This window comes from Vulpes vulpes, chromosome 7, assembly GCF_048418805.1.
Source record: "Vulpes vulpes isolate BD-2025 chromosome 7, VulVul3, whole genome shotgun sequence".
Classification (NCBI taxonomy): Eukaryota; Metazoa; Chordata; class Mammalia; order Carnivora; family Canidae; genus Vulpes; species Vulpes vulpes.
In genome coordinates this window covers 40386760-40497681 of record NC_132786.1, presented here as the reverse complement: position 1 = coordinate 40497681, position 110922 = coordinate 40386760, and the positions used below count along the sequence as shown (strand labels likewise).

The 110922-nt window shown below is 45.3% G+C and overlaps 1 protein-coding gene across 2 annotated transcripts; it reads right to left on the bottom strand.

Annotated features, from left to right (window-relative positions):
- Positions 1-34663: 34663 nt before the first annotated feature.
- On the bottom strand, positions 34664-83880 carry PRAG1 (PEAK1 related, kinase-activating pseudokinase 1). Of its 2 annotated transcripts, none has more exons than XM_072763583.1 (6): positions 83745-83880; positions 79143-79562; positions 75044-76887; positions 55196-55353; positions 43203-43960; positions 34664-36025 (listed from the first exon to the last, which is right to left on the bottom strand). In XM_072763583.1, the coding sequence occupies exons 2-6, from the start codon at positions 79473-79475 to the stop codon at positions 34832-34834; spliced, it is 4287 nt and encodes a 1428-aa protein (XP_072619684.1). In that variant the 5' UTR covers positions 79476-79562; positions 83745-83880; the 3' UTR covers positions 34664-34831. The 2 variants fall into 2 exon arrangements, with proteins under 2 accessions (XP_072619684.1, XP_072619683.1); XM_072763582.1 differs by having other exon boundaries at positions 79143-79633; positions 83745-83861.
- Positions 83881-110922: the final 27042 nt, after the last annotated feature.

The window sequence follows — 110922 nt, the reverse complement described above, 5'->3', positions numbered from 1 at the left end:
GAATTTCCTTTACCAGCTAAGCCACACAACATCTATCTATCTATCATCTATCTACCTATCATCATCATCATCTACCGATATTCATGTTTATATAAATATACATCTAGGATTTTTATATGAGTTATACTTAAAGAGGTTTATCTGAATATCTTTCTGCTTTATTTCCAGAAACATAACTAGTCTTCTGTGAGTGTGTGTGTGTGTGTGTGTGCAGGTGCATACTTGATGGCTTGCTCAAGAAAATCTAACACTTCATAGGGCCTTACCCTACTGCTTGAACGATTTCAGTGTCTTAAGTGAAGTGCCTCACCCTCATACCCCCTTCTACCTTCTCCTGAGACCCTGAAAACATCTAAGATAGATTCTTGCTTTGGCCGGATTTTTGTCATATCCAGTGACAAGAATTCAGAGGCTGTTCTCCAGTGGAAATATAAAATGAGAACCACATGCTTCAGTGAATTTCTGGGCTACCAAATAACTTAATGATTATACTAACTAATGAATGCCTATAATATTCAGAAAGGAAGGCATGAAAAAAAGAGAAAAGGTAGGTACATGTCAGTAACCTAAAAACATAGACATCTCTATGTCTTAGAGGACACTGGGATATCGACCATTAATAATCAGTTGTGATATGTATTATATAACTTTGAAATTACACTCCAGGTAAGGTCATTTGAAGTATGTTTTAAGTAATGAAAAGGATCCTCTGTCTAGGTGTGCCAGTCTCTCGACTAAGGAAACATTTTTCAACTCCTATAGACAATCATGCAATGACAAAACATAATATCAATAATTTCTTTAATACAGTTATTGTTTGAGCTACATGTAAGGCTTCATTCCATCCTCTTTATTCCTTATTCATTTCCATCTTGTTTGTTCCCAGTATTCTAATTTTCTGTTGGAAGCCAACTCTGAGTCTTTTTTTTTTTTTATCAAGTTAATTGTGTCATCTACTTGTTAAACCTCTATGTGTGCAGCTCTGTCTTAATTTCAAGGCAATATTGACTACATTCTTCCCTTTCTTAAATCACGTGTTATAATGTGCTTGTCTTTGGATGCCTTTGCTCAGAGGAAACTGAGTGATCTTTCTCTGAGTGTTACTTGGTGTCACCTCGCAGACTCATTTGTGTTGTGTCATTCCATCACATGCCTTTTATCATGAATATTCAAATCTAGGAGATGAAAGAAAGAATTTCCAGGAGTTAAATTGCCTTAAATCAGATTAAGAAATTATTGTGGATAGGTTTTGGTTTTTTAACCAAATGGTTGGTTGTGTGGCAGGAGAATTCACTGGAAGATTGAAATGTGTTTCTTCTTCCTGTTTCCATCTTTTGGAAACTGGCCCTTGCCACAGGTGCTTCTGGCCAGGCAGAAAGCAGAAGCTAATGGAGGGCAACCTGCCTTTTACAAAAGTTGGAGCTCACTGAATTCAATGTATTTTGTGTCCCAGGGAGGGAGGAAACTCTTCCTGTTGTTTGTCTCCTTCCTTCCTTTTCTTTCTTCCTTCTTCTTTTCTTTCTTTCTTTCTTTCTTTCCTTCTTTCTTTCTTCTTCTTTCTTTTTCTTCTTTCTTTCTTTCTTTCTTTCTTTCTTTCTTTCCTTATTTCTTTCTTCTTCTTTCTTTTTCTCCTTTCTTTCCTTTTCTTTCTTTCTTTCTTCTTTCTTTCTTTCTTTCTTTCTTTCTTTCTTTCTTTCTTTCTTTCTATAGTGAGATCATAAAGTACAGATGTATTGAAGACCCACACTCTGACTTTGGTGGTACCTTGGGGTGGGGGTGGGGGTGGATCTGTGTGGTGTAATGAGACACCTGTGTTTCGTGGCAAAGCAGGAAGAAGCTCTTTTTGAGCTGAGAGTGTGCCCCTGTCTAAGGGTCACAGGCCCAGGGGGCAGCCAAGATGAGCTCAAAACACATGTAGGTAGGTCCTTCTCTCTTTTGAGTAGAGTGACATTGGTACGATAGAAACAGAATTTTCTACTGGTCTCCTCAGAATGGGAATCCCAAATCAGAATTACTTTAAGTCAAGGAAATGGTTACATTTCTGGTATACGTGAATTTCGGTTGGCAAACGCATGTCTTCCGTGAGTATCTGTCATAAAATAACAGCACTATACTGGCCCCACTGCCATAAGGAAGTCTTGAAGTTTTTGAGACAAAGACACCCACCTCTGAGCTTCTACCCACCTTTGAGAAAAGGTATGTGAACATCTGTGTAAAGTAAAAAGTGCTAAAAGTGATTATAATTTTAAAATAAAATATGTGTCAGGTATTGCTTGAAGGACTTGGAATAAGAATTCCCTATGAAACAGTACTCAGAAAATTGCTTTAGAGATTTACATAACTGAATTTCCAAAGTGGAATTGTAATACAAAACATCAAAATAAATCTTTAAAACAATTTCAGGGGTACCTATAACAACGCACTCCGAACCTCAAATTTGTCAGTCTCACTCTATGAATCTTCTTCATCTGCTCCAGTCTGATTGAGCCTATGAAATGGCCATTTTGTTGGACAAAAATTGTAGACCTTCATGATTTCATATAGTTCCTATATTAGTGAGAAGACTTCTGGTTTCTGGTCACACATGTGAAGACCTTGAAACTCATCACTCCTGTCATTACAAGATAAAAAAAGACTGAGCAAATAAAGATCAACAACTCTTCTTAGACCCAGCAGAGAACTGAGGTCCTAACTCAACTGTTGCCCCTAAAACTGGAGAGACAGATGAGTAGGTGAAGGGAACCACAGTTTACTCTGAGAGTTAGAAACTCCCCCTAGGACTGGACCCCCACACTTTCATGAATTTGACCTCCAAGAGCTCTGCCAGGTTCTCCTGTGAAGATGGAAGAAAAATCCCCTGTGTTTCTGGCAGAGTATTTTGAAATATACCCAGAGCTTCTTGTTCTCCTTAACAAAGACTGCCCAGAGGGAAATTATTTTACCAAAGCCTCACTGACCAGCCTCACCCACTCCAGCTCCCTCACGGACATTTTGAGACCTAATCGCAGGATTAGAAACACCTCCCCTGTCCCCACATGTCGCCACCACACCAGGAGGGCTCCTGTACCGTAACAGAGGAATATTGCTAAAAAAACTACAAGCCTCAGACCCTATTTAAGAGTTTTTAGAAAACCTGAAAGACAACAAGGGCCCCAAAAGCAAGGACACTTAAGGAATTTTTAGCCTCAGACACCACACCTATAGCAAACAACAAACAAGGCCAAACTCCTGGCCAGAAAAACATAAGGTCTTACATGAAGACCTCTGTGCTCCAGCTCCTTTTATCCCATAAAAGCATGGAAGAGTCTCGGGTAGTCAAGAAGCACTCAAGGGCTAACTTAAGAGGTGAGGGTAGGGACACACTGCACTATTTCCCCAGCATTTAAATGCAAGTAACCCATAGGCGACAGTGATTGTCACATGTACCATTGTAAGAGTCCCAAAGAGACATCATCCATCTCAAAGGATGTCCACCGAGCTCTGGGATCACAGACCATCAGTATGGGAAGGATTCATCTAGTGTTGGTCCAACCCTTACTTTGCAGATGAGAAAATTAAATTCTGGAAAAGACAAGCACTGCTCTGTATCAAATAAATAGTGGGAGAGTTTCATCTAGAATCTGGCTTTCCTCTCTGAAGACATACATGTGAAACCAGGAAATATATTAAACAGGCTGGCCTCTTGGGCTGTTAGCTTAAAGCTAAGTTGATTTTTTTTTTTTTTTTTTGTCTCCCACTGTTCCTGTATATTTGCTCAGTGGTGGAAGTTCCTTCCTCACCTCTGAATGAAAAATACATTTACTTGTCATCAGCATGTTCTCAAGTTTAGTCATCTATAGTGCCCGGGCCTCTGTAATAAGCAAAATTTCAAATCTGACTCAAGAGTAAAAGTCTCCCGCTGCCTAATCCTTCCCTGCACCCGCCCAAGCCCAGGCTGCTGAGGGCTGATCCCTCACAATGGGAAGGGAGGGCCGGGTCCATCCCACTTCTGCCACAGGGGTTTCTGACCCCATCAGGCCGATGTGGGGAGAGCAAGAAGAGGCAGTGGGAAGTTTTAAGATGGTTATTCGTCGAGTGCCAGAGCGGTGGAAGTCTGACTCTTCCCCTTACTGGGGCATTTCTGAGACTCTTCTGAGAATCTTTCCCAACTATCAGCAAAAGGCTTCGCAGGTACAGTCTCTGTCATGGCTACTCCACTCTGCATGGACAAGACATCAAGGAAAGAGTGTGTTTCTGTCCCAGTAAATCTGTATTTACAAAAGCAGCCAGCCAGCCTGCTGGCCATCGGTTGCCAATCCCCAGGCTCTCCAACCGGGATCAGCTCCCATGTTGGGTTCCCTCGCCCTGGGCAAATGGAATTTATTTTGTTGCTCAGTCCCCTCTCAAGCCTGTGGAAAGAGGAGAGCAGCTCCAGCTTCTCGTCTCCTGAAGGCTGGTGCTTTTCTAGAGGCCCCCTGAAGGGATTCAAAGACAAGACTTCATTCCTTCTCTTCATCATGGGCTCATCAGATGAGGTCAATAAGAAACGCTCACGAATTATTTGCCTACCCAGAAAGGTGAGTTGGCCAGGCCCCAACCTGGCAATCTCCTTCACTCTTCCATCAGAATAGGGAGCTGGCACTTCAAGACCTTACATTCCTTGGTCGCTAGTCAAATTCAAATCCACTCTATCTGATGCTAGGACACAAGGTTTCTAAGTGGTCCTTTGAAGCCCCCCTTCTGCTTGAGGTAAGAGGCATGGGCAAAACTTATGACACACTGGCAGCAATCTCCAATAAATAATCTGCACACATCCCGTCAATCCCCAACCACACAACTTTTTTGACGCTTGGCATAGGTGAATTGTCTGACATAGTTTACAAATTCCATGGGATTGTATATCTCATATATCTCCTGACACATGGTGTCTACCGACTTCCTGTGTCAGACAAACCGAGACAGGAAGTACCCATTTTCACACTGTGTGAACAAAGCCCCCAACCCTGGTCTGTGCTCAGCAGTTGTTAGTTCCTGTGTTTCTTTTCCTTCCATCTGAGTTCCAGTCTACCAGCATGTTCCACACGGGGGTCATCTCTTTCCCTAACAAAAATGTTTATTTTTATTGTAATGAGGCTCTAAAAAGTATGATGAACACACACAACAAATTAATGCATGCGTGTTCACGATCTCCCGCTTTCCCCCACTGCACATGTTCAATGGGAGGGAGAAATGGGCAGAAAGGGAGGGGACAGGTTTGAGGGGACAGAGGAGAAAGTGATAGTGAAGAATAGTTGTGAGACGCTTTTGTGGAGGGGGGTAGGACATGGTGGGGGTGACAGGGAGGCTGGTGCAGTGGAGACTCCAGGTTGCCTAAAGGGGAGAAAGTCTTTTTGGATGCCTGGCAGTGTGCTCTGAACCCCCCCTTTCAAGAAAATGTGTAAGAAATATCTGTATATACCCTTTGAGGTTTCTCAAAGAGTCTGCACCACCGCCACCCCCTTGTTATTGTCAGGGAGGGTTGGTGTTAGCAGAAGTAGGCTTCAAAGTGGTTCAGTGTACTCAGGCTGCATTCCGGGTTGTTGGAGAAACACAGGTATTGCCACTAGATTTTAGTGCCTGGGTATGTCTTACCAAGTACCCTCAGGTAGGGAACCCATGTGGCACAGTTTATCCTAACAGTCCCTGTTATTTGTCTTTGGTTCCAGCACAACAACTAATAACATTGTCTTAACTCTCAAGAGTACCCTGGTTTGGCTGATACATGACACAGCCACTCTTCCTTTAAGGGACACTTTTACTCTTTCTGCAGTGCTTCTCACCACTCCCATCACTGAGGATTCAAATATGTTTTCTATTGTGAAAAAATAGGAGTCATTAATTATTCCTATTGACAAGAGCAAGCTGTGACTTAAACTGCTGAGAAAGTCGGTCACACATTTGATCCTCACAATCTGGAGAAATGAGGAGTAATTTAATGAGCCCCTGTCACAAAGGAAGGGACCATGGTTTGGCATAATTGCAGCCCAAATGTTGCTGGGCTCACCAGCCTGTGTATACTTCAGCCTTAGTTAACGGGCAACCTAACCGCCCACACTTCCCCTGCACAGGCAGCTAGCTCCCTGCAAGAAGATCTCCTTCCTGTTTCCTCCCAACCAAAAGGCTTCCAGGACTTTCCCAATAGCCAGCTTGTCCACAGAGTACCCCCAGAGACATCTGCTGCATTCTCCTTCGGTTTTCTGTCTCTCTCTTTTCTGTGTGGGCTGCAGGCCCAGGTACCCGAGAGAGCCACATTCTTGCTACAGCTGAATGAGCAACACATAAGGCTCCATGGCCATAGGAAGTGTCTCCCTCCTTCCCCCTCTGTCCCCGAGCTGTCCATCCTTGGGGGCTGCAGCCGAGCTGGGCTCCGTGGAGAACCACAGACAAAGGCTCCTTGGGGCCCCAGTTGGTCCCTGGCTTCCACAGCAGAGCTTCCACTCGTGCAGGGAGTCCTTCATTTTCTGGCTCTTAACTCTTTTTTTCCATTGGAGCTCCAACCAGGCCAAAGGGCTAGGGAGGAAACCCTGTGTAGTCTTTATTCTCCCTACCCCCTCTTTTTGATCAAAACAAGTTCCTAATCATATGACTTCATGCACATGGATACTTGGTGAGGGACAGGCAAACTTTGAAAAGTATCCACTACTTCACCCCCAACCTATCACATCAGAGCTTCCCTAAGAATTAGAACTATCTGAAAACAGAATGGTGTGCCTGCTTAAATTGTGATTTGTCCACAATACCGGTGATGTCCAAGGACTAACTGGATGTGGATTATTCTCCAGAGTACTCCTGGAATCCCTTCACTGGATGAAAACTTCAATGTCAAGGCCACCAGGATACCTGCAATGCTGAGTCTGCTTTTCTAAAATTAAGCTACTTACTTACCCATTGACATGCTCAGAGATGTGACAAATTTTGTTTCAATCACGGCACATGGATTAGATCACATGGTTTATAAACTGGAAGGAGAAATTGGACAAAAGATGTATTTTCTAGGCAAAGCTACCCTTTTGCTTGCATGATTATGCTTCTCCCCTCACTCTTAATTAATATTTTGGTTTGGGATGAGACATTCCTCTTGGGCCCTTTATACTATTGACTTATCTACTCAGACCTGAATGTCAAACCCTTTTATACCTATACTTTATAACAGCCAGAGGCTGTCTACAGTGGTCTGGGTGATGGATGAGCTCAGTCCCTCCTCTGCGGTATGTGTGGCAAGGTGCCTGGTGTGCAATCACTCAACGCTCCACCTTCTCTTCAAGGAGATGGGGTTGAGAGGTCTTTTATCACTTCCTAGTTTCCCGTCACGCACTACTCATCAGGGCAGAAAAATTGACAGGATGTATACCGAGTTATGAGTAATATTCTTTCCCCAGCAGCGCCTAATCTTTTATTTGGTTGTTGTTACCATATCACTAGCATTTCTTACCAGGGCAAGAGGTCTGCTTAGCGGAAGAGCTGGCACATGTGTGAGGAAACGACGTTGCAACAAAGGTTACTACTTGAATTCCATCTGCAGAAAACGTCAGATTTTGGAGAATCAAAGAAATCCAAGGCAAGCTAAATAGTTTTGAAAGGCTTAGTCACACCCTCACACTCAAAAATATAACTTTACATAGGCTGTGCATACACAAACCATGTGCGAGGTCCAAACCCTTTGGCTCCTCTGTGAATGAAGGAGCTGCTACAGTCCCGGTGCTCTCCCTCCACCCAGCAATTAGATAGGCACTCAAGCATTACGAACACGGAAATAATTAATTCTGGAAAAGGTAACCATCCGCCGCTGTCATTCAAATGTGCCTATGTACACAAATATTTGCATTTACCCTGCAAGCACAATACAGTCAGATATTAAAAAATATTATTTCCTCTGACCTGCAAATAGAGAGTGACTTTGCTCTGCTGGTGCACGGTGACAATGAAAACATTTTCAGCTGAGCCAGGCCTGGCCAACTGGTGCTCCTCTGCCTTCCTGAACCTTCTCTGTTCCATTCCCCCATCCCCAACAGCCATTTCCAAAGCTCTCCTCTGGTTTGTAACTTCACAGCAATGCTTTTTGGAATTTTGCAGCTCTTTATGTGGCTCTATAAAGCCCTTGGAGAAAAGCTGTTCTAAAGAGAGAGAGAGGGAGAGAGATTTCTTTTCACTCCTTTTATCTTTATTACTGTCTCTCTCCTTGCCTGTTTCCCTATCTTTGCTATCTCTTTGAAATTATTAAAGCAATCTTAAGTCTAAATACACAAGAAAAGCACATATTATGATTCACTGCTTAGGTCAAAGTATTTATTTATTAACCAGCTGGTGGGACTGAGAGCTACTACCCTACTTATTTTTTTCCCTCTGGCCTGGAAGTTTCTATCTCCATTTGGCTTACAGCACAAGGTAACACAACGAGCACAGGAGTCAGCTTTGGAAGACCAAAGTCTGAATTCCTGTCGAGTTACTAATTCCCCATTTCATTTCTGCTGTGCAGATTAAAGATGTTTGGAGATACATGTATGCGCACATACGTAGATGATACACATATTTTTATGTGATTATATAGTCAGTATAAACTTCATTCTCTTCTTTTGCTTTATTCAGTATAAATTGACAGATATGTTTTGGCTCCCAAATTTTCCACAACCAGTAGAGCTTTTTTTTGAGGGTGAATAATATTATTCTTCATTTTGTTTTCAAGTAAACAACCAACATTAAGAAATTGAGGTGTATCGTATATATAAACCTGTGCTCCCTGAGCAGGAGGTGTCAGCTGCACGCTAACTCTCTGTTGTGTAAAGAGATCATCTAAATCCCTTGAGTGGCTGTTCAGCTAAAATTTAGAGTCTCTTAATCTTATATTTGATGCTAAACCAAACAGGCCCTTAGGGAAGAATTAGGAACAAGCCAGACAGTATAAAATCCTTATTTTGTTAAAGTTGAATAGTATTTGTTGCATTAGGCATAACCGGAGTGATCACTCTGAAGGTTAGTCATATGTACTATGTAGTCTTGAAAATAAAGTGCTCTAGGATCCAGACGGACTAGAGATTCAACACTTTCATCTCACTATTTGCTATTCAGAGTATTGCCCTTTCAGAATCCAGAATGTCATTGAGATTAATAGATAAGGTCATGCCTCCAAGACCACAATGAATCAAAATCCAGGGTGCGCAGGGGTAGGGAGGGGAGAGGTGCGCAGCAAACCTTGACCTAAATGCCATGAGCTTTCTTTCCGTACTCTGGAGTGTTGGATTTTGTTCACAGAAACACTAATATTATCCAAACAATCAGAAATAGAAAAAAGATTCATCAGTAATTAGCAAAGCTTTAAGGAAACAAAAATGAACACGGATTTCTAAGAAACTAATTTTTTAAACACTAACTCTCCTTTGTGTTGATACTGTAATAACTTAAAATATGTTTTCTTGTCTCAGAAAAATTCTTTTTTTGTGAGCATGTTTGTCTTCTAAAATACAGATTTTTGCCTAAAGTCTAAGTTGAAATGAAAGCAAACTCAAATATTTCTCTGTAAGGCTAGTTGAATTTTATTGTTAAGGTCACATGATCCCAAATATAATAATCACTTGTATTTATTGCTCTTGCCACAATATTTCCCCAAGGGTTCTTTGCGGTTTGTTCTTAGATTATATTTGTGCATAAGATTATTTCTCTTTCTTTTCTTTCTTTCTTTCCTTTCTTTTCTTTTCTTTTCTTCTTTTCTTTTCTTTCACTGTTTTCCTGTTTGGATATAGCTCTAGACGCTTCAATAATCACCAGGTCCCTTCATTGCTTCTAGATTCTACAGCAGCTATTTTTGGGTACCAGGGTCTGGTGGGGACTTGCTCTGTCTTTTGGATGCCACGCTGCATGCACTGGGTGCCAGGCTACACTCCTGCTGGGCACTGCCAGGCTGCTGGGAGCTAAATCTCTGCCCTCCTGTTGGCATCAACTCCTGTTGACTTTCACCCAGACACCCTGGAGCCCACACAGAAGGAACGGAGACATTGAAACCTCAGGGTTGAGAGATTGGCTGGGGGGTTTCTGAGTTATAGGCTGTTCCCTGGAAAATTGAGAAGGAATTCTTAACTTCCTTTTACTGCTAAACACCTATAAACTGGTCCAGAAGATACACACCCCAGCGGTTTGTGAAACAGCTACCTATTTACTTACCATTATTCTAGTCATCATCTGTTCGAAATGAGATTCAGGCATGAATGAGTCCCTGGGGCTGCAGCAGAAGATGGATCTGGAAGCTGAACACAACCATTCACTCAATCTCTAGTCTGCTAAGAAGGAGATCTGCCTGCCGTCTCTCTCTCGGGACCAGTTTTCTGTACAGATAGGCTTTTCTTTTCCAGGACTCACTTTGGCTTTCATGTAAAAAGACTGCTATTTACCCAGGCCATGTCCAAGCCCCAGACGTGGACTTCAGTGGCATGATGCTCCGTGTAATGCAACCCTCTCTGGCCAGAACATGAAGAGCACGAGGCAGGAGTTCTCCCAAACCCCTCAAGGAAACTTCTTCTTTGTGAACTTCTGTTATGACACAGGCAGGCTACTAATTCCTATTCATGCATACAGCCATTCTTCACTTCTTTACTTCCCTTGCCTCTCTGTGCCTCAGTCTCCCCATCTGTAAAGCGGGGACAGTAGGGTTCAACAAGTAGGGTTCCCATGAGGCTTAATACATTTTGGGCTTAGAAAAGGCTGAGATTGGAGGCACCTGGGTGGCTCAGTGGTTGAGTGTCTGTCTGTGGTTCAGGCTGTGATCCTGGGGTCGTGGGATCAAGGGCTCCCTGCATGGAGCCTGCTTCTCCCTCTGCCTATGTCTCTGCCTCTCTCTGTGTCTCTCATGAATGAATAAATAAAATCTTTTTTTAAAAAAGAAGAGGCTTAGTCTGTGTTAGCTATGATTCTTTCCCTAGCTTTTTCTGATTCATTTTGTCATATCCTGTACTTCTTTAGCTTAGTGGTCTTCACAGGTGACCTCAGTTTGTTTGCTTTTCCCTTTCTCTTTTTTATTTTTGTCTCCCTACTTCCTGCGTGAGGCTTTTTCCTTTAAAACATCCTTCCTGCTTTTGTTTAACTTGTTTGCTAGGATCCCTGATAGGGTGGCTTTCTCATTCATGTAGTTGCTGAGCTCACTCGGTTTTTCCTTCCCACCCTCAGCAAAATGGGAAGGCAGGCGGTGCTGGAGAGTCCATGCAAGGCCAAGCCAGACTGGTGCTTGGTGCTCGGTGCTCCGTGAGGCCTGGTGCCCAGTGAGGCCTCCTGAGGCCACATCTGGGAGGGAGGGACGTGATCCCAGAGGAGGAGGTGGCTGAGGGGGAAGTGTGTGGTCCTTCCCTGAATTCAGGGGCTGCGTGAGCCTTGCACGACCTGATCGATGTAGGGTCTGCAGGTGCACGTTTCAGGCCCACCCCTGGCACCTCAAGTCCCTTACCTTCAGCAGAGCCAGGTCCCCCCAGCTGCGGGCTTCCTGCCAATCTGCGCACTTCTCAGCCCCCGTATGTTCCTTCCTTCCTCCGGGAATGAGTGCCACCTGTCTTTGGGGAAACTGAGCTCCACCTTTCAGCTGCCACCTCTTGGCCCAGAGGCCTGGCCGCCCCAGCTCCCTGGCTCGCACTGTTCGTCCTGCTGCCCTTCCCCCTGGCCACCGTCACAGAACTTACCAGGGGTCCTCGTGATGCCACGAGCTTTTCCCCTGATGCCAATAGGAGCCCCTGGCCAGCTGGGACTCGGTGTCCCGGGGCCTCTAGAGGGGTTGGCACACAGCACCCGCTGCACCTGGTGGTGGCCTAGCAGGCCCGATGATGGAAGAGGAAGGATGATAAAAGAGACAAGAGCAAAACTTGGGTCAGTCTAGGCTACTAGGGGCAGCCCGGGTGGCTCAGCACCTGCCTTTGGCCCAAGGTGATCCTGGAGACCTGGGATCGAGTCCCACCTCAGGCTCTCTGAATGGGGCCTGCTTCTCCCTCTGCCTGTGTCTCTGCCTCTCTCTCTCTCTGTGTGTGTGTGTCTCAAATAAATAAATAAATAAATAAATAAATAAATAAATAAAATCTTAAAAAAAAAAATCTAGGCTAGTAGGCTGTCTCCGTGTTGTAAGAAGCAAGTGAGAACAGCGGGCAGGTGGAGGAGACTGTAAGGAAGAAGTCAGTGCCCTCCTCCCAGGAGACAGGCTCTTGGGGCCTCACCTGAGAGCCTACACCTACCCCGCTGCACCCAGCTGGGGCTCTCCATCTAACCCGCCTGGTGCTGGGTGGCTGAGGGCCCAGGTCAGGTTCCCAGGTCTCCTTTAACCTGTCTCTCAGCCTCCAGCCCAGGCCCTGGTCCCATCTCAGGGAGGCCTGTGGCACCTCTGTGGGAACCACTGTGAAAGAACAAAAATTCAGCCGAGCTAATGTGAAGATTTGACTTGCTCCATTTAAAAAATGACTTCTCAGTAGGCAGCGCCCCGTGTAGCAAGTAGCGGGGAGCTCTGAGGAGCTGTGCCAAATGGAAGGTGTTTCTAGGAAGGAGATGGAGCAAGGAAGTTATTAGCTAAAGAAAACACAAGACTATCCCAGGCGAGGTCTACTTTCCTTAGAGGGAGGGGCAGAGGGGCCTATTAGGTGGGTCACCTCATCCTCCCTCCCGGGGTGGAGGGGGGCCTACCTGACAGATCACCTCATTGATGCTCATCAGAAATTCCCAAACTAACCAGTTACAACTGCATTTCTGGGGGAGGTTGACATTGCAGTTTGGCTAGGTGTTAAGCCCCAGCTTGGTGATTTGGCCTAAGGGATGCCATTTTGGGAATATGGTTTTCTTTACTAACTACTTTTTTTTTTTTTTTTTTTTTCCTGTCATAGGCTGTGTCCCACAATTAGGCCAGTGTAGTCAGTCCCCAGCTGCCGGATCTCATCTGTGAAAGTGCTGAGCTCATCAGTGCCATTTCTTTCCTTTTTTAAAGGATTTTATTTATTCATCTGAGAGAGAGTGTGTGTGAGCATGAGTGGGAACAGCAAAGTGGGAGAGAGAAGCAGACTCCCAGAGGAGCCCAACATGAGGCTTGATCCCAGGACCCTGAGATCATAACCTGAGCCAAAGGCAGACACTCAACTAACTAAGCCACCCAGGCATCCCCATCAGTGCCATTTCTGAGTCCATGCATTGTTTTGAGTTTCAGTCCATCCTGTTGAAAAAATGTGATTGCAGGGATAAGAGAGAGAGACCTAGGGAAAGTGGGGCAAGTGCAGCCCTCCCATTCCTCAGTTTAGTGAGTCTATATTTGCTGACTGCCTATCATGTGCCAGGAGCGAGGCACCCCCTGACCTTGACCACCACCGAGCAAACTCTCCCTTCTTCACAGAAGTTGAGGCTGGAGGCAAGTGGCTTCCTCCTACTGGCTCCCAAGAAGCTTGGAAGAGCAAACTCATCCAAGAGGCAAACGCAAGTTTCCATGGGTTAGAAAAAAAGATGGCGCAGACTCAATGAGTGAAACGTTGTGGAGTCCCTGCCTGGCTCCCTAGGAGAGCAAAAGGGTGACTGACCTGCTGCTCATTGTTGTGGGGGAGGGTCAGCCCAGCTTTTCCCCTTTTCGCGCTCTTGGGGTGCAGTTTTGCTCACAGCTAGGTGGGGCTGCTCTTGTACCCTCTGACTCACTGCCCTGACAAGGGAGGGTGTGTCACCTAGGAGCATTCCATCAGGCTGACCTCACAGTCAGCCCTGATCTCACCCACATCTGCAAGGGCACTGAGCTCAGGGCACTAGTTCATGACCACTGCCGCTTCCTGCCTCCCCTCACCCCCTCTCTCTGAGAGTGGGCAACTTTCCTGTGAATTGGCAAGTAACACCTTCTAAGACACTTTCACACCGAGGGAGACCTGTGCAGAGCAGGGCTTGGGGGGTTCTGTTCCACAGTCGGGGTCACTTGTGGAGCAGGACACGTTCTTGGTCACAGCACCTGTGTGGCGAAAGAGGCTGCTGAAGGACCCTCCCCTTCACAGGCCGGGCGGGGGGGGGGTACACCAGGAAGGCAAAAAGAGGCAGAGAGGGGGTGGTGTGTGGACTTGGGGGGATTATTCCACATCTCCATGAGTCCATGCGCAGAATCTCAGTATAGGTATGAAAACAGAACCCTCTGAGGGAAAATGGAAAAGGTTCGACTGGTTCAAAGGGCATAATAGGTCTACTGATTCAGAGGAAACCTTGAAAGAACGCTGAAAATTTAGGCCTCCCTTGGCCGCTGAGTCATTGTGTAACCAGGTGATGTGGTGACTTTGATGGAGTCCTGTTTCCATCTTTATCTAAATGGAGCTGGTGTTGTCTCCTGCCATCAACCCAAAGGAGGCAGAAGGCACATAAGCACTTAGATGGTAGTGGCATTATAGTCAAAACCCTCGAGAGTTCAGTTATGCCAAAGTGGGACTTGGCATTGACCTGACAAATCATCAGGAAAGAACGAGTGTGGTGGAGAAATTCTTTGGTGGGTTTTAGCTGCTGGGTTAGGATTTCAGGTCTGCAGCTCTGCCTGGGAAGGTGGGCAGATTCAGGGGGAAAAATGCACAGACTCCCTGAAGGGCTGGCCACCTAGACAGGGTGGATGGATGGGTGAGGGGGCGAATTCCTATGGGTCGAGGAATGGTCAGGGCAGGATTTTAACCTGTAGAAATGTCTCCCTACTAATGGAAAGTGGAAATCAAGAGAAAGCCGAAGAGGGTAAGAGAGAAAGACAAGGTGAGAAGAGGAAAGAAAACAAAAAAATAAAAACAATGTCTGGTATAGGGGGATTCATCGTCAGGTGAAAGCTAATGTTAATATCTGAGGCAGCCTCTCCTACAGTAACCCATTCAGCCACCTGGAGAGGAAGGGTGGTGACAGAGAATAGGATCGAGACTCTTAATTGCTAATAGTGGCTGGAGAGGATCTTAATCATTCAGGTATTTAAATAACTTTAACCTATATTGAAAGAATGGTTGCATCCAGCCCTTATGCCCAGGACAAGGCCCTCAGAACACCTATGACTCAGATGTCTCCCCAGGACCTCTAACCACATGGAGGGCTCAAACAAAGGGGTAGACTCATCCATTCATGAGAAACACAGAGAGAGAGGAAGAAACATAGGCTGAGGGAGAAGTAGGCTCCCGGTGGGGAGCTCAATACCAGACTCAATCCCAGGACCCCAGATCACAAGCTGAGCCAAAGACACATACTCACCATTGAGCCACCCAGGTGCCTCCAAAGGGGCAGATTCTAATTTTAATTCTAATCCATGTCTCTCTGATTAGGGTCCCCCTGTGAGCCGGGAAGGCTTCATCCCTTGCACATGGCCCTCAGCTGGGTCTGCCAGCGTTGAAAAAGAACCATCGTGTATACTCCCTTTTTAGGCTGGAATGAGCCATTTGTCTAAGGAGATAAACTTCAAAATACTGTCAGACTGTCCACTAGGAAGAATCATAGTGGGTTAAAACTTGACAGGAAAGATAAATCCCTGAATTCTCATGCTAAACGTTAAGGCAAGGCACTGGGGTCGCATTAACGACAAAGTTCCCTAACATCTGTGAAAGGCAGAGACATTGCTGAAAAGCAGAAGCAGTAGTGTTTTGTTTTGTTTTTTAAGGGGAAATAGTGTCCAGAGAGCCACAAAGCTGGAAAAGACATTACAGATTATCTTCTACTATAAACTCCAGGCTAAATTCTTCCCAAAAAGATTTTAGATGGACTGATTATTTAAAAATATATACTTATAAATATTACTACTAGCGAGGCAGTGCTTGAGAGGCAGAAAAATAAAAGCTATTGTCTTAATCAGGCTATAAGAATACCAAGTTTTATAATTGGGCAAAAGACCAGCTTATAGTATGGAAGTCAGCCCCGGATGCTCATAACTATACCTTCCTGCTGCCACCATGGTCTGTGTTTCTGGGTCTCTACCGGACCAAATTCCTGCTACGTGGTATAGTGGAGTCCTTCCCCTGGGAGAGATATGTGATAGAGTAGGGCCACAGTGAAGGCCCATGCCAGTATTAGGAACCCCTCAAAGACCCTTTACACACCCGTCCCAGGAAGGATGGACCTGGGGACTTTCAGTACAGGAATTCTCAGAGTTATTAAGGGAGGATTTTAAAATGGGAAGGCCGGGGGGCCTGGGTGGCTCAGTTGGTTTAGGCATCTGACTCTTGATTTCAGGTCAGGTCATGATCTCAGGGTCATAAGATTGAGCCGCAAGTTGGGCTCTGCGTGCAACACAGAGTCTGCTTAGACTTCTCTCCCTCTCCCTCTACTCAGCCCCCCCCCCCACATATTTTTCATGTTCTCTCTAAAAAAAAATGTGACAGTCAATAAGATTTTTTAAAAAAGAAAGGCAGTGAGATAAACTCTTTGTTAGAAGGAATGAATGAAGAATTTTATGCAAAACAATTTCCCATGTGAAGCAAGAGATTTAAAATGCTTATATATTCTTCAGTGACTCTCTCCCAAGAGAATCTTCAGAAATGTTCCCTCCCACCACAAAACAAAAATGTAATTTTAAAATTAAAATTAAAAAGACTGGCCACGCCAGGTCACGTGGAAGAACTGGACCTCTCATACACTGCAGGTGAGTATGTAGAATGGCATCCCCACTCTGGAAAACCATTTGGTAGAGGTTATAAAATGTTAAACTAACATCTGCCCTATTACCCAGTCATTCCACAACTAGGTATGTACCAAGAGAAAAGAAAGTAAGACTCGTACACGTGTGTTCTCAGCAGCAATTTGATAAAACTAGAAACAAATTCAAATGTCCATCAAAAGGTGATGAACACCATGTGGTAAACTCATACAGTAGAAAGTTGGTCAACAATAAAAATGAATAAACTACCGATACACGTAACAACACAGGTTAGTCTCAAAACGATTAAAGTGGAATGAAAAGGGTACACGTTGTATGATTCTATGTATACACAAGTCTAGAAAAATACAAGCTAATGGAGAGTGAGAAAAAGCCTATCGATGGCTATTTGGGTGGTGGGATGAATGTAGGATGGGTAGAGCAAGGCAGGAGGGAGGGATTACGTGGGCCACTGTTTTGTGTGGGAGTGGTGACATGTTCAAATATCTTGATTGTGGCATGATTTCATGGCTGTATATCCATGTCAAAACTTACAAAATTTGAGGATGCCTGAGTGGCTCAGTGGGTTGTGCATATGACTCTTGATTTTGTCTCAGGTCATGATCTCAGGGTCCTGGGATCGAGCCCCACATGGGGCTCCTTGACAATCCAGAGTCTGCTTGAGATTCTCTCTCTCACTCTCCTTCTGCCCTTCCTACTGCTTGCACTGCCCTATAAATAAATAAATAAATAAAGTCTTTGTAAAAATTACAAAATCTGAAATGTAAATATTCACAGCTTAGTTGCCTATCAAATAAATATACAAAATAGCTATTAAAAAGTCCTTTTCAACCTTGTCTGTCTTACATTATTTTGATTTATCCTTCAAAACTCACCTCCATATGTCTTCCTCTGGGATCTTTCCTAGTTCTTCCCCTCCCTCACCTCAGAAGGCAAAATTAGATTTCCCTCTTTTGCACTCCCCTTGTACCTTAGCTTGCATATCCACGATAGGTCATTTTTATGTTTATAGTTCATATTTATGGCACTTTAATAATTTCTTTATTGCTTCTTCTCTTAGCTATACTGGGAACCATTCCTGTTGATTGTCTAGTCAACATAAGAATCCTTAGAAATATTTGTGATTAAAATAACATCCTAAAGATTATATAAAGATTATATTATATTACATGGGCTCCTAGGTGGAAAGATACTACAGAAACCTAGTAAATAAATCACAAATAATGCATCAAGCTGTTGTTTAACTAAAGACAAGCAACTCCTTGTGACATAAATTCATAATGCCTGGTGGAAACAGAGGGAACAATGCAGTTTACTTAGTGTAACACTGAAGGAAAAGGGGACACCTGGGTGGCTCAGTGTTGGGCGTGTCTGCCTTTGGCTCAGGTCGTGATCCTGGGATCGAGTCCCACATCTGGCTTCCTCCAGGGAGCCTCCTTCTCCCTCTGCCTATGTCTCTGTCTCTCTCAGTGTGTCTCTCATGAATAAATAAATAAAATATTTTAAAAAATAGTGAAGGAAAAGCTAGGGATAGAGAACTCATCTTGGATTTGGCTTTTGCGTCATTAACTTTAAAAATATCTCTTCTTTAGACTGCCTTCAATTTCTAATCATTGTTTTCATCCATCAATTAGAAATTAAAAGTCATAAAACATTGTATTTTTAAAATTTGAGTACAGTCTAAAAGCTAGAAACACTGTACCAGGCTCCCAGTCACTATCTAGGACTCTAGGACTTAGAGGAATAAAATGATAAATTAAAGACTACAGTTTTCTTATTAAATTAAATCTTTTGGGTGAGCTTGGAAAAACCAATTAACCCACTCTTTTTTAATTATACCCTGTACCAAGACAGAGCCAGATAACTTTCCCTTCCACAAGCAAGTCAACCACTTAGACTTCTGTCTCCTTATCCTTTACGTGGGAACAGCAGCACTTGTACTCTGCTAATCACAACGTGAAAACACTTAATAACACAAAGTATGACCCAGTGATTCCACCCCGAGGTATATACCCCAAAGAGATAAAGACATATGTCCACACAAAACTTGTACAGGATGTCCACGGAAGCTTTATTTCAGATAGCCAGAGTGGAAACAATCCAAATGTCCATCCACAGTGCCCATGGACCATGGACACATCAAATGTGGTATAGCCAGGCAATGGCATATTATTTGCAATAAAAAGAAATGAAAGTACCAATATATGTTATGGCATGGGTGGAACCCAAAAATATTATGCTGAGTGAAAGAAGACAGTCACAAAAGAGCTTATATTGTATGGTCCCATTTGTGGGAAATCCAGAATAGGCAAGCCTAAAGGAGATTAGGAGTTGTGCAGGCCTGGGGTGGATGGGAGTTGGGATGTGGTGGCTAGCATATGGGTGGTTCTTTTGGGAGTAATACAAATGTTCTAAAATTGGTTGTGGTAAAGAAATAAAATAAAATAAAATAAAACCTAAAAGAAAAGTAAAATAAACAAAATAAATTGTGATGATGAGTGCAAAACTGATTTTACTAAAAGCCATTAAATTGTAAACTATACATGGGTAATTATATGGCATGTGAATCAAACTCAGTAAAGTATTTTTAAAGGAAAGCATTTATATGATAATAGGCTTAAAGATCGGTGATGTAGAGATATGAAAGGCACTCAGCAGCACTTCCTACACTTGAATATGCACACAAATCACCTGGTGATCTTGTTAAAATGAAGATTCTGATTCAGTAGGTCCAAGGTGGGCCTGAGATTCTCAAGTTTTAGTAAGTTCCTGGGAAAGCAGAGGCCACTGCCTCATGGATCATGTTCTGAAGGATGGAAAAGATGTAGAGAATAGTCTTTTTTTTCTTCAAGAATTTAACAAGAATTGGCGAGACAAGTCACCCAGAAACTATTGATTAAATAGTTCTGACTCAGTACTGACTTATTTTGGCCATTGTTTCCTATCGTTATCTTAAGCCAATAATCTTTTCCTTGCATCTATCAATCTCATGTGTAGAAGTCACAGGACAGGGGCATGCCTTTGACCCCCAGTTTTTTCCCCTTAGGGCCACCCTCCTCCTTTTGTCCAGGATGCTGAATAAACAGTTCACAGCTGAGAGTTAGAGTCTTACCTGTGTGTAAAAATGACTTAGGGAAAACTTCTTAGATTTTCATAGCCCTTAGTAAGTGAACATTGCTACAAATTTCTATGAATCAATCAACCAGTGATTGAGGAAATTGCTTGGGGCTCAGGACATCTAGGAGTGATCACATTACACAGCTCAGTGATTGACGGAGAGAAACTTCTCACCCCAGGATTGTGGAACGACACATGTTTCACTGACTTGAATGCAAACAAATTTCCTGAGGAAGTCTATGGATGCAAGAATGAGTTAAACAGGAAGATTTGTATATTTTTCCCTCTTATGTATTATTTTAAAAATCTAGACTTAGCATCTATCAAGGTCCCAGATTTTACCAAGAACTGAATAGTGCCAACTCAGAAGCTTTAAAAGAGGTTTTATGAAGTCTAGGCACAGCCAGCAGCCTCTGAACACTTTGGAGATATTCAGCTCTTTTCAAGACCCTTGTATTGTCTTAGCTTCCTCCGACTTTTCTAGATGATGGGAGAGAGGCATGGCACCTGCAAATCTACCCTGCCGCAGCCAGGAAGGGTCCACTGCAGTCAGCCCCTGGCTCCGGATGCAGAGAATATAGTTGTTCTCCGCCAAAGTAAACACTTCCCCATCTGGGAGGCCCACTGAGTGACAAGCAGCTTTGATGTAGACATCACTCCCCCAGAGAGCTATTCCTTTGGAGGCTGGGGTAAGAGAGGGAAGACGTTTGTCTGCTAAGATGTCCTGCTATCATATTTTGCTTCCTGCAATGCGATCCTCATGAGTTTGGGTGGAAGCGATGACCCTGGCACTTTAAAAGGAAAGTTGCTTCTGAAACCGGATTCTTCTTGGCAGCATCCTGACATGCCTTTATTAGGGCTGATGAACTAATCTGCTGAGGATTTAGCTCACTTTCACAGACCTTTCTTACCAGAAATGGAGAGAAACCAGAGGACTGAACTCCACCCGGTGTAGCTGTCAGAGATACTAGGATAGGTTCATGAGGTCTATGGATCCCTTTACCCCAGGATAAAGGACACTATTTTGGAAAATTGAATTCCTGTTGTAAAAATATAATGCTGAGAAGTAGCTCAAAAACACAGCACCCTTGGGCCATGGCCAAGAAATAAGAGTGTGTCTTAAAGCTCATCCAAATCTGGGGAAACCCAGAGTGAAGGACCCTGTATAATGAAATTATTCATTCAAACAACATTCCTTTAAAATCACTGACAAACATTTCAATAATTAATAAGGTTATGTACACTTACAGTTTTAGGTGTTTCTCATAAAATTTCATCTTAATTTGGGCCTAAGAGTTAAAGAAAAATGTGCTTCCTGTAGAGAGAGTCCCACATATAGGGACTTCCAGTATAGGGAGTTCTCTATGGCAAGTAACTTCGTAAATGCACTGCCTATAGGTCTGAGATCACAGTGTAGTGTGTTCACCATACCATTCAGCACTGAGCCCCACTATCCAGAGTCCCGTGGAAGAGATTCTGGGGATCTCTCCTGGGAATGTTGGGACAGCCTCATTATAAACCAGAAATATCCCACCTAGCTGGTATTATACTAACATTCAGACTGTGCTTTAAGAAAAAAATCTCATAGTGCAGAGTGAAAAATCAGCACCTTGGAAAATTTGAAGATTCTTACTCTTTTTCTGCCCAGGTAGCCTCAGTTTGTTGCAGAAAATGAAATTTGGTGTTTTATAGTGGTCTGGCAAAAACAAACAAACAAAAAACAAAAAACTCCAAAAAAAAACCCAAAACAAAACAAAAAAACTGCACTGCCACTGCTTTCTCTGTCCAGGCTGACCAGCCTGAGGGAGGGAGACACCTTAGGAAGGTGACCATGCAGTCACAGCTAATTTAATGCAGGCATGCTGCTTGGGGACCCAGAAGCAGAACCTGGTGCAGGGTTTGGCAGGGGCTCAACTGGGCAGTCACCTCAGACATGCCCTTGGGCCCAGCTCCATGAAGCCTCAGTGAAGTAGGGGCCAGCGTTTTGGCAGAGCCAGTGGCCTGAGGAAGAGCAGACAGTCCAAAAGAGAATGTGCTCCCTTGGGGGGTGGGTACTGCAAGGGGCATCAGTACTCTGGGAGTGCATCTAGGGTAAAGCTGAAAATAGCTCTAATAAAACTTATGTGCATCTGTTACTACCCACCTCATCACTTCACATTTCAGAGACATGGATACTGTTTGCATCACATGCCTAAAAAATATTAAAATGATCCTTTGAATTTAACTTTTGAAATTATTAATAGAGCACTATGTAGTCACTACTGCAGTGGAAGCTGCCCAACATAGGACTGCCAGAGCAGCTTTGGTGTAGAAGACAGAGACTGTGGGGGTCCCAGTGCAAAGGCAAGTGCATAGGCCTTCAGAAACCATGGTGCAGTTGTGTTGTGAGGGGAGATGGCTGGGCGTACGACTGATGACCTGGTTCCAGTCTGGGTCCCATCACTCACCATTCATAAGCACTCTCTGGCAAGTCACTTAGTCTCTCTGAAGCTCATTGTCATGCTCTGCGGTTGGGGAGACATTCTATGACCCTGGAGGGGTTGTGTAAGGTAAGCTGTGTGAAAGTGCTTTCTCAACTATAGAGCCCTGTGTGGTTAGTGAGGCGCCATCATTCCAAAGCAGTGGTCCTAGTCCTCAACTGTAAACCACACATCATCAGAAATGCCATTGACACAGTTATTAAGCATCTACGGTATACAACATTAAGGGGCTAACGAATGGAGAAACAAAGTAGTTTCAGACATGGTCACTACCCTAAGAGGCTCATAGTCAACTTAGAAAGAATATACTACATTGCCACTCTCATTATAACAAGAAAAATATATGGTACCCATCTGCCCAAAAGTGATCAGTAGTGGATCAAGAGCACGGAGTCATGAATGATCCAAGAGTGAGTGAGCACAAAGGAGAAAAGGACACTAACTTTCATGGGCAGGGTAAGACTTGAGTTGAGCGCCTAAGGACAGCCAGGATGTTGATGAATCTGCACGGGACACCTGACCACATGGTACTGTGGTACTTGGTGGAGAATGGAAGGCATGCAGCTGAGACACTAGTCCTGGGTTTATACTTCATCTATTAACTCATCTTTCCAGACCTCAATTTTCTCTTAAAATGTAGGTCACCTGTCTGGATTCCTACATATATCAGAGAAATGTTGTAAAAAGGTAAATATTTCAAGTACCAGGACTTTCAGTCTTTTGGAACAGAGAAGTCAGGCAAACAAAAAGACTGTTATTATGTCATTCATTGTTTTCCAATGTTTTTATTAGATGCCAAGCAAAAAACTTCTGTTTATGCAATCCAGGGAGTCTATGAATGAAAGGTTGCCCATTATATCAAAAGAAAGCCAGAGTAGCAATACCTGTATCAGACAAACCAGATTTTAAACCAAAGACTGTAACAGGAGATGAAGAAGGGTACTACATCATAATAAAGGGGACTGTCCAACAAGAAGATATATAACAATTGTAGAGATTTATGTGCCCTATTTGGGAGCACCCAAATATATAAGACAATAACACACATAAAGGAACTAATCAACAGTAATGCAATAACAGTAGGTGACTTTCACACCCCACTTACATCAATGAACAGATCATCTAAGCAGAAAATATACAAGGAATCAATGGCTTTGAATGATAAACTGGACCAAATGGACTTAACATATGTATTCAGGACATCCCATCCTAAAGGAGCAGAATACACATTCTTTTCAAGCACATGTAAGACATTCTCCAGAATAGATCACACACTGGGTCACAAATCAGTCCTCATCAAGTACAAAAAGACTGAGATCACACCATGCACATCTTTTCTGACCACAGTGCTGCGAAACTTAAAGTTGACCACAAGAAAAAATTTGGAAAGACGGCAAATACATAGAACTTAAAGAACATCCTACTAAAACATGAATGAGTCAACCAGGAATTTAAAGAAATTTAAAAATACATGGAAACAAATGAAAATGAAAACATCATGGTTTAAAACTTTTTGGGGGGCACCTGGATGGCTCAGTCGGTTAAGCATCTGCCTTCAGCTCAGGTCATGATCTCGCAGGGCTGGGATAGAGCCCCTCATTGGGCTCCCTGCTTAGCAGAGAGTCTGCTTCTCCCTCTGACCCTTGCTCCCCACTCTATGCTCTCTAGCTCTCAAATAAAATCTTTAAAAAGACAAAAAACAAACAAACAAAAAAACCTTTGGGATGCAGTAAAAGCCATCCTAAGAGGGAAGTCTATAGCAACACAAGCCTACCTCAGGAAGCAAGAAAAACCTCAAATAAACAACTTAACCTTATCCTAAAGGAACTAGAAAAAGAGCAACAAATAGAGCCTAAAGCCAACTGAAGAAGGGAAGTAATAAAGATTAGAGCAGAAACAACTGATTAAAAAAACCAAACAAACAAAAATCAGTAGAAAAGATCAATGAAAGTAGGAGCTGATTCTTTGAAAAAATAAAATTGATAAACCCTTCACCAGGCTTATCAAAAAGAAAAGAGAAAGGACCCAAATAAATAAAATCACAAATGAGAGGAGAAGTAACAGTCAACACCACAGAAATACAAAGTTAAAGGAGAATATTATGAAAAATTATAAGCTAACAAATTGGACAATCTGGAAGAAATGGATAAATTCCTAGAAACATAGAAACCACCAAAACTAAAACAGGAAGAAATAGAAAACTTGAACAGACCCCTAACCAGCAAAGAAATTGAGTCAGTAATAAAAAAAAAAAAAATCTCCCAACAAACAAAAGTCCAGGGCCAGATGGCTTCCCAGGGAAATTCTACAAAACATTTAAGGAAGTGTTAGTACCTATTCTTCTCACACTATTCCAAAAAACAGAAATGGAAGGAAAACTTCCAAACTCATTCTATGAGGCCAGCATTACCCTGATTCCAAAACTGGACAATGACTCCACTAGAAAAGAGGACTACAGGCCAATATCCCTGATGAACATGGATGCAAAAACTCCAACAAAATACTAGCAAATTGAATCCAGTAGCACTTTAAAAGAATCATTCACCACAATCAAGTGGGATTTATTCCTGGTCATTCAAATTCACAAATCAATCAACACGATACATCACTTTAATAAAAGAAAGGATAAGAACCATATGATCTTTTCAATAGATGCAGAATAAGCATTTGATTTGTACAACATCCATTCTTGATAAAAATCCTCAACAGAGTCGGGATAAAGTGAACATACTACACATCATAAAGGCTATCTACAGAAGACCAACATCTTTTTTTTTTTTAAGGTTTAATTATTTATTCATGAGAGACACACACAGGGAGAAGCAGGCTCCATGCAGGGAGCCCAAGTGGGACTTGATCCCGGGACCCCAGGATCATGCCCTGGGCCAAAGCAGGCGCTAAACCACTGAGCCACCCAGGGACCCCGAAGACCAACATCTAATATCCTCAACAGGGAAAAACTGAGAAGTTTTCCTTTCTAGTCAGGAACAAGACAGGGATGTCACTCTCACCACTATTATTTAACATGGTGCCAGAAGTACTGGCCACAGCAATCAGACAACAACAACAACAAAATGAAAAGCCTTCAAATCAGCAAGAAAGAAGTCAAACTTTCACTCTTTGCAGATGACATGATACTCTATATAGAAAACCCAACAGATTCCACCACAGAGTTGCTAGAACTGATACATTAAATCAGTAAAGTCGCAAGATACAAAATCAACATAGAGAAATCTGTTGCATTTTTATATATCCCTAATGAAGCAGCAGAAAGAGAAATCAAGGAAGCAAACCCATTTATAATTGTCCCCAAAATCATAAGATACCTAGGAATAAACCTAACCAAAGAGGTAAAGGACCTGTACTCTGAAAACTATAAAACACTGATGAAAGAAATTAAAATGACACAAAGAAATGGAAAGAATTTCATGCTTATGTATTGGAAGAACAAATATTGTTAAACATTTTTTACTACCCAAAGCAATCTACACATTTAATGCAATCTCTATCAAAATACCGCCAGCATTTTTCACAGAACTAGAACAGATAATCTTAAAATTTGTTTGGAACCACAAAAGACCCTAAACAGCCAAAGCAATCTTGAAAAAGGAAAATAGGGCTGGAGGCATCATAATTCTACACTTCAAGTTCTATTGTTAAAAAGCTGTAGTGATCAAAACAGTATGGTACTGGCACAAAAATAGACACACAGATCAATGGAACAGGATAGAAAAGGTCAAAATGAACCCCCAACCATATGGTCAACTAATCTTCAACAAAGCAAGAAAGAATATCCAATTGAAAAAAGTCTCTTCAACAAATGGTGTTGGGACAACTGGACAGCAACATGCAAAAGAATGAAACTGGATTACTCTATTACACCATACACCAAAATAAGTTCAAAATGGATGAAAGACCTAAGGGTGAGACAGGAAACCATCAAAATCCTAAAGGAGAACACAGGCAGTAACCTCTGACATCAGCCATAGCAACTTCTTACTAGATATGTCTCCTGAGGGAAGGGAAACAGAAGCAAAAATAAACTATTGGGACTTCATCAAGATAAAAAGCTTCTGCACAGTGAAGGAAACAATAAAACTAAAAGGCAGCCAATGGAATGGGAGAAGATATTTGTAAATGGGACATCTGATAAAGGGTTAATATTCAAAAGAACTTATCACACTCAACACCCAAAAAACAAATAATCCAGTTAAGAAATGGGCAGAAGATATCAATAGACATTTTTCCAAAGAGCACATAGATGGCCAACAGACAGACACCTGAAAAGATGCTCAACATCACTCATCATCAGGGAAATACAAAACAAAACTACAATGAGATAGCACCTCAGCCTGTCAGAATGGCTAAAATTAACAAGGGACACAACAGTTGTTAGCGAAGACTGTTGGTGGGCATGCAAAGTGGTGCAGCCACTCTGGAAAACAATGTGGAGGCTCCTCAAAAAGTTAAAACTAGAACTACCCTATGATCCAGCAATTGCGCTACTAGATGTTTACCCAAAGGATAAAGGATTTACCCAAAGGATACAGAAATACTGATTTGAAGAGATACCTGCAGCATGGTCAACCATAGACAAATTATGGAAACCTCAAAGTCCATTGACTGATGAATGGATAAAGAAGATGTGGGAGATATACATATATAACAGAATACTTCTCAGCCATAAACAAGAATGAAATCTTGCCATTTTCAATGACGTGGATGGAGCTCAAGAGTATTATGCTAAGTGAAATAAGTCAGTCAGCGAAACACAAATACCATGATTTCATGCATATGTGGAATTTAAGAAACAAATGAACATAGAGGGGAAAAGAGAGAGGCAAACCAGAAAACAGACTCTTAATGATAGAGAACAAACTGAGGGGTGCTGGAGGGCAGATGGGTGGGGGCATGGGCTAGATGGGTGATGGGGATTGAGGGACCTTGTGATGAGCACCGGGTATTATACGTAAGTGCCGAATCACTAAATTCTACATCTCAAACTAAAGGTTTGCCCATTAAGGCATTCCTTTCTTGGTGCTCAGACCTCAGGGGTAGGGAGTCAATACTAGACAAAGGACCTGGATTACACAGCCAGGTTTTGTTCTCTAACCATCGTGGTGTCCACTTACAGACACACAGCAGAGCCAAGCCTAGCCATTCTCCGGGCTTGTGACATGCTCTTAATGACATCGCTCCAGGAATATTAAGTGTCTCTCTCCCACATCCTTTCTTTCCCTACAAGGTAACTTTACAGGTACCACAAAGGAGAAATTCCAGACCTTACAAAGCTTATCCCCTGGAAGGTGATAATCCCAGACCCGTGGCAAACTGCTCCTGTTAGCTGCTCTCAGAGGCCTGCGTGTCCACGCCCTTGTGAGAGTCCTTTTCAGGAGCACTCATGGGCTGGGTGTTGTTGAGAAATGGTCATCCTACCAGAGCTGTCATCCCCACGTAACAACGCTCTTGGTTTTCTTCATTCCAGTGCTTTCTCTGGTGGGCTGTTGCCTTTTCAGAGTTGAAACAAAGGGGGCTGTCGGGTGACGAGCCAGGGCATAGCAGCTGGCACAGACCAAGCCTGTGTGCAGGATGAGGGCTGCTATCAAATGTGTGATTCATGACTGGAGGAGCCTGCCCATTCCAGCTGCAGGGGTGCAGTCGGCACTGGCCAGGAAGGCGCCCTCTGCTCTGCACAGTGTGTGCCCTCTGCACAGGGGAGGCAGTGCAGCTTGCACCCCCACTCCCCTCCCCCAACCCTTGCCTTCACAAGAAACCATTCCATGGGACGAAACACCCAGTAAGTTCCTTCATTCTACCCATAATTAATCAGCTACTTGAAACAGCACATGACTCATGTTGGACTCTGCCAAGACAAACAGCATCAGGCTCCTTTTGTGTAAGAGTTAACTCCAAGTTCCAGAAAAGATTTCAATGAGTGGAGTCCTTGTTGCTTACATTGCAGCGCTCTGAAGTCAGGGAAAGAGATGACCACACTGGAGCCACAGAAAAGCCAAGCCACAGAGAGCCACACAATCTCTTTCTTCTTTAAACACTCTCTGGGAGATTATTCCAAAAGTATTTTCCTCGAAGACCTGGCCATATTCTCTAGGTTGAGTTTGCCGTAAGGGATCAATGTAAAGTTTATCAAAGAAGTGTTAGGTTCCGAGGGCAAGGACTAGCAGAGTCACTCCAGAGAGGAGTAAGCGCCTGAGGATGAATTTCATCACTTAACTCAGGAGTCTGTTGATGATGCTGACTGCAGTTTGGGACAAATTTCAGGGTTTCCATCTGGGAGGGAAAACAGTCCATATCTCCCAGAGAAAATAAGATGGGCTATCATAAGGACAAAGGGGCGATACCAGTAAGGGATCATTCAAAGTTTGGTGAATTAATGTTCTCCAAGCAGGGAAAATGATGCTTTTACCACCTTGGTGGATGATGAAACTGTGTCAATTGTCTGAATCAAGTAAGAGGTCAAGTCGCCTCATTGCTTTAAGAAAGTTTTTGTTGAGGGGGGCCTGGGTGGCTCAGTCAGCGCAGCAGTTGGCTCTTGATTTCAGCTCAGGTCATGATCTCAGGGTCCTGAGATCGAACCCCAAGTCAGGCTCCATGCTCAGTGTGGAGTCCGCTTGAGATTCTCTGACTCCCTATGCCCCTCCCCCAACTCTCTAAGATGAATCAATAAATCTTAAACAAAAAGTTTTTGTTGACACACTGAGAGAAAAGCAAAATGCTCTTGCATCTCTCCTGTACTAACATTTGTGTAAGAAAGAAGACACAGTCTTATAGCTGCTCATTTGTGCAAAGGAAACACAAGGAAGATAAAGAAGAAATTAGTGTGTTTGGTTATTACAACGGATAGGTGGAAGCCAGGTGGAAAGGACGGAAGAATGGGACAGGGTTTGGGGAAGGGAAGCTTCTCTGAATGTATCTTCTTGAGTAGCTTTGGCTTTTAGTGCTGTGCGATGTTGTACATACTCAAAATAAATACAACCAGGAAGACTGAGGGATAGAGGAGAGGAAATCTCTGTTACTACTTTAGGAAGTCAGAAAATTGTCTCCATCACGATGGTGATGGGAATGGTCAGTAAAGAAAGGACAGAAATAAAAGGCACAGTTCTTAAAATCTTTCTGACTTTGTAAGGAATCTGTTACCAACTGACATTGAACTTTACACCACCTACGGTTCTGTAGAGCCTCCACATCCCTAGAGATCTTTAAGAAAAGACTAGACATACACATGTCTGCATGATTCCAGGAAAGGGCTGATAAGAGTGATATATTAGACTGAATGTTCATTTCCCCAAAATTCACATGTTGAAATCTAATTCTCAAGGTGATGGCTTAGGTGGTGGGGACTTTGGGAGGTGCTTAGGTCATGAGGGTGAAAATCTCATCAGTGGGATTAGTGCCCTTAATAAAAGAGACCCCTGAGAGCTCCTTTGCCCTCTGCACCATATGAGGACACAACAATAATCTGGCCATCCATGACTGGGAAGTGGGTCCTCACTAGAACCAAATCTATTGGCACCTTAATCTTGGCCTTTGCAGCTTCCAGACTGTGAGAAATAAATTTCTGTTGTTTATAAGCTACCCAACCTATGGTATTTTTTTGGAGCAGCCTGAGCAGACTAAGGCTCATGAATCACCTTCTGGGGTTGTGGGAAGTTATCAGGGCTGGTTCCAGGCAAGTAGTAAAGCAGGTGGTTTGTCTCTGAATCTTGCTTTCTCATTTTCTGTCTTCTCTTCCCTCCTTAAACCTCCATGCTTACTTCCGTCAAACTGTCTCCATGCCTGATTATCCCTGATAAGGCAATGAGTCAGAAGTCCGAAGAATCATTTCTAAGAAGTCCTAATATAGAATGTAAAAGTTTTCGTGGCCTAAATGCATCTAAAGTTCTGGGCAGTGGCTTTTGTTGTTGTTGTCGTTTGTTCATTTTTGAAGTAGCTATAATCATTTCTGGTAAAGGATCTATAAAGACTGGAACCCAGCATGTAGAACATACTATAAAAGTGTTATGTTCAAATTTCCACTGGTATAATTCAATACCACGCTGGTTTGTTGGTCTGCAAAAAACTCCTGAGTAAGCTTGACTGCGCTGTTCCCCCCTCCAGAAAGCTGGAACAGATGGAGCCCTGGAAGGAAAGCTAAGGAGCAGAGAAGAGAGTAGCCAGGACTCAGTAAGGTTCCAGGCTGATCATGGAAGTTCTGGCCAAACCCAAGTTCTCCCTAAATAAATGAATGATACCATTTTCGGGTCAATTTGGACTGGACTCTTTTCTTGAACCGATCTGGCTACCTCCTAAACAACTTTCCAGAGTGCAAGTGCTTCCAGAACATCTTTAGTATGGACTAGGTGTCTTTAGCTGTCCCTAACTTGCATTAATTAGCATCAGAAAAAGAGAAGAGTAATTTGTTAAGATAGTCACCCCATGGAACTTGTCCCAATCATTTTATTCTTGTCTTCTATTTTTAGCAATGACATCGGTTGGTTTAAATTTTGGTTTCTAATGAATCAATTCCTTTCACACCGCCCTCTATTAAATATGCCAAGCAGATTTTACATGACAAAGCTTCTACTTTAATGAGATTAATAAGCTTATCCTTAGATCTTCAAAGATTTATAGATACTCAGCAGAGTGGGAAAGGCCTGCCTCATTTATTAGGTGTATATTTAAAGAATGGATTTCAGAAAAGTCATTAAAGTAACATGTGTCTTCCCTCTTCAAAATCCTTATAATTGTTTGTGTGCAAGTGCACATCACAAAAGAGCTTTCTCCAGCCCGGAGCTCTTGCAGACCAGGAAGTGTTACACAGAGTGGTAACTACAGCTCCCCAGAGCCCTGTCTTTTTAGATCTGAGCCATGTGTTATGATAAATAAATAATCCCCTTGAAGTGCATATCTTGCTTCTGGCAAGGATATAACAATTTAGATGTACGGCTTCATAACGCCTACAGGAAAGAACTTAGGAGAAGAAAAAAGATTCCACATCTTGGCATGTGAAAGGGAAAGGCCCTGTTAACAACCAAGATTACAAATGTGAAAAGGATATGGGGGCGACCTGACTCAGAGCTGGAGAGAAAAAAAAATCTGGAGATTTCAATACTAGTAGTTGGGTCTAAAGCCAAGCAAAAGGAGATGAGTCCACAGATGCCAGGAGTATTGAAGAGCCAAGCCAAGGGTTAGGAGCCCGTCATCAAACAGAAGTCCCTGATGGTTTCTGAACCTCAGCTCTGTGGAACAAAATATTGTTTCTGGACTTCATCTGTTTAGTGCTTAAGCTTTCTGTGAGATAAAGCTGTGCATTGCAGCTGTATTTTGAGGTTAAAAAAAACCCCACCTAACTTGAGCCCCTAAATTTAGAGTGGCTAAAGCTATTTGTCCAACCTAATCCATGTAGTCATGTGACTAACCATTAATGGAAAAGACCAACAACTTACCAAGATGAATGGGTGGCAAGTACCCTGTAGAACCACCTTGATGGAAATAGGCTCGAATGTTACCCACTTGGATTTCACCAATAGTGAATATAAGGAATTGCCCTATCTAGGAAAATGTCTTTTAAGAAAACAATAAACACTGCTCTTGGGGATATCAACCACTGTTTTCAAAAAAAAAAAATCCTTGGGGCACCTGGGTGGCTCAGTTGGTTAGGCACCTGCCTTCAGCAAGGGTCATGATCTCAGGGTCCTGGGATCGAGTCAGGCTCCCTCCTCCACAGGGAGTCTGCTTCTCCTTCTGCCCCTCCCTCCACTTCTCTCTCTCTCTCTCTCAAATAAATAAATAAAATCTTTTTAAAAAAATAAAGGAAATCCTTGACAAATTCCCTTCAAAACCACACATTGGGAAAAGGCCTGTTCCTCACCAAGACCTGAATTGTCCCCTAAAACTCCACAAAGATTCTGCAGGCAACTGTTTTCTACTTTTTCTAGGTTGGTGGAAAGCTCAGAAGTAAGTTAGATGTTTGTAATCATTCTTCTCAATTGGACTTTATTGCTATAATTTCTTCTTATCTTTACTTTTGAATTCATTTTGGTTTTAAGACCTTTTCTACAATTTCAATTTTTTTCCCCCTGAGGTGGGTGGCATATACAAAAAGTGTCATTCATTCAGAGATTTAAAATGTGCCTCTTGAGACATGTGTTTCCAAGTGGTGCTGCATTCCCTTGGCAGAAGGTTTGTCTCCTCCCTCCCCATTGCTTTTTTTTTTTTTTTTAAGATTTTATTTATTTATTCATGAGAGACATAGAGAGGCAGAGATATAGGCAGAGGGAGAAGCAGGCTCACTGCTGGGAACTGATTTGGGACTTGCTCCCAGGATCCCAAGGATCGTCCTCTCCTTACATTTTCTACTTTGCAGTCTTTTACCAGTATTCCCAAACTAGGCTGACACAGCTCCAGTCCACACCAGCCCATAATAGGCTTCCTCCCCAGGGCAGCTTAGAGAAAGCTCCTTCCAGGCATGGTCAGGTGGTCCTTCTTCCCTCTCTCTATCCCCTTCATCCCTTGGCCTCAATTGATTGGCTGAGGGGGGGCGGGTATGGAGGGTCCTTAGGCTTCCCCTCCAGCCCCTACAACTAGCACCCATAACAGGAAGCTTGTGGAAGGTTCAGTGTCCCCACCACATCACTTCTCTCTCCTGTCTATCAGAGGGCTACTAGGGTCCCCAAGGTTGATCCTGGATCTCTAATAAAAAAATTTTTTTTAAAAAGGCAAAGGCAGACGCTCAATCACTGAGCCACCTAGGTGCTCCCCCACTGTTTATTTACTTGAAATGAGAAAAGAGGAGAGAGCAAAGGGCAGCAAATCGAGGGTAGAGGGTGTGTCCAGAAAAATCACAGGAATAAACCACTGACAAAATACTGCCCCAAAACAGATAGGTCCTATGAAGAATTACGATTTCTACATTTGAAGGCTCTTTCTCTTGCACAGCTAGAGCTGGAAGCTGGCTTCTTCAGTTCTTTCCTCAATGCTCAAGCAACAATTGACATGACAAATGTGTGGCACAGGCGCTGTCTTCACAGCTGACACAGTGAAATGGGGACGTATTTACCTGTAGTCCGAGAGGAGTGAAATTAATATGCAGAAGAGGACCTGCGAGATTTCCCTGTCCTGGTTGCTAACCGCATTCCCAGATTTCTAGGACATCCATTAAGAAGATCTTTGCATTTGTTTTACAATCGTCCATAGTTAACAAGGTTTTAGAAATTAATTAGCTCACACGTTGGAAGATTACCCTTTAGGTAGAAATACAAGGGTCTTGGGGCTGTCTCCTTTCAAATGAGTAATTAGCAACATTTTGTGTGTCTAGTTTGTGGAGGAAAGATCTGGTGCTTCCTAAATCTCTCCATGTGCTTTAAAGGCATATTGACAAATATTGACTGCAGTGCATAGTAGGTGCAGTGCACGAGTTGAATACGTGAGTTTTACAAATGGTAACTGGAAGGAGTTTAGGCCTGTAGGGAGACTACCCATCTGGGAGCAGAACACCTGTTTTACTCTGGCGCTGCCATTCTCTAGCATGGTGGAGGCAAAAGGCAGCATCCTTTCCCTCTCCCTGCCCTGCAAGGCTGAAACTGCTGCCTCCATCACCCCAGTGCCCCTTGGGCTTGGCCCGCAGAGGGCAGGTGGGAAACGGAGGGTGAAGAGCTGGCTCTCCCACCTCAGCCCCTGCTTTTGCCTCATCATCTTTCCTTTTTGCTCTTAACCCTGCCCACACCTAAGTGGCCCCGTTAAAATCATTTCATGTGAACCATCTGGGGTGGATTCCACTTCAGCCGGGCCTCTGGACATACATATGGCAACCAGCTTTAGCAAACTGGAAATGGATTTGGAGCAGTGGGGTTGATTCTGAAACTCTGCTGGATTCATGGTTGAGTCTGGATTCTTCCTAAGAGACTGCTGGGCTGGGAGGAGGGCAGGGGAAGTTGAGAGGGACGAGTGGACTGCTGCTCTAGCTCAGAAGTGAGATCCGGACACCTCAAGTGGTCTTGAAGCCACTGCTCAGAGGCTTAGATACAATTTAACCCACCAAGATATTAAGGCATCGGGCACTTTGGGGATAAGAGCTTTGCTAATGACTCAACCACCAGAGGGTAAACTGATCCCATGACAAGGTAGCAAAGCCAGAGTTCAGGCTTTGCTCTGTTGGCAGAACTGTCCCCAGCCTCGGCGCTGAGCCAGAAGGGTACATAATTGGGCAGCCCCAGTGGCCCAGTGGTTTTGTGCTGCCTTCAGCCCGGGATTGATTCTGGAGACCCAGGATCGAGTCCCATGTCAGGCTCCCTGCATGGAACCTGCTTCTCCCTCTGCCTGTGTCTCTGCTTCTCTCTTTGTGTCTGTCATGAATAAATAAAATCTTTAAAAAAAAAAAAAAAGAAGGGTACATAATTGCAGGAGGAAACTGGGGAGACTTGGGGACCGGGGGGTGGGGGGAGCAGAGTAGGCAATGACAGCCACAGTCTTTCATATTTAGATTTTTTATATATATATTACATCCAAGTATGAGAGTCGTTTGTACCATTTCCCAGGGGAGGCAGATGTTTCCAAGGCAAGGTCGGGCATGGGGGTGGGGCGGGGTCAGGCCGGGGAAGGGGCGGCTAGGTGCGGCGCGGGTGGGAGTGGGCTGCGCTCACAGAAGCTGCAGGAGCTTCAGGGACTGCAAGAGGGCCCCCGGCTCTGCGGCCGCCAGGTACTGGCAGCACAGCCAGTCCTCCAGCTCCACCCCGCGCCTGCGGTCCACCGCCCTCTCCGCAAACTTCATCATCATCAGGGCCCGCTTCATGTCGATCCAGTTGTGCAGCGTGCCGCACAGCACCTCCTCCGACGAGCCGGGCTGCTCCAGCAGCTCGCGCCGCGGCCCCCACAGCAGGCACTGCAGCACCCGCTTGGCCTCCCCGATGCGGATGCGCTTGATGGGGTCGGCCTCGAGCAGCAGGTGCGCGAGCTGCTGCAGGCCCGGCGAGTAGAGGGACAGGGCGGGCAGCGCGGGCAGGTCTTCCTGCCGGTAGTCCTGCTCCCGCAGCTGTGCGCGCACCTCGAACGGGTTGGGCTGGTGCAGCAGCTCGTAGATGAGGATGCCCGTTTGGAACTCATCGAACTTGCGGTACTGGGAGGCCGACACGATCTCCGGGGCCAGCCGGGCCTGGCTCTTCTTCTGCTGCAGGTTGGTGGTGCCGCCTGGCTTCTGCTTGGCCTTCAGGAAGTTGCTGATGATGAGCCGGGGCAGGTACTTCTCCCCGGGCGCTGCCTGGCAGGCGGGGGCGGCCGAGGGGCTGGGAGGGACGCTGGCTGGGAGGGTGGCAGGGGGGCAAGGAGACGGAGCGGCAGCGGGGGAAGGGGATGTGGCTGCGGCGGGGGCACTGGGGGTGGCAGAGGAGACAGGGGGAGCCGGGGTGGCAGAGGAGGGGCCAGGGGGGGCCTGGGGGAAGCAATGCACCAGCAGCAGGTTCTCCAAGCACAGGTCTCGATGGATGATCCCATGCTCCTTCAGATGCTCTAGCCCGTTGCAGAGCTGCAGCAGCAGGAAGCACACGCGCCGCTCATAAACCTCAGGTTCAGACTGGTGGCTGGCGGCTGAGTCCCGCACAAAGTCTGAGGCGGTCTGGTGGGGCACCTCCGGGGTGATGACCACCACGCAGTCCTGCTCCTGGGCAGGGGGCTGTGAGGGTGGTGCAGGGAGAGGGTCCTTGGGTGCATCAGGAGAGGTGAGCATGCTGGAGGGCACAGAGGCCACAAAGTGGCCGCAGTCCTGCTGGATGTTGAAGTGCACTGGCACAGAGGGGCTGCAGTACGAGGCTGCTCTGGGCTCAGGGGTCTTGCAGATCTGTAGGGAGAAGGCAAAGTCAGGCCAAAAGTGGAATCCATCATCCTGGTCAGCAAATAGTGTTGGGACATTTGGGTATCCATTTGCCAAAAGGTGAACGTAAACCCTTACACCCACCATACTCACAAATCACCTCAAAATGCATCACACTGACTTAAGCGTATGAGCCAAAAATGCACATCTTAAAAGACAACACAGGAATCTTTGAGACCGTGGGTCGGGCAAAGACTTGTCAGATGCCACACCAAAGGCACGGTCCAAAGAAAAAAGTAGATAATGATCAAAGTTCCAAACTTTTGTGCTTCCAAAGATATCATGAAGGAAGGGAACAGATAAGTCACAGGCTGGAGAAAATATTTACAAAACACACACCTGACAAGTGGATTTTTTAAACACAACTGAACAAAAAACTCTTACAACTCAATACTTTGGTGATAAACTACCCAATCAAAAGTGAGCAGAATATATTAACAGGCATTTTACCAAAAGAAAAAAAATGCAAATGGCCACAGACACCTGAAGAGAGCCCCACTATCAGGAGTCTTTAGGGAGATACAAATCCAGACCACGGTGGGGTTCTAGTTGCCACTTGCTAGAATTCTATAATAAGAATGACAGACAATAAATAACAGGTGTCTGTAAAGATGTAGAGAATTGGGAACCCTCACACGTTGCTGGTGGAGTATAAAATGGTGCCATCATCTGGAACACAGTTTGGCAATTTCTTTAAAAGTTAAACATAGGGGCACCTGGGTGACTCAATCGGTTAAGCGGCCGACTCTTGATTTTGGCTCAGGACTTGATCTCAGGATCCTGGGACCTGGGTTGGGCTCCCTGCTTAGCTGGGAGTCTGCTTGAGAGTCTTTCTCTCCCTCTGCCACCTACTCCCCTGGCTCGCTCACTTGCTCTAAAATAAATAATAAATCTTTTTTAAAAAAGTTACACATAAAATTACACAATCCAGACAGAAGGAGTGGGGTCCCTGCAGAACAACATGCAGGGTGGCACCCTGGTATCAGTAGGAAGACATCATCAGCCCAAGGTGTGGCCTGGACAAACTCTGAGGAGGCCAGACAGGAGTTCACCCAGGCAGTCAGCCTGACTCCCCAACCCTTGCACCCGACGGTCACTACCTGACAGCGGATATGTTTGACCACTGGGGAACTCCCTTCTTGGGGAGTCTCAGGGACAGAAGCAGGCCCCCCTAGGATGTGGCCACGTCCCCTCAGGCTGCCGCAGTTTCTAGATCCAGGGAAAAATGCGATGCCTGCTAGCTGGCATGGCCTGCAGGGCCAGCCAATTTTATTGGCGCTGCTAGATGGCCACACACTATCCTCCGAGGGTGAGTCATGGAGCTGAAAGGAAACAGAAAGCTCTCCAGGGCTGGGGATGCCAAAGTGCCCAAGGCACTCTCCGAACTGGAGGCAGGAATAAACAAGCAGGTGATCTCAAGCTCCTCTGGGGAATCCCCACAACCATCTCTCCTGCCTCTTCAACATCTTGTTCTAATGACAGCGCCAGCCGCCTGAGGATCCTCAGCAGCGCTAATCCTCCTCTGGCTGCCACACAACTGGAGTCTCGAGCCAGACATCGTGGCCTTCTGGCAGGCCTCAATTTCCCCGTAATTACACTGAAAGGGACAGAAGACAGTCTGTGGTCTCTTCTCCCAAAAGGATACAGCGCAGCCTCAGCCATGCTCTACGGAAAGGTAGGGACTGGTACCCGACCCTGCGGAGAAAGGCCCCTCGCATCTACCTGTCACATTGTCCTGCACACAGCCCAAGATCACCCCTCAGGCTGCTGCGCTGCCACACACGAGGGGTCACAGCAGTGTTTATGAAGCGCCATGTGCTAACAGGTGACATTTTCAGGAGTTCTGTTGCAAGCACCTTTCCATAGAGATTTATTTAGATTGCAGCTATACAAACCTCCTCAGCATAAATGCCCAGCCTCCGAGGAAATATTTAAAAATGATAACTTGGGGGGCGTGCAGGAGGGCATGGAGAGGGAGGTAACACATTTAGTAATTACTCTATTATAGAAGTAAAACAGAAATAAAATGGCAGCACATCTTCTTCCAGACATTGCTCCCTATTACACTAAGAGAAATGATTCGGGAACACGTATCTGAGGGGCGTTGTTGCAGACTCTGCATTCCAGCCCACCCAACTATATTTGGTTTTTATTTATTTTTTCTTTTTAATAAAGATCTTATTTATTTATTTATTCATGATAGACAGAGAGAGAGAGAGAGAGAGAGAGAGGGGCAGAGACACAGGCAGAGGGAGAAGCAGGCTCCATGCAGGGAACCTGATGTGGGACTCGATCCCAGGACTCTAGGATCACACCCTGAGCCAAAGGCAGGTGCTAAACCACTGAGCCACCCAGGGATCCTTATATTTGGTTTTTAAAGGCAGTCTTCAGAAACACTATTAAATGAAAGCGGGGTGAGCCTGGGTGGCTCGGTTGGTTGACCATCTGCCTTTGGCTCAGGTCATGATCCCAGGGTCCTTGGACAGAGCCTGGAGTCGGGCTCCCTGCTCAGTGGGGAGTCTGCTTCTCCCTCTCCTTCTGCTCCTCCCCACTGTTTGCTTTCTCTGTCTCTCAAATAAATAAATAAAATTAAACAAACAAACAAACCCCAAAAATGAAAGGGAATTTGCAGTCTTCCAAAAGTGGCCTCACATATACATCCCAACCACTGTGTACAGACCCGTCTGCCATGCCATCTGTGGATATGTGGGCAAAATGCTGCTGAGGTTGGGGTCACTCTCCTCCTGTGAGAGCCTCTCGGCCACCAGACACCAGCCCACCTCTTCCATGTGTGAGGCACTGGCCTACTAAGCATTTTTTAGTGTCTCACTAAATTCCAGACAACCTAACAAGGTAGGAGGAGGTAGATGCTGCTACAGAAAAAGAAACAGAGGCTCCGAGGGGATAAATTATTTGTCCAAGATTGTCTAAGTGAGATGTGTTCCAGGGATCAAAAATATGGGCTTGGGAGTGAAAAGGACCTTGGTTTAACGACGAACTCTGCAAACACTGGCAAGTTACAATGGATTCTTGCTATCTGCAGGATCTGTGTGCCACAGACATGAATGAGTGAATACTGACCCATTGCTCCTTAAGGGAAATAGAAGGCAAAGCTCTTACGAGCGTCTGGTCACAACATTTTTACCAAGTGGCCAGCACAGAGCCTTGTTTTGTGTGTGCTTCTGTCTAAAACTGCCTTAGCAGTAGATACTGTTGATTCGTTAACTCAGAACTCATGGCAGACAGCGCCGGAACTCGTGCCTGAACGAAGCCTACCTAACACTCTCCCAGAGGCACATCACAACCTTTTTGAACTCGGGAACGCTAGGCAGGACTTCAGTGCTCACTTTGGTCCTTCTCAACAGCAAAATCATCACCACAAAGCACGAAAATGTGAAGAACGAGGCAATAAATAGACCACAACAAGACACCTGTTTATAGATGAGTGCTGAAACAGGGAGCCGGAGCCTTGCCGGGTTCCACCTGGGCTGGGAATTACCACATCGGGTGATTCACGTTTTCCCCAACTCTGCATGTGGGGAAAAAATGATCTGGGGTTACACATAAATTTTAATGAGTGAATTCAAAATTACAGAATCCACAAATGATGAGGATCAAGCTTATTGGTCTCGGACTGTTTTCTCCTCTGCAGTGGGGGCAGCAATAGGTCCCTTCTCCCGGGCCATGGTGAGCAGTCAATGACACAGGGCAGGTGCGGCTCTCAGCACTGTGACTACCCCACGGTGAGCACTCGCTGGAAAAGGTTGCTATGGTGATTGCGCCGCAGGTCTGGCTGGAGCCACGTGGTGAGGCAATCCAGAGCTGGCTTGCAGGTTATTGTACAAACCTGGGAAGTGCAGCTGTCCAGGGCCTGGGAAGTGTTTCCAAGGGTCCCATTTCTCAAGGGTTATCAAACACCACTGACAGTCTGCCCAGAGATGCAAATGAAGGAGCAGAGTGAAATGGCAACTGATCTGGATGCATTTCAAAATCAGTGACTAGTCCTCAGCCAGGACCTCCAGCTTCCTCATTGCCCCGCATCTGAGAAGTCAGCACAGTGCACAGGCTGGGGAGTGGGGGGATCCCCTCACCGCCCCCGCAGGCAGGTGCCCCTGAGATCTATTTTTTTTTTTTTTTTACAGTGCTGGATGGTTGGGGTGGGTAGAGGGAGTGGGGGTGGGGAGGCTTCTTTGCCCTCACCCCCTCTTCATCTTCAGGGAGTCTGTGCTGGGGTTTTGGTGCAAGACCACACAAAACTTTGGTTCAGCTCACATTTCAAACGTTTTGCTGAGCCAAGTCCTTACTTGAAACTTTGGAGTTACGGCCTCATTCGTGGCTAAAAATCTGGGCTAAGTCACGTTTGTTAAATAAAGAAGGCCCAGCTGGCTTAACACAGGTCCCTAATTACCGAACTGGAGTTCTGGTTGAGGAATAAAGCAGCTCTGAAAACTCACACACAGCTGACGAGCCCTCCCCCCCCGGCCCCCCCCACCCCCCCATATTCACGGAGCAGGGCTACAAGAGCTGACTTTAATCTCCTGGCTGCTGCAGGGCGCTGAGCCCACGAACGGAGGGCCCGGCGTTTAGTGGGAGCAGGTGCGAGCTGCTTTGGTTACTGGGGCCTTGCATGCAAGCCCCTGCCCGGCACCAGGCACAGATGAGGTGGGCTCCGCGACACAGCGGCGGCGCTGGGGGGGGGGGGGGACTGCTGGGTCCCGCGGCTTCCAGGCTTCCAGATGACTGCGTTCGTCTAGACTGCAGCGCTAATGAAGTGGAACAGCTGCACGTGGGAAATGATGTTCCAAAAGCCCCCACCCCACAATCACCAGGCTGGGCACGCTTGCAAATTGGTACCGGTGTTCCCTAGACTCTGGATATTGGAGGCTCTTCTCCGAATTTCCATTTCCTATGTCACAGAGATGGTCTTTGAGCTGCCAAGTCTCTGGCAAAGTCAGATAGGACACCCCGGGACTCTCTCCTTTAGAGGGCTATCCTCTCCTTTCCTTATGGTTTACATTTCTGATGAAATGAGGAGGAACGCTTGTTTTCAACCTCCTCGGGGAAAGCTGGATTTTCTGCATTGTTCTTCAGAGAACGTGACTGATTCTGCGTGATTGTAGGAGGTCCTGGATCCAAGCTGCACCTGACAAGCACTTAGAACTATAAAAACCAGACCCCTTTGCCCCGAGATTCTGATCGGGGCAGAAGTTGTGACAGGCAGCGCCTTAGGTCTTGCGGCAGGGTCACGTCACTTTCTACCCCACGGCAAGAGGGAGGAAGACTCTTCCACCGGGTTCTCTCCTCCTCCAAATGGAGAGGCCCTGCATGAGCCTAGGTCCAGCCTCAGGAGGGGGGTGGCTGCGGCTGATGCCCTTGACCCCAGGGAGGGGGAGGAGGGCTGGTGCACAGATCACCTCCTCAGGTTCCCTGGGGCTAGCAGGAACCCCAGGCACCTCCTGGCCTCAGTCTTCCAGCAGCTCACATTTGCATCCCTTTCACGGGCTGGGGTCTGAGCCCACCCTGATAATCAGGCTCCTGTTCAGCTCACTGGCAAGTCCACTACTTCCCCTCTACAGAATCCAGCGCCATCCTAACAGGAAGGGAAACACTGGGATTGTTTCTTTTTTGCTTTTAACTGTGGCTGGAGAGTGGCAGGGTGTAATCACTTACCAAGAAAGTTTAGATACAAAGAGGCCATGAGATTCAAGAAATCCACAGACTCTCACACAGGTCTCCTTAATGTTTTCCTCCATCTGGTGCCTGTCATCTTAGCCATACCTGCCTTGATTTCTGGACCCTCAGCTGGATCCTCCCTGGAGCCATACTGCCCCCACCACCCTGTTTTTTTTTTTTTTTCCTAGTAAGGTAGCAAATAATTATATGTAGCCCCCTGGAACTTACAAATCGGGGTTTACCCGTCTATCTTTTATGGTGGTATCACCAAGTTCTTCAGAAAAAAAGCTCACAGTAAAAGTCACTACCATTTTCCTTGGCCAATAATCATAAAAGTTTTAAAAACCCCACTAGTAAGCAGGAAGCTACCCTCCCTCCCCAGACCATTTCATGTTCATTCACTATTTGTATTTCTTTCTAACTGGAAATAAAAGAATATCTGGGGACAGGTGATCTCAGGAAAAAGAGCTCCTTTCTCGCTCTCCACAAAAGCTTGCATTTATAGGAGAGCTACAGAACTACCAGGTAACCAAGGGATAGCAAAGAAGATGAGAAAGGGGGCCACATGGAAGGACCAGCATGTGTGGCACAGACCACAGTGGCCACATGGGTGCCAACAGCTTGGCCCGCTTGCTGAGAGCTGCACCCTGAGAGAGAAATGGAGTGGGGGGTGGGGGGGGGGAGGGGGGGTGGTTTGCAACAGCCCTGATCTGGTGGCAAAGATTAAAGAGCTGTGTTACCTTGGGCTAGTCACTTAACTTCTCTGAACTTCATTTCTTAACAGACGGGATGGTAGCAGAAGTGTTGGAGGGTAAGACAAAGCAGCACTCCCATCCATCTCAGCTACCAGCTAGCTGCAGGCAGATTACTTAATCATGTTAAGCCTCAGATCCCCCATCTGAAAAAACTCTGTGTCCTGTGACGATACGAGGTCATGTAGTGAATCCACCTAAGACACTTGTTGCATAGTGAATGCTTTATCAATGCAATTACTCTTAGTGCTCAAGATGATGCCTAGGTCTGGCTCTCTCCAGCTCTAATATTTGAAGAACAATTATCTTCATTGGTTATCTCCCATCTTAGGTTACAAGCTCCATAGGAGACTTAAGTTCACCTCTATCTACTCAGATCTTTACAAAATGTCTGGTATGTAGTAGGCACTCTGTAAAAATCTGCTGAATAAATGAACAAACTCTCTGCTGCCTTCAAAGACAACTTGTTTCCCTAATCCAACTAGATCACACAGGTTCACTCCTGGAAGCAGAGGATGAATGTGGCATTGACACTACAAATCTCACTGCACCGTGTCCTGGGCCGGGCTGAGAATGCTGAGTGTTAGTGGGAAGCTCAGGCATCAGGCCTGCACCTGCAGCCCAGACAGTAAGAGGACCTGCTGGAGCTATGGCCTCGTCACAGCCGGGGCCAGCTGGCTGCGGTGCAGAATGGAAGCAGGGGACAGGGTGGTACCTACTTTCACAGCATAGGTGCTGCCGGGGTCCTCGGAGCAGGTGGCGCAGTAATAAATGGCATCCCCCGAGTCACAGCAAGGCTTGTTACAGGTCAGTTTGAAGAGCGACCAGTTATTCTCATTGAAGCGCAGCTCCTTTTTCTGGCCGCCCATGAAGAGGTCCTCGCACTTGGCCGAGAGGCGGACCAGGGACTGGGCATAGAGCCCCCTGAGCTTGGTGTAGGTGCCCTCCTTGCTGCTGATGCTGCTCAGGAGGCTGTGGAGATGGAGCTGGGTGCTGCCGGTGGACGCCTGGCTGGACACGCTCAGCTGGGAGGCCGAGGCCGAGGGGACCCCTTTGCATTGGAGACCGGGGCTCCCACAGCCGCTCTTGCTGCCCGCCAGCCCTGGGGCTGGCACCCAGTGGCTGCTGCCTTTGAAAGTTTTCTCCAGGGGCTCGGAAGAGGAGAAGATGTGATGGTGGCGGCTCCCCGGGCTCGAGGAGTAGCTGAAGTGGGACTCTTCGTGGGCACACACATTGCTTTCTGAGTGGCTGAGGTTCAGCTTGGGACTCGCTGTTCTTGGCTTGGGAGAGCCTTGGGTCCAGAAGAAGCCGTCGGGTGAGGAGGCTGCCCGGCTCACTAACTTCTTCTGGGGGAGCGGTGGGGGCTGGAGGGGGCCGCCGGGGGACACATCCTCAGTGAAGCCCGAAGGGAATGGAACAGGAGCAAAGAGCTTCTTCCCACTGTTGGTGGGGGAGTGCGCTGGCTCGGACGAAGGCCCTGAAATTGAGAAACAGCGACAATCAGGCTAGAGGCCGATGCCATTCAGTTCTGTGGTCCTGCGGTCAAAGGAATTTATTTTATTTGTATCTATCTCTTAGGGACAGCAAATGCACAAAGGAACAAAATTCGAAATGCAAAAAAAGGTATAACGGTGTCAGTGAAGTCTTCCTCCAACCCTATCCTTCCGCACCCAGTCGCCCTTATGGAGGGAACCACTGCTGGCAATTTCCAGGGATCCTACCAGAGATGTGCCAAACCAGTCAAACAAAAGCACAGGCACACATTTACACAAAGGAGATATTTCACATCAGATGTACAGATCTATTCACTTCTTTTTAACAGCAATCCCATATCATCATAGGCAAGTATCATCATTTATTTAACTGATCCCCTTGTGATGGACACTTAGGTTGTTTCTAACATCTTGTAAGCCATGCCTTCAAAGGCAACAGCAAACCTGAATGTGTGCTTTGAATGGATCTTTTAAAAAGTTTACAGAGGGTAAAATTTACCTATAGTAAAACTCCCCTTCTTTTTTAGTGTGTACTTCTTTGAGTTTTGACAAACACCCTGGTGCCTTTTGGGGGGCAGGGATGACCCAGAAATATCTCAGAAGGCAGAAGTACATGACTATAAATGAGGAAATAAATCCCAAGGGACCCCCAATTCCCAGAGTGGGGCATGTAGATGCTGACCCTGTCAGAGGGGTAGGCTCCATTGCAGCCTCAGCTGTCCCCCCACCCCCACCTCGCCCCCACCCCGAGAACATGGGTTCAGAATGTTCAGAAGCATCACAGTGAGCTACAGGGCCAGTCTAGACAGGACGAAGAGAGGACTTCACTCTTTCTATCAGCATAGAAAATGGAGGTTTCACAATGAAACAAGCTCAGGTAAAACTATGCGGCAGAGGGGCAGAGGGGGGCGGTGCCTGGGTGGCTCAGTGGTTGATCGTCTGCCTTCAGCTCAGGGCGTGATCCTAAAATCCTGGGATCGAGTCCTGTGTCTGGCTCCCTGCTCAGTGGAGAGACTGCTTCTCCCTCTCCCTCTGCCTCTCTCCCTGCTCATGCTCTCTCTCTCAAATAAATAAAATCTTAAAAAAAAAAAATGTGGTGGGGTGGGGGGTAGGAAGAAGCATGGCCACTGGGCACAGAAAAGGGCAAAGTGAAATAGCCCTCATTTCTTTCTGACGGGAGGATGTCCCCACTATTTTGACAGCAGCTTTTAGGGCGATAACAGAAGCACTAAATGTAGTCGTAGGCCGTAAAATGCATCCTAGTACCCTAAAGGTGAAAATGTGAGAGAAATGCGGGTCTCCGACTCAAGGGCACAGTGACATGCACCCCTTGTGGAGTGCCCCAAGCTGTGTCATCTTAAGGGCAGGCCATGGGTGTCTCTGTGCCTCTCCCCACCTTGGCAGGATGCCCAGATGCATGAGGTGCCACAAACACCGGGGGCCCAAGCACATACCAAAAAGCCCCAAAGGAAGCAGACTGTTCATTTTGTGTCGATGCACATGATCTTTCTCAGGCTGCTCCTGAAGAGTTAACAACTTTCTCTGCTCACACTGAGTCCCCCCTCTGCTTTCTCCAACCAAAGTTGGGACACATTCTGGGGACAGAATGACCCCTCCAAGGAATAAGCACTGACTCCAGGCCTCCCCGAGGTCAACCCTGGGTCTCCTTACTCAGGATACTCCGTGAGGAGGGGGGGTCCCCTTGCCCTGGGCAGAGTGGGCACTGACCTCTGTGCCGCAGCTTGAATGACGCGAGCTGTGTCAGTGAGGTGACAGCAGGGGCCTCCCGTCCGGGACAAGCCCAAATGCAAACCTTACAGCAGGACAATCCCAAGTGCAAAGCATGCATGCAGCCTGCCGGACGCAGGAGCTGGGAACCCAGCCCCACAGGTTGGTGCAGCACAGAGGGCTGTCGGGCCCGCACCAGCACCTTCCCTGGCTCTGCTGTCTCTCTTCCCAGAACCCGGAGAAAGCCCAAGGCCTCTCACACTCCCACATCTGCAGCAGGCAAGCGCTCTTGCTGCCCAGTAGCTTATCAAGATCACAGTTACGTTTTCCTTCCCACCTCACCCTGCATTGCTAATGACAGGCGGGGCGCCTGCCAGCAAGGCTGAATGAGTGATTTATACCCACCCAGGGAGGCCAGGGTGATTATAAACTAAGCAGCAGTGGCACAGTCAGGCCAGGCAACCTTACACACCCTTGTATTGTCCTCACAGAAGGTGTGGGGGGGCAAGCGATAGCCATCCAGCCAGCCAGAGAATGGAGACTCTGATTGCAGCTGATCTTGGCAGGTTCTGGAACCCTGCGGTCTGTGGGACCCCTGGCCCACACTCTCCAGGAAGAGACTTTTCCCCTCTCAAGGGTGCAGGCAGCAATGGGAGCAGATGCAGGCTAGGGCCGTATATTCACTGCCTCTCTATCCTCCCTCTAGCAGAGGCTGAGAGAGCAGAGGGGGGATCACTCACTAGTCCCTGGGCTGAAAATGGAAAAGCAAAACCCTTATGTGTGGGGTTCTCACAGGATACTCAGCTTCAGCCACCAAGTACCCAGGTGATGAGCAAGAGGGCAGCCAGATGGAAACAGGTCCATTTCCCGGCCTTTCTGCATTCTGGACAGCAGAACGTGTCGCAAGAGTCTGATCTCCATTTATTATCAACAGACAGAAGGGGGGGACAAGGCGAGGCAGGGGAGTGTGAGCAGAGTCTGGTCAATGCTTTAATCTGTGTCTCCAGTGACAGGGACAGTCTGCCTATGGTGAGGACTCCTTCTGGTCTCCAGTCCCGCTGGCCGGGGTGTTTCTGACAAATCAGTTTCTGGACTAGTTGCCTCTTTAAACCTTGTGCTAGTTCCTCATCCTTAGTGGTTTGCCTTCCTTGCCCTCCCTGGACAGGTCTCCGGAACACCCCCATCACAGCCTTTTCTGCCTCGTCTGTGGTCTGAGGACAGACAGCAGGACCAGCCCCGAGCTTGTGCTATCCTCACCCAGCTGAGTTCCCTCATTTAAAAACTGACCGAATCACAGCACAGCCAAGGCCCCTTCCAGCATGAATAGTCTATAATTTTAGCCACTCTCTCCATTTTCAATCTCTCCCAACGTGCGTTTTGTCTCAAAGCTGTCCCCAAAATAAAACACCTCTAAGGCAGAGGGCTCTCTCGCTTCCACAGATTCTCTACCCTAGTTCCCTCAGCTGCCCCTGGGGTCAACTTTTCAAACTGTAAGGATAGCAGGAATCTTTAAAAAAAAAAAAAAAATCTGTAACACTTCTTATTCCCTAGATTACCAAAGAGAATCAAGAGGTTCTGCTTTCACACCAAAAATAACTTGTGTGTTCAGGCAGTTGGAAGGAAGTGATTTTTCTCCCTTGCCCTATGGGTGTTCTCTCAATTTCCTGTGGGAACTGTGTTAGTCAGCGGCTGTGATCAGATCTACAGGTAAATCTGGCAAGGAGTACTGGGTATTAGGTGGAAGTGGTTCATTTTCCTTTATTTCTGAGATTCTAGGTGTTGGTCATCCAACAAAGCCCGTACTGATCAGAGGAGGTCACTGCCTAAGAGTGCTCCCCAACCACACACGTCCCCAGCAGGGCAGGGCTGTAGTTACCGGAACCTCATCCAGGGAATTGAGGCTCACCCGAAATGTGCACGTTAGCCGTATCATTAGGAGTTATGTACACATACTGTGATTTTGAAGTTAAAAAAAAAACATTGCTTAGTTCTGTAACAGGCATGACCACCTTCTGACCTGAGGCATTCTTCTTAACTTATGGTTTCTCCCTCTCTCCTCTCTCTCTTTCTTTCTCTTACAGCTTCTTAAAGTTTTTCTCCAGATTTGGAACCACAGCTAGTGAGAAGAACACACTTCACTCTGAGATCCCCTGGGGCACCTCAGGACCACATAACAGCTCAGCTGGTAGTATTCCCAGGGCTACTCGGAAAGAGATGTCAACATGTGGCCCGTCTCGATGAAACAGATTTCTCTACCATGAAAAAAGCAGTACCTATTTGTTATGGGACCTGAAGACCCACTCTGATTCTTCCAGTTGCTTCACTCTTACATGGGGAGCCTCCTCAAGAACATGGCCATAGGCAACACAGCAGCTTGATTCCTACTACAGTTGACTCTTGAACAAATGGGGTCAGAATGAATGAGTCCACTTACATGTGTTTTTTTTTTTTAAATAAATACAGTACAGTACTGCAAATACATTTTCTCTTCCTTATGATTTTCCTTTCTCTAGCTTACTTTATTATAAGAACATAGTATAGGGCAGCCTGGGTGGCTCAGCGGTTTAGCACCTGCCTCTGGCCCAGGGCCTGATCCTGGAGACCCGGGATCAAGTCCCACATCGGGCTCCCTGCATGGAGCCTGCTTCTCTCTCTGCCTGTGTCCCTGCCTCTCTCTCTCTCTTTCTGTGTCTCTCATGAATGAATAAATAAAATCTTAAAAAAAAAAGAACATAGTATATAATACATACAATGTACAAAATATGTGTTGTTTATGTTATGAGGCTTCTGGTCAATAGTAGGCTATTAGTAGTTATGTTTCTGGGGAGTCAAAAGTTATATTTGGATTTTTGACTGTGCAGGGAGTTGGTGCTGCAACCCCTATGTTTTGTCAGGGTCAAACGTATTTGCAACAGCTGACACACTCTGCATTTAGAAAAGCCAGAAAGAAGAGGGGAAGAATATGCCTTGACACCTAAAATAGTTGCAAAAGTCACAGGCAAACCACTGGTTCAGGAAAATGTGCCTAAAAAAGTCCTGAAAAATGTTGGCCAACAGCCTGTAGTCTCAGGACTCAGATTCAACAGCAATGAGAAGAATTCAAATATGTCCTGGTTTTATGCTGGCATTAGATCACCCCGTTTCCAAATTCTGGCTTATAGCTAAGAGTATAAGAAAGGTGAGAAGAATGGAAAATACTTTTCTGGGAAGTTTGCCTCCATTACAGTTACATCATTGGTAGGTTTTTAAATGGCTTTTTTAGACTAATTGGGCCAGAGAGCTCCAAACCCCAGCTCCTACGTTTTTCTTCCAATTTCCTATTCTGCATGTAAAGCCAGTAGCCAACCACAGAGTAGAACACCTCTGCATTTCTATAGTGTGTGTGTTTCAGAGAAGAGAAAGTGTTTCTAGTGGGGAAGTGACACATCACATATGATGTGCTGGGTGGGATCTTACAAAGACCAAGGGGAAGGTACACTAGCTTGGGACCATATATTTAGAAAGCAGAGAAGAAATCAGGATTTCAGTGGCTGGGATAAAACAGCTTAAAGCCAAGCAGAAAAACAGGCCAGAAGTTCAAACGTAGTACTGTGATGTTTTCTTTATTATAGAGTCCTCTCCTTTGCTGGGGTTTTAATAGCTACTTTCATTGTTCTCTTCAGCCAAAATGAGAGGTAAGCTTATGCAGGAAGTGGTCAGTCCAGTTTTGAGCTGTGTGAATGAGTCTGTCTGGCTCCCTTGGTGCACAGCTCTGCCTTCTGACAGCAGCTGGCTAGAGCAAACAGAGAGGCCAAGGGTAGAGTCATGGTGAGGGGTACCTAAGCTCCAAATTCTTAGCTTTTGGGTCTAGCTATTCTCCAACTGCAGGTAACGTGAAAGCAAATTGACTTTTCTTTTGTTTGAAAAACTTGGAGTGTTCTATGGACCATTTTTCAAAATGAGAATACAGATTGTATAGCTGGAAATGGCTATATTGATTTATCTATTCATTCATCTACTGTTTCCTGAGCACCTACTAAATGCAAGGCCTAAGGAACAAAGCAGATGGATAAAAACTTTCCTATGGCCTGTGGCCTCACTCAGTGAAAGCCACCTAGGTGGGCACCTTGCCAATGGTGCACACAAGTGGCACTCTTGTGGGTTTCTGCCAAAACCCTCTTTCCACCCCAATGAGACGTGAAGCGGGTGGCAGAGGGAATGTTCTACCCTCCTATGTAGCTTTTTCCTCCAAAGAAAAATCGTGCAAACTCTTGATTGGTCACACAATCAGAAAGGCTCAACAATTTTCAAAAGCTAAAAAAAAAAAAAAAAAAAAAAAAAGGCAGCCAAGTATCCCTTCAAAAGGATCCCTTGCTTTCTCAAGAAGGTAAATGCGGCCTGAAAATGGAAGCATATTATTAACATTTTACAACTGGAAGGAAAATGTGGCATTTGCGAGTAGTCTCTCTGGAACACTTAATCATCCCAAGAGACAACAATCAAGATGTGAATGCCATTTACATGCAAAAGAGGAGAAGCCCTGGCTCAGGAAAACTGGCTCATGGAAAGCAGTCCATGCCCACTGGCTCAGTGTGGCTCCAGAACCCTGCACTTTCAGTCTCCTGTGAGAGCACAATCATTTAGCAGTCTTCTCCCAAATTAACAGCAAAATTAAAAGTTAGTTCAAAGTATTTTCACATGCTGTTGATGGAAGCGTACAGTGACATTCTGTAGGATAATTTGGGAACTTCTATTTAAAATGCCTATACGTTTTGACATATCGGTTCCACTTCTCTTAAGAACTTATCTTACAGATACGTCCACCAAATTATCTCAAAGTGTGCCCCAGGACCTTACTGGAGACTGATAATGAAAATCACCTAAACATGCATTGTTAAGATAGGGGTTTACCAATTTGCACCATGACAAAATATGCAGCATTAAAAAAAATGAGATAAATTTAGAGGTTCTGATTTGAAAGACTTCATGATAAACTAAGTATAAAAATGTGTCAAATTGAGGTTTATGATATTTTAAATATGGATAAAAATTTCTGAGAAAATACAGAAAAGTATGCTCAAAATATGTCAAAAGTGGGAGTTGGCTTAGAGGGTATCTAATGACTTTGATTTTTCAACTCATGTCTTTCCCCATCATGTGAATCGTTATCATGTACTGACCCTACTGAAGTAAAAATAGGTATTTTAAAAATTCAGTTTAAAGGGAATTGTTTAAACTAAGGTAAAGCTTCACTTTTGTGATTCTGTAAGGGTTCAGGCCACAGACAATATTAAAAATGAGTATCTTCTCCTTGGGATAGCTTCTTCATCCTTCACTAATAAGTCACTAATAATGGGGCACCTGGGTGGCTCAGTGGTTGAGCATCTGCCTTTGGCTCAGGGCATGATCCCAGGGTCCTGGGATTGAGTCCTGCTTTGGGATCTCCGTGGGGAGCCCGCTTCTCCCTCTGCCTATATCTCTGCCTCTTTCACGAATAAATAAAATCTTTTAAAAATAAATAAATCACTAATAAATCTAATAAATCTCCCAGAACAGGATTCACAACTCAGCCTCTCTCCACAGGGGTGGGGGATGAGGGAGGGCCTAACCATCCGCATGAGAGCAAAACACCAAACGTAATGTGTTAGATCAAACCTGATTTGGGATCCAGTGCTCTGATGGCCCATTTGATAGAATACACTAATTTCAGCTGGTGGGTTTTAGATGCTGTTTTCAGGGCCGTTTTTTCTTCCTACAGTGTCCCAGGTAACAGCCTGAGCAGAGGAGCAAATGCTCATAAGGTCAGGCTGTCACTGCTCACTGATGTCTGATCTTTATGGACTTATGGTCTCTCCTCCTGACAGCACCCTCCACCCCTCCCCGCCCACTTCCTGGCTTGATTTTGTTCCCCTTGGCACTTACTGCCATCTGACATACTAGCTTTATCGTTTTCCTCGTTGTCCATCTCCATCCACTGCAATGTGAAAGAAGAGACTGGGCATTTTTTTGTCATTGCTGTATGTTCAACATCTAAAACTGTACCCAGCACAAGGTCTGGATTCAACAAATCTCTATCGAATCAATGACCGCATTAACGTATATATTTAAAACAATCCTCTGGGCCTTAATACTGAAAAGGAAGTTGGCTACTGTTAAGATATTTCATTAACTCGGTTGTATCCCTGGTTTGTTAGCTATAAAAATACTAACACTGACCTGGTACATACCTTCATGCGAATTCATACCTATATTCACTGTGTGGTTAGATCTCTTATCTATTGCTTGTGCCAACAGTTTCAGTTCAACAGAGCACTTTCTAATCTCCTGTACCGTGGAATTGAAGTTTAACATTATCCTAAATCAAAAAAGGAAAATGATCCTAATGTGACATTAGGTTTACCTATTTAAAAGGAACCATTTAAAGCATGAGAGTCTTCTGATGACCATTTGTTTCTTGCTTTGTTTTCTGATGAGCATTTGGGATGACCATTTAGCTGACCACTTTCCCTCACATCCATTCACTACAGATAACTTCTTGGCAGCATTCGTGGATCTGTCCTGACACATGCAGTTTGTCCCTCCCAAACCAAGCATAAACCAAACAACTGCTTAGGCAGATTTTTCCTTCCACTGAGTTGACACACTGTTCAATGGAATTGCCCGCATGGACAAATGGGAAAACAGATGTGCTCTGAGGAGTAGGACATGCATACAAGCATAAAGCAGTGAAATTAATATTGATATAAAATGATACTTTGTAAACAGAAAATTTAGACACCCTGGTTTTTTAAATGCAACAAAGTTATAGATTTCAATTCTGTTTGTTTTTTTCATAAAATTTTTTTTAAGGATTTATTTATTTGAGTGAGAGAGAAAAAGAGTGCATGTGCATGCACACATGGAGGAGATGGGCAGCAGAGGGAGAGAGAAACATTAGCAGACTGCACTGAATGTGGAGCCTGATGTGGAGCTCAATCTCACCGAGATCAGGATCTGAGCCAAAACCAAGAGTTGGCTGCTTAACCGATTGCACTACCCAGGCGCCCCATTTCTTATAAAATTTAAAACTTTTGGGGGGGTTTGCCACAAAACCCAAATAGTAGAAAACTAACTTTAACCACTAACCCTGATAAGCTTCCAAGAAGTTTACACAAACTATTATTATGATATACTCTGGAATGACTCTGGCCTCAACTCACTCAGGTCAGCCTTTACCGTAGATACAAAAACTCTGAGAAATGCATCTCTTTTCATTACTGGATTCTTACCAACAAAGCAAATAGTCTAATAGTATCTGTTGACTTAATATATATTAGAGAAGTAGATACTACATTCTGGTCTCCAGGAACTTCAGCGTGAACCAACTCTACCTCTCTTATTCAGATCCACTCTCTCAGCTTCAGTATTAGATATCAAATAGTTACAAAAGGCGTGATAGATAAATATTTTGATATTATTTTTATGAGGTAAAAAACAAGTAAGAATTCATGGGACTGAAAGACAATTGTTCAGGACTAGATCTAAAGCAAGCCGCCTTGGTTAACGATGAGAAGCAGACTGAAGGGTTTCTCACATTCATGACCAGTGGTTCTGGATAGTCTCCAGATTAATGTTTAACAGATGTTACAAAAGGAGGGTGGAGAAAGAAAGCATGGTCCGGGTTACAGAGCCATAAGCAGGAGCAGCAGCTAGAAATGGTTCACTCTAAGGACCCAGAGTCTGGTAACAAGGTAGATATTTTTTGATGATCTAGGAATCTAAATTTTGAAGTGCATTTCCATTGAATGACAGGCTCATGATAAAGGCAGAACCATAAAAGGGATTTTTTAAAATTAGAAAACATCTGAGTAAGCCATCACCATTGTATCTATAAATCCCCAGTGTCTCCGTATTTCCCACTTCCACACATTGGTTTTCAGAGCTTTGTATAATCATCTAGCCTCTATCTTATACCAACTTCTAGTCCCATCTTCCCCCTGCCTGCTTCCACAAAAGTGCGTCAAGTGGTCCTACCTTTCCCCCAGAATGTACTGCTAACCCTGTGCCTTTGTTCCTCCTGTGTCATTTCTGTAACCTGCAAAGCCCTTTCCTCCCTCTAACTCCTTAATTCTAACCACACTTGAGAAGAGCTGAAGTGCCATCTTCTGTAAACGCCTTCCCTCTACTTTTCCACAGCCCTCATTGGCTCCTCTCTCTTCCGGAAGCCTTGATAAACATTCATGTTCTAGGAAGCCCAATCTCCTAGATTAGACCAGCCACCCAGAGGGCACGTGTTTCAGCCCTATCTTCCTAGCTAGACCTGAAGAGTCCTGAGAGCAAACATCATTATTTGCTGGTACTGACTAGTCAAGTGCCCAGACAATTAAGTAGAGTTCCCATCGACATGAGCTAGCTGGTGGCCATGGGACTCACTTTACACTGCTCCCTCAGCATTGGTCATAATCCCCAAGATAGCAGGTCAGGGCATAGGGTCCAAAGGTTTATGCACCTAGCTCAGCCCCCTGTGGAATAATCCACCTCACAGAATTTTTGCACAATTGGAAGGCAAAAGATGGAAGCCCAAAGATGTAGCCTCTTTGGCTACACCCCCCCCCCCATTCAAGACTAAGAGATTTCCTGTTTTTAAGTCTGAGCTATCAGAAATTTCCCATAAGAACAGACCACAGACTCACAGAACATATGCTCTAGACTTAGCAGTACTCATCTTTCCAATGGAAATATGTCAGTGATTGTGATTTTATGATGGAAGCCTTGATGCCAAAACTACCTACTGGGAAGAAATATTTCCACAGGAGTGAGAAAGGGTGTCACGTTAGCACATGTTGAAACCTAACATGCTAAAGCGAGTTTAAGAGACACACAGGAGAGGACACACAAGCACACAAAGAATGTTGAAATGGTGAGAGGTTTTAATACTACCCATTACAACTGCAGAAACACAAGAGCGTGCTCAGAAACGTGCTCTGTCAAGACGTATCCACCTATAATGCCTTAGAGCTTCACCCAGGGAGTGGGATGGATGGTAACCTAATGAAAACTCCATGCTTTAATCCAACAAACATTTATGTAAGCACCTGCTGTGTCTAAGGAAGTGTGTACGTGTACGCACATGTATGTGCACTCATGCACAAGAAGGAGCGAAGGAGATGAGGGAGAGGCAGAGAGAAAGAAACACGGAGGCTGAAACCTTGTGGTTGGCATGCACCTAATCCCCCAAGAACCAATCCCGAGGACAGAAATGCAGACCAGACCTACACATAAATGGCTCATCAGCCCAGGAATCAGTGAATGCATGGTGTGTAAGTGGAAAGAGCAGCACAGCATGAGGTACCTTGTCACCTATCCAACAGGGAATTAACGCCAACTGCTCCTGGGTGGAGTCGACCTTATGGGGAAAGCAGAACCAAGATAGTAGGTCTAGCTCGGCCATTCCAAATCTGGGCAGTGTGGCCAGGACGGGCCTTCCAGACTCAGGAGAATCTAAGCCTCCCCGTCAAGGTCAAGTCTGTTACCTCCATCACTGCAGGTCCTGGAGTCTGAGGCCAGACTGTCCGTGGAGCCCGTGGTGAAGTTGACGTGGACGCCCCTGCAGGGAGGGCTGAGGCTCTCTGCAGAGCCCTGGCTCACTTTTTCCAAATCAGAGCTGCTCTTGTTCATCTTCAAAAGGTGCCTGGGAAAGATAAGAACAAACAATAAAAGCAATTAATTTGGTTTCTATTCAAAAACAGGTGATGGGTCATGAATCCACTATGCTCCCGCAGCCTGAACAGTGCCAGGAAGTTTTGAAAAAAAATGATTTTGGGAAGAGAGAATGGGCACTCCTTTGAAACCTTATGCACATGAATAGTGGGAGATTTCTCAAATGTGGTTAGGAGGAGTGAGTCTTCGTAAATGTAGACAAATGTCAAAATCCGGATTTGGGAGGAACTGCCTTCATATTCTGACCCTGTTGGCCAAAACATTTATGTCGCCTATTATAACATCTCTACAAAGAAAAACTCAAACATTATCATACAAGTCAATGTAGAGAGATATACAGAGATTGGGTAGCTTTTTTAAGATCACAGGACACGTGAAGTGCAAATTAGGACTAAAAAGGTGGGATTTCTTTTTGTCTGATACTCTCTTGACAGAGCTTCAAAGGGTATAGGTTGTTCCTTGGAATTAAGGAAAACTTTATATCAATTTAACCAGATTTTAGTACAATACTCAGAAACATGTTAACATAACTCTTCTTCCTCAAGTACAGAATCTGCCCTTAGGCTTTCTATGAAACCTTTTGTTGCATCTCTAAGACACCATTCCCAACATATCAGGGACCGGAATACCAAGTTCAAGAGAAAAATAACTTGCCTTGGCGAAAACAGTGCCATTATCAGATACAGCGGTTAGCTTATTGATTTCTCCTTCCCTTTTTCCAAGGACTACATGAATATTCACTCTGACCTGACATTTTCGCCACACAGTGAGGCAGACCACAATCAATCTAGCTCTCTCCCTGCTGGTGGTAACCCAGATTTGTCTGAACTGATGCTTCCTTGATGACATTCCTGTTCCCACTACAGCAGATCTATACCTCAATATCTGTTGTAGGAAATACACAATGCAGTATTGATTTGGCATCAGAACCGCCTTATTTAATGCACATGACCTTACAGTCAAGAATTTATCGATTGTTCTTTGTGTTCAATATTGCCAGGTCCCGTATTGGTCTTCAGTCATGGGGATCCCTTGTTTATTGCCAGAAAAGTTTCCAGGAAGTTTGTTAGCTACCATGAAGACACTCTTCAGGAACACGTACTTCTCCTCACCCCCAATTCTTAGAACCACATTAAAGACTATGTTACAGCTGCCAAATGGAAGTTGTCACAATGATGGCAAGGTTACGATTAATACTCTTCCTCACGTTTTAATGTCACTGTAGAGCTCTGGGAAACATCAGATCCGTAGGAAGTGCCATGGTAGTAGATTATCTTTATTTTACCCTCTGGCAAAGTAAAATCATAGAAAGTTTTGTAAAACTATTTTTAGTCTCATCAAATCCATCAATCATGGCTTTCACAGGTGAAGCCTAGATATGCAGTTGTGAGTAATGGACAACTCCTTGGTCCAGAGAGAAGCCAGCTCTGTGGCAGTGCAACTCCCCAAACCCCTCCAAAGTGGCCTCCGGAGTCTCTTGGTCCTCAGACCTGGAAAACTGCCATGGGAGAAATTCCAGCACCAGAGCTGCTGAGCTGGCAAAGCTCCCATTCTACAACCTAGAAAAACACTGAAAGAAGTGTATACAAATATATTAAACTAAAAAATACATAAATATGTATATGTGTGAGTATACACACGCGCGCGCGCGCGCGCACACACACACACAGACACCTTGGATACATGTCCTTGAGCAATATTCAAATCACTAGTAGTGAATGAATGGCTAAGTTAATTTAGTGAGGCATGGCAGTTTACCAGTAGTTTATTTTAACAAAACATACTGCTAGGTGACCAGAAAATATGCAAATATTATAGTAAGGATTTTTGAAACATTATTTTGTGAGACTTTTGTTTCAGCTGTGTGCTTGTTGGATCAGGATAGTAAATATATTCCTTATTGTGGATCATTGTTTAAAAAAAAGGCTAAAAATCATTGCTCAAGAATAGAGGTCAGCAAACATTTCTTTAAAGGGGTCAGATGGGTAGATATTTTAATTTTAGGCTTGTGGATCACATGGTCTCTTTACAGCTATTCAACTCTGCTGTTGGAGCAGGAAAGCAGTAACAGACTACATGTAAATGTTTTCCAATAAAACTTTACTTACAAACAAAGATGACCACACTGCATAGATGGTAGATTACTGACCCCTGATCTAAATCAGCTTCGTCCAATAAAATTATAGTGCAAGTCACATATGAATGCATAGTTTTAAACTTCTGTAGCCAAATTATAGGTGAAATTATTGTAATATATTTTATTTAACAAAAAAATATATAAAAATATTGTCATCTCAATAGGCAATGAGTATAAAAATCATTAATGAGATCTTTTACATTTTTTTTCATTCTAAGTCTTTAAAGTCTGGTGTGTATTTTACACTTACAGCACAATGCAATTTAGACTAGTCACATTTTAAGCTACTGGCTACTCTACTATACAGTGAAGATCTAAAAAAAACTCATACATGTACAAGGCTCTTCATGTTGTTACTAATAGCAAAAACAGAATCAGAAACAGTCTGGTGTCCATCAATAAAATAACGGATACATTGTAGTATAGTCTTATAATGGAATGATATAGAATTAAAAAATAAATGAACTTGATTTTAATGTACCAATACTGAAATGATTCTTAAATGCTGAATGTTAAAAGTAACTTGCTGCAAATTAAAAATTGCAATGAGCTCCCACCAGTCAGGATAAAAGATAAGAAATAATAAATGTTAGAGAGGATATGGAGAAAAAGGAACCCTCATGTACTGCTGGTGGAAACTAGTGCAGGCACTGTGGAAAACAGTATGGAGGTTCCTCAAAAAATTAAAAATAGAAATACCATATGATCCAGTAATTCTACTTCTGGGTATTTACCTGAAAACAAAAACAGCAACAACAACAACACTCTGAAAAGATACATGCACTCCTATGTTTATTGCAGCATTATTTACAATGGCCAAGATAAGGAAGCAACCAAAGTGTCCATAGGAGGATAAACAGATAAAGGAGAGGTGGTACATATATACAATGGAATATTACTCAATCTTAAAAAAGAATGAGAACTTGCCTTTTGTAACAACATAGATGTACTCAGAGGGCATCAGGCTAAATGAAATTAGGCAGAGAAAGACAAAAATACATGATGATCCCACTTAAATGCGGAATCTAAAAAAAAAAAAAAAAAAAGAACAAACAAAAACCAGGGAAAATGGACTTGTAAAAACAAAGAACAAAAAGAACAAACTAGTGGTTGTCAGAAGGGAAGAAAGCAAGGGGACAGATGAAACAGGTGAAGGGGATTAAGACGTACAAATTTCCAGTTAAAAAATAAATAAATCACAGGGATGAAAAGTACAGTAGAAGGAATACAGTCAATCATATTGTAATAACTTTGTATGGTGACAGATGGTAACTATACCTCATGGTGAGCATTCATAATGTATGTCATTGCCAAATCACTATATTGGTACACTTGAAACTAATATAATATTGTATGGCACCTATACTTCAATTTAAAAAAAAGGAACGAAAAAAAAAAAAAAGGAACGGGATCCCTGGGTGGCTCAGAGGTTTAGCGCCTGCCTTCGGCCCAGGGCCTGATCCTGGAGTCCCAGAATCGAGTTCCGAATTGGGCTCCCTGCATGAAGCCTGCTTCTCCCTCTGCCTGTGTCTCTGGCTCTCTCTCTCTCTCTCTCTCTCTCTCTCTCTCTCTGTGTCTCTCATGCATAAAATCTTTAAAAAGATAAAAATAAAATAAAAGGAACATGCAAAAGTCTCAAGTGCAGTGTGATACCATTTATATTATAAAAATATATATAATGATGCTATAATTTTTTGTTTATCATGTATATGTAGTAAAATAGGAATAAGACTCATCAACTTCAAGATAGTGAATACTCCGGGTAGCAATGGGAAACTGAAACACAAACTAGATAAGATGTGATCTGCCACAGTACCTATAATGTTTTCTTTTTAAAAAATCTAAAATGGCAAAATGTGAATAATACTTGAAAAAATCTTTGTGGAGGACATGTGATTTAAATTATCCTTTGAACTTCACTGTATGCTTGAAATATATGATACATTGAAAATGAACATTTCTAGAAGGAAAGAAAATCACTAGGGCCTACATGATCCCAGGGATGGACACAGTCGTTGACCTGCCGCCAAGCCTCTGAAAGGCAAGGGACAGAAAGGATGACCCAGCAGGATTTCCAGCAGGCCCCACAGTGGGACAGGCAGATAGATTCAGTGAAGGTTAGTAATACCAGAGAATAGCCTTATATACGGAAAAAGTTATTTCTCAGACCTAACATCTCTTCTGAGACTTCAGAAATTGGTTCTTCCAAATCTAGTCACTATGAGGGAGAAGTCACAAGTTTTGAACTGACCAAGTGAATGCAGACAAAATTAGATTATTCTTGTGGTTGCAGGATAAGCTTTCTATAGCGAGCATGTGTGTGTGTTATGTATAGGGGAGTGGGGAGCCTCCAAAAGTAGACCTCGGTCAATCTCAGTATTCAAGTACAGGTAGAATTTTTATGTTTTCCTGACTTCTGGGAATATTACTGTTTCTCTACTAAAAAGGCTCAAGAAGCCCAGGCTCCCACCAGGTAACAAAAGCCTGATAAGGCATTTAGAATATTCTGGTGTAAATGGGAAGGAAGGGGTAACAGTGAAATCTTGGGCGTGATGACTCCTTTATATGAATTGCATCAAAGATGCAATTGAAAAGCCTGTGTAACGTGCACTCGTGCACTCTTAGAGAATTGCCATTTTAAGTAAGGAATGAGCAAAACTACCTCAGATTTCAAAATGAAAGGGGAAGCCTGCCATCAAAGCAGAGACTGACAATCAAGTTGTTTTTGTGGGCTCCATCTAGACATGTGATAGATTTCTTAAGCAACCCCGGAAAAGGCTCAGGATTCCAAAGGTGACTTTTCTGTCAGACCTAAGGCCAAATGACCATCCAAGTGCACCCCAACGATGCACAGCAAGACGCTACTGGTTGTTTTTCAAGGCATTTTCCCCTCATTAAGGATAGTTTGCTCTGTCTCTTTCATAAAACTGGAGCAAACCATCTAGAAGATGCAATCTGATGTCCTGTAATTTAAGGAAGTGGCTTCAACGGGCCGAAACCACATACTCCCCTCTTTCCTCTCTGGGTGGTGAATATTCTTATCAGCTGCAGGGAGAGCATGGCCTGCACAGATGTCTTTGCTCACGCAGCGTGATAAATGACTTGTTCTTCCTCAGACTTCCTTCCCTGCCTCCCCTTGATTAGACATAGTCACAGGAGAAGAGGATGAAATACACGGCCAGTGGCTCCTCTCTTTAGAGACTGGGCCCTGCAGCTGCCGCCCGGTGTTTTGCAGAATGGCTTTTCCCCCTATTGTCCCGAGAGAAAGCAGCCCTGCCAGAGTTTTCTCCACACTGTATTGGTAGAAAGCTGGAAAAAATAATCCAGGCGGAAGAACCATCTGCCAGACTTCCTCATTCATAGGAACAAGACTCATCTAAAAATACCCCCGAGCTCTTAGAATGTCCGAAATTCTTAACGGATGCCCAGCCCCAGCGTGCAGCCCGAGCCTCACGGGGCTGCCAGCAGCCTCCTGGGACCACACAGCTTGGACAGGGTGACGGAGGCAAAGGCTCATTGCCACTGCCCTCACTGGTGTCTAGTTCACAATGCATTTGGCCGAGAGCTTTTCACCTCCAGAGCAGAAGCTAGGAAAACCCAAAGCAACACCAGTGCGCAATTTCAGACGCGGACTCAGGACCCTAGTATGCAGGCGTGCCAGACCTTCGGGTCGGCCAAGTTCACCGCTAAGCTGGGTGATGACTTGGAGACCTCCCAGCTAGTGCTGAAAGCACAAACAGGTTAGAAGAGCCTATGCACTTTTTCTTTTTTTTTCAGATTGCCCAGAAGAGAAAACAGACTAGTTTGGGATGCAAGTAAGTCAAGTCACGCCTAAATCAAAGAATGAGAACCTCTTACCATCCTAGACTCTGGTCGGGCTGCCGTCCTCATGGGCATGGCCTCCCAGAGCCTGGGGACCCGCTGGGCCCATGGCTGCGGGGTCCCATGGAGCAGCCCTGAGGAGGGTGGCCAGCTTCAGTGGCGGTGGCGGTGGCGGGAGTGCCTTGTCAGCCAGCTGTGAATTCACTGCTCAGAGCTCTCCCCTCAGTTCCTCTCTGACTTTTCTATAAAATGCACTTCCTGCAAAAGCGCACGAAAACAGGGACGGCTCTGCCTCTGACCTGTAGCTTTCAGTCTCCAATTGTCTTGGGCTCCAAGGTTAGCAGCGATTCAAACACACTCTAGGACACAGTCGGTCTCACCCCACTCATTCTCTACTGTGTAGCCACATTCTAAGGTCAAAATCATTAAATGATTCAAACTGAAACACTGAACTTGCTGGGTGCATAAAACCACCTCATTTTTTTTTTTTCTTAATCTTATGCTTCTTTACCTGCAGTGTGTCCCCTGTCCTGTCTATCCTCGATACCATTCCCAGGTTTTTCAAGAAATAAATCTGGACTGCCTACTCTGTGGCAGCACTGTGTTAGGTGTTGGGGACACAAGAGTGAGGAGAGATGATGCCATCCTTGCTTCAACAAACCTACCACCCAGGAGACAAACACTTATCAAGCTCCTCCAAAAAAGTAGATAGAGGGTTCAATCTCTACCTTCAGAATAGATTGGCAGCCTTGGGATCGAGCATCCTGACTCCAGATCTTTCTAAAATAGTGATCTCATTATGATGGTTGACCCTGACGAGCCCTATACAGAACTCTTGTTAAGTATTCTGAACCTCGGCCGCCATATCGAATCCTGGGTCCTCCATGGGGACACAAACACACACCTCAGATATTCTTTTGCCAATCTCAATTTCAAACAATTTCCCCCACTGTTTGCATATTAGAACACATGGCTAGACTTCTTGTTTGGGAGAAATAAATTATCACCATTTTGGTTAATAGACTTCTCCTCATAAATCCTTTGCTCCAATTGGGCTCATCTCTCATTGTCCCCAAAGGATTCTGCATTATTGTCCCCTCCTCATCCTGGCTCTGAGGAAACAACAATCTCTCCCTTTCAAATCTTTATATCCTCAAGACCCAGGGTCAGTATCACTTACCTACAAATCCCTCCCAAACTACTGCAGTCTTTTCTGACTGGCCTGTCTCCTCTAGGACGCACACCGAACCGAGTCTGATTCACATCACTGGGCATTAGGTTATAATTCTGGTGAGATTATTCTAATTGTTTCACGTGAAATAGGCTTGTTACCACGCCCCAATTATAAACTGTTTGAGGAGCTGTGTCATACTCAGAATATACTGGAACACATAGTAATTATTAAATACTTCTTGATTAAGTTTATCTGCTTCTGTTTCAATAATTCAGTGGCATCTGGGAGGATAAATGTTTCCTTTCAGTAAAGAATTACATTCGCCTGGCAAAACTTGCAAAAGACAGGAACACTGAGCAAACACTCCTCAATAAAGCTGGATTCAAAAGCTGAACCTTTATCATATTTACAAAATACAACGGCCCCAAAATATCCTAAATTTGCATAAATCTTGTAGTTAATAAAAAACATTTTTTTTAAGAGATGGGTAGAGAAAGGTAGATAACTATGCTGGAAAGGTTTTTATTGTTTTTATCTTTGCTTCTCTTTGATGAAAATGCTAAGGGAGTTACTTTCCGAGTATCTTAGGCTAATAAGTCCAGTCTACTCTGGGGGCATGTTTCCCCACTGATTTATTAGCATGTATAAAGATAGGAAATCAGTTTCATTTTCGGTCAGATGACCACAATGTTCCCCACGGTGCAGGCTTATTAATTTGCATTTGCAGTTAATGCACTAGTGACTTTCACAGCTCTACAAGCTGAAAAACCCTTTGGTTCAACCTGATGATGAATGCAGTCTGCATTCAGTGGAAACCATTTAAAAATAGGAATAAAGCCATACTTACTTTTAAAGATAGGGACGTGCACATGCATGCATTCAGGTCAGTAGTGAGTTTTAGGGAAGGTAAAAATGCTTGAATTGATCAAATGGAAATTTAAAGGCATTTGCCCAGACTATATACAGATATACTTTGGCACTGAGAGAAACACATGTTTTGACAGGATCGCCTTTCAGGTCTCAAAAATTAATGTTCCTTAATCTATGGTTCCAGTCAGCATGGTAATTTTTTGTGTACTTTCCTAGAGAAGCTCTGGGCTGCCTGGTGCTGGAGGAAGGCAGACAGAGGTTTGGAGTTACCTGGAGTGAGGAGCTTTGAGCTGAGGCTGAGGACAGGCCAGGAGTTGTTAAGGAGCAGGTAAGAGAGACTCCATCACCAGTGTGCTACACTTTCATCTCCAAAATGCTCACCTAAGAACGGAGGCCCCCAAGTCCTGGCCTGGAAAGTCAAGGAGGAAGCTCTTTCAGGTGTTCACACGCAGGCAGAAAGGAAGATGAAAAGGAGATGAGGAACAAGTGGATGACCAAGCAACTGCAATCAGCAGAGGTGCACCCCCACCACCAGCCCACCCACAGGCCAGCACAGTGCAGGAAGACTTGCAGGAGCCTTTGGGAAGAACAGCCACACAAGCATTTGCAGAACTTCCCAGATGGATTTCAGAGTCATCTAGGAAGCTTCTTGATGGGGTGGTTAAGGACATGAACACAGGGGCTGTGCTGCCTGGTTCGGAGCCTGGCTCCACTGCCTACTGGTTGTGTGCCTTGGAAAAGGTACTTCATCTCTGTGCTTCAGCTGCCCATCCAGCCCATTTCTTTTCTTTTCTTTTCTTTTTAAGATTTTATTTATTTATTCATGAGAGACACAGAGAGAGGCAGAGACATAGGCAGAGGGAGAAGCAAGCTCCCTCTGGGGAGCCCAATGCTGGACTCAATCCCAGGACCTGGGGACCATGACCTGAGCCAAAGGCAGACGCTCGACCACTGAGCCACCCAGGTGCCCCTAGCCCATTTCTCCTAATGGGGATACCAACAATACTTTTCTCATGGGGCTATTGGCAAGATTCAATGAGTTAATATTTGCTACGTGCCAAAAAATGCACCAGGTGTACAGAAAGTGTTACTTATACAGAAAGATGGATGGATGGATGAATGGTGGATGGGTGGATGGATGGATGGAGAGACAGAGACAGAGGGAGGACTTCGCAGCCTCCAGTAAACTGGGTAATTCTACTACCCAGATAGAAACAGAAAACACTACATGGGTTACAGATTTCACTCTGACACCTCTACTTTTATAATAGAACTTTAAAGAGACTCAAAGGGGCATCTGGGTGGTTCAGTCGGTTGGGTGTCTGACTTCTGCTCAGGTTATGTTCCTGGGGTCCTGGGCTTGGGCTCTGCACTCAAGGAGTAATCTACTTCTCCCTCCCCCTCTCCCTTTGCCCCACCTTCTGCTTGTGCACTCTCATGTACACTCTCTCTAATAAATAAAATATTTAACAAAAAAAAAAAAAAGAGAGAGAGACTCAAAGAAGAAAGTTCATCTGGATGATGCTTTGAAGAAACGTATTATAATAACTAGAACTGATCTGTCCATCAACCAGACCTCAGTGTGAATCTATGATTTGAAATATTGCTAATGTGTAGCATCGCCCCACACTCAGGGCTCACATACTCCACAGCTGACCAGGTTGCTTAACTCCATCATACACAAATTAAAATACAAAAGTACCTCTTTTATTATATTAGCCTGCCTCCCCAAGTAAGAAAGAACCTCCCACAATTCCTTCCCCCTTCATACCACTTCTCCACCCCCAGTGGAGGACTCCGGTGATTGAGGAAACCAAAGCAATAGCAAATTCGTACTCACCAACTTGGGAATTACTGTTCTTCAACTCCTGACCTAGCCTTCTTGGAACTCGTCCACCAATACAATCTGTGCCTGACCAGAATCTTTCTGTTTCTAGACTACTGGTTTTGGCAACGACACTTGCAGAATTATCTTTCCCTCTTTCTCTTGATTCAGCAAATGCTCCCAGTCCACTTTGTGACCCAGTTTCTCAGCCCAACTATTGGCTTAAGAAATCTGTGTGTAATTTATATTAGACGTTGTTCCTATCCTCCTGGCTTGGGAGAGTTGGGATATTTGTAACAAAACCATTAGAAGATCTCTTTCTCCACTCTCTACTCTGGCCCAGTTTGTTGCCTAAAATGGATGTTTTTTTTCCCACTCCCAGGTCACCTCGTCAGCCCTCCATTAACTGCTCCTTGACAGGTCCCTTTCCCTGGACTCAGCCCTGGCTGAAACCTCCCCCAACTTAGGTAAGGGTTCTTTTCACCCAACTCCAATGTGGCAAGGGTGGGGGGAGGGGTGCTTCCCTACACCACTCATTTCCATCAGCTGGGTGTCCTACCATTCAACTCAGTTCTGATCCTAGTACCTGGAGACAGCATCAGATCCTGCAGGTTAAGGGCTCGGAACCACTAAACTGCCCTCTGTTGCAGATGACAACTGCAGGTCCACGTCATCACCTGTGCTCCTGACCAACAGGCTATATAGATCCGAGGTTCCGATGACCTCTTCCTCAGGTCTGATTCATTCGTTAGAGCAGTTCAAAGAACCCAGAGAAACATTGCATTAGCAGAATATAACCCAGAGCAGCCAGATGATAGAGATGCATCGTGCAAGGTGCAGGGAAAGGGTGCGGAGCCTCCATGATCTTGGCAGGGGCACCACTCTGCCCGCATCTCCACAGGTTCACCAACCTCGTAGATCTCCAAACGCCATCCTTCGGGGGGTTTTATGGACGCTTCCTGACCGAGGCACAGTTGATTAAATCATTGGCCACTGAAGACTGATTCAACCTCCAACCCCTCACTCCTCCCCAGAGGCTGAGGGGGTGGGGCTGAAAGTTCTAACCCTCTAATCACAGGGTTGATTTCCTGGCAACCAGCCCCCATCCTTAGGTAGGTCCAAAAGTCACCTCATTAACATAATAAAACACACCTTTATGGCTCCTAGGAAATTCTTCACTCAGGAAGCTCCATGGGTTTTAGGAGCTCTGTGCCAGAAACAGGGAGGAAGACCAAACGTTGATTTCTTGTTATAAATCAGTGTATCGTACTAGTTAATTCCAAACATTTTCCATCTCCTCTCCTGCACCAGGTAGCCCACTGCTTCTCTAGGAAAGTGCATAACCATGCAGCCTGGGGCCACTATTAATTCATGCTTCCAGCCTTCAGCTGGCTTTTTGGGGCCCCCTGGCAATCCTTGCACTTGACCTCCCATCTCAAAGCAGCTATTCCAAACATTCCTCATTCTTCTTGATATTTTTAGTTGCCATCCTTATTTCTTGCCCATAAGTCCTCTTTCTCCCCAATTCAGTCTTTATGTTCATAGTTACTTCAAGTGCAAGAGGTGAGATCACCTTATGCCTCAATCAGTGAAACACCTTCACACTGATCTTCATTATTTTAGCTTTTCCCTACACCCCCATCTCTACACAAATTCTCTACTTGCCCGATTGATTTCCCATTTTGGGGTACTCCCTGTATTTCCTTCGATATTTATCCTTGGATTTATCGTTTAAAAAGATAAGGTGTTACTTTATGTGTTTTCAATTTATATCATTACACTGTGTTATAGATCTTGTTCTGTTTCTTAATCATTTGCCTCAATACTAGTTTAAGGTTCATCCATGTTTCTGTATATCCAGCCTACATCTGACTACTATTAAGTATTTCATTTGATCCTCATGATTTTTTACTTTTCTGTTTTCCTAGACACAAATAGCTGGGCTTGTGCCAACTACCTGCTATTGTGAACAACGTTGTGATGATTTTCGTTGTATATGTTCTCTTACTGAATTCTGTGTTTCTCTGAGGCACACACTGAGGAATGGAGATTGCAGGGGCAAAATGTATTCTTATATTTAATTTTACCCAATAACTCAGATTAGCTCCACCTACACCAAGTCCTCAGGATTTAGTGATTAAACAACTGTCAAGACCAAGAAAATTCAGCCTCTGAAATGTAAGAAGAGTCTCTTTCATTACATTTCTCTGTTTTTATAGGAAACATGGAGAGGCATTGAAAGTAGAATAAGGAGCAGGATCAAGGGGCTAGATTTAGGATTCGCTGGTAGAGACAATTTCTGATTCAAGTTTTGGAGAGGACATGAATATAGAGAAGGCATTTTGAGAAATTTGAAGGGAGGTCACGAAGTAAATGTAACAGATCAGTGAATATTTCTTGTTCTAGTTTTCTTAAACTTGCTCCTTGGGAGACACGCTCTTTCCCCAACTTGCACATCTCTGAAACAGACAGCCTAACTAACTCATCACCAGTCAGGAAGACTCAGAAAAATTTTATGTTCTATGTATTATGAAAACAATAGTTTAATTTTTATCTCCCAAATTTAAATTTATAATATAATATTGAATTTTCATTTTTCATTTTCATTTTCAAACTACCTCTCTAAAAAGATTAAGACATACTTCCTGCCCTGACTCCCTCTCTCTCTCTCTCTCCCATCGGGGGCATAGAAAACAAATGATACATATCGAAGAGAGCAGGGCTAAGTGAAGATACATTATTTAATGGGTAATAGACTTACTGGTAACTCCTACTTATTCAAATACGTATCTCCAAAAAGGTTAGAATTCATAGAATATTCATAATCACTCATTAAGGGAAAATAAAACATGTTGGCATTACAGTCTGAACTTTGAGCCTATAATCAAAGAGAGAACCATAGTCTGCCGAAGATTGCTTAGGACGGCCCGGGCTGTACAGAACGCAGATCCTCTCCCAGTGTAGGGAATAGTTCTTGACCATCAATGATTTTTCATTATAGGTGGTAAAGTTTAGATTCCAAACCTGGATTGACAGATAGCTGGCACACGTGCCTACACTCTCCGCTGGCATAACCTGTGGACAGCATTAACTAATCATGGTGAACTTCCCTGCAGGAAGGGCACATGATCTCCCTGTTTTCTACATAGAGCTCCAGGCTGCTACTCCAGCTGATTATAACTGGTGTGGAGGATGCAACCGAATTGCCCTCATGGTTCAAGAATATGCTGTCACAGGATCTTCCTTTTGAGCTACGCATATTAATAAGAATTATTTTAAGTGACATCCCCATTATGACTAGTTTTAAAATTCCAAGGAATTCTCCCCTTTTTTTCCCTGATCTTCAAGGTCATATTACTTATTAATATATCAATTTATCCCAACTGTTCTTGTATTTATCCAACGTAGTTGTATTTTTTTCATTCACTTTGACTGCCATATGGAGCTCCTCGAAAAGCAGGAGCCATTCTGAAGGGCTTTCTATACTCCAGGAACATACTCCAGGGGTAACACTGCCAATTATTTGCCTAGGTTTTAGACTTCAGATAAGTTTTTATAGCACATGCATAAATGAGCACAAAGTGGCCGAAAACCAAACTCCCAGGAAGTCAGGGGATCATCTGACATTGATAGGTACTGGACATTAAAATGAGTAAAAAGGGAAGGGTTTTTAAAAGCAGGCTTCAATCTGGAGGTTCCTCTTTTCCCCCAGTGAAGAACAGTTGTTTCTGTGAGTCAGCCTGTTAGAGAAGCACAGAGAGTAACCTAAGGCATTAAGCAAAAGCTCATCGAAGCAGGGAGTTTTACAAACCTGTATGGAAATAGTGTGAACACCCTTCACAACCAACAGTTTTAGGACTGTGCCCAAGAGTCCACATAAAGAAATAGCCTGCACTTCTAGTACAGGGGATGAAGACGGATCTTAAACTCTGAGAGTTACCAGCTGCAGAAAGGGCCACTCACTATTTCTCTGCAGTTGGTCTATCAACCCTGATAAAAGGAAGTCCTTCCCTGAGCACACTGACGATCCTGACATAGTAACAAATTACTTGTACCACAAATAGAGATAATTTTTCACCAGATGGTGAGTTCCACACCCAAAAAGTAGGCTGGCCATTTTAGGAAAAAGTCCCTCTGACTGCTCAATGGGCAGAGAGGGGGCTGGATCATGTGGCCCGCCCTTGTGTTTTCCAACCCACCTGAGAAAGCACGAAAAATCCATTCCCAAGAGAAGTGAAACCACAGCTGGAATTCCTTGTGACTCACTGGTGGGGAGAAAAGTCCTTAGGTGATGACTACCTGAAAGGAGCATTCTTGTGACAAGAGAGGGCTGGCTCCACACTCCTGCTCAGCTTGAAAAAATAAAAAAGGGCCAAGTATGAACCTAGTTGCAGAACTGAAATGTACAATCATTGGAGAGAAATTAATCCATGAAAGGATGCATTGTGCCTATATGCTGTTTGCCCACCTTGAAACATTAGTAATGATTAACTTCCGCTTCTTTTCCTGAAGGTGACAACGTTCTGTTGAGCAAGGCACAGAATTATAATGGGATGTCCAGTGAAAAAATCAGGCCAGTATCTGTAGTCCCCTCTGGGCTTTTCTCCCTCCTAATCCAATAATCCTTTATTGAATACTTACTATGTCCCAGGTACCATGCTAAGGCATCCTGTGGGAAAGTCAAAAAAAAAATAGATGAAATGTGGTTCCTGTACTCCTAGGAGTTTACAATTTCCTGAGGAGAAACAAATATGGATCCAATTTAACGCAGTGCAAGACATACTGTGTAAACTGCCAAAACAGAGTACGGGGGCGATCCAGAAACCTGGGCTTCAGAAAGATACTGGAAACAAGAATTTAAAATGACTTGTTCCTTTCTCCATGTTTCCTGATGTGCAAGGCATAGTGCTTTTTGGAGGAAGTGAAATAAGCAGGGCATGGTCTCTGCCTACAACTTAACAAGTATTTCTTGAGCATCTATTATGTACCAAATAGGCACCAAACAGGATACTGTGCTATTACGGATGACTAAACATGCTCCTGACCTTCAAGGAGCACCTGCCTCCCTCCCATCCGTCCTGCCTTTTGAAAAATAAATGGTTATCTATATACCTGTATTAAGCTTGATCGTGGATCGGGTCAAAAGACACTTAACGGAAGGACTATTCTTTCACTCCTCCTGGATGCCAAGCTGAACTTACCTCTGTGTTACGCAACAGAATGAGAATGTGCTGAGAATCCTGTTGCTATGATAACCAGTCTCATCAAAAGGAATCAAAACAGGGGGAGAGCCCTTGGTGGTCATATTACACACCTGCTGATTTAATTTATATCCACTCTACCCTCTACCCTCGGAGGCCTTAAGGGGCCTTAAGGGGCCTTAGTCACTGACTTTTTAGCACCTTCTACAGAGCATAATGGAAAGTAGGCAGTTAGTAGACATCTGATGAATTAAAGAGTGTCTCTAATCCCTAGCCTTAGCCATGGATGTATGCTCAAAAATGGAGAGAAGTTCCAAAATTGTGGTATAGAATACTGTTCAACTCAGTGATTTTTTTTTTAAATTACAGAATAGAAATAGAGGAATCAATTTTAATTCTCCCTGGTCCAGACAGCATCATTAGATGTCCAGTGTTTTCAAGTTCTATCCACAAACTCATGAGAAGAGCCAACTATCAATTTGCCCCTGGCAGGGAGCAGAATATAAACTTGCATTGCTGATGTGCTTTGTTTTGTTTGCCAAACTCCTGTGTGTCTATGCGGGAGTGATTTCTCTCCCTGAAGTATCCCCAATATTCATTCTTCCATGGATCAATTCGACCTCTGGCCAACTTATTCCAGCTTTGTCAAAAAGGCTAAACATGGTCAAAGAAGATTCTCGAAGCACACATAGTGCTTTCTAATACAAACTGTGATTTTCAAAATGCCACACAGAAAAGCCCATTATGTATCAGAACTATGGGATTTCCTAGTAAATTGTTGCCATTGTGCCATAATCCACTGTTGCAGAAATCGCCTCAAGAATAAAGCATCTGGAGATTTACTCAGATTGGATATGGAGTCTGGAGATAAATACCAATCTCAATTGCTCTATTCCCATCCTTGGGGCTCACGCTGAGAGACCATGTTACCAAGAGACCACACAATGAAGTCATTTTGAGTCCTCTGGTTCGCCAAGTGGCCACTTCTGTGGACACAAAAGTGCTCCATCTGTGACTCTGCCACCTGTCTGCCGAGAAGCAGCGTGGGAGGGGGAGCAGGAAATCAAGAATGAGCAAAAGCCCAAGGATAGACTCAGCCTCTGCTCCTCAGAATCCCCACAGAAGAGAGGGAGAATTAGTTAAGTAGTGGGTTAAAATTACAATCAGCATGAGTGACAACTTTAAAAGTAAACATCTCTCACTATCTTGGGGGAAACTCTTTTCTTTTGATTAGTCTCCCCTGAGGCCAGACCTTTGGACACTAAAATCATATAAACCTGTCTTAGTTCTTATTCACCTGCCGTGCTCTAACTCCTCCTCTGAGTGCAGGCCTCTCATTCTAATTTCGGGTTTCTCTGTGAAATTCCTGTCTGCACTAATCAGATGATTCTCCCTCAACTGACCTTGTCACTCAAAAGCCATAAGTCTTTTAAAACCAGGTTTGCATCTGCAAAGAAATAAAAGGCAGAAATAAATTTGATTCTTCTGCATCTTAATTATTTCCCCAGACACTGCCGCTCTCATTAAACTGCCTTAAGTCTTGAACGTGACATTTAAACTAAGAAGTCCATGCTCGTTCCCCCATAGGTTTGAGTCTCCTAGCCAGTGGGACCTGTCCACCCTCACCTTCGAAATCTGCTCTCATTTGGGGCACTAAATTGACCCAAAGACTCGGTGAGGTCCATCAAATCAGAGAGCCGGAACGTGCAGGTGGCTGCCTTGGCAGAGAAGGTGCCAAGAGACCCAGACTGTGCCTCTTCTGCTGGGAGCCACAGTGGGTGCACTTAAACACCTCTGAAGGGTACAAAATGGGCATTGAGAACCTCTCTCCTACATGGCATTAAAGCAAGAATTTTTTCCTAATGGCAGCTTACAGAGGGCAGTATCTCAAATGGATAGAGAAGCTACTGCCAAACATCCAAAACAAGATCACAGGAAAGTCAAGTCATTCTCAACATCTTTAAAAAAAAAAAAAAAAACACAACAAAACTCTGAGCCACAGTCAGTTTTTTAAAGCAGGACCACAGGCAAATCAGAAAATGATTCTTTGTTCTTCCATGATAGTCCAAGAAAGCAGAAGGATCTAAGCAAATGTAAGTGAAAAGTAACACTGTCCTGCATGAAACCACCCCTTTCTTGAGAGTATTAAATGTATGTAATATACATCATGAGATTCATTATTTTGGTTTGTAGGTGAGGTTGATTCTTAGGAATAGGACCCATTAACAGATGGGCCATGCAAAGAAATTTAGTTTTGAATATCATTCAAAGACTCCAACATTCTCCATCTTGGAAAATGGACATCAGTTTGCCATAGTTATAGTGTGGTACTGGTATTGGTCCTGGATCAACTGTGGGCTGTATTCTCATTAAGAGTCCAATGTGCCATCACTCTGACCTGACAGATTTGAAGACCGTGGGTTTCTGGCATTCTCTTCAGAGGGATTCGGTAAGTACTGTGTTCCAGAATTAAAAGTCAGCTCATAGTCCCAAGCCTGCCCTCTTATCTCTTCATGAGGGAGATGGGATGATGCAAGAGATGTCAGTAATGCTTAAAAAATCTTCCTCAAATGAAAATATATATGTTTTATTTTAAGTAGTACCAGGTGCTCCTTCCTCTTTTCTGAGTTCCCTTAAGCTAATTTTATTTCCCAGATTTTTTCCCCAAAAGTCCTGAAAATAAGAACTTTGTTTTTAAGAGCTGGAACCCAGAAACTCTGAGATTCCCACCTGGTTTGAGCTTTATACAATCCAATGGTTTTATCATAATAAACTGGCCCCCAAAAATTCTGATCTCAACCCAGATGCTAATGCAAACCCTACCTGAGTCATGTTGCTGTGGTGACTTGGGTTTCTCGAAGCCCTTAACTCTTAAAGGAGAAGGGGGGACTCTTCTCCAAGGAACCAGGTGGTGTTCAGGTGGCATGCCTAGGATTGGGCCAAGAGGTTCCGATAGGGTGTGGGTGTCCCTGCCAAAGCCAATAGCTCCAGGTGGCTCTTGCCTACATTATAACTAACCTCTCTACTGGATTCTGTTCATCTCATGTGACTCTTTCAACAACAGGGTGTTATAAAAGTATTGTTATTACCATCCAGTTGTAGGGAGGCTCAGTCACGGCAAGTGGCTTGCTCAAGATCACTCAGCCCACAGAGAAGACAGATGTAGTATAAACTTGATTTTCTGATCAAGTTCAAAGTCTGTGCTTCCTACCAACCTACCCAGGCCTGAGGCAGCCAGATCCAATGCCCATCTTTTCTCTCATGTCCTATGCCTGCTAAAGTGCTCTATGAGTTTAGGAGCAGAGCTGGCCAGTACAGCTGTGTAACCTTGGGAGGTGACTTCAGCTCCCTCCATCTCTTTTGTCATCTGTAAATTGGGGATGGTAATTCCTACCTCCTGTGGTTGTTCTGAGGATCAAATGAATTAATAGGTCTAATTCCCTCAGATCCGTGCCCGGCCCATAGTAAGCGCCATATAAATGGGAGCTATTCTTAGCTGCTGGATCCCTCATTCACTTGGGAAGTTGAAACTGTAGCCAAAAGGAGTCTGCAATCACCTGAGGATCTGGAGGATGTCTATGCCGCATGGCAGGTGGCCAATGCAATACCAGAACAAAGCAGTGGTCACGGAAAAAGCCCATGTTAAAGAGAATCACAGCCTGAGACGCCTTGATGTTCAAAGTCAAGTGTCACAGCTGCATCTCTGTGGTCAGTTCCCTGCTTCCAACATCAACCCGGAGGTGCATGAGCTGAAACAGAATCACTGGAAATGACACAACTAGAAAAAGTCTGTTTGGAAAGGCTGTCACTTAAAAAAAACACACACACACAAAAACCCAGTAGGTTTCTCCTTTCCCTGACAGGAAATCAGTTTTGCTCGAATAAGGGGGACATTTTTTTTCCAGAATTTAAATTCCATGCACAATGCAATACCTTTAATAAGGTATTTATTTTCCTTGGGCCTTTGAAAGGTCCTTTAAACTGGCAGGAGACAGCAGTGAAGCAAGGAGAAAGCTGTGAGTTTCGGCATGCTAAAACGAACCACTTTTTTCTCCCCCCTGTAAAAACCCACATCTGAAGGTTACTGACCACGTGCAGAGCCTCCTACTATTCTGTTCTTGGCTCCAGGGCCTAACTGTTTCTGGAGCACACATTTGGCAGTGCCCATGAGCCTCCCCATCTCTTTGCCTTTCCAAATTGTGCAGCACAGCCTCCTTTGGCCTCCTTTTGCATGTCTGAATAAATGGAGAATCTGAGTGTTTCCCTGAAAAAGCCTGCTAGAGATACTTGAGAGAGCTGGGGAGGAAAAGAGGACCAGTTTATAAAACTATGAGCACCAGGAAGGGAGGAAGGGCTTGGCAGTGCTTCTTGGGAAGATGCATTTCAAAAAGCCAATCCCAGGCAGGGCACCACTTGTAGGGCTTGTAGGTTTGTTTGCTCAGCACAAACACCAGCAACTCAGAAGCGCATATAAAAGGCACAAGGGCCTTTGGGCAGATGCTGGTGCCCCAAGAGCAGGACTCAGAGCTTGGGCCTGAGGGCTTTCAGTAAAGGGGCACCAGCAAAGGTTTCCGGAAGAGCCCCTGGTCCTCCTGGACAAGCCCCGAGTTACACAGAGACAATCACACTCACCTCGACTTTGGAGGCGGTGGAGGAGGTGAGAACACCTCAATCCCACTTCTGTCCTTGGGGAACTCAAAGGCAAAAGAGGCCGACTTGCTCATCCCAGTCCCGACTTTGCTGCTCTGCCCAGAGGAGCCGTCCGTGGGGCGGAGCCGGTGCCAGGTGGAGGAGGTGGAGGGGTCTGTGGTGCCATTCTCTAGCTCTCTCCCCCAGCTTTGACTCAGCAACTCTTGCTCCACCTCCTCCTCTTCCTCTATCCGGCACTGACGACTCCAGGCCCCAGTCTGGTAGCGGGGCCTCCTCTGGTCCAAGGCCGAGGAGGTGGCAGCAGGCAGGTGGCACCGGACAGAGTCACTGGCGGCAACGCCGTTGGCCCGGCAGGAAGAAGCAGAGTCGGTGGGGCCCCTGGACGAAGCCTGAGGCCCAGTGCCACCAGAGGAGCTCCCCTCGCTGAGGTCAGACAGTGGGGAGGCCGACGGTGACACTGGGGACCCTCCGGGGCTACTCTTGGACAGCTTGGGCGGAATGGCAGGCTTCCCCTTGGGGCTGTTCTCACTCACGTCGGGGCGGTGGCTTTCTCTGGAGCTCAGCGCCTGCCCGGCCGACGCCTCCTCCTCGCCTGCCTCAGAGTCCTGGCTCACAGGCCTGCGTGGCCACTGTACCCCCACCGCAGAGTCGGGGCTGCTCAGGTAGATTGTCCGGTGGTCCTCCTCTGGATGGGCTGCCATGACTGTGATGGTGGCTGCCACCTGGGGAGCCATATCTGGGCCTTCCCTGTCCCGGCCCCAGCCAGACGCTGCTTTCTGAGCCCAGGTGGTAGCTGTCCGTACCTGGCCCTGACCTTGGCCCTGGCCCCGAGGAGCCGCTGCCTGTTCCGCTGTGGCCTGTGGCTTGGAAGGTGCTGGAACCGCCTTCTTCCTCTTGGTGCTCTCGGCATAGATGGGTTCAGGCTGTGCAGCCTCGCCGGGGTGGGCTGCAGGCTGGGGCTCCCCAGGCAGTCCGAGGCACCCGCTGGAGGTCACCGCGTGGCAGCCAGAGTCCTGCTGCTTCCCTGGCACAGGCTCCTTCATGAGGGAGCAGTAATCGCTGTCAAGATGGGGGGCGAAGGGGCTGCTGGCCCCGCTGCTGGCACTCCCACAGGAGAGGCCGTCCGAGGAACTGGCAGCCTCGGAGGTAAGGGACAGCTTCTTGGGGCCCAGGCGGGGAGGCTTCTCTGCTGGGCCCTGGCTGCAGCACTCCCTGGGGAAGCTCAAGCCCCGCGTCTCCTCGTCGGGGGGCCCCGCACACAGTCCCTGCTCCCAGCACGGCGGCGGGCGGTCCCCTCTGCCGGGCCCGCACCCGGAGCCCTCAGCCTGCGGGGTGTCCGCCGCCACGGGGCTCGCGGGGCAACAGTCCAGGATGGAGCAATATTCTCCCCCTTCGCTGTCCCCTGAGGGTGAGCACCGCTGATCGCTGTCGTCCTCCGAGGGCAGGGCCTGCCGCAGGGGCTGCGCCGCCGGGCAGGGCCCAGGGCCCTTGTGGCAGCCGGACGTCATCCCAGCAAAGGCAGCCACTTTCTGGCGGAAGCTCTCCTGGGTGGAGGTCAGCTCTTGGTAGGAAAACATGGGTTTATCTTCTCGCCCGACCTTCTCACTGGAGAAGCTCACGGGGTGGAAGGCAGTGCTCCGCTCGCCCCGGGCCTCCAGGCCGTGCAGGCCGAGCATGGCATAGGCGGGGGGGCCGCGGGAGCGGCCATCGCTGGAGGCGGCGGGCCCGGGAGCCTTCTGGACGCCGCGGAAGCTGCCCAGGTAGACTATCGGCACGTCGTCCTGCTTCGGGAGGGGCAGCTTGCCGGGGGCTCGTCTCCAGATGACCTACACAGCCCCAAGGTGAAAAGACTTACATTAGACCTTGTCAGAGAAAAAAGGAAGAGAGAAAAAGTGAGAGGGAAGTGCCATGACATTGTAAACGGTCTTCTGTGCTGCCGCGAGGAAGCCCTGCAGCACGCCTACCTTCTGATCTCCCCACAGACTCTCTTCATTCTGGGGCCCCCCTGCAGCCAGTGGGCTTCCCAGACACTGAGCTGCGCTTCCCACCCGGGGGCTGTGATTCTTTTGGCTTAAATCTGAGAGGTGGGGGCAGGGGGAGACAGAACTCTATAAAAGAACGTTCGGCATCTCCCTCAAAATTGCCCGATGAGATAGATTTTCCTAAGAGCTTTGAAAACGGAGTTTTGAGTGTGGTTGGAGTTTTGTTTTACGTTTGTTAGTTTTTGGACAACGGAGTCGCGGTACAGTCCTAAAGAAACCAAAGTCATGGGGCTTTTTAAGACAGCTTGGGTGGGTGGTGGGGTGGGAGAGTGAGGGGTGGTTTCTGAGCTGGGTCCCAGCTCCCTTGTTGGTCTCTGGGCCACGCCAAAGAGCTACTCCCCCTCCCAGCTACAGCCAGTGACCTCAGCCTGAGCCTGCATAAGTGGCTGGACTAGTTGAGCCATGAGACAAGCATGTGGATTGGCCATGGGGCGCCTGGGTAGCTGGCTCAGTCGGTTAAGCATCTGACTCTTGATTTCAGCTCAGGTCATGATCTCAGGATCCTAAGCCTGCATCAGGATCCATGCTGAGCACCGAGTCTGCTTGAGATTCTCTCTCTCTCCCTCTCCCTCTGCCCCTCCCCTCACTGCGCAGTGTGGGCACTTGCTATCTCTCAAAGAAAGAAATCTTAAAAAAAAAATAAAGATGTGGACTGGTCCTTCCTATCCCTAAAGTCATAGTCCCCTTGTCCTTCCTTTCTCAAGTCTTCCCCTACCCCAAAACTTTTAGAAGCAGCCTTGAAGTAGGGCTGGCATCTGCTTCCTGCCAAAGATGACTCCAAACTGAAGGAGTCCCTGGCTTATGTCTGTGAAGACTAACAGTAGTGAACACAACCTAGAGAATGGGTGTAACCAGCTGGTGACAAACAGAGCAGTTCTGAAGGGACATGGAACTAAGTGCAACCACAGGAAATGCCTCTCTCCACTTAAGCCTCCTCCAATTTAAAACTGACCTCTGATTTCACATGGGCTCAAACACCCTTCCTGATCCACACAGCATGATGGTTTAGGAAAACCAGAATAGGCAAAAAGGTCAAACAAGTCCCAAGCAGTTCTTGGATGTCCTAGACTTACAGCTTCCTAGACCCTTCTAGAGGCAGCAGGCTCTACGTGCCCTCTAAGTAATCATACCTTTGGAAGGGTGACCTGTGGGATGAGCAGAATGGTCTAATCTCTAAGGGATACAATTGTCTCTAGTGATCCCAGGTCAAAGCTGCTAAAATCCAACTGGAAATATGAACCCTGGCTGGGAACTGGATATGGAGGAGTTACTGCTAACATTTTAAGTGTGATCATGGTCTTGTGGTTACATGTCTTAGGAAGACTTTATTTTTTTAAAGATGTGCACAAATGATGTGATGTCTGGGGTCCGCTTTAAAATCACAGGGACGGGGGACGCCTGGGTGACTCAGCAGCTGAGTGCCTGCCTTCGGCCCAGGGCATGATCCTGGAGTCCTGAGATCGAGTCCCACATTGGGCTCCCTGCATAGAGCCTGTTTCTCCCTCTGCCTATGTCTCTGTCCCTCTGTGTGTGTGTGTGTGTGTGTCTCATGAATAAATAAATAAAATCTTTAAAAAAAATAAATAAAATCACAGTGAGGGGAAGGTGGGGCTGGGGGCAGAGAGGAAGCAAGACCAGGTCATGAGTTGATTGGTTGACCCTCATAGTGGAAGGCAGTGGATGCAGGCCATTTGTTAAGCAATCGCTGCTACTCCTGTATGTATTCTAAATTATCAATGAAAAAAGCTTCAAAAACTTGTTTTTTTTTAAAGCTACATTTTTGTATGCCTCTGCATAAATAATTAATGCACTCTCCAGTTACACTTGAGGGACTGGTGATGGGTCTTAGCCTGAAGGGACAGATGGAAAGGAGGGCAGATATGAAAGGAGGGCAAGAGTCAAAAAGGCGCGGTGGTGGGGCCAGCTGACGGGAGCCCAGTGGGAGTCCTGCCCTAACAGCCCTCCCTGGCTGCCCGCCAGCCCTCAAACGCTACAAGAGCAGCCCCTGTACCAGTGCCACAGGGGTTAGTCAGCCTCACCTGCGAGACGTCGGCGGTGCTCAGGTTCGCCTCTGTCCACACATCAGAGGCATCCGAGCTCATCATGGTGGGCTTCACAGCGATCGTGGGCTTGGAGTAGGGTGAGCTGTTCACCCCTTCATCGTCCGGGCGGCAGTTCTCGGGCCTGGGGGGCAGGCGAGGCGGAGGGGGCGGGTTGCCTGCTCTGGGCTGGGGATGGCCGGCCGCCAGCTGGTGGTCACTCCTCAGGCAGAAGCAGTTCTTGCAGGACCCAGGCTTCCAGATGTGCTCCACAAAGTCGCTGCACGCGGACATTTTGGGGCTCTCGGGGTTCAGTCGGAGGGCCTGGTGCATCTTGAGGCGACAGTGTGCTGGTTCATCTTGCACTCAGCTCTCGGCCGTGGTCGTGGGGGAGGCAGATGGGGGTCACAGAGCGGCTGCCTGGAACAGCAGAACACTGACCTGATCAGAGATCTCCCGGACCCGAGGCTGGCTGCTTCACCAGCTAGAGTCTAATCATTTTAATGGGGAGTAGAACCAGGGTGGGGTGGGGGGAGAAGGAGAGAAAAAGGTAAAGGTTAGCATATTCGATGTCTTCTGAGGCCTTCACCTATTTGTCATAGGGCTCTTAGTCACTCTCGGGGGGTGTGTGGCCTTATCAGAACCTATAAAAAACTAAACACAACTCTATTACATTTCAGGCCCGAGGGCTGAGGTTTGGGGGCTGTGACAGGAAGAAATCACACAGGGTTTTAGATGAGAAACCTGCACAGGGTTTTAGATGAGGATCCATGGTACTGCAGAGTGGTGCACCAAATAAAAACGATGGCTTCTGGAGGCTAAGCCATGACTTTTCACCAAGGGCTGTGTGAGCGGGCAGGGAGGCCTGGACCCTGAGACCAGCACTGGAATCCATACTTCTGGCCAGGTGGCCACTCAATGGATGAGAAAGGGGAGAGGTGTGGTGCGGGCCTGCCCCCAGGGGAACTGTGTCAGGAGGTCTGGCATCTTGGGAATCTGCCCTCCTCCTCTTACTTAACGTACGTTATTTAGCCCAGCGCTCAGTGAAGTCAACAGAGCTGGGGCTGCAGGCCAAGGGGGAAAACAGAAAGAGAAATGCCTGATTACCACAGCCCTGTGATCTATAGCGAGGGAAGAGATTATCACACAATTATTTTTTCCCTACAATAGCCCTGGGGATAAGGCAGTCTGCTTGTTGCAAGAGTTGTCTCTGACAGTCCAACCAGGAGCAGAGTTTGCCGAAAGAAACTAATAAATCCACCTGTTGGAGATGAGCTCAAAGGGTTGCAGGTATTAACCAATTAGCCTGAGTAACACCCCGGCAGCTGGCCATTATCCCCATTTTACAGATGGAGAAACAGTGGCAATGACATAAACGAAGACTTGTGCACAGACCAGGGAGTTTGCTGGTGCTGGAAGCCAACTGTGCTGGCAGCCTCGACTCCTCATGTCATCATCCGTTATGCAGAGTGGCTGGCCATCACCTGTTTGCTGCTCGTTGTTCTTTCCTCATTTAAGTGAACCGACCTCCCCATAAGGAAACTGCTCTTGAGAAAATCATCTTTATAAACCTCAGGTGATCAGATTCTCATCAAAAAGGGAATTCCGCCCTGGGGCTTGCTGTCCACTTTCCTCCAGCAAGAACTTGCTCTGAGGCTGATGCTGTCTAAACACTCAACAGGGCTAAGCAGGTGGAATGAGCCAGGAGCCCATTCCAGCATCTTCGTGGGGAGTGCTCTCTTTCCAGTGTCACAGAGACAGAGGTGCTTGTTCACGGAGCACCAGGAATAAATTTGTCTCCTTTCCCTCCAAAGTTCACCAGGAAGCCACTGCATGGTGAAGCTAACCGAGCACTCTGAAATCAAGTCAAGTGTTTGCCTTCGGCAGCCATCGGTAGGATCTTATGCATCCCTGCCCTTAAGAGGACTGTGGGTTGGGTTCTTCTTCTCCCTGAAACACACCCAAGTAGTAGGTTCATGGCTCACCAAGTTCCCCAGAAGAGGTCACTAAGCCTCAACAAGCAGAGGAGGAGAGCATGGATTTTTCTTCCTTCCCACAGCCTTGAGCCACAGACAGCTTGAGGCTCTGCTGCTAAATTTTGGAAGGGGGGGTGGGGGGAATGGAGGAAGGTCACTGGTATTCAGAGAGCAAGTGTCCACATCCCTGCCCCAAGGTAGGGAGTTGGTCCTTCCTCAGAATGCTGTTGGCTTCCTGACCACAGGGAAAGAGAGGCTCCCCTTTACTGCAGGCAAAGGCTCTGGAGCCCCCTTCATGGGATGGGGAAAGAAAGCTTAAAACCCCCATACTGTGTGGGCCTTTCAGGTTCCTGCATCTCCTTATAAGGCTGAGCTATCTGTAGGGGTGGGTGTCCAACCACTTCCTCAAGGCTACCACAGATTCACAAAGAAGCAGTCTGGGGTGGCCACAGTACATTTCCTCCCCAGCCGGCACGGAGAGCGCAAACTTGTCATATTTGCTTGCTGCCAGAGGTCCCCATCCTTTGTCGCACGTGGCCCACAACAGCCCTGGGACTTTTGAGTGGGCTCCGGGTTACAGAGCTGTGGGAAGCTTCCCTGCAGAACCCTCACCAGCTTGTGTACACTCTCAGCACTCCCGTGCCCAGCTCTGAAATTCTCTGACGTGGGCACAACTCTCGGTACGACTGACTGCTCAGAGGTGCAAAGGTTTTTAGGGGAAGTCTTTGAATAAGACAACAGAATGAAGCGCTAGCCTTCCACCATCATTGACTCACTGCATCCTGTTAAAACTGGTTTCTCAGTCACAGCAAACAGAATTTGCCATCATGTCAAGCCAGAAAAGATTCATTTCCAGTTCTGTCTAGAGAGCTCTAGGCCTGGAATTATCTCCTATTTGTTTTCCGTGAAAGATGGTGAAAAACTCAAGTGGCGCTCACAGAGAGCAGCGCCGGCGCTTCGCTTACCAGTGCCAACTCTCCACAGCCTGGGAATGGTACCTTCCTGCCCACATTCCTTACCTCGGAGGGGAGGCAGCCCTCAGATTTATGCAAATTCCCCCATTTCAGTGGGAGGCAGCAGGGTAAGATTAGACAAAGATCCTGGCATTCTTTATGATCCAAGTCCTGATAAAATATCTTTGCCTCTGCAAACTTCTGCACTAGATTTGTGGCCACAATCTGCAAGACTGAAGTTGTCAGACACACTCCCATCCTGTTTCAAAAACAATCTGAAGACTGGTGGACAGGTCCGTAAAATTAAATCTTTTTGCCTCAAGATTCCCCCTCACACTTGTGTCAAAGGTTGTTCATGCCTTGCCCAGAAGTGACCGAATTCCAGAAAATACTCATCCAATATATACGCATATTAATTTAATTGTTTTATATATAAATATACATTGTACACACAATATGTAATACAGAAATTAATACATATAAAAATCAAAGTAATGCAACACTGGAAAAGAAAAGTACGTATGGGAAGTGTCTGGATTTCAATACTCCACTGGCAGGGGTTGCCCAGGGGAAAGGACAAAGTGACAGCCTTAACACCCCCCCCCAACACTCTCCTCCTCCTCCTCCTCACACACACAGACGATGTCATGATATTCGCCCAACTTTTTATTTTTTCCTTCTCCAATGCTGTGCAATCCAATCTCAGCGGTAGGAATGTGTTTCCAAGGGTGAGACCTACTACAGTCTAAGGAGCAAGGAGGGTAGCCGATTCCACGGGATCCCATGATAGCAAAGCAGAAGCAGAATTTCCCAGGGCTTCCTGTCACATCTCCCTCTCCAAAAAGGGAAAAGCTTGCTACCATAGCCCGGGCCAGGGATCCAGGGGGTCCGTGCAACCCGACTCCGCCCTGGTCCATTGCAAAACTCCCGGCCCCTAAGTGCTTAGGGCTTTCCCATCCGGCTCTGCAAAGCCATGCCCTCCGCGGCTGAGATCTACCTGGGGAAAATAAACACGGTGAGCCGGCGCTGCCTCCATTCCCATCCACAGGACCCGAGAGTGGAGGGTGCAGGGGCTCTATTTTCCCAGCGTGTGTGTGTGTGTGTGTGTGTGTCCGGCTGGGGACACAAGCAGCACCGGCGGAGGCGAAGAGCGCGCCCCCAGGCCGCCCTCCAGGGGGCTCAGCCCGGGCTCTCAGCGGGGCACCCCGAGGCCGGGTCCGAGCAGCCCCGGCGCCCGCCGCCTGCCCCGCGGCTCCCGACGGTCCTCCGGCCGCGGCAGCGGAGCCGTCCCCGGGAGCGACTCGCGGCGCGCTTCAGTGTCGCGCCCGAACCAAGAGCCGGACCCGCGGGACCGGCCGGACCCGCCGCGCCCCCTCCCCGACCGCGAGGCGTAAAGTTTCCCCGTCCTCAGCAGCGCGACCCCGAGGGAATCGAAGCCCCCCCGGGCGCCCGCGGGCTCCGCGCTGAGCGCCGCCACCCCCGGGCCCGCCCCGGGGCGCACGCGGTCCGGACGCTCCACCCCGCGGGCGGGCGCTGTCACCCGGGGCCCGGGGGCGCCGCCAGGGGGTCGCCCTCCCCGCGCCCGCCGCGCTCGCCTCGCCCGGGGCTCCCCTCTGCGGCCACGTCTGCCAGACAAAAAGACACGCGATCTGGCGGCAGCGCGGCGGGCTCACCTCGGGGCCGCGCTCCCCCGGCCTCGCCGTCGGTCGCCGAGCCGCCAGCCGCCCCGCCGGGCGCCCCGGAGCATTGTCTGCAGACGGAGCGCGCGCTGCGTGCCCGGCCGCGGGCGGGCGTCCTCTGCCGGGCCCGGAGGCAGGGAGGCCGGCCGGCAGCTGCGAGCGCGCTCCGCCCCCTCCGCCTCCGGTGACGCCGCCGCCCCGCGCCCGCCCCCGCCCCCGCCCCCGCCCGGCCCGCGCCCGCCGCACCTCCGCAGCGCCCGCCGCCGCCCCGCGCCCGCGCCCGCCCCCGCCCCCGCCCCCGGCTCCCCCGCCCGCCCGCCCGCTCCGGCCGCCAGGCCCCGCCCCGGCCCCGCCCCCGGCCCCGCCCCCGGCCCCGCCCCCGCCCCGGCCCGCGCGGGCCGCCCTCCCGCCCCCACCCGGTCCCCAGGGCCGTCAGAGCGGTCCTGCCTCCCTCCGCCCCCGCGCCTCGGCGACACCCCGGCGGGGGAATCCCGACCCTCGGCCCCGGGACGGAGCCTCAGGCAGATTCCTTAAGCCCCGCGAACTTCACTTTTCTGTTTGTGGGATGAAGGGCTGGACGGGAGGGAGCAGCAACTCGGGGCTTCGTCGGCGCCGGGATACGGACACCTGCGTCTGCAGTGTCCGGGCTCCACCGAGACACCCCGAACTCGGCCTCGGTCCCGGGGCTGGAGGAATCTTGGAACGGGAGGACAGCCCCCCGCGGACTCTGCCCCCCCCACCCCCCACCCCGGCCTGGGACGGTCCGCGCACCCCGACCTGGGCGGCTCCCCGGGGTCACCACCTGCAGCCTGACGCGCAATAGGAAGGAGAGCCCAGGAGGACACCCGGGGCCCTCTCTCTGCCCCTCCGGCTCCCGGGACAGGTCGTGTAGTGTAACCCCACGGAGGTCCCCTGGCCTTCATGCTCAGGGATGAGCCTGCGGGCCTCCACCCCGCTAGACCAGGAACACCGGGTCCCCCCTGGAGATTCTTGTGCTTTCCCTGAGACCCGGCAGTGACCGCTGAACAGAGACGGTGAGGAGGCAGGTGGAGGGGAGACAGGGAGAAGACCTGCTTTTGAGGTTTGCCGTGGGTGGGAGAAAAGGAGGAAGGTAAAGGGATAGGAGGAACGCTTCCTCCTGCCCCGATGTCCGGAGTTCTCCTTAGTATAATCGAATCGAGGGGAGACAGTATAGAGGGATGGAAGGGGAACTAATACTGGTTAAGCACCTAGGCTGCACCAAGCCACCCCATGAGAGGGAAGGCATCCCCATTTTATAGGGAAGAAGAAACCCGACGCTCAGGGGACCACATAATTTGCCGGGGGCCCATCAGCGCCCCAGCGCTAGCGCTGGGATGGGAAGCCACAGCTGTGCTGTGGGACCCACTGAGGGACACTTCCACCTCTGCGGGTGCCCTCTCCACCTAGAGACAGTCCAGCCCTATATTTCTTTCTTCTCAATGTGAGAGGAAACCACGTGAAGAAATATGGAGGGAAAACTCTGGTCGGCCTCCCTGAGCCTCAAAACCAAAGTGGCAGGCCTTTCTTTACTAAGACCCAGCAGGGAGGGGGATGCTGATGAGCAGATAGGTATGAAGTGGTTGGCGCTGGAGAAAGACAAAAATGACATAAGAACGTGCATGCGATTCAGTCACAGTGGGAGATGGCCCGGGGTTCGAGAAGTTCCTGGTTCCCATGACTCGGGCTAGACGTGTCAGTCCTTCCTCTGTAAGGGCTGGGTGCCGACACCCACCTCACAGGATGGAGCATACAGAAGCCATCCACTTTCCCACTTGATTTTCCTTTCTTTGCGTAATTTATCCGTGATACATAAACAGGCTGAAGAACGTAATTACAAGAAGCAAAGGCACCAGTGTGACAAGATTGGCAGTTTGGTGGCATGGGACAGCAATTGAAGGGTTAATTTAGTCTTTCTGTAAAATAAACTGTGTTCCCAAGTGTTTTGCTGCGCTCACACAAAATAAATGCATTATACTGTAGCTGCTGACATACAACGTGCATCTTTTTATGCCAGCGACATGGCCTTAAAGATGGCTTCATCTTGCCTAATGAAAAGAATCAAAAAATACTTCAAAAGACCCACTTAGAGCCACATAAAATACCCATTCTCTTAGGCGGTGCTCCACCAGTGACTGTTAAGCATGTTATCTCCTCAGTAAAGCTGCACTAAGCTCATGCATTTTAATAAACAATTCTTGCCCGAACTTCCAAACTGCATCCTGCAATGCAGTGCCATTTGTGTGTGCACAGCATTCTGCTTCTAGCTACTTATCAGTCCATTTCATGACACTTTTAACTGCAGGGCTTGGGTTCCCTGATAGAGATCAGACCTCTACGAAGGACAGCGATTCCCTTCGGGGTTTAGTCTCTGAGCACCAGTCTGTATAAGAGAGCCGTTAAATTGGGGGAAATTAGGACAAAGACCGGGACGGGTAGTGCTTTGGGGTAGGTAAGCTAGAGTCATCTGAAATTAGAAAGGCAAAAAGGCAGAATGAGGAAGAGTACACATTAAAATATACTGAGAAGATGGGAACTGGGATGTTTGAGGGGTTAGACGGTGGGAAGATTGGACCAAAGTAATCCCACAGAGAGGTGTCTCTCCCCTTAAAGGGAGAAAGGCGTTCAGTTCTAGTCAACATACGTTTATTGAGCTCTTTCTACTTAGGAAGTGCTGGATGAGGTCCCATGGGGAAGATATAAGGTCTGTGAGCGGGAGATAATGCCGGGGCAGTGGGGGCTCAAAGAAGGAAAAGAATAAACACAAAAAGTGGCTAGGGGCTTAGGAGGATGAGAAGGATTTCAATGTGTGGACAGTGGAAACTTTCCAGACTGAGAGAATGGTATCCACAAGGGAATGGTCATGGGAGAGGAGGGAGATTTTGCAGAGATTTCCCGTCCAGTCTGGCTGGAGCGCGGTTATAGAAGATGAGGCTGGCACTGTGGTGTGGGACTGGCAGGAAGGGCCTGGCTGCCCAGGGAGCCAACGGGCCAGCATGGACTTTTCTGAGCCAGAATGACGTCATCCAAGTTAGCTTTGCATTAGCCCTACCTGGATCTTCTATCCCAGGTAGATTAGGAAGTGGAAGAAGAGGTGGGAGACAGGAGACTAGCTTGGAGTTTCCATCTCTGGTCCAGATGGGAGGCAAAGCCTCCCCAGGGGCTTTGATGAAGGAGGCAGCAGTGGGAATGGAAGGCAGGGATGTGCGATGGACGGTTTTGAAAGATGTGAACAGGGACATCTGGAGACTAGGGACTTATTAATTCACTGAGGGTAATAAGATACTTACAAATAATAGCCTACATTGTGGAGCATTCACTCTCAAGCCCTGTGTGCCAGAGGGTTTGCGTGCCTTCTCTCACATAAACCTCACCGAAATGCCCAGGTAGGTGCTGCCATGAGGCAGAGGAAGGAAGCAAAGATACGCACCAGCATTTGAGCCTCCAGGGACCAGTAGTCTAATGGTACCACTAGTACAAGTAGGGAAATCAGGGCATTTAATTTGTGGTCTCTGGAGTCTGGTGTGTATGGTAGTCAACTGGTGAAGGAAGTTATCCTGACAGCTGTGGTATGCGGAGCCATAGGAAAAAAAAAATGAAGGAGGTTGGAGAAGAGATGAGATGAAGAGGTCGAGGGTTGGCCAACACAGGAATCTAGAAGAGGCCGTGGAGACAAGGAGCATGGAGCCTCTCTTTGAGACCTCCTTTAACCCGGAGTGGTGTAAAGAGGGAGAATAACCAGGGAGGAGGTGATAGGAAGGGAATTCCGGTGGCAGTTAATTGAGTGAGGTGGAGAGTGTCTGAGACCAGCTTAAACTCTTAGTTACTCTCTTTAGAACAGCAAGAATTTCCAGTGGACCCCATGGAAGAAGGAAATCAGGGGAGAGGAAAATGAGATGGGAAACACGGTCAGGGCTGTCATTTGGGAAAAGGGCATTTAACAGGGGAAGGTGGATGGGCCACAGATAAAGTAGGATGGAATCCTGGGAAGCCATGGGCAGGTACCCAAAACCACCATGAAGAGGATGGGGCAGGGAAGAAGGGAAGGAAGAGGGTCTTCTGAAAATTTGCTGTGGCGAGCTCATCTGAGTTCTGTGCTGTGGGAATCTGGTAGTGTCAGCGAGCCAACCAGAGGTCGGTCTAGTGAGCACACACAGCCCTACTCCCCGCCTTATTTCTCCCCAAGTGATAATCAGCTCTTTGGGTTGCCAACCCAACTTATGTCTTTCTCCTCCGAGCTGTGGAAATCTAAGTAACCTTATCGGTTAACCCCTGTCCTGTGATTATGGCACCACATCCTGGGAGCCCATCTTTTAAAAAAACCTTTTTTCAACCTCCCATCCTCCCCCCAGCTTTAGTCCCAGGCAATTCTCCACAGGATAAAACATTCATAGTAATTTACAGTATCATATTCCAAGCACTGAATAGATTTTTCCCCCCAAACTGAAAGCTATTATTTAAATAACTGCTGGATGTCAGAATCTCAAACCGCATGGGACTAAGAGCCAAGGGTTCAAGATTGTTATGATCTTCCTTTGTGCCCAAGTGCCACAGAGCTCAGATGTCAAGTGTTGAAGAAGGAAAACACTTTCGTTTTTCCCTTTTATAGCATAAACACAGTTGGATGTGCATTCGGTGATGGATATCTTATTGCAAACCTCATTTTTATCAAAATGCTACTGTGATAGGTTGAATTATGTTCTCTCACACCCCCTCCCAAAGATATATTGAAGTCCTGACCCCAGTTTCTCAGAATGTGACCTTATTGGAAGGAGAGTATATAAAGAGGTAACCAGGTTAAAATAAGGTCATTAGGGTAGTCCCTAACCCAGTGTTATTATACGAAGGAGAAAAGAGACAGATCCCCCAAAAAGGAAGAGGGTGTGAAAACAGAATGGGAGAAGAGGCCATGTGACTATATCGATGCATCTAGGAGCCCAGAAGGTCAAGAATTGCCAGCAAACACCAGAAGCTAGAAGAAACAAGGGAAGGTTTTACCCCAGAGCTGTAAGAGAGAACGTGGCTCTTGCCTCCACCTTGATCTCAGACATCTAGCTTCCAGAACCTTGAGACAATAAATTTCTGTTGGTTTAAACTGCCGACTTTCTGGAGTACTTTGTCATAGCAGCCCTAGGAAAATAATACAGTTACTAAAATGAAAACGTGCCAATGAGTGATATACCTACTGCTTCTAGACAGAAGATAGAGGTTTTCAAAAATCGACATGACATCCAGGAGACATGTTAATTAATGTCCACTAAGGATATAAGGCCAGACAGTTTTCCGTAATGAGGTCAGCGTGCCCCTTTGTTTAACTTGCCCGAGGAAGAAAATAGTCATTCTTTCACTGAGAGCTTCCTCCTTCTTCAGTTTCAGGGCCCACGGTTAGGGGAAAGTCTTGGTTCCTTACTCGTGTTGGCATTTGCATGGTTGAGAGACTCTACCTCCACAGCCAGGCAGTATGAATGAAGATGTACCTCAAAACCCATCAGTGAATTGTTCTGGGACCACACAAACTTGCAAAGATGTTGTTCATGGATAGGACAGATCATCCCGGGTCTGATACTTCAGGAATCAATGGAGATACCGAGGTCCTCAATCACTGATATGACTTGCCCAAGGTCTCCTGAGACATTTCATAACCTTGTTCTTCTGAGCTTTCAAGCTGTTTGGTTTTAACGTGGCCTCACGGTGAGTTAAGAGTGTGAAAATGAGAACTATTTGAGGAATTAATCATGACTCCCACTGCTTGGCTTTCTGACTAAGCTGGAGCCAGGGCTGGAAAGAAGCAGAGTATTTTACGTTAGGAAGAGTCACAAAGAAAAAAACAAACCCATTTGAAAGATCTGCTTGGTATCCTAAGGAAAACCTCCGAACAGTACAGCCACTTTGGAAAAACAGTTTAACAATTTCCTAAAAAGTTAACCATAAATGTGTCTTATGACCTAACAATTCCACTCCGAGAAGCCCACCAAAGAGGAATGAAACTCGGCACATGCAAAAGCCGGCACACAAATGTTCACACAGCATTATTCATAAGAGCTAAAGAGAACCAACAACCCAAAGGTCCCTCAACTGGAATGGACAAGTAACATGGTCTGTCCATACAGTGAAATACGATCCAGTAATGAAACAATAAAAGCCTGATACATGTGACAACACACATGAACCTCAAGAAGGTGATGCCAACTGAAAGAAGCCAGACACAAAAGATTACCTAATGTATGATTCCATTTATATGAAATATCCAGAAGAAATAACTGGATAGAGATAGCAGAGGAGTGGCTGCCTGGGGTGGGGAGGAGGAACAGGGTATGGGAGCGGGGAGTGACTGTCAATGGGCACGGGGGATCTTACTCCAATGATGAAAGTGCTCCACAGCTGCATTGTGCATCATGATCGTACAACTTGAAAAATGGACTAAAATTTGTTGAATCAGGATGCTGGGGTGGTCCAGTGGTTGAGCATCTGCCTTCGGCTCAGGGCGTGATCCTGAGGTCCTGGGATTGAGTTCCACATCAGGCTCTCCGTGGGGAGCCTACTTCTCCCTCTGCCTGTGTCTCTGCCTGTCATGAATAAATAAATAAATAATAATAAAAATAAAAATTATTGAATTGTATAGTTAAAAGAGTTGAACTTTATGGTATGTAAATTATACCTCAATGAAGTTGTTTATGAATAACAGAAAGAGTGGAATATGGCTCAGCCTTAAAAAGGATGGAAACGAACACCTGGGGATCCCTGGGTGGCTCAGTGGTTTGGCACCTGCCTTTGGCCCAGGGTGTGATCCTGGAGTCCCGGGATCGAATCCTGCGTTGGGTTCCCGGGATGGAGCCTGCTTCTCCCTCTACCTGTGTCTCTGCCTCTCTCTCTCTCTCTATGTCTATCACGAATAAATAAATAATCTTAAAAAAAAAAAAAAAAGAGGGGATCCCTGGGTGGCGCAGCGGTTTAGCGCCTGCCTTTGGCCCAGGGCGCGATCCTGGAGACCCGGGATCGAATCCCACATCAGGCTCCCCGTGCATGGAGCCTGCTTCTCCCTCTGCCTGTGTCTCTGCCTCTCTCTCTCTCTCACTGTGTGCCTATCATAAATAAATAAAAAAATTAAAAAAAAAAAAAAAAAAAAAAAGAAACGAACACCTGCTACACATACATGCATGAACCTCACAGACATTAAGCCAAGTGGAATAAGACAGTCACAAAAGGAAAATTGCTGTATGATTTCACTTTATTTGAGGTCTCTAGAGTACTCAAGTTCATGGACACAGCAAACAGAATGGTGGTTACTGGGGGCAGGGGAGGAGTGTGAGTGGGAAATTATTGTTTAATGAGCACAGTTTCTGGTTGGGAAGATGAAAAAGTTCTGGAGATGGATGGGAATGATGGATGGACAGCAATGTCAATGTGCTTCATGCCAGAGACTTGAACATTTAAAAAAGTTAAAATGGCATATTTTATGTCATGTATACTAGATAACTGGGAGAGAGATTGAGAGAAATACCTGTTTCTGTGAGCAGCCTATTTCTGAAAGATGACACAGGTCTAAGAAATCTCATCTTTTCTTTTCTCTTTTCTTTTCCTTCCCTTCCCTTCCCTTTCCTTTCCTTTCCTTTCCTTTCCTTTCCTTTCCTTTCCTTTCCTTTCCTTTCCCTTCCCTTCTTTTCTTTTCCATTTTCTTTCCTTTTCCCTTTCCTTTCCTTTCCTTTCCTTTCCTTTCCTTTCCTTTCCTTTCCTTTCCTTTCCTTTCCTTTCCTTTCCTTTCCTTTCCTTTTTTAAGTAAGCTCCATGCCCAGCACAGAGCCCAATGCAGGGCTTGAACTCATGACCCTGAGATCAACCCAGGAGCTGAGATCAAGAGCTTGATGCCCAATCAACTGGGTCATCTAGCACCCCAAATCTCATCTTTAAGTCAATAAGCCTTAGTCATTCAAAAAAAAAACAAAAACAGTTTTTAAACTCCAGTAGGAAATAGATCGATCTGTAATTCTATAAAGTTGCAGAAACTCCAGGCCTATTGCTACCTGATAAATCATGGATGAGAAGACATCACATCCGTTACAGTTCAACCATTCCACTGCTGAACGCCCTTCTCCCCTCGTCACCCCCATAAGGCAGCTTCAGTTTTGCATCTTACTAGGCCAGTAGGCTTCTGAGTGTCCTGACCTCTGTGTTGTTTTTGTTGACTTCTACCGGAAGGCTTCTGTGTAACATTATTACCTCTGAGACCTAGTTATCATTTGCCAAAACCCAGCCACATGAATGTCATTACATGGACTGTATCTTAGGGGCTTTTACTTAACAAAGGTAAGCCAGTGTTCTGAATCAAGTTTGTCTGAGAAATGTTCGATGGTGTAAGAAAAGAAAGGTTTTTATTTTATTTATCTGAAAAGAACTCATCATTTACCATCTGCTGTAAAGTTTTGTAAGCCAGCTGAGAAACAAACGGTTTCCTTTGCTTATTCGCCCTTAAAGTGAGGTGTTCTCTTCTCTTTCCCTTCTTTTATTCTTATGGTTCTCATAGGAGATATCCCACAAAAGGATTGAAAGACAATCTTTTGGACACTTAGAGCATTTTACTAATAACCAGCATTGGCCCTTCCTAGGAGTAAAATCCCATTTTGGTACAGCACAAGTAACTCTGGGGACATCTCCTTTCTCTCCATGGTCCACACATGGTGAAACCGAAGAGACTCTTACCCGCTTCCTCCTTTCACATTTCTTGAGAGCGAGAAGTGAGTGAAGGGACAGATGGGGCCTGGTTTCTGTGCCGGATGGGGTAAGGTGACAGCAGAGCAAATAAACCTTCCTATCTAGGACCTGTAGGTACCTGCAACCTTCTTTCAATTTCAGGCCTATGTAATTGCCATAGATTATCTATAACCTGACACTCCAACCCCAGAGCCTCCTCCAGACACTGGCCCTTACTAGCAATTATTGCTCCCCAAGTCATAATGTTCTAGAACTAGAATTCTCGTGTGGGGAGGGCTTACATAGTCAGAACAGTCAATCATCAAGTAGAGAAGACTGGAGGCGGAAGCAAGTGGTTTACTTATTTGCCAGATCCTCTGTTTCAACTCCCAGACAGCACTGCCCACCCTTATCAGCCGTGCTGTACTTGGAATCTCAGGGTAATCTGCTTGTGGATTTACATCCCTAACTGGTTCTGACCTATGCAGAGGGTAGCTGAGAGGCTTCAGGAGGGCCCCTCTATAGAATGCCTAGTGGTCACAGAAGGTAGCAGTCACTAAGCTTTGCATGTGACCAATGAATGGGGGAAGGGGACCACCATGTCTAGAAAGGGGGGAGGGGACGAAAACCTTCAACTAATTTACTGGAAAGCCCCAGGCCTTGTTAAGGAGGCTTTAGGATAATAGCTCTTTTGACTGACTGTTCAGTTTTTTCCCCTTTTAGAAGTGGCAGTGGTGGCTGGCAGGGAGAGACATGTAGAGAGCAGGGCAAGAAAGGGGTCAAAAGACACGTGATGGGGCTGATTAACAAGTAGGCTTTTTAAGCAGTGGCCAGGGGACACCTGCAGCTCTTCCAGACTTGCTGGCCCAGTAGGGGTTGTTTGAATGAGAAAACAGCTTCCAAAAAGATGTAACACAAGAGCATAAAAGGAAAAAGAAAAATGTGCATTTGTGAGATGAGGGAATTGTAGAGTTTTATCTCTGATTCTTCTCAAAAGAAACCTTTTATTATCTAATATTCCCATCCGTAGGTCAAGGCTCACAAGATGAGGAGAGGACACATCACCAGGGCACGTTGCTGGTGTTTTGCTCAAAAAGGAATTTGCTTTCAAACAGACATGCATTCACTAATCTCTTTTCTTTAAAAGAAAAAGAAAGAAAGAAAGAAAGAAAGAAAGAAAGAAAGAAAGAAAGAAAGAAAGAAAGAAAGAAAAGAAAAAGAAAACCACAAATATAAAATCTCTTCCAACTCAGCTGACTGAGTCCAAGTGGGGATGACAGCAACGTTTACTTGCATGATCCCACAGAGCTAGTATCCAGAACGAAAATAAATGTGACTTTTCAAATCCGGGCATAGTGTTGCTTTGTTTGTAATCCAATTAAAGAATAAGCACTACAATGTTATTGTAGGACAGAGGAGATCATACAGAGTTCCACATTTTTGGAGCTGTAATACAGCAAAACTTGTGCTTGACAGATTGGCATCAGTATTTTGAGAAAGCCAGAAGGGGACAGTTCCTGATTTCCAAGGGGCTGCACTGAGTGTGGTGGCAGGTGGCAGGGAGCAAAAGGACAAAATCCCTATACCTTCCATATTTAACTAGCCCATATCTATACCAGATGGTTATTCTCATATTTACTGATATTTCCTATAACTAGTAGAGTCTTCCTTAATAAATATCAATTATGTGATCATATACATAAGATACCTATCTGCCTGTCTATCTGTCTCTCCCTATTGGGATGCTAACTTGCTGAAGAAGGCCAGCTACTTAAATTTGGTTTTAGCCAGACCTGGAAGTAATTAAATTATCATTGGCTTTATCATTGCCACTTTGGGAAGCCTTTGCTGACTCTGGAAGCAGAGTTGGATGTTCCTTCCTGGGGCTTACACGGGCCTCAATTTCCTTGTCTGTAAAACACAGTGATACCTTCCTCAAGAGGTTGTTTTGATAAGTAAGCTATGTGAAATGCCTACTCCAGAACCTCGTGTCTTAGTACATTTGGGCCACTATAACAAAGTGCCATAAACAACAAACATTTATTTCTCACAGTTCTGGAGGCTAGGAAGTCTAAGATCAAGGCACCAACAGATTCAATGTCTGGCAAGAGTCTACTTCCTGGTTCACAGAAGGCTTATTTTTGCTGTGTCCGCATATGGTGGAAAGGGTGAAGGAAGTCTCTGGAGTCTACTTTATAAAGACACTAATCCCATTCAGGAGTGTTCCACTCTCATGATCCAATCACCTCCCAAAGACCCCACCTCCAAATACCATCACCTTGGGGGGTAGGTTTCAATATATAAATTTTGGGGTGAACCAAACAATTAGCTTAGAGTATCTGGAATATATTACACTCAATAAATGATGGGTGTTGTTAGAACATCCATCAGAAAATTAAATCCATTCATTCAGCATATTTTTATTGAGGACATACTCTGTGCCAGGCTTTAAGCAAGACCCTGATGATACAGTGATGAGCTAAACAGATGCTTCCTGATTTTCTGAACTGGGCAGTATAGTAGGGAGTGGGGGGAGTGGGAAGATGGACAATGACTTGGCCAAACAGGACCATGCATTCTTTTTATATTCCCCCTTTAAAATTTTTTTATGGAAGTATAATTAACTAAGTATAACTAACTGTATTAGTTTCAGATGTAGGGATCATGCATTTTTGAGGGCAAATTGTGATAGATGTTTTGAAGGGACAATTCTTTAGAAGATCACAGAGCAGGAGAGCTCTGCTGCCCAGGGATTTAAAGAGGTCTTCCCTGTGATTGATGTTGTGGTTGAGGTTGCAAGGATGACAAGTGACCACTTGGAGGGTGAAGCATGACATGGAAGCAGGATGTGGGAAAGAGTATCTGTTCTGTTGTGGTTCAATTTCATACTCTTAAAAGATTATGATATTTATTGGTATGAATTTGGAAGAACTAAATTCCAGCATCTTTTCTGGCATATGAGTTGTTATCCTGCAGCATCGCAGGGAATGCAGGCAAAGCAAAGGACAGTAGTTAAGGAGCCTGCAGGGAAGACACCTGCGGGAGGATTATGGAAGCAAATAGAAGGCACCAGTAGGATCCTGGGGTAAACCCATGGAGCATTGGGCTGAGGGGCAGGAGAGCTGAATCCTGTCCCTGCCTACAAGCTCTGGTTTACAAATAAGAAAACTGGGATTCAAAAAGACTGTTTTCACCAGGATATACACCTAGTAGGTGGTGAAACTTTGACTGCAATCCTGGCTTTTTTATTCCAGGTCTTTTGACTACACCACAAATGGAAGATTTGAGGAAATAATTGCTAAGGTTCCTTAGTAAAGCTCAATATTATGAGAGATCCCCATGGTGCTTCCTTAACACTGTAACAAAAAAGAAGAGAAAGAAGAAGGAGGAGGAGAGGAGGGGGAGGAAGTAAGGTAAGGTAAGCAAGGAGAGGAAAGGAGGAAAAAGAGAAAGAAAGAAAAAAGAGAAACAAGGGATAAATGAAAGGAAAAATCATAGATTTTATTTATAACTTTTCAACTTTGGAATATGTCCAATTTAATCATTTATAGAACCATTAAAATCCACATCAGAGCGATCACCAATTGAGGGTTTTGTCTCCATCTCGTCATGAGGGCGATCAGTAGGAAAGACACGGGACTTCTCCACCATATTATCATAATGGTTATTTCAGCCAAAGCTTGGTTATCTGTGCCAAATGCAGGGCAAGCTGTGGAGACATGAACCCCGCGGAGAGTTCAAAACCGTTCTGAGTCATTAGCTCCAATAAACTCACAGCTCCCAAAGCAGCCAAGCTGGAGGTCTCTGCTGAGCTTCATTCCCTTAACCTTTTCCATGCCCTTGTTCTGAGCCTATAGGTTAAAAAATTGAGGACAGCACACCCAGCAAAGGAATGATTTGCTTTGTCCTCAGGGTAGACAGCAAGTTAAATCACCACACTGACATTGGCATCTGGAGTCTAGGCAATTCCTTGTTCTTTTATTGCTTGCACCAAACCTGCTTTTGGCTGCTCCCAGGGTAAGGCAAATATGCTTCTCCCAAAGGCCTTTTTGGCATTCCCTGTTCCCTTAGCCACAGTGACTGAAGATACTGTTCTTTGTGCCAAGGTCTGCTTCAACCACCTTCCCATGCCAGGCACACTGTTTTTCTGTTTACACTTTAGGAAAAATATAAATGTGTTGTCATTTAAACATAATATCAAAGCCTCCAGGATGTTTGCTTCTTGTTTCTCTATTAGAAGAAAAGAATCATGATAAAAATTGTGCTTTGTGATTCTCATGGAATTTAAATATTTTAAAAATATAATATTGGTAAGAGACTCATAGCTCCTGCTCACCAAAAAACATTCATGTGATAAAAATGAATGTTTAGAAAAGTAGAATCTGGGGCTTCTAGTGGTTTGACTCTTGATCTTGGGGTTGTAAGTTTGAGCCCCACATTGGGTGTAGAGATTACTTAAACAAACAAACAAACAAACAAACTTAAAAAAATTAAAAAGCAGAATTTGTTTTTGTGTGTGGAGTAGGGACTCAGGAATGACTTTGGAACTTGTTATTATGTAGCAACAGCTCTTGGGCTTTCTGTGGTGTAGAAAAAGAAAGTAATGAAAACTGAGATACTCTGAGGTGACACTACATACAAAAATAAATCATCTATAAAAACAGCATATTAATAGTACACTTATTTTTAACCAGTGTTACAGTAAAGCAGAAAGATTTTTTCAATATTTATCCCCAATTCCAATATTTAAGACTTTTCAAGAGGAATATCTAGAAATGTACAGACCAGAAAGTGCAATGGCTTTCCAAGACCATGGAAAAAGAAAGTAAGTCCAGTTCCTGTGAGTATACAAACCATTTAAAAGAAAACCAGACCCGCCCCCCAAATAAATAAATTTAAAAAATTTTTTTAAATTAAAAAAGAAAAAAAAAGAAAACCAGACCCCTTTCAAGCACCAAATGATCCTATTTTGGAGATGAGGTCACCAGGAAATGTTTGTGTTCAGAAATGCCATCTGTGTGTCATGGGATCCCCAGTCTAAAAGACGGGCCCCACTGGGTTTTATCATTAGAGAGAAATCTCATGTAATTCAGAAAAGAAAATATATTGTTACCCTTTGTAATGCTAACATAAGATTAGGATACAGACACATCCCTAGTTTCTCTTAAAAACCTATTGAGTGTGTATAAACTATGAGGTTATATTCACACTTTTGAAATAAATATATATATTTAGTCTGTATCTCCTAAGGTTAACAAGTTCTAGAAGATTTCCAACTACTTTACAAAGTGATGCTTATTTTACTTCCTCCAAATGCTGTCATTTCCTACCTTCAAAGGGTGATTTGACTTCCCCCATGGGCTCCAGGGAAGCAGTTCATATTCTCTCATCACTTTGATTCCCTCAAATCTTTCTGGGTCTTCTCAGCTTCCATACCTAGTTCACCGTTGACATGCCTCTTTAAATCTGTCCTCAGTGACAGGTGCATTCACCCTACTGATATATTTTTCTTCCATATTATGTTACTTCTATGCCTCCTCTCATTGTTCTTAACCATTTTACAGGTTTCTTTTTTGCTCTTGCCTTGACAGTCACAGCCCAAGTCAGAAACCTTGATTTACACTCATTTTACATCCATCGTAACCTCTAGGAGTGAGCTTTGTGTAGACGAGCCATATGTGTGTTTTAGAGTCTTTGATGGTTTCCCTGCCAATTTTTGTTGTGAAAATATTTAGCCCAGGTCTGTCCTCTTTCCAAGTTTGCTCCCCACCTGGATTGTTATGTTGCTGTGTCTGCACACAGGATATCTGTGTGAGAGAACGGCAGAAACTCATTATTTCAATATGAAAAAGCAGAAAAAGGTTATCAGTGGATTATCATGCTGTAGATGAAGCCCACACAGTATATAGAGCATCTGTACACTTCAAGGAGACATTCAACGAAGAATTCCATGATACCTCTGTGTGAAAGAAGGAAAAATAAATCATGTTGAGTCCAAGTCATTTCGGGATCCTTACGCAGTTTATCATTCATTCTAAATGAATCCACTGGCCTTCTGGATTTTATATAGCATGTCAGTCTCACACACAGCAGGGCTGACGCTCAGGGCGCTGGTAGAGTCTGGGTTCCTCTGGCCAGCCCCAATCATATGTCCTTCATATTTTTGAAAGATAGAAGGCAATGTTGAGAGATGCTCCTTACTTCTGAGAGGAACGGCCTGGCTTTACAAGGATAGAGCAGTCTTTGCTTAGTGGGTAGGAACTCGGGCTTTGGCACTGGTGTGCGTTTGACTATCAGCTCTACCCTCTAAATAGCTGAGTGCCCTTCAGCAAGTTCATTAATTTCTCTCAGTCTCTGCATCCTTGTTTGAAAAATGGGAGTGCTCATAGTATCTTCCTCATAGGGCTGTTTTTAATAGTAAATGAAATAATACACTGAGGGCACCTGGATGGCGCAGTCAATTAAGCATCTGCCTTCATCTCAGGTCGTGAACCTGGAGTCCCTGGATGGATCTACTCATCCGGTTCCCTGCTCAGAGGTGGAATCCACTTCTCCCTCTCCCCCTACTTATGTTCTCTCTCTCTGAAATAGAAAAAGAAATCGAGACCCCTGGGTGGCTCAGCAGTTAAGCGTCTGCCTTCAGCTCATGGTGTGATCCTAGGTCTGGGGATCGCATCCTGCAGCAGGCTCCCTGCGAGGAGCCTGATTCTCCCTCTGCCAGTCTCTCTGCCTCTCTCTGTAAGTCTCTCATGAATAAATAAATAAAATCTTTAAAAATAAAAAAAAATTAAAATTAAATCTTAAAAGGGGGGGGGGGAGGATAACACACAGAAAGCACTGAGCCCAGTGTGAACACAGAAACTAGGTCCCAGACATTGTAAGCGACATATATTCTTCTTTACCTTATACGTCCCTACTCAGAAGGGAGCTGGTGGGGGTCAAAAAGACATCAGTGAGGAGCTAGGTCTTAGGGAAACACCACAGAGCAGAGAGCACAAGCAGATTGTTCCTTAGAAGTTAGATTGACTGGGGCACCTGGGTGGCTCAGTTGGTTAAGCGTCTGCCTTTGGCTTGAGTCATGATCCTAGGTTCCTGAGATGGAGCCCCCCATGAGGGGGGTCTCTGCTCAGTGGGGTGTCTTTCTCTCTCTCTTACTCACTCACTCACTCACTCATAAATAAATAAATAAATAAATAAATAAATAAATAAATAAAATCTTAAAAAAAAAATCTAGCCTACCAACAGTAGTGCTTTTACTGGCCCTAATGGATTCCTTTGTAAAAGGTGGTCTTCTGCCCATGGTTCATAGGCTTTGCACCTTCCCCTGCAGAGCCTGGCACCTGCTCACAGGTGCACTGCCTGACTTGCCCCGAGAATGGTCCTGTGGGAAGAAAGGAGCCATTTGGCAGAGAAGAAAGCAGATACAAAACCCCAGCAATCGGGGGGCACACTCGGCCCCAGGAAAGGAAATCTTTAAATTATGTTCTGGAGGGAGTTCAGTGGCTGGAGCAATTTGAGGCGATCCTTCCCATTTTAAAAGACCTAGATGCTCCCATCTCTCCATCGATCCCCCATTCCCACCCCTGTCAAGTCTCTTACTTCACCTCCCCTCCCGGGCCCTACAGCAACGGGGATTTAATCATAGTGTCGCTGCAACAGTGTCTGCCTTTGAATCCAGTCACAGCTCTGGCTGGCACCGAAGCTGCTTTGCTAACTTCTTCTGGCAGCGGCCCCCACTTTTGTAGCCCTTTGAGGCAAATGAAAAACCTGTCTTTTTTTTTTTTTTTTGCCTCCCTGCTATGTCTTCCTGGGGTGCAGTCCAGACACAGAAAGAGGGGAACCAGACTCACCGGACTGGTGTCCTTTTCCTGTCCTTAGGAAGGCAGACTGGGTAGGAGGCCCGTCTTGGGGGGGCTCATGCCTGCCGTCTCTTTATACACCAAGGAGGTTAATGCTGACTTGATGTTTTCAACTTTCAAATAGATAGTGAGAGTGTTTGATAAATAAACCAAAGCACTGGCAAATCTTGGCAGAAGCACTTAGAATTGCGCAGAGAGGAGGCTTTGCCTTCTGCTGTCTCTCTCCCTCCTGCGCTCCCTGCTCACCCGACGTCTGGGCCAGCATGAAGGGTTAGTAAGGCTTTCCCAGGCGCCCTTCTGCATTTGCCAGGAAGCCTGGCCTTTCCCTCTCCCCAGACGTGTGCATTATCCTACATCCTCTTCTTCGACCTCACGTTTATGGAGGCATAATTTATATATAGTAAATTCGCCCTTTTGAGGTGTTGCGGCTCTATGAATTTTGACAAACTAGCGCAGTCCTGTGACCACCATGACAATGAAGATACAGAATAGTTTCATCAACCCAAATAGTTCACTCATGCCCCTTTGGGGGTCAACCCCATCCTCCCATCTTTGCCCCTGGCAATGGCTCATATGATTTCTGTCCCTGCGATTTTGCCTTTTCCAGGAGAGTCATACACTATGTGGTATTTGGTATCTGGCTTCTTTCACTTAGAGTAAAGCTTTGGAGAGTTATCCATGCTGCCCCATCCATTGCATGGATATACTACAATTTGTTTATCCATTCTCCAGTGGGTAGACATTTGATTTATTAGTGCGTTTTGGTGGCTTTGCATAAAAATTTATTTTATTTTATTTTATTTTAAAGATTTTATTTATTTATTCAAGAGAGACACAGAGAGAGAGAGGCAGAGACACAAGCAGAGGGAGAAGCAGGCTCCGTGCAGGAGCGCGGGACTCAATCCCGGGTCTCCAGGATCACGCCCTGGGCCAAAGGCAACGCTAAACTGCTGAGCCACCCGGGCTGCCCTAAAAATTTATTTTAAAAGGGGTGGGGGTTTTTGTAAGTTAAGTCAATACTGTTTTTTCAGTAATTTACCATAACTCACTCATATAGCAAGTAGCAACCATACTTTTAATCTGAGTTGATATTAAGAAATTATCTTTTGCTTCTTTAGCTGAAGCATTTGTTCTGGAACAAGATGAGAACCAGGGCAGGCTGGCCACGGGAACTTGTCACAGATGTTCCAATAAGCAGCCTTCTTTCTATACTTGTCATTCCAGGCCCTCGACTCTCCACAGGGAGAGCACACGGCTTCTTCTCCACAGGCAAATGTACTGCTGGCTGAAGGGGCTGAGAAGGTAGTGACTGTGGCTGCCTGAGATCCCCTAGTCCCTTTTGTAATAAAGCAATGAGGTCAATAATCGAACGTGAGTGGGTTTTCACCATCACCCAGAGAAAACTAGGGGCTCAACTTTAATGCTTCAAACTCTGCTACATATTGACAATTGCATACCTGAGAAAGAAGAGAAAAGTACCTATAAAGACATCAAAGTAGCAAGAAACTTTAGGTGCTGAATTATGTATGTATGCACTTAAAATGGAATTTGTCTTTTGGATACATTTGCCTCAGGCATCATAGTGTTGCAACATGCTGTGGTATCCTGTTGCAAAACTCTCCCTGTTGAAACTTCTCTCTCCAACCTCCTTCTTTTCCCAGAAGAAGGGGAGAGAAAGAGAGAAAAGGGGGTAGGGAGTGGAGAAGGAAGTAGAAAACTTCAGTAATTTTACAACACTTTTATTGTAGAATCTTAAGAGTTGTTTTCAGAATGAACTCACTTGCTATATTACCTGATCTCCAGGACATGGAAAACTGGAGAGGAACTAGCGTGGATTTTTGTGGAGAACCACAATGTGGTGGTTAATTTTATGTGTCAACTTGGTGGGACCGTGGGTTGCCCAGATAGTTGGTCAAACATTATTCTGGATGTTTCTGTGAAAATATTTTTTGGATGAGATTAACACTTAAATCTGTGGACTTTTGAGTACAGTTGGATTACATCTGTAATGTGGGTGGGCCTCGTCTAGTCAGTTGAAGGCCTGAAGGTTGCAAAAACTTGACCTTGGAAACAAGGAGAAATCTGTCAGCTGACCACCTTTGGACTGAACTGCAACCTTCCCCTGGATTTCCAGCTCGTCCTGCAGATTTTGAATTTACTACACCTTCACAATCACATGAGCCAATTCCTTAAAATCTCTCTCTTCCCCCCATCCCTCTCTCCTCGAACACACACACACACACACACATGCACACACACACATACATATTCACGTGTTCTGTTGGTTCTCTGGAGAACCTTGACTAATACACACCACAAATCAGTGGCAGATGGAGTGCAGTGGTACTGTAGCCAATTATCTGACTTCAAATGACGGCCCTGCCAAATCATCAGCTGTGTGCTCAGTCTCCTTGTCTGGGTGACAGTTCTGTCCACCTTATGGGAATGTGAAGGAGCAAGGGCTCTGGGAACCTTGCTGCAATTACCAGTATAATTAATAGCTGAGTCCGAGTGACACATCTCTAAAAATTGGCCCACATTATCAAAGAAGTATGCTGCTTCTAGAATCCCTGAAAATAGCGGTATTCAAAAGTTTTGGGAGGACTAAAGAGTTCTATCTAGGTAAGCATTTCTATCAAGATTTATCTGCTTGTGATCAAGTATTCAAAATGCATTGATCACCCTGCAAAGAGTTTTACCTAATTTAATCCTCCAAACGAATACACAAGAAGTATTGTTATCCCAATTTGATAGGTGAGGAAATAAGCAGGGGGGTGAAGGACCTTATCTGAGGTCACACAACAAGATAACAGTACACCTCTTAGGGATTTGTCACTACAGTATCAAATCAAAAGCAGACACACACACATACACCTGTACACATGCACACACATTCACATAAAGAATCACAAAACTTCCATAGTTGGAAAAATGTTAAAGACAATTTATTCCAAATCTCCCCCAAGCTATGAATATCTTATCTACTATCCTTTTGAACATAAAGCACTGAGCTTCTGCTAAATATTTTCTACCCAGGAACCCAATGGCTGTATTTGTGGATTGTTCTAAATGCACGTTTTGTTGCTTTGTTTATTTTCTATACAAGCCAATCTCTTTACAAATGTCTTCCCAGCTTTGTCCCAATCCTGTACCTGGGAGCCAGGCAGGCTCTTTGCACACGGGTATGTATTCCCCTTGTCCAATTCATCTTAATTTGAACAATCTATGTGGCAGAGTAATTTTGAAATATTAACTAGTTTTGATGGTGTGTTTGGTTCCACCACATTTCTATGTACCTGCCTCATCTTTCCTTCATAAATCACCAAGGACATTCCTGCCTACTGCCTTGAGGAAGGAAAACAGCAGAACACGGAGGAAAGAGTAAATTCTGGGACACAGCATAAAGAGCGCTGTGTTGGAAGGAACTGCCCCTGGAGCAATGAGGGATGGCACAGCAGTGCCTGAAGACCAGGGCCAGCCAGGACAACAGTCCAATTGGGGATGCCTTCCTGGATGGGCAGTGTCCAAGCACTAGATGAATCCCAGACTCCACCATGCCCTAGACTCAATGATGGGGCAGGAAAGGGCAACTGGAATTGACTGGGTTTAAGTTCCTACTACTGATTAAAGATATAAAATAACATTTTAGTTGGGTTATAGAAAAACCCAGTTACATTCCTTGCTCAAATGAGTCTACAGAATGAGATCGACATCGGCTTTTATCTGTCACTGAAAAAAAAAAAAACTAGAGAAAATGCTTCACTTTGAGACTAGTTCTGTGCCTGGAATGGTCTAGAAATAAGGATGGGAAATCATGGTCCCAAGGAAATATCCCAAAAGTCATGGGCATGTACTTTTATCTTCTGTTGATTCCTCAACTCATTCTACCTGGTTGTCAATATTCCTTCAAGAAACATTTAGTAAGTGCTTGATGTGTATGCTAGCCAACGTGCTAATCACTGGAAAATTAAAGACAAGGGACCCCTTGTTACCAGGATGAAAACTAAAATGTGAGCTAGTACAATTCAATGACAATATTAAATTGGTTTAAAAACACGTAAGAAGGGGATCCCTGGGTGGTGCAGCGGTTTGGCACCTGCCTTTGGCCTAGGGCGCGATCCTGGAGACCCGGGATCGAATCCCACATCGGGCTCCCGGTGCATGGAGCCTGCTTCTCCCTCTGCCTATGTCTCTGCCTCTCTCTCTCTCTCTCTCTGTGACTATCATAAATTTAAAAAAAAAAAAAAAACACGTAAGAAGGTCTGTTTCCCTTTCTCTGCAGATCTGCTTAAAGGTAATTACCTGAATTTTTATGCTTCAAGGTGATGATTAGGTAACTGAGACACTACTGAATCTATCTCTTGAAGCTTCTGAGATCCTGAGAGTCAGTCAGTAGGGTAGAAATTTTAAAAAGCTGAACTTTAAGGTTGTTGGGATCACCCTGTGGAGTAAATCTACTCATGGTTCTCAGGCAGGCAGGCAGGTGAGGCAGTGTTGGGCTTTTTGTTGATGATGATTGTGACCTTTTCCAGGACAACATAAATGCATGAGATAGATAACATTATTAACCAGTAGTACTTGAAGTTTGACACATATTATTTGATTTAATCCTCACAGACAAGCAATGAAATAAGTATCATTGTTGACTTGTATGATGGATAAGGAAATAAAGGCTTACGAGGTAAAGTAACATGCCTAGTGGCACACAGGTAATTAGGGGCAGAGCAAAAATTCAAATCCAGGCCTGCCCCAGCACAAAATCATTAACGTGCTATATATTATTGCACCTTTAAAAAATGTTTTTTTAAAACATGCATTTTAAAAGCCAAAGAGTTATAAATCTTTTCTTATATTTCTGCTATATCATCAACTATAGTACTTATCAGCAAACCCTTCACCTGTTTTTGTAAATAAAGTTTTATTGTAACACAGCCATGAGCATGAACACATGCCCATTTGTTTACATATGTCCTATGACTGTTTTCATGCTACAATGGCAGGGTTGAGTAGTTGTGCCAGAAACAGGATAGCCTATAGTCCTGAAAATATTTATCATCTGGCTCATTCTAGAAAATGTTTGCTGATCTCTAAACTATGATATGGAAACTATGACTGTAATATCACATGTAATTTGACCAGATCATGTTCTCTATAATCAGGAAGCCCTATCTTCCATATCTATCTTGAAATTAGTCTCCTTGTATTAGATTTAAAGGATTTGGGGGACATCAGACAATCTTGCCAGGTCTCTTTGACCCAACTTATATGTTTGAGCAGAAGTTAGTCTCCCTGTATAGTATCCTTCTGGATCTATTACGAGTGCCATTATTGTGAGTAACAGACTTCTCAAGAATCCCATTTTTTATTAGTTTGGGAATTGGTAATATGGCCCAACCACCTTTGAGAGAAGGACAAAAATAATTAGTTTAAAACTTGGAACACTATCTGGGTTTGGGAGTGACAAAGTAAGTGATTCTTCTGGGATTATCTCTTTTGAATTAGCACAAGTCATGGCATGCCAAGAAAATTACTCTCAAAAGCAAAGGAAACACGTCTAGGGTGGCTGTTACCCTTGTTTACAAAACAGTGTTTATGCCATATGCACAGATATGTCTCCACACATATGCACACACACACACACACACACACACACATTTCAGGCACACAAGTTGAGATTTATTTATTTATTATTTCATTCCTGTGTTGTTTCCAAGAGACCCCAGTTAGCCCTGTCTTCATTCTATGGCTCTTCTGTTCTAATTCAAGACTGACTATATTTGCCTTGGCCTTTCCCTCTTGTGCTGAATCCACGCTGATGATCTCAGAGAGGTTTGCATTCAGCCTTGTGACTGATTCTCCTCCCCAATAATTTCTCGTCACTCTTCATCATCAACGTTCTCACTGCTCTTTAGATTTGTTTCCTGGACACATGTCCAGGCAGTGACTGGGATAGTCACGCACTGCTGGAGTAATGACACCATAAAGAAGATCCAGGGGGTGCCCATCTGCCCAGAGGGTGGTGCCAGCTGGAGGGTGTGATAGGAACATGGGGGATGGGGATGGGAACAGCTAGTGATCCTGGCATAAGGGATATTTCCTGACAGATGTGGTGTCTGATTAGGATCTTAAATAATGAGTAATAGCTGTTCCCAAGAAAGTGAAGAGAAGCGATATAGAAGGGCAGGGAAGGGTTTGGGCAGAGGGATGTGAGGGGTCACTTGTTTCCAAGAGCCTTACCTTGGAATGAACTCCTGGCTCCGCCCTACTGCCTGCTGCCACAGGTGCGGCCACTGCCAGGGGAAGATCAAGGAAGCCATCCCTGAGATTGAGCAAGTGCCTTCTGACCTCCGACTTCTGTTAAGTTCCAACCTCTATCTGTGTCTTCTTCCGATAACAATGTCTTATGGTGGGAAACACACAGTCAGCTTTTTCCTCCACGGAGCTTGCAGGTGGGGCTCACCCGGGGTGGTGCAGATTGTCCCTAAATCCATAGAATTCCCTTTATCTGGACTAGACGAGAGGCAAGATCCACGAGTGGAACATTTAATCAAAGAACTGCCCTCCGGACGTTCCTCATTTAGTGAAACCATTGCTGACAAACCAAAACTGAGTGCAGGCTCACACCCACAGTTTATTCAAGCCAGGTAATATACGAAGCGCATTGTATAAGCAATAGCTTCTTTCCAGAAATCTTTGGCTCTGGAAAAAAGAGTTCAGATGTCAGTCTGGTGGTTTCATAAACATCTTCGATTAAGACTCATGTGGGCAAAGTTTCTGTGGGTTCTGATGTAAACATGAGACAGCGCCCAGTGGGGCATGTATAATTCACATGTAAATACTGTTTCCCTCTCATATCCACAAGCTTAGAAATGTCTCTCTCCTGAATTAATAATAAACAAGAATTTTAATAAAACACTTCCTGAATAGAAACTTTAGAAAGTTGACTGCTAAGTTTCATCTTTGGAAGAGGGAGCTGGTTAATAGTTTCAGAGCTCACATGTCAGTGTTAATATTTGCTGGTGGCCCTTGTCAGGCCTACATAATATGGTTTTGTGTGGTGACATGGGCACTGCCTTACACAGCAATGTGACATGAGTCCATGATATTCAGCACATTTTGGAGCAAAAGCATGACATTGAGACCCTTCTGACAGGCTCCCATTTTGCCCCTTGTGGCATTACAATGGGGACGTTGTTTTTCCAAGACTGTCATGAGACCAACACTATCAGATTATGGCTTGATAGCTATTTATCACTTTGGGTTGATGTAAAAACCAGGCATTTCTAATCACTCACAGCTTAAAAAGACCACAGTGTTATCAGAGAAGAAAGTTTTAAAAGAAATATTTTAAAAAATTATTTCACAAACTTTTTAAATCGTTAAGAAATCTGGCTTTCCACTCAAATATTTGGCTAAATAATACACAAAGCAGTTAAATGTGATCACCTTTCTAAACCCCTTCGGTTTTACATATTTAATGTGGGGAGGGCCAGAGGACAGAAAGAATTTCACTGTTCCCTCCAGGATTAATCACAAACACCTTGGTTTTTTGTTTTGTTTTGTTTTGTTTTGTTTTTTTACCTCTAGGATCGTTTACAAAGAAAAGTTGGGAGAGGATAAGAAGGAAGGCTTGGCTGATTCTATTACATCTGATGCATTTGTCAATTGATTGAAATGATCAGATTTCAGATGTACCTCAGGGGAAAGGAAGCAGTCCCCTGAAAGAGATAGCCAAGTGTTGGGTGAGGGAGGGGATGGCTCCCCTGCCCAATCCTATGTAACAGCAGTGAGGACTTCCCCACCCTGATTAATAGCCTTCCGTTCTGTGTTGCCTGCCCTCACAAGCATCTCTTGCACAACTCTAGCCTAATATTCATACAATGAGGATTAATTATCTGCCCATCATCTGCTTCTCCTACTGGACTGTGAATTCCTTGATACCAAGTATATGTTATTTAAAATGTTCTTTCTACAGGACCCAGGTGGCTCAGTAGATTAAGCATCTGCCTTCAGTTCAGGTCATGATCTCAGGGTGCTGGGACTGAGCCCCATGTCCAGCTCCCTGCTCAGCAGAGTCTGCTTCTCCCTCTGTCCCTCCCCCTGCTTGTTCTCTCTCTCTCAAATAAATTTTTAAAATCTTTTAAAAATAAAGAAATAAAATAAAATGTTTTCCCAAATCTTGGCCAGAGTAGATGCTCGGTAGGCATTATGGAAGAAGGAAGGAAGAGAGAGGCAAAAGTCCACTTACAATGTCTAAAAGAGTATTGGGCAAAGTAGAACATGTGTTTAGTTTGAGAAGGCATTTTATTAAGAACCAGTTATGATTTACTCAGGATTAAAACACAAGTTAAAATTTAACAGGTACGATGAGCTTTATGTAATGAATAGTAAACACAATACATTTTGAAAGGCTTTCAAGTACTAAATATAAACTAAACTGATGAGATTTTTCATCCTCAAGAATTACCCGGGATACGAACTTTGCAAAGAGTAAAAGGTAAAAAGAGGAAGATTGCTGAAATGTGGCCAAGTAGATTATTTGCATAAACATTAGTCACTACACATTCCAAAGGATTTTAAAAGTGAACAAAAAAATATTTCTAAAATAAAGCGCCTTCACTTCTCATCCTTATATATTATGAAAACAAAATATTTTACTAAGTCTTACTGATGAGTGGTTGATTTCATTCATTGTCAATGAAGTTCTTTTTGTTTTTCAACATGGATAATGTAAATATGTTGGTTAATCATTAGAGACTCCTAGTCTTTGTCTTTGTTCTACTCCTTAACCAAGAAGATTGTAAATCCTTGAAGTTTCCTTGGAGCTATCTTAGGTAAAGTCCAAAGTTTAATGTAGTGTTCTACACACCATAAACCGTGTACCAAAGTAGCACTAGGCCCTAACGGCACCTTGACATTCTGGAATACCTTACTCAGCCTGCCTTCAACCTATTTCTTTAAAGATTCCTCATACTTGGCTTTTTTTTATCCTTTGATCTATCTAGATTAAAAAATATATATATATGTATATACATATACATATAATTTATTTCAGAACATTTTTAGATTAGAACACTTACAACTATGGTACAGAGAGTTCCCACACACCCTGTACCCAGTTTCCCCTATTAATAGCACCTTACATTAGTAAGTTCATTTGTTATAATTAATAAACCAATATTGATACATTATTATTAACTAAAGTCCTAGTTTATGCAGATTCCTTAATTTTTACCTACTATTCTTTTCTGTTCTAGGATTTTGTCCAAGATGCCACATGACATTTAGTTGTCCAATTTTCTTAGGCTCCCGCTGGCTGTAACAGTTCCTCAGATTTTCCTTTGAAGATTTTGATAACTTTTGAGCACTAGCAGTCAGATATTTTACAGAACTTCCCTCAAATGGGATCTGTCTGATGTTTTCCTCATGATTAGACAGAGGTTATGGGTTTTTAGCAGTAGACCCCAAATAAAGGGCACCTCCCATCACATCATATCCAGAGAACATACTGATCAGTCATCTGACATCACTGTTACTATTGACCTTGACCTACTGGCTGAGCTGGTGTTTATCTGTTTTCTCCACTTCGAAGTGACTCTACTCCCCTCCTTTCCATACTTTGTACTCTCTGGAAGGAAGTTACTAAGCACAACCTGTATTTATGAAGTGAACAGACAAGCTCCACCTCCTGGAAGGCAGAGTATAGAAATTTTTGGAATTATTGAGATTCATCTGTTTTTTGAGATTTATTTATTATTTATTTATTCAACCAATTAGTTATCCAATCACCTATTTACAGTAGCATATGCTTATGGACATTTATTTTTTCCTTTAGATTACAATCCAGTTCTACTTTATTTCGCTACTTAAATTGTTCCAATTTTGGCTTTAATTAGGAGCTCTTTCAGTTGATTCATGTGTCCCTTTGGCATACTCCTATCGTTATGGAGTTTAGTTTGGGGTTTCTTTTTCTTCCAGCATTTTTTAACTTTCTGGCACTATTAGATACTTTGGGCTCATCTTGTGTGTTTCCTGTCCTGGTCTTAGAATCAGCCATTTCTCCAAGGAGTCCCGGTTCCTTTTACTGGAGAACACTACAAGAAACCAAGATTCTAGGTGTGCTGGCTTCTGGGTCCTCTCAGCTGGCACAGCAAGGAAATAAATGTGCATGTACTAACCCCTTTATACATGTCTATAAATATTTGTGCATCTCTATGTACTCCAAGTGCATAGAGATACACATATACCTATATTCAGGTCATTGTAAGTTCACACAGTGTTTCCGGTATGAATCCATGAACAGATGGGTCATTCTAGCCTTCTTCCTTTGCTTCTCTGTCAACTCTCATTCCAAAAGTGAGGAAGCTGGTTCCCATTGTTGGTTACCCTTTGACTAATTTGTTCATTCCCGGTGTGACAGGTATGACAGTAACTATTGTTAACCTGCACCCTTGTGGAAAACAACTTTATCAACTAGGGCACAAAGTTTATGTACAGTTTCTTTTGCATTTGGTCTTACAGACTCCACTCATTCCAAAAGTTACTAAGGTCAGTACCAACCTCCATCCTCCCCACCTCACTCCCAGCACACAGACCCTCAGTGAAGT

Bases quoted from the DNA above. Each gene is read 5' to 3' on its own strand.
- PRAG1 (XM_072763583.1), bottom strand. From the start codon at position 79,475: ATGCACCAGGCCCTCCGACTGAACCCCGAGAGCCCCAAAATGTCCGCG. The intron at 76,888-79,142 runs GTGAGGCTGACT...GGGGCTGTGTAG, and splicing joins GCACCGCCGACGTCTCGCAG to GTCATCTGGAGACGAGCCCC. The intron at 55,354-75,043 runs GTGAGTGTGATT...TATCTTTCCCAG, and splicing joins CCACCGCCTCCAAAGTCGAG to GCACCTTTTGAAGATGAACA.